This window comes from Lynx canadensis, chromosome B2 (genome assembly GCF_007474595.2).
Source record: "Lynx canadensis isolate LIC74 chromosome B2, mLynCan4.pri.v2, whole genome shotgun sequence".
Lineage (NCBI taxonomy): Eukaryota > Metazoa > Chordata > Mammalia > Carnivora > Felidae > Lynx > Lynx canadensis.
This window is the reverse complement of record NC_044307.1, coordinates 132,617,254-132,761,432: the sequence shown is the minus strand read 5'-3', so window position 1 is coordinate 132,761,432 and position 144,179 is coordinate 132,617,254. Positions and strand designations below refer to the sequence as shown.

At 38.7% G+C, this 144,179-nt stretch overlaps 1 protein-coding gene across 1 annotated transcript; it reads right to left on the bottom strand.

Annotated features, from left to right (window-relative positions):
- Window positions 1-29,116: 29,116 nt before the first annotated feature.
- GRM1 (glutamate metabotropic receptor 1) lies at window positions 29,117-143,166 on the bottom strand. The gene is made up of 7 exons (XM_030317120.1): window positions 142,952-143,166; window positions 139,050-139,285; window positions 98,992-99,238; window positions 93,476-93,644; window positions 78,237-78,363; window positions 66,831-67,761; window positions 29,117-31,769 (listed from the first exon to the last, which is right to left on the bottom strand). The coding sequence occupies exons 1-7, from the start codon at window positions 143,164-143,166 to the stop codon at window positions 30,857-30,859; spliced, it is 2,838 nt and encodes a 945-aa protein (XP_030172980.1). The 3' UTR covers window positions 29,117-30,856.
- Window positions 143,167-144,179: the final 1,013 nt, after the last annotated feature.

Sequence of the window (144,179 nt, the reverse complement as noted above, 5' to 3'; positions counted from 1 at the left end):
TTTTGTTATTCTGTTTTAGGTTTTAAATAATGAAATCAGATTTGAAGGAATAAATGAAGACAAAACTAACAACCTAAGGATGTGTGCTCTGGAGTGTCCAAGGCTTTCAGAAGCAAGTCTGGATGTTGCTTAAAGTTATCAAAGAGAAAGTGAAACTCTACTATGGACATAGTTGTGACTATATCACCATAAAGATCATGAACCACATTTTATTCTTTAGTGGTGGGGAGGGGGACGGATTATTGGGAAGAGAAAGTGTTTCGAGAGATAGACAAATATTAAATTTGAATTCTTTTATAATTCACATAATTCTTGTTAAATTGCTGACTATGCAGTAGGAAAATGTGAGATACATAGTATTTATTTTCCTGATTTTTATGTGGCTGGGTATGGGATCATGAGGAGCAATGTCTATGGCGTTTAACAGAAAAAAATAAAATTTCTTTGTTTCATACTGAGGCTCAATTTATCATTCTGTATAACAGCATACTGGGAGATAGTAAAAAATGAACTTTTTCATAATTTATTATTTCTGGTTGAATTCCTAGGTGTCATTTAATCATTTTCTTGATTAAATGTCAATATAGTCAAAGTATAAAGTATAAATTGCCTTTACAGTTATATGTTTGTCCTTCTTTCTTGAAAATAAAACCTTAACAATTACAACTCTTTTTTTAAATTTTTTTTTAACGTTTATTTATTTTTGAGAGAAAGACACAGAGCATGAGTGGGAGAGAGGCAGGGAGAGAGGGAGACACAGAACTGGAAGCAGGCTTCAGGCTCCAAGCTGTCAGCACAGAGCTGAGGTCAGATGCTTAACCAACCGAGCCACCCAGGCGCCCCAACAATTACAACTTTTAAATTTAATACTTTAATATTTAAAATATTTTCCTAATGATTATTGCTACCTTAGAAGAACACAGAAGGAAAGAGAGAATTAAACTAGAATAAATTTTATCTTTTTTATTTTGGCTTCAAACTTCTAAAAAGTCTGCATTTCATTCTGAAAGATATTTTGTACCTACAACTTTCTGGATAATAAAAATTCTTTCTTATAAATTGATCTTTAATAAAAAGTTATATCCTTTTCACCTTGGGAGAAACATTTTCTTTTCTTTTCTTGTTTTTTTGGAAGGGAAGGGAATATATTTTCTCCTCTGAAAATATTGTTTCTTCTTGTCACTGGGTAATGTTAATTCATTCATTTTGAAAAGAAAAAAAAATTTTTGTCAGATACCCAGGCGTACCATGTACATGTGGCATTCGGCGTTCTGAATGGGTCAGGAAGGACCAGGAAATGAAAATGTGCCAGCTTTCCCATTAGTGATGGGCTCACGGCTAAAAGGCCTTTTTCCTTCTGACTTGGTCAGGCATGCATCATTAGAGAGTGGGAGAAAATGTTTCTATAGATTTTTTTTAACCTCAAAGTCATTTTCTCTATCATGCATATGAACAGATAAAAAACATTCATTAAAATGTTTTGTGAGATGGAATTGGATGCAGATATTAAGCATGATACAGTTCTGTATATAATGTTATGCAAACACCAAAATAAGTGAAAAAGCAAAGTACCAAACGGGGTAGATGGAATGGTCTCATAAACAGAATATATAGCAATATGTTTATTGATATGTAGAATAATTCTTAAAGGATAACAAGATCTGGAAAAAATTGCTCACCTTCAGGAAGAACTGTAACTCTAGGCTCAGTTTTTAGTGTTTGCCATTTTCTTGTTGTTGCTAAAATGCAGTACTAAATAAATTGTGACATGAGAGTGTATAGACAGTAGTATTATAATCTCCTATTGGTCATCATTCATATTCAATATTTATCCGAATTTTCCATACTTATTTCTTATTTTGTTTATTTTTTTCTATTTTGTTTTGAATATTTCACCAATAAACACTTCCATGTATTACTAAAGACATATAGATTTTTTTCGTTTGCATATCCGTAATACTATTATCTCTCCTAACACAATTACCAATAACTTTTTTTGTTTTATTTTTTAATGTTTATTTATTTTTTTTTTAATTTTTTTTTCAACGTTTTTTATTTATTTTTGGGACAGAGAGAGACAGAGCATGAACGGGGGAGGGCAGAGAGAGAGGGAGACACAGAATCGGAAACAGGCTCCAGGCTCTGAGCCATCAGCCCAGAGCCCGACGCGGGGCTCGAACTCACGGACCGCGAGATCGTGACCTGGCTGAAGTCGGACGCGTAACCGACTGCGCCACCCAGGCGCCCCAATGTTTATTTATTTTGAGAGAGAGACAGAGTGTGAGCAGGGGAGGAGCAGAAAGAGAGAGAGACACAGAATCTGAAGCAGGTTCCAGGCCCTGAGGTAACTCACGAACGATGAGATTATGACCTGAGCTGAAGTCAGATGCTTAACTGACTGAGCCACCCAGGCACCCCTGTGTTTTCTATTTCAAAATTCACTTGTTCAGTTCTGGTTTGTAGGAAAGCAGCTGACTTTTGTACATTAACCTTGCATCCTCCAATCTTGCTGTAATTACTTTAATAAGTAATTATTCCAGATTTTGCAGGGGCGGGGGGCCGTCAATTCTTTTGTATTTTCTACATAGATGATCATGTTATCTACAGACAAAGTTTTAAATAGTTCTTCCTGATCTGTATATCGTTTATTTCCTTTTCTTGCCTTACTGTTTTAGCAAGGATTTTTAGTGCATGTTGGAAAAGACTGGTGAGAAGTGACATTTTTGCCTTGTACCTGATCCTAATGGAAAAGCTTCAAGTTGAGAAAGTTTCCCTTTTCCTGTTTTACTGAGAATATTTCATCTATTCTTTTTTTTTTTTTTCTTTTGAGCATAGTCGACATTGTGTGTATGGCTTAGTGATTTGACAAGTTTATATACATTATGGTATGTTCACAAGGGTAGCTACCATCTGTCCTGTTACATTGTTATTACAATATTATTTATTGTATTCTTTATGCTGTGGCTTTTATTTCTGTGATTTGTTCATTCTATAACTGGAAGCCTGTATCTTCTTTCCCTGTTACCCATTTGGCCCATTCCCCTGACTCTTATCTATTCCTTCTTGTGTGAGTTTTGGTAGATTGTGTCTTACAAGGAAATGGTCCATTTCACCTAATTTATCAAGTTCTGTGGGCATGGAGTTAATTATAGTATTCTTTTATTAGTCTTTTTAATTTCCATGAGATATGTAATAATGTCCGCTCTTTAATTTATATCAGTAACTTGTGTCCTCTTTCCTTTTTTTCTTAATTAGCCTGTCTAGAGGCTTATCAATTTTACTGATCTTTTCAAAGAACCAGCTTTTGGTTTTGCTGATTTGCCCTATTGATTTGTTGTTTTCAATTTCATTGATTTCTGCTTGCTTTCTCTCTTTTCTTTTGCTTCCTTTGCATTTTGTTTGCTCTTTGCTTTCTAGCTTCCTGAGGTAGGGTTTTAGATCTTTCTTCTTTTCTAATATATCCATTAATTTCTCCCCAAGGACTGTTTTCACTTTATCCCACAAATTTTGATAACTTGTTTTTATTTTCATTTAGTTTAAAATATATTTAATTTTTTTTGAGATTTCTTTTTTGACCTGTGTGTTGTTTAGAAGTGTATTGTTTAGCTTCCATGTATTTTGGGTTTTTCCAGTTATCTTTCTGCTACTGGTTTCTATTTTAATTCCATTGTGGTCTGAGAGGAGGCATCGCATAAGTTACTTTTAAAAAATGTTTAAGGTACATTTTATAACTCAAAATGTGGTCTATCTTGGTAAATGTTCCATGTGAGCTTGAGAAGAATGTGTTCTCTGATGTTGTTGGATGAAGTAGCCTATAGATGTCAGTTACATCCAGTTGATTGATGGTGTTGTTGAGTTCAACTAAGTTCTTAATAATTTTCTGCCTACAGGATTTATCCATTTCTGATAGAAAGGTGTTGAAGTCTCCAACTATGATAATGGATTCATCTATTTCTCCTTGAAGTTCTATCAGTTTTTGCTTCACACAGTTTGATGATCTGTTGTTGAGTACATGCACATTAAAGATTATTATGTCTCCTTGGAGAATTGACCCTTTCAATATTATATAATATCTGTTTTTATCCTTGCTTTGAGATCTGGTCTCAGTTTGAAATTGATATCGCTGTTCCGGCTTTCCTTTTTACTCTTAGCATGGTATTTTTCTCCATCCATTTAGTTTTAATCTATATGTATTTATATTTAAAGTGGGTTTCTTATAGACAAAATATAGTTGGGTCATATTCTTTTTCTTTTTTTTGTTTTTTTTGTTTTTTTTTTTGAATGGATGATTCTTTATTACCCTGTAAATGCAATTTACCTCACAAATTCCAGTACAGAAATATTCTTAACAGTGGTTTGAATGTTTGAATATGAAATTGGAGGTATTTCTTTTTACATTACAAGTTTTAAATTAGCGGTTGCAATACCTCTGTTGGAATTTGAAAAACAGTCTTTTGAAACGTTGCTTTCAAATAGTCGGGTCATGTTTCTTGATCCACTCTTAGCACTTCTTTTAATTGGTTCATTTCCAAAATTGGCATTTAAACTGATTATTGGTATGGTTAGGTTAATATCTATCATGTTTGTTACTGTTTTTTATCTGTTGTTCTTGTTCTTATTTTGTCATCAATTCTTTTTATGCCTCTTGTCTTTACACTGAGCATTTGATATGATTCCGTCCACTTACCCGATTTCTCTCCTTTCTTAGCATATCAATATGTATATAGGCATATCATATATACATATTGATATATATGTATATAGGATATCATACTTTTTTTTTTACTTTTTTAGTGGTTGCCTTGGAGTTTACAATATGCTTTTACAATAAATAACGTTTTCAAATAACCCTATACACTTCACAGGTAGCATGAATAACTTATAATAACAAAGTAATCCTAAAATCCAAATTCCTCCGCCTTGTCCTTTTATCATTGCTGTCATTGATATACACACCTTTGGTAGAAGAAAATGGCTAGAGTGGACTTAAATTGAATATTTCCCTTCCCCTGGGTCAGTTAAGCTCTGAAAATATCCCCAGAGGTTAGGCTCTGGTTAACTAATTTCTCCTGAGAGTAGGCCTTCTTATGAACAGAGTGCATATTTCAAAATTCATTTCCTACCCCTGGCCTTGCCTTGACAGAAGCATGAGCAAATTTTCTCTATTTATTCTGAGACCTGGTTGAGCTCTTGAAAGCAAGTCTTATAGAATTATGAAGGTTCCCTTATGACCGGGTCCACTTGGAGTTTTAAACTCTGACTTTACCACCTTGAGCCTCCAGCAATTGGTCAATTACAGTTCAAGTTTCCAAACCCCGGCACTGGTTCTTCGGGTGGTTTTCACTCATGAGTCTCTGCCCTGGTAGATTTCCTTTCTCTATATTTGCCTGTCCCATTTGCCTCTTCAATTTGGGGGGCAGTGACTTGACCTGTGTCTTCATCTCTCTTGTGGATCCCAGAACAGCTGTTGATCTTTCAGTCTGTTTAATTTTTACTGTTTTACTTGTTGTTAAGGTGGAGTGACAACTTCCAAGCTCCTTGTACACAGAGCCAGAAACCAGAAGTCAATATTAAGTTTCATATCGTGCACTATCCAGTCCATCTTCAAATGTCTTCTATCTAAAAAACACCCCAATCTTTTAAAAGGTTTATATATTTCTTTCTACTGTAATGACTTAAGCAATATTAAGTTATCATTATCATTAAGGGATCTTAATCTAGGTCAATGTCTTCCGCCTTTTTACTTTTCATGACCTTAACTTGTCAAAGAACTAAGTTAAGTTAATTTAATATAGAATGGCTCACAATCTGGATTGGTGCGTTCACTTTTTCATAGTATCACTTAATTTGTACCGCTCTTCCCCCATAATTCCTGAAAACTAATTGAGACTAATACTCAGTTAGATTCAAGCATGTTAGCTGCTTATGCAAAAACTAAATGATGTTAAAAGAATATTATTTCAGGAAAATACTTTATGAGTTATTAAAGGTGCATGTCTGATTCTGGCTCTGCTAAATGCCAAGTGCCCGGTGTTTGTAAAGTACTCCATGATGCTTCCTTCTTCTGTAGGAAGATGCTTATAACTGAATATAAGCATTTGAAAAATTTTGGCACGGTCAGCTAAAAAGCATTCATTCCTGGTCATTTTCACAGGGGACTTTGAAGATCTGAAAGCCCCTTGCCCAATAGATATCAAGTTTGGGTAGTTGAGATGTAGAAAGCAAACTCCCAGAAAATGTCAGAGATAACAAAGCTAAAACTTATTCACTTATTTATAGCATGGCTGTTCTTTCCCTTAACAAGTCTTAATCCCTTCAATTTTCTAGAGTTTGCTAAGTAAATCAGGTTTTTTGGAAAACATACTCATTTAAAAAGTTATTTATTTATTCACCTAGTCAACTGCTTATCCATTCAATAATAATTAAATGCCTGCTTAGTGCAAAACACAATTGTAGGCATTCGGAAAAGGGACAACAAATCTCTATAATTACTTAAATGTTTTCCAATTCAGTTAAAAGTAGTCAAGATTTAATACATGTGTATACAATATACAAAACTGAACAAGGCTTTGTTACAATACAAAAAAAGTGTTAGACATATCACCTGCCTTCCTGAGATCTTAGTCTAGTGATTGGGATAGACACATCCACGTCATTCTAGAACAAACTGTGCTATAATAGAGAAACAGACAAGATAGTATTGATATAAAGGAATGACTGAGAGCATTTCTAACTAAAGTCTCTGGGACTTTCATTTCATTAAAACCCTTATTTAGTGGCAATAAAATGCCAGAAGTAACTATGTTGATATGTTCTTTATGCACATGTCTTAAAATGTTGGATTTGGATTGTGTTCAAAATGGCATTCATCACAAAATTATGAGCATTTAAAAAAAACATTAAGAATACTTTTTTTTTTTTAAAGCATGACAGACTGATGAATAAACCTCTGGTCTATCTTTCTCCTCTTGGTATTCAATTTTTATTTAAAGAGGAAAGGTGGGGCGCCTGGGTGGCGCAGTCGGTTAAGCGTCCGACTTCAGCCAGGTCACGATCTCGCGGTCTGTGAGTTCGAGCCCCGCGTCAGGCTCTGGGCTGATGGCTCAGAGCCTGGAGCCTGTTTCCCATTCTGTGTCTCCCTCTCTCTGGCCCTCCCCCGTTCATGCTCTGTCTCTCTCTCTGTCCCAAAAATAAATAACGTTGAAAAAAAAATTTAAAAAAAAAAAAATAAAAATAAAGAGGAAAGGTAAAAATAAATAACTCTTCTATTCTCCAGGACAACTGCTATTTTATGCAAATAACATGTTATCTATGGGTATATGACCATTAACTTTTAGTTTTACTGAAAATGAACTATAGACATTTCTTTCTGTATTTAATTTTTTTTGACAAAAATTATATGCTTCTGGTGGGTACAACATGTCTTGATAGACATATACATTGTGGAATGAATGATCACCACAATCAAGGTAATTAGCATATCTATTACATCACATAATTACCTCCTCCCTTTTTTGTAATAAGAACATAAAGATCTACCCTCTTAGCAAATTTCAATTATCCAGTAAAAGAATGAAACAAATTCAGGAGCTAAAGAATACAGTGAATGAGGGGCAGCTGGGTGGCTCAGTCAGTTAAGCGTCCAACTAGGGCTCAGGTCGTGATCTCACGGTTCCGGGGTTCAAGCCCTGCTTTGGGCTCTGTGCTGACAGCTCAGAGACTGGAGCCTGCTTCGGATTCTGTGTCTCCCTCTCTCACTGCCCTTCCCCTGCGCGTGTTCTGTCTCTCTCTCTCTCTCAAATGTAAACAAAACTTTTTTTACAAAAGAAGACAACAATGAGATGAAAAATGCAGAGTGCTCTTTGAGCAGAGTGGTTTGTTACTTCTTCACTGCTGCTTTATCATTTAATTCAATGCTCTTGAGAGATAGGTGAAGAGGGTTTCCTATTTATGATCTGTCTGCTTTGTTTTCTGGCTACATGAAGTTCTCCTCCCATTCCCCTTCCCTCTTATTCCAGAGCCATATTCAGTGACAGGTGGCAGGCTGAGTGAGCCTGTGGGAAACAGATCCATTTCAGGTTGAGGACATTGCTGCAAACCCATTATCCGGGCAAATAATGCAGTGGTTTTATACAGAGGCTTGATCAGGGACTAGTAGATTTTCGAAAGAATGAAGTGAAGGGTACTAAAGCAAAGGAGATAGATTCAAAGTTCCCGACCTCCATTTTTTGTCTAATACAGAACTTTTAAGCCATAGAAGCAGGTTCTGCCGGGCACCCTGACATAATTAGACAGAGAGAGAGACAAGCACGGTTCACAGTATCCCACTTTATTTTCATTAGCTGGCACTACCTGATGCTGAGTTTGAGCAATCACATTTTGGACCTTCTGACTTGGAGCGTGGTGTGATAGAAACAGCTCTAAATATGCCAGAAGGTAAGTGTTTAAGACCTGGTTTAGCCTCTCATTAGCTCTGCAGACATGGGCAAGTCACGTAAAACCTCTGAAGCTCACTTTATTTGAGTGCAAAATGGGGTTTAGAATACATTAAAAGGCTGTTGTGAGAAGGACATGGGATCATGAGAGTAAAAGAAGTCTGAAAGCTATTTAGAAAATTAGGTATTGCAATCTCTCTTCTTGGTAATATGTCCTGAACAACATTTTTTTTTTCAAATGAAGGTTTTTATTGTCTGCTTTTGTGTCTAGAAATGTTCACCTACTAGAAGTAAAAAATAGATATAGACACTTCCCTTTAACAGAGTGTAAAGGATGTAAAATGCAGGTGGTGTCGATGAGGCTGAATCAAGGTAATCACAGGTGGAACAACTCATCTAGGAAGTGGCAAAATAGAATCTGGCTGAAGTAGAAGAGCAGACAGAGAAGGAAGGAGAAAGAGGGAGGGAGAAGAGAAAAAGAGGGGAGAGAGGGAGAGAGAGGAAAGAGGGAGAAATAAGACTTTGGGTGTTATTGGTAATCTCCAGGGCTAAACTACGGTTTGGTGTTACCGGTAATCTCTAGAGCTAAACCACAGTTTCTCAACTTTAGCTGCATACTGGAATCACCCATGACATTAAAAATACTGTTGCCTGAGTTTCATCCCCAGAAATTCTGACTTAATTGGCCCGGGGTAGATTTTTTTTTAAAGTGCTTCGGGTGATTCTATTCTGCAGCAAAGCTGAGAACCACTGAACCAAAGCACTGCCTCTCTGACCTGAATGAACATACAAGTCACTTTGAAAATGCAGCCTGGAATAGTGCCTGAGGTTCTAGCTCCTAACAGGCTCCTAACAAGCTTTCTCTAACTTCTGGACAGTTTTAGTGAGGTAATTGAAAAAAGTGATAAAATGATGATGATAATGACGGCTAACGTTTAATGAATGTTGCTGGGGAAAGAAACTTTTTCTCTATCCTCTTAAGTTCTTCTGGCTGGTCTAAGACTCAAATTCACCTGAGAGAGATTAACAGAAGGAAATCAAATTTAATGACTAGGTACAGGTAATCCACATAAGCATAAAAGATTCCAAAGACAGGCAGAGCAAGAAAAGAGGGTAAGGGGAAAGAGGGTGAGGAGAAAGAGGGTAAAGGTTTGGGGTTTCAGAGGGAATGAAGGCAACTCAAAGGAAGAATGGAAAGAGGCATCCAAATGTTTGCTGGGCCACCCAGAAGCAATGGGCTATAGAGAGGAATTTTAACAAACAGACCTTGCTAAGTTCCTCTTGTTTACCACCCCTAATTCATATTATAATGTAGTTATCTACGTGATAGCTCTTTTGAGGAGCATGTCCTCTATCTAAATTTTCTTTAGGCACTTAAGAGGAAGGTCAAAGCTTCTTCCTGAGTCTTTTGGGCCTTAATTGTTTTCAGCTCAAAATAATCTGCAGGCCAAAGTGACACATCTTGAGGCAACTTGTTCTGAACCCCTAAATATATGCCAGACACTGTGCTGGATATTTCCAGGGTTAACTTGTTAAAATCCTAAGAACAACCTAAAAGGGGTTGGTATTATCATTACCCTGGTTTTACAAATGAGGGAACTGAGGCTTAAAAAGTCAGATATCTTACCTAAGTTTGAAAACCTGGTAAACATATTTGAATTCTGGTAGTCTGACACTGAGCCTGTGCTCTTCGTGATTCTATTATCCTAATTCTGAAATGATTCCGTAGCCCTACTTTTTAAGTGTTAGGTATACTGCAGGAGAGAAAATCTGAAAGAAAAAAGCAAAAATAGGAAGCATCTGAAATACTGGTGCAGATTTAAATGAGATTAAAACCCACAACCTGTCTCATGGCTTTTCACTATGGGAACAGCTAGGAGTGGCATGAGAATTGTTACAGAGAAATCATTAATACTTTACTCTGGATAAGTCAAGTCATAGACTTTGTCAAGATTAACTCAACTTATACTGCTCATCATATCACATGGGCAAATTTAAAAATCCTAAAACCTCGGTCACATCCCAAACCAAATAAATCAGACTGTCTGCGAGTAGGGCCCATACATTAATTAGCATTTGGTAAAGCTTCTCAGGGATTCCAAATTGCAGCAAAGGTTGCTGATCACTGGGTTTGGAGTATGAGGTCCTGGGAGGAAATTGATGCCACTAATGATAGAGTCTAAATGTCACATTTCCTGGGCAGCTTATTCTAGCAGCTAGAGGTATTTGCTTTTTTCTCTGAACCTCCCTGGCTTCTATCTCTACCTCGCTGAGAACACTGACCACATTCTGCCTTTAAGCTAAGTATTTGTGCCTTTGTTCAGAGAAGTGCCTTACAAAAGGCTTTTCCCTAGACAATGTCCTTGAGAGAAGTCATCGTTAACAAAGGATTCCATGGTCAAAACAGTTGAATTAACATTGTAACTGAACCTAACAAAAGAATTTGTCCACCCCAATGCACAGCAAGCCAATAAAAACTGACACCAAGATTTTGCAGTGAAGAAAAATAGACACTTTATTGGTGTGGCACCATCCAGGGAAAACAGAGAGCCAATATCCCAAAGTCCTGAATTCCCGGATGGCTGGCAAATGAGGGTATTTAAAGACAAATTTGAGCCAGGGGTCTCTGGAGAAGGTAGACACCATTGCTTGGAGACCCATGAGATCATGTCACTTCGTCTGATCCTCTGGAGGTCTTTTCTTGAGAGAGACTTGGAATCCGAAAAATATCTTAATTCATTATGTTAGAAGTTTCATTAAGTACATTTGGTGATTATATCTTCAGGGTAGTGCTGGTTAACTACTTGTGAGCTAGTGAGGTTGCATTCCTATAGGTTCCTTGGCCAGTCCCGCCATGCCTGGGAGAAATAGGACCTTAGTGTTCATTCTTTCACCTGAAATGACAAAAATGGAAGCCAGATTCAGCACTGTGTATGTGTCACTCTCTTAGAGACTTCCAATGATTACTTCATAAAAACTCTAAGATGTTCTGTAGTAAGGAAGCATCTTTAACTTTGTTTAGGTGGGAGTTTTCAAAATTATCTGAACGTAAAATACTCTTGACATTCTGTTTTTATACACAAAGTTTGGGGAGAGGAAATTCTAGTTTAGAAAAGAAGGATGGACTTATAGAGTAAGAGCTGATTATAAATCTAAGAAAAATAATAGCAAACCTCACAAGTTATTGTGAAGAATTAAAGCAAATGAGATAATAAATAATAAATATAAGTAATAATAAATTAAATTTCATCACTTATGTAACATGTCTATTATAGTTCCTGTTACTATGGGCTACTTTTTTTTTTTTTTTTTAATTTTTTTTTTTCAACGTTTATTTATTTTTGGGACAGAGAGAGACAGAGCATGAACGGGGGAGGAGCAGAGAAGAGGGAGACACAGAATCGGAAACAGGCCCCAGGCTCTGAGCCATCAGCCCAGAGCCTGACGCGGGGCTCGAACTCCCGGACCGCGAGATCGTGACCTGGCTGAAGTCGGACGCTTAACCGACTGCGCCACCCAGGTGCCCCAAGGGCTACTTTCTTTTTTGTCTTTTTAGTCTCAAGAGTATCTAGGACAGGTCTTACCTTTTACACACACACACACACACACACACACACACACACACAGAAACAAAGTTGTTTTCGTTCTTTCAAAGTTGTAAGAAAATCCTACACTTTATAGGTGGATGTCAAGAGCACTAAATGCCACCTAAATTGATATTCTTTTCTGCATTTCCTCTATTATTAATGCTTATAGAGTAAGAAGAAACTATTGAAGACAATCTCCTGTTAAAATTTAGCACTCACTATTGATTGATTGATTGGTTGATTGGGTATTCACTGGGCAATTATTATGCACAAGACACTCTGGGAGATGAAAACATTGGTAAGACACAGTCACTTAGGGGCTCACTGCAGTGCTATGTCTATATAGAGGGGGAAATATAAAGAATAGAAACCAGTGATTTTGTTGTTGAGGGCACATACAGTTCATCTTCCAGCGCTACCTCTCGATTCCCATCCTGCCTCACTGGGTATTCAGTCTAAACCCAGCTCCTATTGGAGTAGTCTAGTTCCAGATGAAGTTGAAAAGCAATGAAGACAAGAAAGTTCTTCATGACCTTTAAGGTTGCTGTTTAAGGTTATTTAGTGTAACTTTTCTTCCTCAACTTGCTGGCTTCTTATGGGAGTTTCATAGGCCAGGAGGGATGAGCTATTAGTTTATTATACAAAATGTGAGCTAGGATTATAGGGAGGAGCATTTTTTTTTTACCTAGACTTTTCTACAACTCTCAAGGATTACTTCTTCCTTTTTTAAAATTTGATCCAGTGGTTATACCTATACTCTTAAGGCAATGATTCTCACACCTGGCCACACAGTAGAAGCTCTAGGAGATTAGGACTTCATGTTTTCTTTATTTTTAAGCTTTCTAGGTACTTCCACCGTGCAGCCCCAGTTAAGAAACACAACCTTAGAAGGACTCCACTATGTTTTTCACTTTTGTTATATTAACTGCTTTATCTAAAACTTCAGGCTTGGAAAGCCCTGATGATGCTGGTTGTGTGTTTTCAACAAGGAGGGTTTACCAGAAGCACAGTCGAAACTCATGAGATGGTGAGGTTCATATCCTGACCCCTGATTCCCAGCAGCAAACTACTAAATATGTAAAATACTGTGATACCCATTTGTACCATGAAGGTTTTAGGAAAATAAGAAACTCATTATTGCTTTTAGCCAGGTGAGTCAACAAAGCAGCAACTGGCACTTTATTTAAGATCTCTGGAAGAACCTGAAACAACTCTCTGAGCAGTTAGTCAAAGTGGACACTGATACATGGATAAACACCGCTTTCTAACTTTATCTTTGAACATAAAGGGAAGGACAAAGTATTTGGTAAAAAAATTAAATTCACCAATATTTCCAGCTTTATTTCCAAAAATATCTTAAGCGATCTTTTGATTTACAAAATGTGAAAAATACTTTCCTCTCTTTCCTTTAACTCACTCGGCAGTGGGGATAAAGTTCATTTTTAATATTCAGTAGTGGTTTAGGAATCTTTCTAGGCAGTCGCTTAAGGATAATCAGCTTGGAAATATTTTATTTTATGTTAAATACACAGAGATGGTGTTTCTTAAGCTTTTGATAAATATTTTTGGAGATAAAATTAAAGCCCGTCTCATATTTATGTTGACTATAAAGAAGAGAAATATAGATACTTTTGATTCAAAGTGAAACTGCTTTATACTTTATACATAATGCTCTGCAGTATTATTTTAACATACAGAAGAGCCAAAGAAAATTAAATTTGTCATTCAGTTTTTTCCCTTCCTATGCCAACAGAAATGGTAAACAGCAAGATGATAATCAGGCAAAACTAAATCTTTCCTGAGTGCATATTTTCCCATTAGTGTGGCCTTTATTTTAAGGCAAATACAGAATAGTTGAGTAGAAAAGGGAAGGTGGATAGTGATGTGGAAATTGTTGGCATTCAGAGCCAATGGCCAAGAAAGAATTCTTGAGACATCTTCCATGCCAAAAGGTGGTTTTATTAAAGCATGGGGAGGGGCCCCTGGGTGGCTCAGTCGGTTGAGCATCTGACTTAGGCCCAGGTCATGATCTTGAGGTTCACAAGTTCAATCTTGAGGTTCACAAGTTCCAGACCTTGCTTCGGATTCTGTCTCCCTCTCTGTCTGCCCCTCCCAAGCTCGTGCTCTGTCTCTCTCTCTTTCTCAATAAGTAAATTAATTAATTAATCAATTAATTAATTAAAAAAAAAGCACAGGGGGACAGGACCCGTGGGCAGAAAAAGCTGCACTGGGGTTGTGACGGGTGACATTATATACTTTCAAGTTGTGAGGGGGTCAGGGATAGCCTAAGTCTCTAAGGAATTTTAGAAACAAGATTTCCAGGACCTTGAGGGGCCTTGCTATTGTGAGAAAAAGGTCATTTACTGTTCAGTAGAACCTCAGTCATGCGACCCTTCATATGTCTGTCAGTGGGCCATATGCTTGGAGGATGGTTGCCAACATATATTTGGGGAGTAGAGATAAACGAAGTTTCCAAAGGAATTTTTATATGTTAATGTGGACTCCCAGGATCCTGGGTGGGAGTGGGGATTGGGCTAAGATTGCCTTTTGCAGTTAGCAAAGTGTCATGATCTAGGCAGCTGAGCTCCGGGAGGGAGGTCACTCTGCCTGACTCAGGGATTTGTCAATGGGCTGTAAGCTGTCAGGAAATGTGATTTTTTTCTTTTGCCTTTGTTTCCCACATCCAGCAGTATTTAGTCTCTGGGGTTTCAGACCTCAGATCTAGAGATTCAGACCTGGGGGTAAAAGAAGCAATGAGGATTAACAGTCTTTCTGAAGCTAGAACAAGCTGAAAGAACAATCATTTGATCAGTATTTTACCACCTCTGGGTGCAAATTCTCTGAAAATCCACCACAGCAGAGAGCCTGATCAGAAAAGTGAATATAAATAACGCCATGAATTGCAACCCACTTGTATACTAGAACGGTCACGTCAACTTCCGGGGCTCAGTAGGCACTGCTAATGTGGGTCACTGGTCAGAAACTCCTCCATAAACTTCCATCTTTCTGGGTCTCAGCTCTGCACCTCTGAGCCTCCCTTTTGCTGAGAAGGTTGCAGCCCCTCTCTCCATTAAGGGTATGCTTTTTACAGTTGAAATAAATCAGATCTAATCAAGTGACAAATGATGTCTATTTCTATAGGAGAAGTGGAATGTATTTCATCAAGTCAGGTAAGCAGCAAAAACTGCTCACTGATAGGGGTCCTCCCTTCTAGAAAAGTGTTTCATTGTATCACTAGGGTTCTGCAGTAATCCTGCGGAGGTATGCATTTCACTCCCTCTGTATCTCATTATGCTTTGGTTATTTAACAAGAGGGTGGTAAGAAGAGAAATTAATTGGCGTTTGACTAAAACTCACAAGAAACTTAGGAAGTTTAATGATGTTTTCAATGATTTAAAAGTGCCTGCCCCCATCACCACTACTTACGGTAAATTAAATATCTTATTACGGAAGGATTAAGGTCATTTTAAGTCACATCTAGCTACTTGGGGTGACAGAACCTTCCCTGAAGGCCTGGAGGTGCTCTTTGCCATTAGACTAGATTTTGACAAAAAGATTGGTCACAAAACTGTGCTAAAAGTTTCTGTTACGTGTTAGTGAACATGGCTACATGAAAGCAGATAATGCATTGTAGTGAAAAACTGGGGGGAAAAAGAGAAAACATATGAAAAAATCTACACTAGCAAGCACTCTGTCTTCTGGGTGTAGGCAAGGTGGTGAATGTGCCAAAGATACAAGGGAACGTGTCAACTGAAAGAAAATCAGCCTTAAAGTAGGTTAGTAAATGCTTTATTCATCGTCTTACTGAGGACTCTAGCCTGGGAGACAGCCTTTCAGATTGCTCCAAAGCTTGTTAGGTGCAGGAGATTATATTCACAAAATGGGAAAGAGGTATATATGCTCTCAAGCAGCTCTCCAAATAATATGTGTCATAAAGTATAATCTATTACCGTTGCTAAAATTAAGATTTACTGATTGCCACATGGACACGAGAAAGACCCTTAGGTCATCTTACCATGTTATGTTTCTATCACATCTGATGGTTTAAAATATTGTGGGGGCGGGGTGGCTCAGTCGGTTAAGCCTCTGACTTCGGCTCAGGTCGTGATCTGGTTCACGAGTTCGGGCCCCACATCGGGCTCTGTGCTGACAGCTCAGAGCCTGGAGTCTGCTTCAGATTCTGTGTCGCCCTCTCTCTCCGCCCCTCCCCTGCGCATGCTCTGTCTCTCTCTGTCTCTCAAAATAAATAAACATTAAAAAATTTTTTTAATAATTCAAAAAAATATTGCTTGTGTTAGGGGGCAGATTTCCTGTTCCCTTTAAGGGTCCTTCTAGCTGGACTAGGAATTAAATTGGCATGACACAGATTAACAGTGTATATGGAGAATCTACATAGACATGGAAATTCCAAAGACAGTCGGGCAAAATGAAGTATATATGTCATTCTGTAGCAAGGAGAAGGGGGGCAGCAGTCTGGGACTTTAGAGGAAAGGAGTGCGCTTCTTCACAGGGCAGTAAGAAGAAACAAAGCTGTTTGGTAATTAGAAGTTTGCCCTGCCAGACAGATGGGTCACTCATATAAAATTTATCTTTGGAAATACCCATTATTCTGGGGAAGACCTCTAATTTAGATTCTTCTGTGTAATTAAAGGACAGGCAAACATTTCTCTTAATGAAGCCTGCAGGTTCTCGATTGTCTTCAGCTCAAAATAATCTTCACGCGAGAATGGGCCACTTGGGGGCGACCTGCCCTCTGACCCTACACTTGCAAGCCTCTGGTTAACCGGTTTTCTGGTTCTTCCTGGTTTTTATTCCTCCTTGAGGTCACCTGAGATGGTCACAGAAGATTGACATTAGTTGGCTACTCAGTTTAGTAGAGGTTTGGATGGTTTAGTGTCAGTAACGTAAGCTTTGGATTCTGATGATCCTTTGAATTCTGTCATACTTATGAGCTGTGTGACCCGAGGCAAGCTACTTGTCCATCCAAGCCCCAGTTTTCTTATCTATAGATTGGGTAATAACTGTGGCAGCGACAATGAAACATGTTCACCATTTGCACCTTTAGGAATTATCATTTCCCAGCCTCCCTTGCAGTTAGATTTCAGGGGTCACACGACTGACCATTCACTTTCAGTCTGACCCCTACAAACATCCTACCCAAATCTCCAACTCATACCTTTCCCTTACTGCAGTCACTTGGAGACCGCACGTTCCATGGGGGGCTTGCTACAGGGATGAAAGAGAGTGGCCTAACCTGAATGTGATTTCACATGAGCATGAAATAAATGTTATTTTATAAGACACTGAGATTGAAGACATCTGGGAACAATACTAGGGGAAAATGGAATGTAGGTTGGATTTGTTAAACTGCCTGTAGACCACTATTGATCAGTATGGTGAAATTTTAGATATGTGTTATATAGGATAATTGTAGTGAAAAAAGAGAATACTTACACAATCATTTAAGTGTAATAAATTACTGGAGTGCTTGGGTGGCTCAGTTAAGTGTCCGACTCTTGATTTCATCTTAGGTCATGATCTCATGGTTCATGAAATCAAACCCTGTCTGTGCTGACAGCACAAAGCCTGCTTGGGATTCTCTCTGACCTCCTCCTCCTCCCACCTGCGTGCCTATGTGCATTCTCTCTTTTTTCTCTCTCTCTCTCTCAAAAAAAAAAACATTGAAAAAATTAAAAAAATAAATGTAGCAAATTACTATTGATAGGAGTCACAGGATGTATTGCCCGAATATGCTGTTTTATTAACTCACTGACATTGAATAGAGTTGTTTGTAGAGTTGCAGTCCCTGAAGTAGAACAGGTGTCCTTAAGACCAGACACGCTGGAGTCAAAGAACAGAAGATAAATCTCAAGAACATGATCTCATTTCCCCCAGTCACTGAATGCCACTCCACCCAGACCCTAATTTTTGCCTTTAAAAACCCTCACTTGGGGCGCCTGGGTGGCGCAGTCGGTTAAGCGTCCGACTTCAGCCAGGTCACGATCTCACGGTCTGGAGTTTGAGCCCCGCGTCAGGCTCTGGGCTGATGGCTCGGAGCCTGGAGCCTGTTTCCGATTCTGTGTCTCCCTCTCTCTCTGCCCTCCCCCCCGTTCATGCTCTGTCTCTGTCCCAAAAATAAATTAAAAAACGTTGAAAAAAAAAATTAAAAAAAAAAACAAAACCCTCACTTGTAAGTCGCCAGGCAGTTTGAGATTTTGAGCATTAGCTGCCTGTTCTCCTGGATGGAACCACATGAATAAATAGCCTATATTTTTCATTGCCAAACTCAGTATGCGGGGGCCACAGACTTGGTTTGGTTACAGGATTGTAGTCCTCTCTCTATTCTCCCTTTCTCCTCTTTTTTCTCCTTCTTCCCTCCCCTCTCCTCCCCTTACCTCTCCTGCCTCCCTCCTTCCTCCCCCTTTCCTCCTCCCTCCCTCCCTCCCTTCCTCCCTTCCTCTCTTTCTTCCTCCCTTCCTTCCTTCCTTCCTTCCTCCTTCCTTCCTTCCTTCCCCCTTTCATTCTCTCCTGATACTAAACACAACCTAGCATATCCTGATTAATGCAAACTTCACACCTCCTTCACACAGTTGTAAGGATTAAACATCAAGGATACTGGGGGCATAGAGACACATAATAAGTCTAATACATTTATTAGTATTTTGTATCACCCAAACTCATTGTATTAGGGATAAAAATGTCAGGGCTTAAAGGAGTTAAGTGATTTACCACAACCACCTAATTTTGAATATAGCTAAAAATTTCCAATTTAGGGTTCTTTAAAATATATTGCAATTTGCACTGAAATCAGAGGCTCCTTTCAGTGAAACAGACATTTAGATACATTGGATCTGTTGAGTGTGAGGTTAGTCTATTCAAATGACAACTGATGGGGTGCTTGGGTGGTTCAGTCAGTTGAGTGTCTGAACTCTCAGTTTTAGTTCAGGTCATGATCACAGGGTCCTGGGGTTAGGCCCTGCACTGGGCTCCCCACTGAGCACAGAGCCAGCTAAGGATTCTCTCTCCTCCTCTCCCTCAGCCCCTCCCCCATTTGGTCTCTCTCTCAAATAAAATTTTTAAAAATAAAAATGAGTTTATTTCAAGAAAGTAGCCAACATGTTAAAATTTTAGTGATAACCAATGTTGATCTCAAGTTTGTAATTGTTGGGTGGTACTTATTAGTAATTTAGCTGACTAACTCTATATCCACTTATGAAAGTTTTCACATTTTTGAGGAGAGGAGTCGTTCTTTCTCTAATTTTGTTTTAACTTTAAATTTCTTTCAGTGAACATTCTGGAAGTAGTAATGACCTACTTTAAAAAAAAAGTGACCTTTTAAGAGAAATTCCCAGGAAACATGTTACTTTAGAATGGCATATTAATTAATATGTGTGTTAATTAATAAATATGTAGGGGAGCAAATTTTGCCACCCCCAGATATCCCCGTTTGGTATATTGGTTATTTTAGGCTGGTTATTTTTAAGAAACTTCAAATGTAGGTGAAGCTCTGAAATCCAAGTAAAAGTTATCCTTTTGTAAAGATAAATTTACATACATAAGGGAAATCTCCATTTGTAAGCCTGTCTGCTTTGCTGTATAAGGAAGAGGGGGAATAATTCTAACTCTCTAGAAAGACTTAACAATGGAAAAGACAACTACTTAAGTCTGCATAACAACCTTACCTTTGTTTACTGTGCTTTTTCTCAACACCTCCCGTAACTGACTCCCCACACCCAATATCTGCTTTTGTCTTTGGCTGAGGATGGTATTTAAGGTGATGTCTTTGGCCATTTGGGGAATTACTCAGTTTTTCTGGGTCTCCCTCTCCACCATGCAGGAGGTATGCATGTTATTGAACTTTTGTTTGATTTTCTCCTGTTAATCTGTCCCGTGTCAATTTGATTCTTAGACCGGCTAGAAACACTTCTAAGGGTAGAGAAGAAATTTTCCTCCCCAACACTCTTACAAATGGAGATTTCCCAAATGTGAATATTTCTTACAAAAGGGTAACTTCTACTTGCATTTCAGAGCTTCTCCCGTGTCTGTAGTTCCTTAAAAATAGTCAGCTTGAAATAATCACCATGCCAAGAGGCATATCTTGGGGTGGCAATATTTGCTGTCTTACAAATACAGTAATTACTATAAATATTTTTTACTTCAAGTATTTTTCTAGTGTTTTTATAAATTACACAATTAAACAATGATTTTGAGTTAGATTTTTTTTTTCTCCTGTTGGTAGCTTTTCATTGTGAGTCAATATGGGGTGATGATTCTGCTTGTGGATTTGGCAAACTTCTGTAACAATGGATTCTCTCCATAGAGAATGCCCGTTGGGAGACATTCATACCCAGCTCCCAACTAATGATTTTGTAATGGAATAATCGTGAGTCTGCTCCTTGGTAAGTTACAGGTAAATTACTCGAGCATTGTCATAAAGAAACTTTATTTGTAGCAAGTAAGAGATGACAGAGAATAACTTCCAAAGCCATGACTCCCTGAGCAGGGATGAGTGTTTTTCTTTTTTTAAAGTTTGTTTTTTTTTTTTAACATTTATTTATTTTGAGAGAGAGGGCGCCAAGCGGAGGAGGGGCAGAGAGAGAGAGAGAGAGAGACAGAATCTGATGAAGGCTCCAGACTCTGAGCTGTCAGCACAGAGCCCGAGGCGGGGGATCGAATTCACTAACCACAAGATCATGACCTGAGCAGAAGTCAGACCCTCAATGACTGCTTCCCCGGGTGGGTGCCCCTGGGTTCTTTTTATTTAGAGTGAGAATGAATATTCAGAAAGAGGAGCTTTGTCATTACATGTAAAAGTGGGCATAAAGTTGTACAGCCTTACTGTGGAAACACGCCTACATATGTAGTCTATGTATATTAATGAAGTTGTACTCATCTTTCAGGTGGAGACTTTCACATTATAATGGAACAGAAGTAACTGTTGGACAAGGGGAAGGTAGTATGGGCATGATCTGAGAGCCAGAGCTCACCTAAACTGGTTGGGGTCTTGGGCTCACTACTCGGGTAGGGAAAGCAAGGCCTTGCTTACTTTTGATATAGCACAGGGAGTTTTACCACTGATTTATGTCTCCAATGTGGTTAAGCTATTTCCTGGCCTCAGAGACTGTTAGTTTTTGCATTCCCTTTGTTCCCTTAAAACCCTTGACCGCTAAGGTTTTTGCATTTCTTTGTAATTCTGATACCTTTTGGAAAGTTCCGTAGGATGTGCATACATCAAGGAAGTAGGGCATAGATCAAAGAAAATAGCTGGGGGCCTAAAACTGACTTCTCTTGTGGCAGGAAAGCTTTGTCTCATTTTTCTTTTTCTGGGGACCCCTAACTCTTTCTGCCCACAATTCTATTATTTTGCTACTCAGGCTAAGTATGCTAGTTTGTATAAAGAGCTTATAGAACGGTTTTCAGGGTCTTATTGTTGCAGGATTTTTTTTACCTCCATATCCAAGGTTTGTTGTCTCCATGCTTTGAAGAATGCAGAGGTGAACACAAAATAAAATGAGCCGCAGGCCAAAGTTTATTAGAGGAGAAGATCAGTAAGAAAGAAAAGTATGAAAGCTGTCTTTACAGAGAGGGGGCATTCAAAAGTAAATGGCCAGGACTGTAGGCTAGGAGCTTTGTTTTATAGAGTTTGGGTAGGCTTCCTTCCCTCCCCCTTGTTCCTTCTCAGGTTCCACTCTCACTGGCTAGGTACCTCTAAATGCATAGTCATTCCTTTTTTTGATTGGCTCATTTTTATCATATGAGGGATGGTTTATGGCCATACCCTTCCTATGGGTCCTATATCTTATGGCCGACTAGTAATTTTTAGTCAGGTCTCTGTTGGTCAAATTTCTGAGGAAAACCTGAGGGGAGTAGGCGGTGTCTGTTGCATTCTTAAGAGGAACTTTATGCTTGAGGGAGTTTGCTCCAGGTCAGACATTCCCAGAAGAAATGTTTTAAAATCTGTGTTTTTCCTCCACCCAGGTACTTTTAAGCCCCGACTCTTCTTTCTGCCTACTGAATCCTATCTTTCCCTATCATACTATTTTGAAAATAGCATCAGCATAATTTTCCGCACAGTGTGGTGGTTCAGAGTATGGGCTTTGGAGCCCAGGGAGTGTAGTACATACAGCTTTACGTCCCACTAACTTTGTGATCTTAGGCAAGTTACTTGGTTTTTGAACCTCAGTTTTCTCATCTGTAAAATGAGAAGAAACCCTACCTCAAAGGATGTTACAAAGTTAAATGTGGCATGAAATGTAAAATTCAGTGATAAATAATAATTATTACCAAAAACTATTAACATAATCTTAGAAACCAACCTGAAGAAATATACAGAGGGTAAATCTTTGGTGTGGAGTAATTCCTCATCCTATTTATAGGATTTGAAAAATTTTTAAAAATCTAAGTGTCTAACAATAAGTGTGATTAAAGACAATTACAAGATATCCATACAACGAAGTTTATGGAGTATTTTTGTTAATATCAGTAAGAAATGCTTTGAATGCTTTTAGCATGTGAATATTCAGTAGGTCATTTTAATGATTTATGCACCTGGGTGGCTCCGTTGATAAGGTGCAATTTGGCTCACTTCGTGATCTCCCCGTTAGTGAGTTCAAGCCCCGAGTCAGGCTCTGTGCTTAGTGAGTTCAAGCCCCGAGTCAGGCTCTGTGCTGACAGCTCAAGCCTGGAGCCTGCTTCAGATTCTGTGTCTCCCTCTCTCTCTGCCCCTCCCCCACTCATACTCTGTCTCTCTTTCTCTCTCTCTCAAAAATAAACATTAAAAAATTTTAAAAAAAGAAACATTACAAAAATTATTTGCCCTAATCCCCCACAGAGCACACAAACACAGTGTTCTGTTGAGTCTTTGAAGAGAAAACATTGCCTTTCATATAATTTGCCTGCACTCTGCCTTCCTGTTTCAGCTGCTGCTTTGCGATCTGTTTTGGCTGTGGCTTGCGGGCATTTTTCCTTATGAATGATTCTTGCATCTCTCCATAGCCATCCCTCCGCATCTATTCCTGGCTTGAACTGCCAGCGTGGTGGCCCTGATCCACTCTTGACCTCTAACATCCTCTGAGGCTCTCGCCCTTGCTGTGCTTTGAGCCCAGTATCCCTTGCTACTGATCTCAGCTATTGATATCATCTGCACCCTTCACTAGGTTGGCCTGTTGCTCAGCTATACCAAAACAGGTATGACTGTTTTGTATCTGACAGTGTTTATCTTTCCTACTGACCTACAGGGAGATCCCTGCCCCTTCTTGTGGCTTCTTCTAAATTTTACATGTGGGGGTGGGGGAGTGGGAGTTGGGAAACTTGTTAGATCCCTAGAAATCCACTCTTGCCATTGAGCCACACAGCCTCTCCATCACTGAGTACATGAGGTTGTCAGGGGCTTAATCACTACCTGTCTGCCCAAGCCCTGTTGGTGATTCTTGCTCAGATTCCATTCTCTTTTCTCATGACTTTGTTTTCCCTTTTCAGGTCATTTCCTGCCAACCTGGCTTGCACAGGACCATCCCATCTATCAGCTATGTTGCTATATGTTTGAAACTGCTGCGTGTTTGAACTTCTCAGTTGAGAACACAGAATGAATTATTCCTCAAAGCGTTCCTGGATCCTGATTCCATGGAGATAGGGAACTTTGCTCCAAGAGCAAGTGATCAACTCTGATCAAGTGGAAATCCTTGCTTAGGTCATAATGCACAATTTAAAAAGCAGGAAAATATTATAAATAAAGATGACCTAATTCTGTTAAAACCAAACTTACTGGCATGAGAATCACTACAAGAAAAAATCAAAATGTCTGTAATGTCAATATTTGGATGACATGACTATAGATTTGTTTTCAAATCTCTAAATTTCTACTACAAATTTCATGGTTTTTTAATTGGAAAATGACACAATTTAAGAAATTGTTGCAAAGAAATAATCCAGAGGCTAATGTCAAATTTATTTAAAGGACAGCTGAACTTTAATTTTCTTTTGTGGGGCACCTGGGCAGTTCAGTTGGTTAAGGGTCTGACTCTCGATTTTGGCTCAAGTCATGATCTCATGGCTCCTGAGTTTCAGCCCCATGTCGGCTCTGTCAGCACAAAGCCTGCTTGGGATTCTCTCTCCCCCTCTCTCTCTGCCCCTCCCTCTTTTCTCCCTCAAAAATAAATAAATAAATTTTAAAAAATAAATAAAATAAAATCATCTTTAAAAAGTACAGTTTAAAATCAATCAATCAACCAATCAATCAATCAATAATATTCTTTGTGATTTTGCCTTGCTAAAAGAAACAGGAATTTATTTGGCTGAGTCTAGAAGCACTTGTTCTCACTTCAAGCCCTTTAAGACAGCTTTACCTTGCCTTCTACAGCTCTTTGTTTTCTTATCTTTATCTGTACTGATACTTGTGCCTGTGTGTATGTATGTCTCTATCTATCTATCTATTATTCCCATATTCCCATCTATAGCAGATACTGCTAGTGCCCTGCCCCCTCTTGATATTCACCTTCCCCACACAGGCCAACTCTCAGGTTTCCAACCGCCAACATCTGTAACTCTTTGCCTGAAGGCTTCCTTTGGAGACAGGAGCCTGCATAGGAGACACATTGGTAGTTACTGGAATTAGCAGGCACCTCCCTCCCCAGTAGCCCCCAACCATGACAGGAATTGATAATTAAATGCTCCCCACATCCTTGTCCCATGGGGATGAGGAACAGTATGAGGCATGCTCTCCACTGTCTCCCAGAGTCTCTGGCAGGACTGAGTCCCACAGTGGTAATCTGCCTGGTAACACACCCTTTATTGGCTGCATATCATTTGCTGCTTTGCCTCCCCACTTTCCTATTGGTGCTTCCAAGGATCACTTCCCCAATATACAACTTTCACTCAAATCGTTTTCTCAGGGTCTGTTTCTGGGTAAATCTATCCTAATAAGATACTCACATTCATATCCATTTCCTATAGTTCATAAGAAAATGGCTTATTGGTTATAGCTGCCTCTGAGCTAAGCCTGAGCTCAAAATGTGGCAAGATGCTGACAAAAGTAGCAGAATCTTAGGCAGCAATACTGGAACAATGGTTAAAGTGAATCAAAGTATTAGTGCAGTACTATGTCTAGTTCTGGATGCAACATTTTTTAAAGGATACGCAACAATTGGAAATATCACCATGGCCTGATTAGGAGTTTAGGAACCTAATAATAAAGATAACAGTTAAAGGAAGTGACGATTTTTGGCTTGGAGAATAAACTACAAACTAATGGCATAATCACTATTCAATGGTTGAAGGGGTGTCATGGACACAGTGCACTAAATTTATTCAATGTCTTCCAGGGGCGGAACTCTGGGCAAAAGTAAAAGAAAAGCAAAATTTGGGTCCAGGGAAACAAAACCTTTTCTATAATCATTAGAGTTTTCCCTTTTCGAATGCAAGATCCTAGTCCCTGGAAATACTTCAGCAGAGGGCAAAACTCACCCGAATCCATCCCATTCCTTAAAATAAACCCAGGCCACACATGTATGCCTCCTTAGTCCCACTGAAAGTGCATTTCTGTCACCAGCAGTTTGGTTGTTTGAATGCCATCAGACTATCAGCCTTCCACACGCCTTGCTGCTTCTACCCCCTTGTTTTCCTGGTCCTCCAATACCTTCATCCCGGATTTGTGTCTTAGTTCTGTTCTCTGGCTAGCTTCCTGGGTTAACGTCGCTCACTTAGTGTGTGGGGCTATCTGCTCTCTTTTGTACAAGTGCAGTAGTAGGCCTTGTACCCCAGCCCCTCCCTCCACCTATCCCACCCTCGCCAGAAGTGACTCCTCACCTGCCTCTGACACAGCAAGAGGAACAGGACACAGAGAAATAGAGTTGAAAATGGGGTGATAGCTTATTTTAAATGACTTGTAAATTTACTTCCAACTCAATAATTCTATGATTCTTTTCCTTTTCAGTGTTTGTTATGCTGATTCTTAAGCTGCTGCTTCTTCTTCTTCTTCTTCATCTTATTAATCTATAAGCCTTGTTTCCCAAGCTACCATGAGAAAAATCAAGCCAGTTTCTGGTTTAATAGCGTCATTACTTCAACTCCCTAAACTGGGCTCTCCCTTTCTCCCATGTTCCCCGCAAGCCCTGGTGGCTAGTTTTGCCTTTCACCTTGTCTAAAGATATGTCCTTCTGTAAAGAAGGAACCTTCAGCCCATGCTTTCCCTTTGGATGATGGGTGCCCTGCTTAAGCAGTCTTATGTTACCAGCAGCTCTCCTGCAGAGGACGCTGTTCCTCACACCTTTTATTGCTTTGCCAGACCTCTGGCCGGGCTCGATGGTCACCGAGTGTTGCCATGCTCTTCCGCAAGAAAGGCAGACCTTCTGCCCAGTGGGACAGCTCTTTTTGATGCCAAAAGGAGAGCTTGTTCTTCATGATGAAAACATGTGTTGTTCCAGTTGGCAGAGTTAGGATCAGTAGGTGGAAATATAAAGCTCTGGACCCCATAAGGCTCTTGGAATAAATCTTCAGAGAACTAAGCTGGGAAAACTACACAGTGTTACAACACTCATTTCCTTTTTTCGACATTTACTGAGTGTCTGCTTTGCCCTAAAGTCTCACCAATTAGAAAGAAGAAAATGGATCTCAAACAAAAAGGAACTTAGAATCTACTAAGGGAAAGAGACATGCAAACCATAATGTAGTCGGATGGGATTAAAATGCTGTGGGAATGAGAAAGGGGGACCAGCCCCTACATACTCTCCTGAGCTCTAGAGAGGAACACGAACTCACAGGCTCTGTGCTGGCTTAGGACAGAGCTCAAATCCCTGATGGGCCACTTGCTAGCTGAGAGACTCTGGGCAAGTTACTTCAGTATTCTAAAATATCCCGGTAGCAGTGGTACTGGGACGATTAAATGAGAATGTAAAGAACCTAGCAAAATGTCTGGCACAGAGTAAGTGGATGAACATGTTGTTTCCCTTCTCTGTGATTCCCTCACAAAATAGTCTCTGGGAAATTATCGGGGTAGTTATTCACACATCATTTGTGCTATCTGGAGCCCAGACCCACCTGCTTCAAATGTCTTCCTTATGGTGAAGTTTCTGGACTCTCTAAATGGAGGTCCTTATGACCTAACAGGCAATCTAAGGGTATCTTTGGACAACACACCTGAAACTTTTTCTTTTTTTCTTCTCCTCCCCCTCCTCGTCCTCCTCTTCCTCCTCCTCGCCCTTCTTCTTCTTCTTCTTCTTCTTCTTCTTCTTCTTCTTCTCCTTCTCCTTCTCCTTCTTCTTCATCTTTTGTTTCTCATTCTCTGTCCTATGACTTTTCTCTCTGAGACATCAAGCTCCCATTTCATGATTTCTCATTCTATTCTCAAGATACAGTGAAGAACCTCCCTGGTGTCTCAGCCCCTGATTCTGGAGATTCCTTCAACATCAGCTTTCCTGTATATATCTTGCTCCTACCATCTAAATACATCGCAGTCTCATGAATGTGATCCTTGTACCATCATTGCTCTCCCCTTGGACAACACTTGGTAGATACTTTACCTTGCAGGTATCTTACAGCAGAAGATGTGAATAACAGGGGCTTACTTGTTTTGAAGACCAGTGAAGTCTCTATTGAAATAAAAGGGAATAGAACTTGAAATGTAAGGGAACAGAGGCAGGTATCACCAAAGTAAGAAACCAGGTCCCTCCAGAGTGTGAGCCTTGTGGGGCACAAATGAAACAAAAATGCAGCTTTCATATGCCTCTGTTTCCAGAGCTCTGCTAGAGATCCAGGAGTCTGTCAAGTCTCACAATTCTATCAAAAAATGCAAGACAACGTCTGCCATAGCACTGAATATTCAAATTCTGGATTTAATTTCCAATCTAGAGTTTCAGGTCCCTCCCACCTTCCACATCATCAAACTGTACTCTACACCCACCTGGCCTGTAGGTCTTGCATGATGTTCTCTAACTTTCATCTGGCAGACATGTTGTGAGCAAAATCAGACCATCGTAATTGTTTTTTGTACCAGTCTATTTCTCTTATTGTACCTCTTACAAAGTATGGAGAAGGAATGCACACATTTAATAAATAGAAAATATTTATTATACAGCATTATCAAGGTTATTTGACAAAGGCAGTAACGAGCCAAAGGAAAACACTTTTACAAGAAGCTAAACAACGTGTATAAGCACGTACATCAAGATGAAAAGTATCTGCATTTTTGGTATAAGGTATGTCTGTGTACATTTCCAATTTTGAACAATTATGCTGTAAGAGCTAATACTGCATTGTGTTCAGGAAAACATTTAATCATGATAATATTAGGCATTCAGAGAAATAATATGATTGGTGTTGAATGTGTTCACCAAATGTTTCAGACTAAAACCTCAGAACAAACCGATATCTTACATTATTTGAATAGTAGAGCAGTTTTCCTGATCTATACTTACTTTTAAAAATCTGAATGCACAAGTCCTGTGATATCAAGGACATATGTTAGTGGCATTAAGATATAAAACATGTTTCACGAATAATAGATAGTAGGCTTTTACTTGCTAGTTTGCCAGGAAGTAGACCATCTATTAAGCATGGGAACCATCTAATTCCCTCATTCTCCTTCATTACAGTGAAAACATGGAATTGAAACCTCATTTCAGTCATTTTTCAACATGGAATTGAAATCCTTGTTCAGTCATTAACACCAAAGGTGTTACAAAATAATTTTTTTAAAAGAAAGGCGGTCCATTCTTGTTATGGAACCGACTAAACTTGGCAGTGGAGTATGGGAAGGCATGAGAAACATGAGCCTCAAACATCGGAGCTGATGTTAAATTCTGAACAAATGATGAGGCGGGTATTTAAAGATTCTAAGATGATTTTTGGCTGAGAAATCAGCTTCCAAATGAAGGAAGCATATTAAAATATGACTGCACATAAGGCATAAACAGATATTTAAAGGGGTAAGATCCATTCCACAAATAATAGAAGAAATCAAAATGGCGAGAAGAGTCACTTTTATTGGGTGTAAAAAGGAGGATATAAATGAAATGACTGGATGACACATACGTGGTTATTACACACAGTACACAACAAAAATATAAAGAAAAGGGATGACAACGAAAATAGAGGAATAAAAGTACATGGAAATAAAAATTAAAAGAAAGCAAAAAATGGTAAATAGAAAACTGGGGAAATTATGCCAGACAGAGAGGTTAGCATATGCTTTATAAACACTGAAAGCTCAAGTCGCTGTGGAAAATCTCTTTAAAAAAAATCTAAAGTGACCTGAAATCATCTCAATACTGTCATTTCAACCTTATGTTTTAATAATGATATCTGAAAATTTATAAAATGTACTTTTTATTGTAACCCACAGTTTTTGTGAATTTTTAATACAACACATTTTCAAGCCACTTCGTTATAATACTCCACATCATAAAATATCTGAAAAAGAAGTTCCCTTTTAGAAGAGGGAGGACCTTCTGAGCAGCATAAGGAAACCATTGGACCACAGCACTCAAACCATCAAAGAGCTTCTGCAGATATTGGTGACAATATCTAAAACATCATTGGAACAAAGAAATATCTATACTATATTGGAAAGACGACTTCTAGTTGCAGTTACATTGACATTACAGTGCACAAATTTTATTATCACAAGTATACAAAGACACAGGAACACATTTACTCACAAGTTACAGGAATTATTTGCCAATAGGAAGGATGACAATAGGAAGGACGTTATTTGTCATTGAACCAGCAAGAGTTGCTCTGAGTACACCCTTAAGTTGGAAGATGGATTTGTGTCTGTAGTACACAGGAGAAACAACGGCACCAAATACACATACTGCATTTTAGAAGTTCAACTGGTAAGTATTATTTGCTACAGTAAATGTAAGGTAACAATTTTGCCACATGGTTTGTTCTCTTTAATTAAAGGGCAGAGAAGAGCCCCTTGGCACAAACACAAGAAAATCCACAAAACACCTTCTGCCAGTCTCAAAACAATCGCTTGCTCTAATCTTTTCTCCGAAATCACCAATAAGCGAGTATCAAATATGGGACGTTATTTGTGCTGATTGTGTTCAAAGCCTCATGCTTATGTGTCCTCTTGCTTCTCAATCCTTCCTCCCTTAGCACTCCTGATGAAGCACTTTTTGGTGATTTTGCTCTGATTCCTGTTTTCCTAAATAGAGAGAAATCACAGAGCAGTAGGGTATCCATACACTTTTTTCCCAGCGCAACAAGGCTGGCCCTGGGTCAGGTGCAATGGGTGAAGGGAGGCTCCTGAAGACCAGGAGTCCGTGGGCTCAGTAAGGAGAAGGGCTGGAGAAAAATGAGCTGCCGTCCCATGGGTGGTTCCATGCCTGCCCCTCCTTCACCCACCTGCTCTGTCTGGCTCCAGCCTGCTCACTAAGAATACCACGAACACCATGATGTCCACTAACGGTTCACCTGGCTGGTCCACATGTGCTGTCTCTTTTCAAGCTGGCCAAGTGTGTGTGGGCATGTCTATCTATGCACAATGTCCAAAAGAGGAGATTATTCGTGTTGATTTATTTATTTATTGACTTATTATTTATTTATTCATTCATTTATGTGGTGAAAGTTGTTTATTATGGGATTGTGCTTTGTCAGAATTCCCTTTCTTCCCAGAGAAGGCTTTTGAATAATTCAAGAATCGGGACCCTCGCCTGGATCCCTTTTTGCTTGCAGAGCACAGTTCCCTCTGGCCTTCCCTACGGCGGCAGCATTGTCCTCCTTGCCTGCTGACTTCACCCTCCTCCCCCCATCTCCTCCTCCCAGCCGTCGGCGCATCTCCGGAGGTGCTGGTGCTCCCTGGTTTTTCTCGCTGTCCCCGCGGACACCTCCTCCCTACAGGGTGGAGGAGCTTTGCTTGTAGTCCCTCAGAATGACGGAGGCGTAGGTCACGTTGGGAGGGGTGCAGAGCACCGACTCGGACACGGGGGAGCTGGGCACCGAGCTGCCGGAGGCCACCGAGTCGCGGAAAGGCGACGGAGGCGTCAGAGCAGGTGAATCCTCGGGGAGGGGTTTGCTGGCCGCCTGCAGGTCCTCGTCTTCCTCCTCCAGCTCGTCTTCCTCGGTGTTCCCTTCCCGCTCGTACAAGTACTCCTGGAGGAGCTTAAACCTCTCGCTGTCGTCCTCATCCTCGTCTTCTGCCGGCGGGGAGGCGGGCTCCTCCCCGAAGGTGCTCAGCTGCAGCGGGAGCATTTGCAGGTGCTGCGGGGGCGCCGGGGGCGGGTACAGCGAGCGCACCCCGTTCCCCGGACCCCCGGGGACTGCGAGCACCGCGTTGAAATCGGGGATCCCGGTGCTGAAATTGTTGACCACTCCCTGTAGCTGGTCCATCAGGGATTTCTGCGGTGGCGGTGGCTGCTGGAGGGGAGGGGGCAAGCCCTTGGGGACGGCCGGGTCGGCCAGGAAGAGGGGGGTCTCCTCTGTGGTCAGGTGGGGCGGCAGAGGCGGGGTGCTCACCGCGGTTGGCACACGTCGGTGCACCACCATGGAAGGACTGTTGGGAGGGCTGAAGCCGACCGGCTGGGCATCCTCCTCCTCCACGTTGTAAAGGGTCTTGGTGCTGGTATCGGAAAAGGTCAGGCTCTTGCCAGAGCCCTGGTAACTTTTAGTGAGGGGCTTGATGACGGCTGTTTGGTTGCAGGCCGTCTCATTGGTCTTCACGTGCACAGAGAGGCGGTGCCACATGTGCTGTCCTTTGGGCACCTGTCTTCCACCTGGTTCAGACCATGACACAGACTTGCCATTAGAACTATGAACAAAATAGAGATGGATTTATTTGCAGGTATATCATGCACACAGGATAAGATACATACAAATTATACGCAATCCCAGCTCAAGGCAATTTGATTCCCCCCACCCCCACCCCGCTCCCGCGAGCGACTGTAGGTCTGGCGGCCAAGCCCTCAATCTCCCCTTATTACAGGTCAAAGGCCAAAAGCTGCAGCGACCCCAGGTGGCCTCTGTAGCTGCAGTCGGTGATTCCATTCACCCCAAGACAAGGCAGAACATTTTGCCCCTGAACAAGTTGTAGGGGAGAAAAGCCAGCCTGTTACACAAGCAGCTATTTTCATTTAGGTCTGAGATTTCACCAAGTTATTATACACCCACGTACACACGCACACGCCTAAGGTAACAACAAAATTGTCACTCTGTGCAAGCCTTTGAAAGATTCCAAAATTGATGGAGGAACCAAAAAATAAAACTACAGTTACACAGGGACAACAGAATATAACGACCATAGCTCTTGTCGCCCTTTCTTCTCAGTCCCTGGAACAAATTAAAGCTTTTCTCGTCGTGTGCAGGTACCAGAGCAGCGTGGTCATACACACGGCAGCTGTACGGAGGAGAAGAAAGCAGATGACGGAAAACCCAGACCCACATTCCATTTAAGTGTGTCACAAGTGTTGCTTTTCTTTTTGTTTCAATGCACCATCCCCCACACTTACAATGGACTGCAATTCACATAAAGGCCCTGATTCACAGCGGCTGGTTTGGGATTTCCACACTGGGGATTTTTAACTAGGTAGTGTTAAGGAAGTCCAGCAAAATACAGATGGTTAGACCCTGGGTTAGTCCTTCAGCATAGTTTGTGATGCAAATGAGACGAAAGGAAGATTCAGAGAAAGCAGAAGTTACTGAGACAAAAGCCCTTCCATGGCCTTTTACTCATTGAGCTTTGGAGAAGAAAAAATGTTGGGGTACCAGCAGGACTCCAGCTTTATTGGCATATATCTTTGTGGGACCATTTTAAAACCAATTAAATAAAAGAGGAGGAGGAGGGAGAGGAGGAGGAGGGAAGAGAAGAAGAAGAAGGAGAAGAAGAAGAAAGAAGAAGAAGGAGGAGGGAAAGAGATGTATTGTGTATGTACTCAAACTCTATTCTGTATGTTGTAATTAATAACTCTGGTCTTGCTTTTGGACTTTTAGCTTTTTTTTTTCTGTGTAACTCTCAGCAGATGGTGGTGCCTTGCCACAGCATACTATTAATAACAGCGGTGTTAATACTTAAATCAGGAAGTTTTTTTTTCGTGTATGTGTGTGTGTGTTCAGTTTGCTTTTTCACCGTATTCGTGAAAACAACAGAGAAAGTAGCACAATGTTAACACATTTTTGACATTAAAAGGAATAGGGATAAGGAACAGTTTTTTTCTAAGGTGGATGTGTGAAATAGACTATTTTGTATCATGGTCTTTTGTTTGGGAAAATGTATGAAATGATCAGTAGCTAATATAATGGTTTATTTAATCATTTTGAAAATACAGGAATGAGTACTTCAAAATTATGTGTGTGTCACATTTACAATGACAATAATGTTTTGACATTTTATATATTATTATCTTGAAAAGGGAAGTGAGCCACTAAGTACGGAATGTTAAAGAAATTCTGATACCTATTACAGAAAATTCTGGATAAAGAAGTCCCAAAATAGGTACAGTAGCTAAAATTTTGATATCATTATTTGGGAAAAGGTAGTTCTTCTATATAGCTTATAATTTATATGCTGTATTTTTAACTGTCTAGGAAAAATCCTATCTCCAAAATACGATATGAAAATTAGTATTTCTCTTAAATATATGCTTACTATATTCCTTGAGAATGTAGAAGTCCTTGTAAATGCAAAATTACAGACTTTTCAGCTTCCACACTCATATTAGAATACCTGATTTTCTTCCGAGTTGAGTCAACTCAAAAACAGATGATTAATGTTCCCAGTATGAACAGTCAACCAGCCAACAGGCAGGACCATAATCCACAGTTCCTCTTCTGAGTTTGAAACCCTAGGTAAATTCCAACTTCCTTCTTTCCCAATTTCCTCCACTCCCTACTCTACTCACACCATTTTTCCTTGGTGCAATCATTATGACCCTTCCAGAAAGTATAAAACCACTGATTTGCCTCTTGCCTTGCCTTTTAACTATGTTTTTAGTATACCATCCAACCTCAATCATTTGCATCCCTTTTAATTGCGATGGAAACACTTTTTCCTTCTCCATAATGCCTGCCTCTCAATGGCTTTTTTGCTTAATTAAATTTTTTTTTAACGTGTATTTATTTTTGAGACAGAGAGAGACAGAGCATAACGGGGGAGGGTCAGAGAGAGAGAGGGAGACACAGAATCTGAAACAGGCTCCAGGCTCTGAGCTGTCAGCACAGAGCCGAACACGGGGCTTGAACTCACGACCGCGAGATCATGACCTGAGCGAAGTCGGAGGCTTAACCGACTGAGCCACCCAGGTGCCCCTCAATGCTTATTTTTTTTTTTAGGAAATCATTAAACTAGAAGGATGCCTTGTGTCTTCATTTAGTTGTGTGTGTGTGTTTAAGACATAAGTCTCTTGAGAGCTAGTCTACACCACACTTCACCACCGGTGCTTATATACTTCAACAAAATTCGCACTCCCAGTCTCCACACATGCTGGCAAAAAGCTATGCCTGTATTTCTGGGACCTACTTCACTCACTCATTCGCTTCGCTCACTCACTTCACCATCACTCTCAAGCTACCTCACTGCCCAGGATTCTACGTGGGCCTTTTAAAAATCATGTGCTTCCCTATGTTAATGGTATTATTAATCACCTTGCATGTAGATGTAATCACAACTTAGTTCTGTTTTAATCCAATACCTTCTTATTCTTGTAATGGAAGATTTTCACCCTGGCCGTCAAAATTAGCAGCTTTCCTTCCCTTCAGAGTCTTGTTCCAGATTTGCAGTAAAGTACTGTTTAATTAGGAAGCCGTTCTAATGTCCAGGGCATTATCAGATTAGAAAATTAGATTCACCTTTTTTTTTTTTTTCCAAGGACAAAATAAATTGCTTCCTGAAAACCAGAGATAGTGACGGAAATGTATCATCTCTAGGAACTGCAGCACAGAGTATAAACCTTGGTCCTTCTGAATTAGTTGTTTCTGACGTGTGGTTCCATATACAGCTTGAATGGTCCCATGAGTCCTACAAATCCAATAAGCTTTGCTTTTAGACTGAATCAATGTTATGTCTTCACAGATTGTGCACTGCTATTTCAAATGCATGTAAACGCTATTATGACAAAGTGTGCTGCTAGGTACAAGTGTAGCTAAATTCTGAGAGCTTTTTTGGTGTTTTTTGTTCAAGCGGGCCACTAAAAAATATACAATTACTATCATCAATTGGCGGGAGGGCTTAATAAGCATTTTGGTTGTGAAAAGGGATTACCTTACTTGCAAAGGTTCAGAACCCCTGGCCATGATATTGAGAGGAGAAAAATGTATAAAATAGGGGCAGCAAAAAAGGCATATGTGCATTATAAAAATGCAATATTACTATGAACTAAATCTTCCATTTAACCCTAGATAACTTTAATACCTTCTGTCTCGCCATCAGCGTCTTCCTTCTATTATTTAACTTTTTTCGGTTTTCCTGATCTTAGGTAAAGTAACCTAGCTAGAAACACCCATATGGTCACACAGCATGCCATCTTGCTCTCACTTCAGAAGACAGACATGAGGCCTGAAACAATCTTGTATTGAAGACCGAGTGCAGTAGCATTGGCTTGAATACCTCAGGTGGCTAGATGTCTTTATGAATACTGACGTTATTGGAGGAAATGGCTGTTAGGCCGGTGAGGAACCAGGACTAGAGGGTGATCTAGACAGGGAGTGTGCAGGGCCAAGGGGGCCCGGGGCTGCACTCCAGCTCTGACAGGCTTGGGGTCTTGCTTTGATGATTCTTTCATTAGGTGAGTACAACAATCCCCTCCAGTCAGAAAATCCAGGATTTACAGCACTTGGGAGAGAGTGGTTGGAAGTGGGTGGTGTAAACAGATGAGTACATCTTTGGCATTCAGGGTGATCTCGTCTGTTTTATTTGTTTCAGTAAGTACTAGTTACATCTGCCGAGTACACTGCTCTCTGCTCCAGAGAGGTCTAAAATGGGAATCACAGTGGGTGGGTGTTTGAGATCAGGAGGGAAGCATCCTGCACAAGCTGCCTGAGGGGAAGCTTACACAACACCTGTCTCCCTTATGTCCAATTCAAGTCTTGGCCACGAGGCTTAATAGCTTCACAACAGACATAAGGACGGCATCCAGAGAGCCCACAGACAAGGCAAGACCTTCACATAGGAGGGTGGAGACTCACTCCTTGCAACCTGAGGAGGTTAGCATTTGCTTTCTCTGAAAATGCAAATGGAAACAGGAAATGCCATTGAGTCCCAGCATGGAGAGAATGGCTTACCAAGCTAAGAAAATAAACCAGAGCTACAGGCTTATGGGCAGTTCGGCTGAGGTCATGCAGCTACGGTTGGGACTCACGCCGGGCCTTTCAAAATGGCTGCTGCTGCCCCAACTGAGACACTCCGGAAGGAATGCCAGAGATGCGCTGGACGAATACCTCACCTCTACCTGCTTCAGCGAGCTGGGACCGGAATGAAGTCTGAGGAGCGATTCTTGTAGAATCGCAGGCATAGGAACTATTTGAAACCGTATGAGTCAGACTCTTGTTTTCCTCAGGAGATGCAAAGTTAGTCTTCAGTACAAAGGACTTCCACTGATGCCAGTTACACTTTGAAAGCTTTCCAGAAAAATCTGAATATTCAGTATACAGTTTCCAGGAGCCTATGTGAACATAAGTAAAGTTTCTCACCTTTTGATTCACTACTAGTAAGGTAGAAAATCTCTGAATGTATTATTGGAGACAAATGCTTTTGACTACATGGGAACTTGGTAGTTTCTGCTGATACCAGTCTTAAATGGCATTGTGAATTTTATTCCTCACCTCGGATTCTAACATCATAAGCTAGTCAGAGAACCACTTGGCCTGCTGAAATTGACAATATCACAAAGTCTAAACATACAGTCCTCCTTTTAAAGTATTTAGGTTAATCACATTCTATATGTTAAAGCTATGTGATACAGGATAAAAGATAACACAAAGGAAATCAGTTTGCACTAACAGGTGTGTTGCTTTCTTCATGAATCAATTAAGAAAAAGACATCCACAAATAAAATTACCTCATCAAAGTCAACAAAGTATGGAAGGCTCCATGAACTTTGTCTGGGCATAAGGTGTACTGTCTTGAGAAAACTGACAAATCTGTTTTGAACCAATGAGTAGAATTCTGATGGTTCCTGAGGTTTTTCTGAGTACATTTTAAATGGCTACTCGTTCAACCTAATCGTGATTAACAGCTGAGGAAAGAAATTCCCATGCTAGATTATGTTCCCTTTGAAGGAACTTCAAGTCAAGCATTATTGTATCATCTATGCTCCATGCTACCAGACCTGTAATTTCCATAGCAAGTCATGTGATGTTCCTCAACTCTGACCTGGAGTCCTTGTGGTTTGCTCTGGAAACATAAGGCCCTATGGGGCAGGATAGATATAGGCAGACCATAATGGTCCAGTAGGAAGCTTTATCTGCATCACTAGCCCCTTTGCCTTGATTGTTCAAAGCTGTAGGAACTGAAGGTCACAGTGAGAATATCTTTTTTGCTGTTGTTTGTTGAGAAACAACAAAGGCTAAAAATAGTCTCTTTTTGATCTTTTCTTGATCCTTCATAGTCTCCAGAAAGAAAGCTTGAATAGATCCCATTCTGAGAGTTCTTACAGTCAACCTATTAGCTTTGCTGATCGTTGCATTTTTTTTTTTTTTCTGTTTTGTCACCTACCAAGAATGTACCCACTTTCAGCCTCTGCTTTTGCTTTTAGGCACTCACCTTGAAGTCATGAAACGTTAGGTGACTCTCCTCTCTTTCTGGCCCTGCTGTCATGGCAGGACAAGCACATCTACTATTCCCATCAATCCCTTTTGACAGGCAGCCAGCAGCTGTCATGATCAGGATCTCCTTGCTGTGCCCTCGGTCAGACTCAACTCATGCTGCAAGAAATGCTCAATGCCTTTTGACCTGGGAAAATTGCAGAGGTTGCATCCAAGCAGACGAGAGTGGCTCTGATCTAGATGTGCAGAGGCCCCCTGACTACCACCTGAAACGTCCTGGCAGGGCTACCATATTTTTCCCTCTAAGAGTCAGTATGATTCGACTGAGACCGCACTCTTTCTATTTGGGCTTTTGAAGGGAATATCAGAACACAGACTTCCCAATGCACTCCACTGAGTGAAGAAAAGAGACTCCATGGCCTCATATACTGTCCTCCACAGCCAGGTTCAGTAGCAAACATTTGAACCAATTGGGCTCTTCTCATCTGAAGAGCTATTCAGGCCACAGACACCTCATCAGTGGGCTCCCTCCTGCTGCAGGAATGTGTACCTTTGACTCTCCCAGGAGTTTGAAGGGCTGTAAAGGAACAGCTGAAAATGACCACAGACTCCGTGCACAATGAATTGAACATGGTCTATGTTCTTTTGTTAACTTAAAGAGACACTGTCAAGATCTAAAGGTCAAAAATTGGACCAAACATGCACCATTTTTATCAGATGGGGCAAAATCTGATAAAAACACTCAGAATCCTGGGGAAATAACCACATTTCCTTTTTATAAAACTCTCTTTTCATGGGATTCACAAAACTTTTGTTTTGTGCTCCCCAGGGTGTGGGAGGCTCACAGCAGAGGCTCATGTTGGCGTCCAACCCCTCAAACTGACATTATGGAACTCTCCATAAGTTCAAGTTATGGCTTGTACTTTAATGCAGACAGGATCATTTCAAACATTTGTGCAACAGCAAAAAGGCAAAAGAAAAAAAAAAGAAAAGAAAAAAAAAGCAAAGAAAGAGCTCTGTTTGCCAAGGAAAAGCTGACAAATTTAAGAAGGGGGGAAATTCACTTTCGAGCTTGTGAGTGGGAGTCACAAACAAAAGCGAATCTCCAGTGTTGGAAAAAGTGTTGCGTCTTGCTTTGAAACTTAAAAAAGCAAAAAGACTAACAACTTGACAGTGTCCCTTTAAGAACGATGGACAAATTAAGGCGGTCGTGCAAACCATGGCACGTAAATGGTTCCTCATTCTTGATGGCATGCACCACATCTGTTTCCATGTTAGAAAGTGGCAAAACCCAGGAGAGAGAAAGCAAGGGGCCAACCACTCTATTTTCCACGCAGCTTCTCTTACACATTCACTGCAGTGTGGGGGTTTTCAAAGCTGCTCATGTGCCGACGGACACTGGCTGGTGGGCGGGAATTCTGGCTGCCTCTTCCTGAAGATTGAAAAGAAAAAGACACCCAGTGAGTGAGTGCTTACACACGTGTACAGATACAGCGATGACGCCACTCAGGTGGTGCCTGGGCCTGGGCCTAGCCTGTCTCCTGAGCCTTTCTCCACGTCATCCCCACCCCCGTGTCCTGTGTCTGCCTCGCCCCGCCTGGCTGCTTCTCACTGCCACGCTCGTTTCCGAAAGCCACGTCAGTGGAGTGCATTCTTTCTTTTCCCTTACGAGACCATCTCTTTCCAAGTGGCGGATGCTTTTGCTGCTGTGTGTATGTCTGTCCAGAATCAGCCCTTTCCCTCCACTCTTCACATCCCCCTTTCTTCCTGGCGGCAGTGGGCTCCACCTCCACTCACCCTGTTATGGGCAGAATCTTCCTGCCGACCATTCTTCTTTAAGGATGTTCACGGATTTATGTCTTACGTCGCGAATTTTAGTTGCATTGCTAATTTTCCTTATTATTTCATCACAAAGGCATAATTGTCACTTCCTATACAATCACATTTATCTCTTGGCCACAGGACAGAGTATGTCTGATGGTGGAGAGAGGGGGAATGGCAAGAGATTGGAGGCATCTGCCACATGGGGGAGAATGCGGTCTCATTCCTTTGTTAGATGTCTCCTTCTACAGCACATAGGATGACCTGAGAAGGGGAGAAGAGCACTGACTGGTCATGACAAGGTTAATGGAGCGACCGTGGGCAGTTGGCCTTTCCATCTTTTGTTAGGGTGAAGAGAAGTGGGCTCTCCCATGAGTTAAGTAGCACTCAGTGGGATAAAGCCATCTTGTTATCACTCCACATAAGACGGCTGCCAATCAGAGAAAAGAATTTCGGGGAACGAGGTGGTAAAGCAGCAGGTGCTGTGGGTGCTATGGATGTGGTTGGTTGAATTGGGGGGAATGTTGATATTAAGGAACTCTCAGTGATGAAGTCCCCTATAGGGGTCCCTAAAAACTCACAACGATTCCCTGTGTATCAGCATTAGGCCACCTACCCCAAGATCCTGGGGACAGTTATCCAGTGTTAATCAGAAGAGGGCCACAACGGCTGCAGGCAAGTCAAAGACTTTTGCTACGTTCCCTATCTCTTTATTTCCCATTAAAGCAGACAGAGGAGGGGAAACACAAAAGGAAGGAGACAGAGATATTGTAGGAACAGATCACATCCCTCCTCATTCCACATTTTTCAGGCAGAGGCCTGATACATGCTAGGAAGGAGAGATGTGAATTTGAAATTTGAAAAAGAGTATACTGGAATAGCTTTTTAATACCTGAAATCAAGGAATCTGATATGAATATCGAAGGTGGGAAACAAAGTTTTCCATAGCACAGTTGAAGATAAAAGAGAAAAATTAAAATTAATCAATATCTGTATTTCTGCCAAGTTTGGGCCATTCAATAAAATGGTACATGATCTGCCCAGAACAATTTGAAATCCTCACCCAGAGATAAAAACTCAAACCACCTTCATGTAACTTTGTTACTACTGCAATAATCCATTTATTTAAAACAAATAAAGAGATAATGTTTGCTATTAAACTTGCCAAAGTAACATGTCCTTGACATTCAATATGCCCACCTGAAATCACAAAAAGTCATGAAAACATCAGCAACTAGGTGACCAGGGATAAAAGTATGATGTATGGGTGTATAAGTGAAATTATCAGTAAGAAAAGATTTAACCTACAAAATAATAAAACAACTTCATTTCTCATGAAGGAAGGCAGAAAATACATTCAAAGGATTCCCTTGCTAAACTGCCTGCATCCCTTGAATCCCGAGTTAATGCTACTGTAGATAATGTCTACATGTGGCCTGGTCCAGTGGGCTGGCTTCAGGCCCTGTGTCTAATATGGATGCACAGTGGGTCCCTCATCAGAAGGGCCCTGCACTTGGGATTTCGTGGTCTATGGTCATCATTTTGAGATCTGTAATCATTTAATCACTTGATTTGTGTTTTGTAAGTGTTGTGTGCTGGAGCGATGGAGCGCTCTCCAGGGGCTTAGAGCCTCAGCTTACCCATGGTCCTGCCTCCCTGACTTCCCTGGTGCTCCCTGGGACTCTCCGAGCTCTCCGCTATCTGGCCCTGCCCAGGGATCGACCGCTGCCACTCTCTACCACTGGCAGGGGCCTCTGGACACAGTGCAGGAAGATCAGGTCAGGGTCGGGTGCATCTCCAGGCCATCCCCTCCTGAACTAGCAGGGCCACTGTGCACTTAACAGGCAACAGCGTAGGGGTGAGCCTCTCACCCCTCCTCCACCCTTTTAGTCCATGTGCTGTTTTTTTTTAATATCCTTCGAGATCACCAGTCTACCAGGGGCTAGGGCAGGAGGGAGAGAAGAAGGGGAGAGGCTTGGTTCAATTTCCCTGTGGTGTCTTTCCAGTGACCTGTGGGAGGGGAACCTGGCAGCCTGAGGGCTGCACCTGTATGGAGTCACGCAGTGGAGGCTGGGGGGCCTGGAAAAGTCTGCACTTGCCCCTAGGTATCACGCCCGCTGCGCAGCATTAAATGGCAAATAAAAAACACAAGGACAGGTTGAGAGAGAGACCAGAGGAGAAAAGAAAAGGCTTTATATTGTAGTCTCTAACATTTCCTCTGGTTTTCAACCAGGGGCCTCATGCTTCCTTTCTGCACTGGGCTGTGCAAATGATGTAGCTGGTCTTGTCTGCTGGGTCTATGTATGCTGTTAAAAAAACCACAGGGAAACACCTTGACGGCTCAGAGACTTGACACGGTGACATTAGCAGAGGTGCACAGAGTATGGCCTGCCCAGACAGATAGCACTTGTGTCCCCTGGGGATGGGGTGGGAGCTCTCTGGCCTCTGTCACTGACTTGGAATTACCGCTGCACTCAGTGGACTGTTCTGGGTTCCTTCATGGGTCGCAGCCATACTGACAGCCAAACTCCACATGGTCACTCCCAGGAATCCCAAAGCCACCTTAATTAACTATTGATCGAAATAGTTAAACAATTATAGCATTTCCTTCCTGGTGTCATTTTTCAGTCTCTGACTCACCTTGTGGTTGAAGTGAAATGTAAATGACCTATGCCTACAGACCTTATATTTTATGAAATGTTGATTAAAGGTTACAGGCCAAAGCCTTGAAAACTCCATTGCCAGAGTGTCCATTTTATCAACTGTGTAAAAACTGAAAGGAGCTTGACTTCAGGGTATTTTTAGCAACTGTAAAACCACATATTCAACCAACCACAGATTCGGCAAGCCAGAGTAAAAGCTTGGAGGGAAAATGCAGCATATGGAGACTTGTCAAATATAAGTTCCAAATCTGTGCTTGAATATTTTGGCAGAAACTGTGGATTTAAAGAAACCCCAGAGATTTAGTAAGGAAGATTCATATCCAATTTCTTCTGAAAGTGTAAAGTCTTTCTTTTCTTTTTCTTTTTCCCCTTCCTCCTTTCCTTTTCCTTCCTTCCTACCTTCTTTCCTTCTTTCTTTCTTTCCTTCCTTCCTTCTGTCCTTCTTTCCTTCTTTTCTCTTCCTTCCTTCCTTCCTACCTTCCTTCTTTCCTTCCTTCCTTCCTTCCTTCCTTCCTTCCTTCCTTCCTTCTTTCTGTCCTTCTTTCCTTCTTTTCTCTTCCTTCCTTCCTTCCTTCCTTCCTTCCTTCCTTCTGTCCTTCCTTCATTCCTTCTTTCCTTCCTTCCATCTTTCCTTCTTTTCTCTTCCTTCCTTCCTTCCTTCCTTCCTTCTGTCCTTCTTTCCTTCTTTTCCCTTCCTTCCTTCCTTCCTTCCTTCCTTCCTTCCTTCCTTCTGTCCTTCTGTCCTTCTTTTCCCTTCCTTCCTTCCTTCCTTCCTTCCTTCCTTCCTTCCTTCTGTCCTTCTTTTTCCTTCCTTCCTTCCTTCCTTCCTTCCTTCCTTCCTTCCTTCTTTTCTGTTCCTTCCTCCTTGCCATACAGTCACCACTTGTTATAGTTTCTTCCACCTATTCCCATTGTCCAAAACTTCCTTTATATAAGAAGCTATCTCTCTTTGAGTGTACTTAGTCCTATATGACTTGTTTTCTTTTTTTTTTAACTTTCTATAATTTATTTATTTTTTATAATTTACATCCAAGTTAGTTAAGCCATTACTCATTTAGCCTACCCTCCCTCCCACAACCCCTCTAGTAACCCTCTGTTTGTTCTCTATATTTAAGAGTCTCTTATGTTTTGTCCCCCTCCTTGTTTTTATATTATTTTTGCTTCCTTTCCTTTATGTTCATCTGTTTTGTATCTTAAAGTCCTTATACGAGTGAAGTCACACGATATTTGTCTTTTTCTGACTGACTAATTTTGCTTAGCATAATACCCTCTAGTTCCATCCAGGTAGTTGCAAATAGCAAGATTTCATTCTTTTTGATTGCCTAGTAATACTCCAGTGTGTGTGTGTGTGTGTGTGTGTGTGTGTGTGTGTGTGTACACCACATCTTCTTTATCCATTCATCCACCGATGGACATTTGGGCTCTTTCCATACTTTGGCTATTGTTGATAGTGCTGCTATAAACATGGGGTGCATGTGTCCCTTCAAAACGGCATACCTGTATCCCTTGGATAAATACCCAGTAGTGCAACTGCTGGGTTGTATGGTGTACTATTTTTAATTTTTTGAGAAACCTCCATACTGTTTTCCAGAGTGGCTGCACCAGTTTGCGTTCCCACCAGCAGTGCAAAAGAGTTCCCCTTTCTCCACATTACTCACCAACATCTCTTGTTGCCTGAGTTGTTAATGTTAGCCATTCTGACTGGTGTGAGGTGATATCTCATTGTGGTTTTGATTTGTATTTCCTGGATGATGAGTGATGTTGAGCATTTTTTCATGTCATATGACTTTGTTTTAATGTATCATTTTCTTTATAGTAAGTCACTCATATATCGGTTTGGTTTGTATGCTAGGAATTATTCTTCACATTAACTTGAAAAGTTGTCACAAACAAGTTTCACTCATTGTAGCATAGCAATATGATGTCTGGAGTAGGACTCCAGAAACCAGGCACTTTCCAACTGTGTATTTGCCCCCATCAGACTCAATTTTTACATCCATAAGGAAGGATTTTGAAAGAATAAATGTGAAAATGCTTCCAATTGGCAAAATGCTATCCCAGCCTAATACATCACTATTAACCCCTTCCTCTGAAGGATGAGGAACAAAAACACAGACAAAAGATCCAGATGTGTTACATCTGAGTATGTTTAGAGTAGACTAATTCATAGTCTCTCAAACTTTATTTCATTTTACTCATGACTGTTAATCACTTTCCTTATTCAAGAATCTCAGTAACTTCTAGTAGAAAATAAACTGTTTTCTCTAATAAACTGCTACTTTCCAAATTGTGGGAGATGGAGTTTGTGGGGAGCAACATTAGTGACATTGAATGGATGTGGCAGGAGCAGGTGAAAGATAGCTACAGAGCAGGTAAGCTATCTGTGTCTGAAGTTGTGTGTCTATGATAGGTTTGGAGGTGAGTCTACTTTTAGCAGAGAAAAAATGGTCTGTACAATTCCAGATGGTCAGTTCACCATGGAAATAATGTGGCAGCTGTCCAGAGTAATCATAAAGATGGGCAGCAAACACTCAAGGCCATTTTAGCAGAGTATGGTCTCTCTTTTTTTTTGTTGTTTTTATAGATAAATATGGGATAATTTGTGCCTCTGCTTCCCAAAGCCAAATGCATTTTTCTATTATCTGAATTTAAATATTTATTTCTTTCAACGTTTATTTATTTTTGGGACAGAGAGAGACAGAGCATGAACGGGGGAGGGGCAGAGAGAGAGGGAGACACAGAATCGGAAACAGGCTCCAGGCTCTGAGCCATCAGCCCAGAGCCTGATGCGGGGCTCGAACTCACGGACCGCGAGCTCGTGACCTGGCTGAAGTCGGACGCTTACCGACTGCGCCACCCAGGCGCCCCTAAATATTTATTTCTTAACATTCGTTCATCAGAGTGCAGAGTGGAGCTCTGACTGTATATGTAGGCCATCTGTAAGTGGCAATTTGTTCTACTCTCCATTTTAGTGCATGCATATCTAACATAGTACATTAATATTCTTTATATAAACACACAATGCAGTTTTTCCATAGAGATGTAAAATACTGCTCTCTTTAAACATTCTTAATTATAAACATTTCCAAGCTAATAAGAGTCTGTAGAGAATGTTCTAATAAAATTCAATTTAATTGCCATTATAAATTTGTCAAATATGAACATTTTTGCCTTATTATAGTTTTCTTTCTTTTGAAAACATAAAGGAAATAAGTGAAGCCCCCTGTATATTATTCAATATTAATCCTATCCTTTTGGGGGGAAAATTTGGTATGGATCATCACTTGGAATTTTTTAATGCTTTTACAACATATATATTCATATGTGTCAGTAAATAATATATGGTAGTGTTTAGCATGTTATTAGATTTTATATACATAACATCATACTCTATTTCCATTCAGCAATTTTCCCATTTTGTCCATTTGGTATTACATTAATAGATAAAGCTCTAGTTTATTCACTTAAACTAAACTAAATACATACCACATTACCCAAAACATAATCAATTCTCCTATTGGTGGCCACTTAAGTTGTTTCTTACATTTTGCCACTTTAAGCAATGCTGCAGTAACATTCTTGATTATGTCTCCTTGCACACCTAAGTGGGAGAGTTCTTCTACGGTGTGAACCTAGAAGTAAAATTGGTGGATTGTTGTGAGTGCACACTCATTTTCTTATATATGACCAAATTGCGCTGTAAAGCACTTGCACAATTTACACTAATATGTAAAGTTTGTATATTCTTTCCAATTGCATCTGTTTTCAGACATCCTCAAAATCGACTTTTTACTCTGAAAAAATTTTAAAATATAGAAACATGGAGAAAACACTAAAATGAACCACTATTTCCCTAATATCCAGCTTCACTAATAATCAATATATTTGTGAATCTTCTTTCACCTATACTAGCCAGTTATTAATTTTAAAGTAAAGCTAAGTTGGAGCACCTGGGTAGCTCAGTTGGTTAAGCATCCAACTTTTGATTTCAGCTTAGGTCATGATCTCACTGTTCGTGGGTTTGTGCTCTACATCAGGCTCTGTGCTGACAGTGTGGAGCCTGCTTGGGATTCTCTCTCTCCTTCTCTCTCTCTGCCCCTGTGCTGCTTGTGCTCTCTATCAAAATAATACACTTTAAAAATAAATAAATAAATAAATAAATAAAGCCAAATCATTATGTCTTTTATCCTTAATCAATTCAGTACATAGGCCTATAATACAGGTGCACATTTTTATAATAAAAGAAACAATAATATTATCACATCTAAAACACATTAATAGTAATTCTTTAATATTTGATATTAAATGTTTAATATTATCGTATTTGGATTTCCCTGATTGTCTCATATATTTTTATTTTATTTTTGATTTTTAAATCAACATCCAAACAAGATCTGCAAATTGCATTTTGTTGATGAGTCTCTTAAGTCTTTTTTAGTCTGTAGGTTCCCCTCTCCCTTTTCCTGGCTATTTATTTGTTGAAGAAAGACTGATTGTTTCCCAGATTATGGGTTTTACTTATTGAGTCCCTACAGTGTCATTCAACATATTTTTCTGAGACCTATTATTGCTTATGAATTGATAGTTAGATCTGAGAGCTTGATCAGGTTCATGGTTGCTTATGCAGGGAATATAATTCATAGGAGGTAGTGTCTACTTTCTATTATACCAGATCAGAAAGCACATAGATCAGGTTGTCTATTAATCACGTTAAGATTGATCAGTGCATTTAGGTGTAGTCACTCTAAAGCATACATTACAAAACTTCCCATCAGCCTTTCATCCAATGGTTTTAGCAGTCATTGATGATCATTATGAAGATCAATTATTTTATTACAAAACTGCAAAATGGTAATCTAATTCTACATTCTTTCTGTATTTGTCAACTAGATTTCTTTTCTAAAGTAGAACCTCTCCTCATCAGCTATTCAGTTCCTCTGATGTAGAGTTCAAACAGAAAACACAAGCCAAATGGTGATTCTTTTCTTTTCTTTACCAGTGTTCAGAGTAATGATTTAGTTTTCTAGCATCCTCCAACAGTGATCAGTATATCACCTGTGAGTCTGTTTCTATTGTCTGTTTCCCTTGATTTTTTGGTTATATTAATTCTTCCATGCCTAAACACATAAGACACATAGGAATGTACACACACACACACACACACACACACAAAATAAGGTTCTCTAGAGGCTGTAAATTGTAGTGGTATTATCTGTGCTAAGAGTTGTTTTACCACTTTATCTGTTAAGTAGAGGCGGACATATCATCTTAATCTAATCCAGACTGCACTGAGTCAAAGTTAGTTTATAATTGGGTTAGGAATTGGTCTACAGTAGGGAATATCCCTTCAGGGCTTTTTTTTTTTTTTTTTAAGTTTATTTGTTTATTTTGGAAAGAGAGAGAGCGAAGGATGGGCAGAGAGGGAGGGAGACAGAGAATCCCAAGCAGGTTCCGTGCTGTTAGCCCAGAGCTCGATGTAGGGCTCAAATTCACGAACAGTGAGATCATGGCCTGAGCCAAAATCAAGATTTGGATGGTTAACCAACTGAGCTACTCTTCAGCATTTTTAATAGAGTATCTTGTGCACTAGTACACCTCAGCATTAAGAGGCTATGGGAGATTCTGGTCAGCTTCTCAAAGATTTTCAATTTAGATTTTTGGCTTTCTGACCCACACATCTTCAGAATTAGGCAAATGTTTTGATGTGGAACCTTGACCACATGATTGAGTGCCTCTCCAGTTTTGTCAGTCTGGCCTCACATGGTTGCTAAGGTGTTTTCTCATTCTTTCCACAGGAAGGTCTGTCTTCTCAGCATTGGAAGCCCTCAGAAAAATAACTCCATATATCAGAAGTGTGTAGCTTATCTTTTAACGTTTCTGATCCAATCAACTGCAGACAATTGCAAATGTTTTGCAGACAATTGCAAATGTTTTGAGAGAGAAGCTAGAATGTGTGGAAGCCTCTCTGCTTTGCATTTTATCACTTCAGCTTCAAGACCACAGCATCTCTTCTGCTTTCTTTTCTCCCTCCATTGACTCTGCTTGGGTCATACCTGGATACTAAGCCTAGTCCATGCCTGGCCACTAAGCCCCCAGCCAGGGTCTGGAGTTGGCGGATGCTCCCCCAGGCAAAGCAGCTGCAGACCATTGGTCCACTTCTCAGTTCTTCTCTCTCTGATATTCTAGTCTTGCCCTCCTTATCACTTCAGTAACTCCCTGATACTGTAAGAAGTTTTAGTCTTTCATATACGTTCCTTGAAACTTCCTACTCTTTGCAAAATTTTGCACATAGCTCCTTCAGCATTCTAAGATGTTTATCAAGTTCTTGACCACATCACAATGTATATTATATCTTTGCATTTCTCTTGTGATCCTTTTCACTTTTTGTTATATAGCTAATTGATGCTAATTCTTATCGCCTACATTGGAAAGCCATAGTTTCTGAAGGGCAGGATCCATGCCAGATTTACCCATGTGTGCCAGTTATCCCCCATTTATCCTGCCCCAACTTTCAGAAATAAAAGGAAACCATATAATCTCTCATGCAAAGGATGAATAATTGCTTTTAAGGATGAAGGGAGTGCTTTGAAAGTCATGTCATGACAAAATGAATAAATTGGGACTTTTGGAGGACATAAAAAGACATGTGGTCACCTATTTACAGTAAATTAATAAATGATTGAAAAAAATCAAAACAGAACGGAGAAATATTTCTAATAGAAAATAAGTCAAAAATACTTCTGAGCCTCTCCATCACCTTGGTAGTTTTAGGAATATCAAAAACAATTATTGTATCTATAACTAATACCAAATCCTAATATTAAATATTGAATGTCATAAAATCTCCAGTGAAAATTAAGTTTACAAATAATTAGTAAAAATAATGTGTATATGTATTTGTGTGTTTCTGTAAAAATTAGAATATACCAATAAAAAAAAAAAGGTAATGGTGGTTTTTCTCCATATATTGGTAGAATTTAGATAATTTTTATCAGCTATTCTGTGCTTTCCTATATTTTAAAAATTTCCTACAATAAATATTTATCACTTTTTTAATATATGAAAAATAAACAATAACTATTATTCCAAAAATAAATTTATCATAACATACAGTTCATGAGCAAAATTCCTTCTCTTCTTGGCTTTACCCCAATAAACCAAGGCATTGAATAGAATCTGTGAATGTGTTTTCTTTTGCTGAAAAAAAGTAAAAATTCTAAAAACATATATTAAAATATGAGCTACTAAGGAAAAATATCAAATAGAAATTATAGAATTTGGATATTCATGCTAATACTTTTCATGCAAACCACTATAATATGGTAATGCATATTGGAAAGTTGACAAGAGAATAAATCTTAAGAGTTCCTATCTCATAACAAAAGAAATAAAAAACTTTTGTAACTTTGTATACTGACAGATATGAACTAAACTTACTGTGGTGATCATTTCACAAATTATACAAATATCGAATGATTATATTGTACATCGAAATTAATACAAAGTTATATCTCAATAATACCTTAATGAAAAAAGGGGTATAAATTTTAAAAATTTGAAAATTTCTACTAGATTATCTCAAATTTCTGTCAGAACTAATACTCATTCAACTAAAGACTCTGCTTATGAAGCTAATTCTATTCTGTATTGATAAAAGCCATTAATTTTGTGTATCTCTATAAATACAGATGGGGGTCACAGTTGTCTAAATTAACTTAAATTATAACATTCATAAAGTTTTTGTATGTTTTGTACATTTACATATGTTATTATCTCCAATTTGAGCATGAGTCATGTCTTATGCTTCTTGTTTCTTCAGCATTTGACAAATATCTAATTAAATTACACAAAAATCATGTTTGCCTAACGTGTTATACATGGCATACAAACAGTGATCATGGCAAACTAATGCAGGTGTTTGGAAAACAGAAAATAGCTGATAACTTATCATAAATTATGATTCATTAGTAATCATAATTTCAAATTTATTTTTAATTTTGGTCAATTAAAAATGATGAATCCTTGTTATATATGTGATTTGCTAAAGAGACCAGAAATGTAAATCAACTCTTTTCCTATTCCTTGAAAAAATATAAAATATTGAAAAAAAAGAAAAGAAAAAAGAGATAATTACTTTGGTAAAAAGCTTAAAATTGAAGTTGGAATGATAACAAAAAGTCTAGAATTCTGTAAAACTTCTCATATTCTTGGCTATGGCACTAACATCAATATTAGATACGTGTTTCTACTACAGTTTATTTTATGCTATCATTTCTCTTTCAGTAGAGGCATTAATATCTTCCTGTCACCATCCATCAAACCTGAAAAAGAATTGAATAGTCAATTATCATAGAGTTTCTTTCTTAGTATTCAATGTATAGACACCATGGACCTAAAAGTAACCATAGTGATATCAGAGCTTACTGAAAAAGGAGAGGAGGAGATACTAAAATTGGTATAAGAGGACATCTGCTTCAGGGTAGGATGTAATACCTTGGACTGAACCAAGTCTCCCACTGAGATCAATTAACAAAAAACTGATACAATATTTTTTAAAAACCATTTAAAGACATTGAATACTGTCATGGCAACCAGAATCCAAGGTACCAATAAATCAGAAAGAAGAGAACTTCAGAGAGGTAAGCAGATAACCTTCAAGCTATTTTGCCCTTGGAACATTTGATGATTTTTGGTTCATGAGACCAGACTGAAAATCCAGGCAGAGGGTCTTAACTAAGAGGTAATGAAACAGGAAAAACTTTATAAATGCGTAGGGCTATAGACACAAAAATTGATTTCAAGTCTTCCAAGTCAGCAAGGACTTGAGGAGCCAAGATTCTGGAGAGAGGCAAAACAAACAAACAAACACAGAGAAACTGAAAGAGAGAGAGAGAGAAAGAGAGAGAGAGAGACTAACACTTAGTAGATTCCCTGATGAAAAATGTGCAAATTTCAGACTGCACAAAGCACAGGACACAAAGTTAAGTAGAAAACTGTGGGAAATCAGAATGAAGCTTTTGGAGGTCTCACAGCCCTGAGGAATCAAAATTGAAATTAAAGGCATTTAAAAAATGTTGAACCCAAGGAAACAGCGGGGACTCACAGGACCCCTGGATAGCTGTACCCTAGTAACAGGATGCACCAGGTGAAGCCGAATAAACTTTGTAAAACTACAACACACACTCAAGTCATCTCAGTCCATCACTGGAGGACTTACATATCAGGAGTATGTAAGTAAGTATTGACTGTGCAAAATAATAATAGCAACGTAAAATAAGATTTAACATATGTGCAGAATTAAAATGCACAACAAAAACACAGAAATTGACACCAAGTAAACGCAATTAAAGAGTTTTAAGATCCTTGCTTTGTTTGGAAAGTGATAAAACTCCGAATTTATTTGAGATTATAAAAGTTGGGAAATACTTTTTATAATCTCTAGAGTAACCATAAAAAGAATAATAAAAGAATGTTAAGCTAACAAATTAATACATGGGAAAATTGAATAGTAAAATGCTATATTAATCCAAAGAAGGTAAGAACGAAGAAAAAAACAATAGGAGAGAAAACATAAATGGAAGTAATCATTCCACTGAGACAAGTAGAAAATAGTTAAAGAGTGGATATAAATATGACTATGTCAGCAATGAGATCAAGTGTAAATTAACTAAATATTCTAATTCAAAGGTAAGTATTATCAGACTAAGAAACAAAATCTAAATCTAACTATGAGTACCTTAGGAGAGACACTCTTTAAACATAAGCATGCAAAAAAAGCCGAAAAGCAAAGGATGGAAAAGATATAACATGCAAACACTAACAAAAATAAAAGCTGTTAGCCGCACCAATGTCAGACAAAGTACACTCTATTTCAACCTGACAATACAGAGGAGAACATATCAGGAAATTCAAGAATGGATTAATATTTAATAATAATTCAGGGGCGCCTGGGTGGCTCAGTCGGTTGAGCCTCTGACTTCGGCTCAGGTCATGATCTTGCGGTCTGTGAGTTCAAGCCCCACGTTGGGCTCTGTGCTGACAGCTCAGAGCCTCGAGCCTGCTTTGGATTCTGTGTCTCCCTCTCTCTCTGCCCTTCCCCTGCTCATGCTCTGTCTCTCTTTCTGTCAAAAATAAATGAACATTAAAATAATTTAAAAAAATATTTAATAATAATTCAATATATTTCCCCAAGTTAACAGAGTAAAATAAAAAAAGAACATATTTCAACTGATGCAGAAAAAGATTTTGACAAAATTTGATGCCCATCTATGATAAATCTCTCAGCAAACTGAGAGCATAAAGGAATGTCCTCATCCTGATAAAGGAAATCTATGAGAACCCAAGAAGTAATGTCATACATAATGATGACATTTTTAGTAATGGCAATGACACACTAAACCCAGAATTGCCAACACAATAATAAAGCTGGGGGAGTTACACTCTTTGATTTTAAGACAATATAAGATTCAGGAATAGAAGACAGTGTGGTATTTTCATAAAGATACACAAATATATCAATAGAACAGAATAGAGGGTCCATGTGTGTTCAGTTGAATTTTGATAAAAGCACCAATGTCAGTGAGGGAAGTAAAGACTTTTCAAAAATTAAGCTGGGAAAGCTGGATCTCTATCTAGAAAGAGAAAATAAAAAGAGCCTTGATCCTTACACCATACATTAAGAAGTATCATAGTTCTAAATATAAAAGTCAAAACTATAAACATCCTAGAAGAAAATGGAGGACCTAGGGTAGGCAGATTTTCTAAACTGAACAGAAAAGCACTAACCATAAAAGAAATGGTAAATTGAACTTTATCAAAATTAAAAACTTCCACATATTGCAAGATATCACTAAGAAAATGAAAAGTAAGTCACAAATTAAGAAAAATTACTACAATATGTATGTCCAATAAAAACTTAAATCCAGATTATAAAAAGAAGTTACAAGTCAGTAATAAAATACAAATGACCCAGTAAAATATAGGCAATAATTTGGATAAATATTTCATACAAAAGAGCATATAAATGACCCAAAATATACATGAAAAGAATTCTAAGATCATTAAGTCATCAGGAAAATACAAATTGAAACTATAATTAAGTACTACTGCAAACCCATTAGAATGACTAAAATGTAAAAGATTATCAACACCAAATGGATCTCCTATTTTCTTGGTAGGAGTATAAAATGGAAAAATCACCATGGAAATCTCTTTGGTAGTTTCTTATAAATTAAATATATACCTGCCTTATCATCCAGCATTTCCACTTCTAGACACATACCTCCAAAAAATGAAAATATTTGTTCATAAAACTAGTATATGTATGTTGAATGTAGCTTTACTTGTAATAGTGAGAGTTGGAAACAACCTAAATGCACATTAGCACATTAGATTGATCAAACAAATTTTAGTATATTCATACAATGTCACAATCCTCACCAATTAAAGGGAATAAACTGTTGATACATGCAAGAACATCAACAAATCTCATGCTGTATGAAAGAATGGAGACATAAAAGAAAATCTACTGTATTATTTCATTTTTATGAAATTCAAGAATAAGAAAAGGCTAATAAATCACGGTAGTGTGGTTGCCTCTGGATGGGAAGTGGGACCGATTAGAAAAGAATGAGGAAAATTTCTAGGGTGAAGATAATGCTCTGTATCTTGATTGCATGTGGGTTACAGGGGTATAACACACAACTTTATAACTTGTATCAAACTTCCATTAAAATATATGCATATCGATGTAATTATGTAACTGTGCTTCAATAAAAAGAATATGAAACGAAAGAATAAAAAGGATTAGGGAGAAAATGTAAATATCAAAGTTAGCCAAAGAAGATTTAATATATACATATTAGAAATGCTTGAAGAAAAAAAACAAAGCAAGAAAATGAATACTGAAGACTACATAAAAAAGATTTAATGTATAGATATTAGAAACGCTTGAAGAAAAAAACAAAGCAAGGAAATGAATACTGAAGACTACACATATATAGCTCAAGAAAATTTTACTGAAATTTTAAAAGATTTATAACTACACACTGAAAGAGAATATTGTGTACTTGAGAATGTTGACCCAAGAAAACCAATAAGAAGACACATTCTAGTAAAATAACCAGACTTTATAGGAAATGGAAAAAACATTTATTTTGGATGTCTAGGGAAAAAACAGCAAGTGTTTTATAAGGGAAAATAGATTATCATCAGAATTTGGGGCAGCAAAGCTTTATATTAAATGTAACTAGAATGACATATTGAAGTTACTTTAGGAAAACAAAACGTGCTTTCTAAATTTCATAGCCAGCAAAACTAGCATCTGATATAAAGGTTGTAGATCAACTGTTTTCAACAAGCAAAAACTAAGTGACTATTGTTCTCATGAGCAAATCCCTGAAAAATCTACTCTGGGCTAAGCGTATGGGCTTTGGACTACCAAAATAACTAGGACATCATCATAAGGACTGGAGGTAAGTAGTAAACGCATCCTTGATTGTAGAATTACGAATAAATGAGGGTTAAAAGGGAGAAAGTATAGTATGTGATGTGTATATACTCATATAATATAGCTACAGTAAAACTATTTAAATTTTTTTTTAACGTTTATTCATTCTTGAGAGACAGAGAGACAGAGCATGAGTGTGGGAGACACAGACTGAGAAAGGGAGACACAGAATGCAAAGCAGGCTCCAGGCTCCGAGCTGTCAGCACAGAGCCAGACGCAAGGTTTGAACTCACAACTGTGAGATCATGACCTGAGCCAAAGTTGGATGCTTAACCAACTGAGCTGCCCAGGTGCCCCTACAGTAAAACTATTTTAAATAAGAGGGATGGAAAGATCAGATGCAAACTACTGTATGAACCTCTTTTTGAGAAATTAATTGATTGTATTAGTAGTTATTCTAAGACACGTGTATGGCTATTGTGGAATAACATAAATATATACTTCTGAGATATTTTAATTCTATCATCTCCTGTTTCCTTGGAAACTAAGACTCTTCTCGTGGAATAAAGGAAATATATATATGTAGTAAATAACATGAGCTATGAATTTCTGGATCAGAAAGCCTGAGAATGGATATAATAGACATTACATGATTTAATAATTAAACATTTGATGGCATTAGGCTAAGATAGCTTGTTTTACCCTATTAATCCTAAGGAACATCTTACAATTTGAACTTAAATTTTCAAAAAGCCCATGGGTCGTCAGCCCCTTCCCCTACCTCCATATCACAATGGTCTATGGTCATTTGTAAGGTTTGTTTCAGTGACTGCTTTTCTCTGCTTTTGTGTCTGATCCACCCCTACTTGTATAGATCAATCATGTTATAGATTGGTTAATACATTTAGTCTGGTAAAAGTTCAAATTGTATAGGCTTTGGACCCAAACAACCGTGAGGTAACTGCGTATTTCTGCTTCTTCTATATGTCTTAAATGGGATTTTGTGAGCAATGTTACTTTTACTTGTATTTTATGTCTTCATTTTTCTCTGCAATCTCCCTTTTTGCCACCAACTGTCCAAACCCTAGGTCAGACCACTGTAATCTTCCACCTGGACCCTGCAATAGCCTCATCCCAGAGTCCAGAGTCTCGAATCTTGCTCCCCAGTGCAATCTCCATGCTGAGGATGGAGTGTTAGCTCTACAACACACATCTAATGGGTGACAGTGCAGTCCTGCTTTATGACCTTAGAGCATTTCCATGGTTCAGAGGGTGAGATCCTAGCTCCTAAGGCCTCTAACTAGACACTGATTTGGTCATAGCTGATTATTCCATTGCTTCACTTCCTTCAGCCACAAGTATTTTTCCTAGTCAGAGCCTTTACATTCTGACTGCTTGACTGCTCTACCCTATTAGCCTCCCTCCATCCCTAGCTAACCCCTTTTCTCCTTCAGAAGTCTTATTTAAATAATACTTCTTCCTGGAACATGTCCAGCCTCCATGCACTGGGACCAGTTATAGCTCTGTAATAACACCCCGTAACACCTCATATTTATTCTTATAAACACTCACTACACTTGGTTTGTTTTTCTGTTTGTTAGTTAGTTAGTTTGTTTTTGAGAGAGACAGTGTGAGGGGGGAGGGGCAGAGAGAGACAGAGAGAGAGAGAAAGAGAGAGAGAGACAGAGAGAGAGAGAGACTCTTAAGCAGGCTCCACTTGCTTGGCAGATAGTGATGTGGAGCTGTATGTCACAACAGTGAGATCATGACCTCAGCTGAAATCAAGAGTTGGAAGCTTAACTGGCCGAGCCACCCAGACGCCCCAACACTCACTACACTTGTCATTACTCATTCGGTGTCTGGTTTCTTGCCTAGATTTTCACTTCCACGAAGGCAGGGGCAGGATCTGTTCTGTTCACTGTTATATTCCCTGCACTGTACCAGTGTCCCCCACACACGGGACACTTGAAAATTTTGTTGAGTGAATGAGTCAGCAGTGGTTCTCTTCCCAAACGTAAAAGGTATGTGTCAGGCCTTGAAACCAATCTAACCACTAGAGCAAAAGTGATTTCATGCTAGGATCAGCCCTGGAGTAACTTTTGGCTTTTAACCATTCAGAGCTAAACAAACATTTTTTGTGTGTAAGAAATTACTGTCGGCCCTATTGAAAACTGCCCCCGTCCACACCGCTATATGATGTGGTGTCTCTTGCCTCTCTATCTTCTCACATAGGGATTCCTGCTTTAAACACTTTCCCTGTACCTTCCCCCACCTTAACCCACTGCTAGGACTAGCTAATGGATTAGCTAATGGTCTAGACAGCTGTTATTCTTAGCTATCTTAGATCCCCACCCCTGACTCCATGGTCTACACCAGAGGCCCCTTCTATTACGCTTCCTGAACATGCTGTCCTTCCTCTGTCTTAGGACTTTACTCTGCCACATTGTCATTGTGAGGGTTCTTTCTGGTGCCCTCCACTCCACTCGAAATTCTGTGGGGCCACAGACCATTCAATATTTCTTCACCAGTAAATTGTCCACAGTCTCTAAAGTAGTCCATATATTTTAAACCAAGGCCTGAATTATGAAAACTTTACTAAAATGGCTTGAAGTACTAAGGCTTGCAATAAGGCACTGACAGAATCGATGGCTAAAGTCACAGGGCTGGCTGGTGACACAGATCCATCCCTTCTGCTTCCTCACTGCCACTCCTGCTCCATGGTCATACTTCCTTCTATTTTACTGTGATCATGTATGTCTTTATTTGTTTTCCTTTGTTAACACCTTCCCACTCCCCATCCCAAACCCATCTAAGCCAAGTAACATAAACAGTGCAAAGTGGAAAATGATACTAATTCCCACAGTGTTTGAGAAAATTTACTAGAAGCAAAGTAACACTATATATTTTTATAGCTGGAAAATCACAGAAAGGAAAATATTTCTTATTGATTGCTTTCAAGTGGTCGTTTTTCAATATATTTAGCAGCGTCACTAGGGACTTGGCCTAATTTTGTTAGCAGTGGACCCCTCATTTATCTTGAAGAAAATCTGTATAAAAGGTATTGTTAAGTTGCCTTAAATTATAGGTTTCCTTTACCCTTTTGAAACAAAATCAAATTATAATAATATATTTGGATTAACTTGATTAAAATATATGCTTATTTTCTCTTTATATTCTATTAACCAGTGTTAATAATAAATAATATTTTATTGTTGGCCTGTAATTTATGGTGTATTTTAATTCATTCACAAGACAATGTCCTAATCATCTATTTCCCTTTAACAAAACAGAACATCTTTCCCCTCCTCTTTGTTCATTTTCAAGCACCTGAGAAGCATTTTATAGCCAAGATCCTTTATAAAAGTAGCAAATACAGGTTTGTTTTTTAAATTTATTGATTCTATACTGCATACCTTTATAATAAATGTTGTGTCAGAGCTATGGCATTTTCTTTCCCTTCCATTGGCATACCTACTGAAATTTGAAAGAATCACTCACATTTTGCATAGATAGGTGATGGATTTTTTGTCTGGCTGGCTAGCCACGTATAGGTTTTGTCTTTTGGTCAACATTTTTAAATATAAAATCCTGGCACTTAGAAATTACTTATTCAGAGGTCAAGGAAGAAAGGATAGGGTTTGAGATGGAGATGGGATTACTCTGGTATAGACACTTCTCACAATCGTACCCCCTTTTTGCAAACTGCCTCCCTGATCCTGCCCATGGGGGACAGGAATGATGCGCCTTTGGAAGACAGTTTTATACCCTGTGACTCCACACACTGTCCTTACTTCCTTAAGCTGAGATAGACACATGAACCAGACATAGCCAATCAGTTTCTGTGTTATGTAAGCCACATAGGTAGAGAGAACTGAAGTAGTCTCTTTGGGTAGCTGGATCTCTAACACAGCAACTCAGGAGCACTGGGATGGTTGTCCTTGGACTGACCATGAGGACCCACGATGTGGAAAAAGCATATCTACGAGGAGAAAAGGAAGGGGGCAGGCAGGGAGACAAGAGGTGAGGCTGAGACCTTTCTCCTCAGGAGCCAAATCCCCTATGTGACCCAGAAGCATTCTAAATCTTGTTACCATGAGATACCGAAAGTATTCCTTACATTCTTTCTGTTAAATAGCCCAGCTCTTTTGCTTAGGCTAGCTTCAGTTGGCTTCTGTAACTTGCAGCCAGAGAGTTCTAATTAAGGAGTCTAAGCCTCTGTTCTCATGATCTGAAGCTTACAAATCCACTGGTACTTTCTTGTTCTGTTCTTCATTCTGCAAGCTGTTAATGTTTTGCTCTTGAACTAGCTTTACAAACATGTTGCTTACATGATCTGCTTCGCTTTCCAGTAGGTAACACATTACATTGGACACTCACAGATGGAATGCAAATGACCTCATCTTTCTTTAGCTGTGGCCAAGCATGGACAGGTTGCCAAGCCATGTCAAACAGGATGTCTTTTCCCACACACATCTCACACTGAGTAACACTTGCATGTCTCCACTTTCAGCAGATACACGCTCCTCCATGCTACACAGCATAGATATCATAATGATGATGCATACAGCCAGTTTTCAGAACTCTCTTTACATGATAGTGTAATTCAGAGTTTTATGTTAAACTCCCATTCGTCCTCCCCTACCTCCATAATTCAAATGTCACTAGCTAACAGCTATTGAGATTTTGCTATATGCTAGGCACTGTACTATGCTCTTTGCACCAATTTTCCTATTTATTTTATATAAATGGAAAATAAATTTGCTTAGGCTAGCTTAAGCTGGCTTCTATAACTTGCAGCTCAAGGGTTCTAATTAATGAGCCTTTATGCTCTGTTCTGAGATGATCTGATCTCTAATGATCTGAGAACACCCATGGTCAGGTTTAGCCTGTGGGTCTCCAGTATGTCTTCTGGTAACAGGTGACTGTTATATAGAGTGGGGCCTTGCAAACAAACAAACAAACAGACAGACAAAAAACAGACCTACACTCGATAAAACTTCTGACTCTAAATTTACCCATCCACCTGAATCACCATTCCTATTATTCCCCTTACCTAATTTTATTATAATGGCATGTTATACCAATAAACCATGAACTTCTTGAGGGCAGTCTACATGCCTTATTCATTTTATTGAGTGCATGAATGAATACATACATTGTTGAGGTATGTAAACAGCTAGACATAAACAGCTATTAGAATGATGAAAATAAATGATTGTATCCAAAAAACAATGCTTTTAGTTCCATCTCATACTCTTATAAAAGTGGCCCTGAGCTTTCCCTGCCTTAGTTTCTTTGCACAATTGTCTTATATGGACCTCTCTTGGGCCATTATGTATATTCATATAGAATATTCTGAATTCAGTTTAGAAACTACATACTGTTTACATATGAGGATAAAATAATAAGTTTCGGAACTTGAATATGTGTCAGTCATGCAAGTTAATTTGAATGTGAAAGAAATATAAATGGTGATCTATATTCAAAAGGAATTATGTCCTCTTTGAAGCTGTCAGATAGTCTGCACTTTATGGTCTCAGTATAGAACTTGAAAACATAAAATATGAGTAGTAAAAGTAGCGATTTTTGTATTATTTGAAAAATAAGTATATTATTAACAAGAGAGAACAAACAAGAAAACAGCGGTGACCGTAATTTTGCTGCACCTCAAGGGGGACAAGTTGTGTCCATCCACCCTTTGTCTTGTCGTGTACCCCTCCCCACACTTAAGCCTGTGATTTCTGCAGGTGGTCCCTCACAGCGGCACAACTTCTCCACATGTGACATGCTGACTTACTTACTTCCATTCTAAATTATGGCTACTGTGCTTCCAGGTGACTCCTTTCAGGAAGTGATGACATTTTGGCTTACTTTTTAAGGAGCATAAGTCTTTACCCCAAACAAAATGTGCTCATGCTGGCAGGCTCAGGCACTATGACTGGCTGTCAGGGAGAGATCCAAGGATTTCTAGCTCCTTTCAATCACAACTGAATAAAGGGACCTGTTTCAGCTCCAGCTGAGTCTGGATACACAACAACCTTTGTCCTTCTCCAAACGACTTCTACTTATGAGCTGCGAATCCTCTACCTCCCCCAGTAGTTACACGAAAGTACTCGTTACTTTCCAGACTTTCCTTTGTACGTCCCTCCTCAAGTCCTACACTCAATATTTTAAGTCCAGAAGTCTGATAAAATCAGTAATAAGGGTTATATCTTTGGATTTTAATTAAAAGTCCTATAAGTTCCCAGCCTGATGTTTCTCATCTTTCTTTTTAGTATCAAGCAACATAACATGTAGCTAAGTGAGAACTAGCATCAACTGCAATTCACGTGTTCTTCAGAGTTGATGCTTCATTGGTCACAGACCTGTCAATAGATGACAAAGGGCTGTATTGTAATGGCACAGTTCTGGGTCAGGTGGCTTAGCATGAACCACGTGATCTCTCTGTTATATCTTCCATTTTCTTTCTCTGTTGGCTCCTTTCTTAGATTCTACGAACAAGCTTAAATTTCTTTTTTATTATGTCACTCCTAGCCTCCTTAAATATTAGCTAGAATTTTAAATTCCTTTAATGCCCAAACTCAACTTATTGCAACAGAAATTCTACCCATATCACTGAAGCTACTCAAGGATAACCATAGAGTCTCCATCCTTGGGGATCCCAAGGATCCCAAGCTCAGTCTTCTTGAAACAGTCTGTTGTGCACTGAATGTTGTTCCCAAGTTTGTAAGTTCAAGTCCCCATGTGATGTCATTAGAAGATGGTGCTTTTGGGAGGTAATTAGGGTTACATGAAGTTCTAAGAGTGGGGTCCTCCTCTGGGACTGGTGCTCTTATAAGAAGCGAGACCAGATAGGTCTCTCTCCTTCTCTCTCCCTCTCTCCATGCTTGCACAGAGAAGAAGTTATGTGGGCATACAGCTAGAAGGCAGCCATCTGCAACCCAAGATGAGAGATCTCACCAGAAATCAACCATGTTGGCATTCTGATCTTGGAATTCTGGCCTCCAGAACTGTGAGAAAATAAATGTCTGTTGTTTAAGCACCCAGTCTGTGGGATTTTACTATGGCAACCTGAGCTAAGACACAGTCTCCTCCTTGGTTTCCAGGATACTGCAGTCCTCCTGCTTCCCACCATTCTTTTGTTTATTGCCTTTTGTTTATGTTGCCTTCAGGTTTTCTTCAATTATCTTATCTCTCAAGTGCAAGTGTCCCCTAATGTTCTTCCTCCTACTTTCTTCTTTTCTTATGTCATAGTCACTCTTTTGGCCACTTCAAATCTAGAGCTCTGACTCAGACTTTCTCTTGAGTTCCTGACTTAAATTTCTAAACAACTCATGGCTGACTCTCTTTGGATGCCTTCACTGCATTTTCAATTGATAAGTTTGAAACTCAACTCATTCACATCTCCCCAGTTCTACATCTGTATTCCACCATCATGGTAGCTGCATTTTTCTAGTCACACAGGCTCAAATCATGAGAGTTGTAGTCTAGTTTTTATTTTTTCCTTCCTCTTTCCAAACCAATAACCCAACTCTAATGAATCAAGCTCAGAAAACTTTTTCCTATTCGTACCTGAGGTTTGACTTTCACTCCACTGCTCTATTTTATAACTTTCATTTTTAACCTGTCATTTGGATTATTGTAGCACTCTATTAACTACCCTTTCGATAGTCAGTCTCTTCCCATGAAGCTTACACATGACCATAAAAGATCACAAAAATCTTTAATGCACTTTGCAGTTTATATAACAAATACCTGAGCTTCTTCTTAGAACATTGACCATTATCTACAGTCTGTCCTCTTTCTGCATTACAAATTCACCCACCACTACACCTCTCCATGTAACTCACTCATACCAGATTCCATGGTGTAGCCTGAAAGTCCATTCACGTCTGTGAAGTTTCACTTTATGTTGAAAAACATCCTTTCGGGTCAAATTCAAAGGTCACTTTTATTAAGAAATTTTGTCCCATCCCTCCACAGTTACTGCTCCCTTAGCTGAACCTAATCTCTTTCTTCTCTGACACTCAAATTATTGTATTGTGGTATTGTGGCACCTAGCCCCATATATTTAGTTATATTTTTGGGTGTCTTCCTGACTATATTGCAAGACTGGTACAATCAGTGCCTGCCTCTTATATCTTTTTTTATCCTGAATATGATCTGATGCCACATCAAGTACCCATGTGCTTTTAAGCTCAGTGCTGAAACAATGGCTGATTGAATAAGTGAATGAACAAACAGTAGATTCTCCATGAATGTTACTATCGAGTAGTAAAATTCTATGACAAGTACTTAGATAAAATCTTCAGATATTTACTCTAAAAGCAAGGGAAGAATTACAATACTTTCATCTTATTTCAAAATATACTTTTAAAGCCATTTATTGTATGCTTATGAGAAAAATGATTTCAAAATGACATATTTTCTCATTCATAAGCTTATTAGAGTAATGATTGAGTTCTTTCTATGAAAGAAAACATGTTATTTCTATTTGATTGTGATGTCCGTTGCTTCTCTCTCATATTTCCTTTAATAATCAAAAGAAGAAAGTCAAATTAAAAGGCATACGCAGGGCACAGTCACGAATGCTGCAGGCTTAGTGACCTCTGCTTGCAGACAAAAAAATGTTTCTAGCAGACCAAGAGGAAAATTTCCTCGGAGCGTCTTTCTATTTGGTATTTCACTTAGCTTTTGCACTCAAATGCTTAGGACACAATCACAGGAACATAATAATATTCTATTCATTTAGGAACCTGCACTTTAAAATTACTTCCTTGAATCAATGTAATGTGTTTCTGTGATTGTAATTGCTTTTAGTTTTGCATGCAAAAGGCCATAGGAGTGTACTGTCACATTTCAGCTTCCTATGCCATCAGAGTGGCATTCAGTGAGGTCATTTACTCAGAAAATATCTAGAAATAATAGTTTGACGTCATTAATACCCTAGTTTTTAAAAGAAGCATGTCATTTATATAATGTTTTAATTTTTTCAGTTATATAATGTTAACTCATTTTGCTTAAAAAGAAGTGATAAGTAATTTGTATCTAAAAATTTACTTGATTATGAATGTCTAGGAATTTCTATTGCCAAGAAAGTGCATTTTACCACTAGGTTTATTTAGGTTAAGCCTGAATATTTTCCTATTCAAATACATTAAATTAACAGCTAAAGAATTAGAGATTTCAAAGGCAATATACTACTCCATCCACCTTCTAGGGTAGGATTATGCTTAATCGGACGTCTGACTGTAAGTAACCCAAACACCCAATTTTTTGGTTACACTCCTCCTAAATTACTTTTTGGAAAATGCAAAGCAAGTGCCCAGACCTTTGGTTGTGTCAGATGCTTAGCTGTGAATCAAATTTAAAAACTGCAGAAAACTTTGCAAAAACAGACCCACGACGTCATCCCTCCCAAGCATCTCAGAAACAGCCTCTTAGGAGGATGTAGTCAGACTTGCAACTCCTCAGAATGATATTCAAACAGATAGATCAGTTGGAAGCTCTTCATTACAGCAGCTGTTCTGTGTTTATAGCTACATATGCAGACTGCTGAACACCCTCAGCGCACCATAAATGTAGGAATTACACATCCAGAATGGTAATAAACTCATTGGGTGATGTGCTCTCCAGAGTTTTCAGCCCCTTGCTCCAGTTGGCACAACTCTGCTAGATTTTAGTTGCTGTAGAAAAATATTAGATTGTTGTGGTTTTTGTAAGTTTGGAGACAAACCAGAAAAACACAAAATAACATTTAAAAAGGTAAAAATGTAGGCACTGATATTATTAATTTAAAATTACAGTCTCATAGAGAGTTACAAGAGAAGCCATAGAAGAAAAAATGAGAAAACAAGTGCATAAATGGCTGTGATCGGTAGAAGTTTAGCCTCAAATACTTTCTGTACATCAGCTCAGCTGTGTGGTACACCCTTCAGAAGCTACAGATTGTACCAAAAAAAAGCTGCATGTTATTAATTAGAACCATATTTCCTACCATCATAATCCGATAGAACTTGATAAATTATAGCTAATAGATAAGCAATTTACTGGTAAAACGGCACTTCTTAGAAAACCAATACAATTTAGAACAAGCTGATTTCTCTCTTAAAAGCAGGATCCCAAATACATTTTTTTTCTAAATTCATAATAGTGAAGGGAATATTCTCAGCTTATAAGGAAAGAGGTTCCGGGTATGAGAGGATGATCTGAATGTACAACAATGCCTGGCTGCCAGAGAATTGCTAAGCATTGTTAAAGTAACATCAGCTTATCCCAGCAGCAAGCACTATATACTATTCATTAGCCACTGCTCTCGGACAGGCGCTTATAGAATTCTGTGTACAAGGGGACATAAAAACACTGGGAGAGCTTTCAAAAACGCATATCCCTGGGTAGCAACACAAGATGTCTTGATCACATAGGTCTCTCCTTTCATTTAACGGCTAGAACAGCTTTCAGAAATGACTATGACCAAAAATCATACGAAAGTTTCTGAAGAACCATAATAAAGTCAGAAAAGTCAGAAACGTGGACGTGCATAAAGGTAGGTGGTCGAATGGAACCCTCACAAGGCCATTTGAGACACAATCAAGGAAATCTTTTAGTGTCTACAAACATTCCAGCTTAAAGAGCGTTTTCTCCCTTCTCATTTGCGTTTCTTCTCACTTTTTCCCTCTTAATGAAAATTGTTATGCGCCATTTTACATCTGGATTCTGTGGCTATGGTCTATTATTCTTTTCTCATTTCATGGCACTGTTGGTTTGCCTTCACGCTTACTGATGAGTCCCTGCTAGGGGCCTGCTCCTGAGGGGGTGCTGGCGAGCGTGAAACGCCTGGCAAGGGAAAAAAATGACTAAGCGACTTTTATGACCAGTATCTTATTCAGAACTTGAAATTGATACGGCAACAATTAGGCATGCACTATGACCTTAACCCTTAATGCTGGAAAACTATTATTTATTATTTGAAATAATAGTAATTCTATGGATTAAAAAATATATTTTCCTATAGACTCCGTCACCCGATCCTCAAACCAATTACAGGATTTCTGTAAAAGATGCCCCTGGCACTGCTTGACAAGTAAAGATACAAAACACAGAGGCACGTCAATTTTTTGACATGTGTTAAGATGAGAAATTTCATGCAAGTTAAGACTTAGACAAAGAACGGCTAACTAAACAGAATTACACTTAGGAGTCACAGAATTTCACAGTAGCTGAGTTCCCTCCCTTACAAAGTGGGGGGAAATAACACCTATTCCCCTTGTCTTCTGACTTGTTCGGGTTATAAAACCATGTATATGTTACAATTATTTGTATTAAAATTCCTCACTTTTAAAGGATTGTTTCAAACAGAAAAATTAACACTGCTAATGAGGAAAATAGAGGAGGTTTTGGATGGGTCAAGTACCTTTAGAACTTCAAGCATCCATGTCAGTTTGGAGCTCCTCACCTTTATCTGTTTTTTTTTTTGTTTGTTTGTTTTGTTTTTTTTTCTTTTGGTGCTTTATGGCTCAGAAACAAACCATTCTGATCTTGAGCTTGCAGTAGAGGTAGCTCGATTCTCATGTAGCATTATGGAACATCTTTATTATACATCCATGCTCAATAAGTAAGAGGGGCATGGTAGGAGGGTTGCTTAAGGAAACGTCTCTCAGGAAAGACTTGCTGCTAGTTGCACTCAAATTTTGAAACAGTCAAATTTCCACAGGGGCTTCATTTCCTTCCTCTCCAACCCAGGTTAGTAATGGTGAGACTCCAGCGTGATAAAAATAAATCAGAAACTTTATTCAGTCATATTCTAAACTAAAAATTGGAACTAGAATTTGCATCTCAAACCCAGCCCCCAGAGATGTGCTGATGCTCCATACAGGGGAGGACCCGCATGAAAGGAAACAATTATTGGCAGAACAGAAGCTGAAGATTCTAGGTAAGAATAAGGCTATGTTCAGCTGGTTGTTGTTTCATGCTCCTGGCTTTTTCAAAGGAATGAAAACAAAGAAGACCTTTAGTATTTCCTACTGCAGAAGAGTATGACATTTGGGCGGGGGGGGGGGGGAGGAAAGAGAAAAGATTAAGAAAGGAAATGAAAACCGTTGGGGAAATGGAAGAACGCGATTCACTCAAATGGAAGAAAAGAGAAAAGACAGAGAGGGAGGCAAAGCGGGGTCAGATAACTCACTTGGCATTCCCTGCACCTGGTTTCTTTCTTCGGAAAATGTTGAGGAACGTGTTGGAGCGGCAGGGCAGCTTGCCATCACCAACATGCATGCGGACTACGTCAGAGGTGGTGAAGGCACTGCGGACATTCCTCTCGGGCTTGGCAATAATGATGTACATCTTGGGAGTGAACATGCACCCCAGGGCCACCGTTACACTGAGGCTCACTGCAAAGCAGGTGGTGATGATCTTGTAGTTGCTCCCAAAGTAAATGGGCACAAAAGCCAGCCAGATGATGCAGGTGGTGTACATGGTGAAGGCAATATATTTGGCCTCATTGAAGTTGGCGGGCACATTGCGGGTCTTGAAGGCATAATAGGTACAGCTCATGATGAGGAGTCCATTGTAGCCCAGAGGGGCCACCACACCCAGGTTGCTGGTATTGCAGATAAGGTAGACTTCCTTGATACTTGGGTAGGACAGAATGGGCATGGGGGGCTCCATGATGATCAGGGTTACCACCAGGGTTAGCTGCACGCTAATCAGAATTGAGGCGATGATCACCTGGGCCCAGGCACTCATGAACCTGGGCTTCCGGGTGCAGATCTTCTTTTTGCTGCCAGCTAGGATGCGTGCAATTCGGTTGGTTTTGGTCACTAAAGCAGAGTAGCACATGGCAGAGGAGAGGCCAACCAGAAGGCGCTGGAGGTAGCAGGATGTGGTGGTGGGTTTGGCAATGAGAGTAAAAGGGCACACGTAACCGAGGAAGATGCCAGCTAGGATAATGTAGCAGAGCTCCCGACTGGAGGATTTGACAACTGGTGTGTCCCGGTACAGCACAAAGATAAGAGTAACAAATAAGGTGACAAGTATGCCCAGGCAGGAAAAGGCGATGGCTATGATGGATTCTATGTTGCTCCACTCAAGATAGCGCACAGGAATAGGTTCACAGCCTGTAACGAGAAAAATAGCTTTAAAATCCAAGATTTCTGCTGATCAATAATAGCATCGCTTACCAGCTACAGAAAGCACAGCTATGTTCACATCTTCCACGATTTGCGTTATTTTAATTACGTGTGAAAATGTCTCACTATTACAGAAGTAAATATACACTATTGGCTTGTCTGGACAATCATGTTCTCAAACCTGATCTCGTCATAAGCCTAATGTGACATGTTTGAGCCTATAAAAATAATCTTTTCTCCCAACACCAGCTTTATAAATGGATGCCACTCCGTGGGTGGAACTTCGTTCTACACTTTCAGAAAAAGAAAGAAAAACAAGGAAGCTAAACTGTGTTTCCAGGGAAGGTTAAATGGTAATAATGTACTAGAATAAGCTAGTAAGCAATAAATTAACAACGTGTTTATTTTCACATAACTGTCCAGAGGTAAGTCCAGCTCACAGACAAGAACTATCTTGACCAGCAGAGTGTTTTAAACATAAATTTTATTTGAATTCTTTAGAAGAATCTGCATTCTCCCATTTATTACATATTACTCACTTTGTCTCACCCCTTGAATTATGTATAACCCATCTGTGGCATCTGAGGGCCTTTGAGTTATCAGCCTCTACTAGAGGTACCAAGGAAGAATGGAATCTCCCATCACACATCTCTTGAAAGGAGAGACAGCACTGTGTTCCTAAATACCTGGCTTATCTTTTTCCTCAGATGGAGAATAAAATCTGTTTTGCAGAGATTTTGCAGAGAGAAAGAAATTTGTCAGGTCCTGGAGACAACCCCTTCACTGAACTTTGTGTTTCGTTTGGGCCAGTATTCCCAAATTGTGAGAATAAAAAATATGCCCACAACTTTAAGAAAACACTCCTTGTTCTGCAGCCATGGGAGCAAGAGCCACCAGAACCTGTTTTACTCCTGTTCAGTCAACTGCAGCTCCCCTCAAGGACATGGTTTCTGCAAGCCTTCAGTCAGTGTCAACCTGTGCGTCTGATAATCACCCAAGAAGGAACAGACTCATTGCAACAAACAAACAAGTGCCAGCCATTCACAAGTACGCACTCTGATCATAGCTGGGGGGAGGGGGAGGGGGCACTCTCGTGATCAAGGGCCTGTCTATGCCAGAGTTTAAGCATCTTCCTGGAGAACGTCTGCTTTCTCTAAAAAGTCACATTTTTAATCCCAAATCTTCTCATTTCCTTGATAAACTTTAGAAAATGATTAGATAGATAATTTAGAATAACAATGACTATCATGGGGAACTTTTGAGATGACACATCCAATGAATTACAATATGTAAAAGGGGCTGGGGACAAATTAGGAGATAAAATACTGAATAGTCAATACTCCACTCTTTTGATTGGCATACTGAGCTTGCTAATAAAATTTAAATTCCAATGTAGTCTTTGTCAAAGCTTTTGTAACCTTCTGAAAGCTAGCCCTCATTCCATCCCTTTTTCTATGCAACTTTACCTGGTTTTGTAAATGAGCTAGTCTGTCCTCAGCGCTTTCATCAGAAAAAGAATACCACATTTTAAATTTGTAGAACACAAGTCAGATCTATGGACGTTGAATTAAAACCCTGGTCTAGAGCCAAATTAAGAGCTATAATTAATGATTTTCCTAAACTTCAGGGATATCGGCATAATATTTTCTGCAGAATTCAGGATTTTTATTAGACACTTACTGTCCTACACTACAGATATATATGAGTTAATTCAACTAATTGTTAGCCTCATGGAGGAAAATGTTTAAAAGCAGCCATTTAGAAAAGAGAAGATTTAAATAACCTAGTGGTGTAAAGTTTAAAAAATAGAAATAGAAAATGCATTACATAAGGCAATTTTGAAAGCCTTTCTTTCAACAAAGATGCAGAAGTATAAACTAAATAAAGATAAAGATAGACTTTATGACATCTTCAAGCAATTCTGGGGTAGACTCAACACCTGACAAGAAAGACTATATCTTCTCATTTTATAAACGGGCTTAGTCCTGAATTGGGGGAATCAAATGGAAGAAAATGTAAAATTATCAACTTAGAAAATACCCAATATGTGACTGGACATTTCCAGATAGACTTAAAAAGTAAATAAGCTAGAAATCAATATAGTTATGGATCTTTAGGTAAAACAACTAAAAAAGCCTCTATTCTGTATGATTTGTGAAACTGTAGAGAAGGAAGCCTATAGATACTTCAAACGGATATGTGATTTAAAGAACCAATGTCCCACATTAACTAAAATTCAGAAGGACATCTATCTAAAGTCTGTCCAGTGACTTAATCCCATGGGAAACACAGGCACCCAAAAACTCCTTGTCCTTCCTCTGAGCTCCCAAGGGAAGCAATATGTCTTTCTTATTGATATAGGTGTCTTTATGTCCCCCCATAATCTCGCTATTAATAGAACATCAGATATATTGGTTTAATAAAACCACAGGAATGGTGAAAACTTTTAACAATCCTATGCCTGGACCCACAACTAACAACTAGTATTTTGAGATTATTATGGGAAGGATACATTATTCTCTGTGACATAAAACCCACATATTTAATCTAGGATTTACTTCTAGACAAGATGCACTATGGTTCCCTATATATGATCAGATTATAGCTGCTCTACTCATGAAAATACCTATATTATCTATAATTTTAAAAAATTAGGCAAGGAATACCTTTAGTTGCAAAAGGACAAAAGACTTCACAGAAATAGGAAGATGGATTGTTGACAGAGCACAAAAAAATACAGATTATCATATGTACCTAGATTATCATGACTCTTCTTTTTTTGTGTAAACATGAAAATGATACACCATGATCTAGACATATTAACTCAACAGCAGAGCATATATCAAAGAACCATTGCTCATCGTCAAAGGCTCACAGTAAAAAAGGTACTGCAAAAGTTATGGATACTATGAAAACACTTTAGAAATACAATAGAAATATTTTAGAGATTATCATGCTAAGCAGACTGCTCTGACTAAAAATCCTAACAGAAAAGTTTCATATAAAACAACACATAATTTATTACTAGTAACAAATCTATGAAGTTCAAGCATCCAATTATAGATCACAAAATGTGGCCAGGAAAGAAGTTCTTAAATAAAAATTCCAGAAATTCAATTATTATGTTGTAAGATTCATTAAGATAAATAACTGACAAAACCAGAATGGCTGTTTGATCATACAAGATAAAATATCTACCAGGCATTGGATAAAATCCTGATGGAACAAATGAAATAATTCATTTCAGTAGGGACAAATTTTCTATAAAATTAAATACTATTGGGAAAACATTTCCAGGATGGCAGATGTGGCCAGTTCATGCTTCATTTGTAATTAAATTAATTAGGACAAATTGTAAAGGTGGAGGCATTGACTGAAACAATTGCAGGAGAACTTTTGAGTTACTCCAAAGGAATTGTATAGTTTTCTCCCTCCATGGTTTATGAATATGTACTAGCTTAAATAGTGTATTTATTTTGCTGGTGCGTTGAAGCATTCTGTTGAAAAGCCACAATACTTACAAAGGCTAAAATATTAGATTCTGTGGTCTTAGTTAACGTGTTCCCACTGACCAATCTAGTGATATGGGAACCTTTTCATTGGAACACTTATTCATGAATTTAAACTGTGCAATTCTGTCCTCATTTCCAACTCCCAGACAAATGAAAAAGGAACCTTAATATTGTTGAAGTTTACACCCCTTAGTGATTTAATCTGAGGTTCTTCAGAGAGTCTCCAGAAGTTGAAGGCACATGGAAATTGACCGTTAATTGAAGAAGCTTATAGCAAGCTGATGACTACACAATGGTCTTCTGTGCAAGCTCATCTGAAGAAGATTCTTACATATATCATACTTTCCTTTGCATACTCTTTTTATTCATACTTTTCTTCTTCACTGATTTGAAGCTATTCAAATCTGAGTTTGTCTTTAATGTTCTCCTTACTGGTAATAAGTATTTGCCAGACCCTACGCTTTACTAAACAATCATTAACACAATAATTCAATTATATCAAGCTATTGGTAGGTATGTTACATTAACTTTTCCAATAATGATACTATTTTTATATGCAAAGATTGCACAAGTTCAGATGCTTGAAAGGACTGAGAAGATTCACAGAACATACTTATATAATGTTTTTACTTAAGGGCAAAAGGTATAATATACTAAGAGAAAGACAGTGCAGGTAAACGCCAAGGGGCAAAGGGAGATCCAGGTGCAAGCCCTCTAAGATCCTTACTCCCACAAGGGTACACTTCACCTTTGAAATGAGAGCTCAAGGCAGAAGTTCCCAGTGAAATCTTTTTATGATCTTTAAGTCATACAGCCAAGTCTGTCTATCTAATATGTCAGCTGAAATCCATTGGTAAACAAACTGGTTTTGGTTGTCACCAAGTGGAGCTTCACTCTCTAAACTGCATATCATAAATATCAGTCCCCTTAATGTAGCCGAGAATGAAAAACCAGAACTCAGGCATCTGCACAAGTAATCACAGAATCATTCCAAACCTAGCTATAAACTAAGCCTATTCTACACAGTGTAGTGGACACAAGTGAAGAAAAATATGCTTATGCTAGAAGGAGATATAAGTATTCTGTGCTGAAACAGTAGCATTTTGTCAACAACACGCCAAAACAATGTACCTACAACTCTACCGTGGTTGCTTTATTTCTTGTGAAGGTCCTAGGTTCTTTTTCCTATGGGGAAACCAGACCTTTCAAGGTCAATCCAGAGCCCCCCAAAACAGAATCACTTGAGGATTGGGACTGTTTATATTTTGAACCAGCTTCTTAAACATGTTTTCTCCTCCTTTTTCTTCTTTCCTTTCCTTCTTCTTTTATTTTTTTAGACATCTTAAATTTGAGAAGCATTAGCTTTGATTCCTTGAGAGACTTAGCTGTAATATCCATATTGTCCATATAAGTGATATGATATGTTGATATGATATGTAATAGACTTTTTTGGTCCTGTTTTGAGGCTTAAAGAGAAGAGTTGTCCAATCCCCACGTGTGTTTAGGTATCCTAAGACTGGAAGGGATAGGAGTTACCTTCATTCAGTGGCCCTGCCTGACCCCAGCATCTAAAAGCAGAAGCCATTATGTGAGTTGTGCATACTGTATCTAAAGCCTCAAGAACTTAAGGTCTTGGCAGTGTCTGTGGTTACAGTTATCCCAGAGAATCCAGAGCCATTAGACAGATCCGTTTTCCTTCAAGCAGACTACAAATTACTGACCAAAATCCAAGAATTACTGATCTGAGGGAAAGGAAGTTACTCCTAATTTTTAGACAAATTTTGGTTCACTTGTAAGATCCAACCGCATAGGAGGAAGCTATAATTTAATACTGGACTTCTTCCCAATTAGGTTAATACCAATTTAATATAACTGAAGAAATAAAGAAAGTCCACATTTATTCTATTTAAAATGTCTTGGGACATTTAATAACAGTTACAATCATGCTTCATAATTAATAAAGCTTTGTCAAAATGCTTTCTTTAATGGTATCACATTAATATCAATTACCTACAAGGAAAAATTCTATTTCATAGCTAATGTTCAACTCAAATATCCCCTTCTCTATGAAGCCTCTTGTCTTGCCAGGGGAAAATAATTGCTTTTTTTACTCTGTGTTCATATGACATTTTGTACATACTCCTGTTGTAGACTTCTACTTGATTGCTTATATGCTCACATTTCAAATGAAATTCCTCCCCATGATATAAACTTATATAAACCTATATGTTTCTAGTTTCTCCAAAAAATGCCTGGCACAAAGCAGGTGGTGGTGTATATAAAATTAAGTAAATGAGTAGATAGTGTAAGAGGTCACAGTAACTGTTGGGATGGACAAAAATGGTAAAAACTAATTAATTTCTATAGCTTAATATTTTCTATTTTTAATGATAAAATTTAGTGTAGTCTGGCTTTCTGAAGAATCCTCTCATCCTATTTGACTTTTGAACAGAAATAAGTAGCATCAGATTACATATAATTGGTTCGTGAATTGTTAAACTACTGTCAAGTTTTATATCGTGTCAGAAGAGATCTCTGTTTATGCATCTTAAGAAATAAGTGTGAAATTTAAGTGCTGAATTAAAATGTGCATTTTTCCAAGAAGAAAATATGAAAAACTGATGAATGAAAGTGCTCCAGAAAGTGCTTCCTTTAAGAAATGTACCATTTTTTTCTTTAGAGCCAAAAAAACAACATATTCTAATGAAAATAAAACTCACTTATAAACATGTTTTTATTCATTAATATTAGAGTTTTTGGAAAATATAGGGAGAGTAGCTATCTTGTAAAATGATTTTATGCATATAAACAAAGTCCACCTTCAGTAAAAAACACCATTTCCTAAAGAAGAATGATTTCTCATTCTTTTAAATTAACTAAAATTCAGTCAAAAGAAGATCCACCTGTGAACACAAAACACCTACTTAAAGGCAATGCATTTACTCCTCCGAGTATTTCTACTGAATTTTGGTATTCTCTGCCTGTGGGTTTTCTCTTTTCACAACTACTGCTACCATGGCAACAACCAATAAGACACTGCCATGTGCTGCACCCTTGTTCTGAGCCTGACATGCCTCCAAATAAGACCTCATTTTCCATTCATGTGTAAGGCTGAAAGGAATCCAGAAATGACAGGTGTCATTAAAACTAAGTATAAATTAACATCAAAGATGTGTATTCTGAAAGATCCTAAACATAAGATATATGTGTGTGGGTGTGTGTATATATATTATATGCATTATATTAATATATATACACACACCCACACACATATATCTTATGTATATATTATATACATTATACTAATATATATACACACACCCACACACACATATATACATATATATTTGCAAAATAATCAAATCTATTGCTATTAGAAAAGGGCAGCCTGATTTGTTGCTTGGCTCAACTAAAGTGACCTTTACACATATGATGGATGATAGACTAACTGTTTTAGAAAGATAATCACATTAAATATCTATGTACAGTCAAGGAGGATATTTTTTTATGCGCTACTAACTCAAAGAGCCTTAATGCAATAGTGATGATCATTTGGCAGTAGGCCAAAAATATACCCACAATGGAAGATCTCTAGGGAATAAAATATATGACTTTGAGTTCCATTATGATAACATATTAGATCTTTTTAAAAAGTTTCTTTGTATTTTAACGTTTTAAAATAGGATAGATGTTCTTTATCATGTATGAAATAAGCCCCAAAGTGAAAATGGAGCAGTAGGAAAAGTTGGGGGAAGCCCAAGAAAACGTAGATAAAAGAAAAATTCTTATACCTCCAAGCCAGAACTTCTGACTTCTAAGATGAACCAGAGAAAGGCTAGGTTTGTCTCTGAGCCTCTTCCTAGTCAGCTGCAGTCTCCGTCAAAGAGCAGAGAGGGCTGACTTGAGATAAAAAGACCCAGCATGAAGCACACACTATATGGAGGAGGATAAAGATGTGAACAGAGGCACAGCACGAGTGGGAGAGAAGCCTTGTTGGCCAAAAGTGGTTGGAAAAGCTTTTCCAAGCCATTCCATTGCATGCAACCATGAGATAAGTTAGACCCAGGGATAAAAACACTGGATTCTCATAGTGGATTCTCTATTAACCAAACACACTGACCAGGATGAACTTAGGTGAGCCCCTTCTTCTTTCTATTTCTCTCAATAGGACATTTATGAGGCAGCTATGATGTTCAAGACACTAGACTATGAGCCAGAGAGTAATGTTTCTAAAGGGATGGGACAGGAACCAGGCACCTTAGAATCTGCTGGGTCCCATCTGAGAACTAGTGAATGGGATTCTCTGGAAGTGGGTATTTCCTGGGGAGTTTTTAGGCATAATAAAGTTAAATAACAATTTTCAGCTACAGAATAAAAATATGAGTGAGATACAGTTTGTACCTTCAAAAATATTCTAATCTAGGGGCGCCTGGGTGGCGCAGTCGGTTAAGCGTCCGACTTCAGCCAGGTCACGATCTCGCGGTCTGTGAGTTCGAGCCCCGCGTCAGGCTCTGGGCTGATGTCTCGGAGCCTGGAGCCTGTTTCCGATTCTGTGTCTCCCTCTCTCTCTGCCCCTCCCCCGTTCATGCTCTGTCTCTCTCTGTCCCAAAAATAAATAAAAACGTTGAAAAAAAAAAATTAAAAAAAAAAAATTCTAATCTAATTTCCCTTTCTTTAAAGAAGGTCTTTGTACTAAACAATTTCTAAAGGCTTTCTGACACTCATTTTAGTTTAACTTTTTCTAACAAGATTAACATTTTACAAGGTACTTTACTAAATAAGTAAAATTTTCATTATGTGACCTGGTTCTATTTACCCAGCCATTTTTGGTGTGTTTTGAGTAAGCTATACAATTTCTTAGCTGCTGTTCTTATTTGGGAACAGATAAAAAATTAAAAAAAACAATCAGGAATGTTACCCTCCCTAATGACTTTCAACCACACCCAGGGAGGCAGAGGATCAAGACCCAGGGAACTGAGCTCGGCTTCTAGCTAGTTTCGTGACCTTGGGCACACAAGTACACCCCTCTGGGCCTCAGCTTCCCCCTCTAAAAGGAGGGCTGAGATTACTCAGGTGACAAAAATCTCTGTGTACTCAGATGGCAGCTTCCATGGCTCTATTACTCCTAAAATTTCTGAAAGAAATACATCTCATGTGTGAGTTCATACCAGGGTCCACAGAAAACAAAACTTGTATATTTTAACATTTCTCTAATGCAACTTACGAACTGATAATCCATCCATATGATTCCCATTGACTTTACTAATAAATCCTTTCTTGCATTCATATATTCCTCTCCGTTTCTGCTGCAGCTGCCCTAGTCTACAGCCTTTGAAATTACTCACTTGGACCAATATAATAGCTTCCTAGTTTCTGTTTTTCATCCAATATCACCACACTCCTTATACTACCACCAGGAGCATCTTTCGGGGACACAGATATCATGATGTTATTTGCTACTTTATTATTTTTTTATTAAAAATTTTTTTTAGTATTTATTTATTTTTGAGAGACAGAGCATGAATGGGAGAGGGGTGGAGAGAGAAGGAGACAGAGAATCCGATGCAGGCTCCAGACTACAAGCTGTAAGCACAGAGCCTGAAGCGGGGCTTGAACTAATTAACCATTAAATCATGACCAGGACCGAAGTGAGACGCTTAACTGAGTAAGCCACTCAGGAGCCCCTGTTATTTGCTACTTTAAATCCTTCCGTGTTTTTCCTGTGCTTAAAGCCACAGTCCAAACCCTTAGGAAAAGGTCATGCAGAAGATTGTTACCATCCACCTCCAGCATGCTTGTCCAGTCTCGCTTCTGGCCTCTGCTAGGTCCTTGTGTCTACCAACCAGCCTCACACACTTGTGGTTTTCCCCACACGTGTTATCTGCCTTCATTTTTCCCATCTTCTACTTTCTCTCTGGAATTCCTCTCATCTTCTTATCTGCCTCACAAGTTTTATGTACTTTCTTAATATCTCTACTACATTAAAACAATCTTAGATTATTTTTTACATGTTTCTTCCCCGATAAGTTTTAAGCAAAATAAAATAATAAAGCAAGACAAATTTAAAGCAAAAGAATACTGCCTCACGCATAGATGTTCAAGAAATGTTTGCTAATATACATGCAGGTGACTAGTAATATCTTTTAAAAAAAAATTGAAAGAAAAACAGAAAATAGCTGGTATACCAGAATGTCCCTTTAATACACTTTTATTTATATTTAAATAAATATTTAAATAAATAAATAAATATTTAAATGAACTTGCCTTACAATATAAATCTTGGAAGTTATAAGCGGCTTCTCTGTGCTCTTTGACGTGAGCATTAAAAAATGCACACTTTAGGGGCCCACGGGTGGCTCAGTCAGTTAAGCGTCCGATTTTGGCTTAGTTCATGATCTCTCATTTCACGGGTTTGAGCCCCACGTTGGGCTCTGTGCTGACAGCTCAGAGACTAGAGCCTGTTTCAGATTCTGTGTCTCCCTCTCTCTCTGCCCCTCCACAGTTCATGCTCTCTCTCTCTCTCTCTCTCTCTCTCTCCATCTCTCTCTCTCTCCCTCTGTCTCAAAAATAAACATTAAAAAAAATTTTTTAAAGTGCACACTGTAGGGGCACCTGGGTGGCTCAGTCGGTTAAGTGTCCGACTTCGGCTCAGGTCATGATCTCACGGTCCGTGAGTTCGAGCCCCGCGTCGGGCTCTGTGCTGACCGCTCAGAGCCTGGAGCCTGTTTCAGATTCTGTGTCTCCCTCTCTCTCTGATCCTCCCCTGTTCATGCTCTGTCTCTCTCTGTCTCAAAAATAAATAAACGTTAAAAAAAAATTAAAAAAAAAAATAAAGTGCACACTGTAAATAAACATTGAAAAAGGCACGAACTGCATGTTCATATTTTAAACAATGAGCACATTGGGAAAGCCCATAGTCAGTGACAAGATCTAAAGTGAGGCAGCTCCTACCTGTTAAATCTGCACTGGGCCACCACCCTAAGTCACAGGCTTTGCAGGTGAATTCATCTTGCACGTATTCGTTCTCTTTGCAGGCTGTGCAAATCCAGCAGCAACTTACTTCTCCTTTCCGTATGACCTGTAACACAGAGATAATTCATACGCCTTAAAGATGGTCTCTCCAGAAAGTTTTCTATTTCATATAAGGACTTATTTTCATACTACAATAAAAAAAAGAGTAACTCTTCAAAATATCCTATATGCTGAGGAACGTTAAGTACATGCATTCGAATAGGCCTGATTATCTTCGAGCTCAGATGTGAATTTCAGTTCATTCCAAGCTGGGTTTGGAGGCTTTTCAAAAATAATTTCTTTCATAAAGGGAATTGATGACATTATATTTTTTAGTGTTACCAAAATGAAACAGCTAAATTTTATTATTTATATTCATCTGTATTAATTGTTCTCAGAAAAATAAAAATAAATTTTTCTTCTCTGAAAGAGCAATGTTTAGCCACAAATTTCTTATGTAATAAAACCTTATTTATTCATAAAATCTGAGGATTTTTAAATGAATTTTGTAACTATGAACATATGAGCAACTTTATACACATAAAAACAGAATGATGGCTAAGAAAGTCAACCCTGTTATTGGCCTTGTGACTTGCTCTAGTGAATTTAAAAGATCACATAAATTGTTGGAAGAAAAATTATTTTTAGCCCAAAATTACAATGAATCAAAAATTACAAAGAATCATTTATTATTGGAGTAGTTTAAACTTTCTCCCATTTTCAATTTGTTTGGTAAGCAAATTTCACTTGGCATAATAAAAAAAAAGTCAAAACACACTGCATTTAAAGTGAGTTTTTTGTAGATCTTGCTTTCATCTCCAGTCTGAGAACTTCTGCCTTTCATTGAAGTGTTTCATACATTTACATTTAGTATAATCATTGATGTGGCTGGATATAAATATTTTGATCAGATAGATGTTGGACATTGTGTACATAAGGCGTAGAGTCCTGGATGTTTTTCCCTGAAGAATTAATTATTGGTCTTTGTTCTGGCGGCAGTTAAACTACTTGTGGCTCAGTTTGAGCCTTGTTTTTAATCTTTCAGGATAAGTCTAGAAGATTGTCTGCTCTAGAAATAATTAAGCCTCATATTAAAGTGTAATCACCTGGGGTTTCTACTTAATTCCTTGTGTATTCAACAAGGTATCTCCACTCTGGCTTGTGAAAAATGAGACAATTCCTGGGTCTGTGTAAGCTCAGGGATTCCAGCTCCCCAGTAATTGTTTTCTACCTGGACTTTTTGAATTCTACCCTACTCATATGCAGATCGGTGTTTGGCCAAATATTCAAGGGAACCTGTGTGTTAACCTCTGGGACTCTTTCTGAATAGATCTCCTCTCCCTTACACTGCAGTACAAATTCTCGCTGCCTTGGTCTTCCTAAATCTTGATTTCTGTCTTCTTAAATTAGCAAGGTCTCCAAGCTCTGTATTCTCTTTCATTGCACAACAATCAGGGAATTGCCTCCAGGCATAAAGCCTTAGTGACTTTTGGGTTCATCTTGTTTGTTTGCCTACACTTCCCTGGAATCAAGGTCATGCACTGTTTTCCAATGTCTGAACACAGTTATTTCATATATTATGTCAAGTTTTCTAGTTGTTTACAGCAAAAGGCAGTCTAGACTCCGTTACTCTTTCATGGCTAGAAGCAAAAGTTCTCCCCTAATACAGTAAATATTATTAAATGTTTTCATAAGTAAAATCAGGAATTAAATTGTAAATATTGCCATACCTTAAAATAATACAAACTCTAGCTTTTGTGAAAATAAAATTATCTTCTCACAGAGCAGGTCAAAATTTATATATTTATCTTAGAATTACATATAAAATATCAAATAACAGTATATTTTCAGAAAATGTAAAATGTTTTCTTTTTCTTCTTTTACTTTCAAATGACTTTAGAAAGTAGAATCAGATTAAGTCTTTTCAAAAACTAGCCCCAACTTCAAAATAAGCATGGAAAATTTACATTCTAGATAATAATTTTTTAAGTGATATATGAGAAAAATTCAATAAATGAATACTACTTTCTCATTTTAGTTGGTATAAAAAGTATAGTAAAAGCCATCACAAAATACTGTATGACTTCAGTCAGCTGTGTGTTTTTCTCTCACTATAAAATTAATGCTACTAATTTGACAAATTCAAAAGGTGATAATGCTAAGCGAATTTATTTATTCAGGATGACTAGTGAAGGTAGATCCTATGAGTGACTCTTGGAAAGTCTTTAAAATTAGGTTTTAAATGATTGAATAAATGAATGAATAAATGATTAACTTATACCTTTACTATCAATTATATAATTATATAAAGGTATATAATCAATTATATAATTAACAATTATAAAATTATAATTATACAAATATTATAAAATTATGTAATTGTATCATTATAAAATTATAAAACATAATTATATCATTATTTATTAATAATAAAAAATGAAGCTCCTCACGTGCAGTTTTTTTTTTTTTATGTCTTCTTTATTCTGCCACCAAGTATGTGTACTTTTGGCATACAATGTCTATAATATCTGATTTGTCTTTTCCATCTCTCAGTCACCCCTCTAGACTGAGATTTTAACACTTTACACTTGAATTCTGGGCCCTGTCTTTTAATTATACAACATGCTCTAATTTCTTCTTGCGCTTACTTACTTACTTCTTACTCTTACTTCTTCTTTCTCTAATTTCTTAACATGCAGAGCTTCCTAGATCACGGGAATGGCCAGTGGGCTCCTCAAGAGAAGGGACCAAGCCAGCTCATTGTTTTCAGATCATTGTCATCAAGGGATAGATATGTACCAAAAACACACAGTAGGTGGTCAGTGGGTGGTGACTTGAATCTTTTTAAAACATACAATTAGGGCACTCAAAGAAGTTTAGTGCCTCCCAACCCCAATACCTTTGCAACATAAGCTCTTTAGTCAAGCATTCACTTAGTCCCTGGTCCTTGCTTCTGCACTTAACTTTGTTAATAATTTCTTACATAAGTCTGTCAAATGAGGACAGAGCCTCTGTGCCAACTCCTCATTGTGTCCTCATTAATGTCCACATAACTCTGTTTTTGTTTGTTTGTTTTGGAGGGAGGTTTCAAGTAGACTAGAAACATCATCAAATTTGTGCTTCATCTGACTTGCTTTGCGCAAGGAGTAAGCTAGAGAATACAGTTTAAAGAAAGAGAGATGAAGAGAGAATGTGTGTGCGTGTGCGTGTGCATGTTTATAGGTGGGTGTTAACCCATGGCTCTCACGTGGAACCATATAGCAAACAAATAAATACATTTTCATAAAGAATGAACATAATCTCCCATTTAGAATGTCACCTTTCTCCACAAGTCCAAAGTCCATCTGTGTCAATACTCTCAAGGGTAGGTACATTACAAGCTTCAGACAGTATTTCTGGAGCAGTAAATCCTTTCAAACAGGGCCTTATTTACAATTCTCTAAGAGCCAAAATATAGTTGGCATTTCATTACTACAAGTTAGATTTTGTCCGCTAGCTTTTTTCATATCTATATGGTAGATATGTTTCATTTAGGTACAGTTTTTTTTTTTTTTAATTTTTTTTTTCAACGTTTTATTTTTATTTTTGGGACAGAGAGAGACAGAGCATGAACGGGGGAGGGGCAGAGAGAGAGGGAGACACAGAATCGGAAATAGGCTCCAGGCTCTGAGCCATCAGCCCAGAGCCCGATGCGGGGCTCGAACTCACGGACCGCGAGATCGTGACCTGGCTGAAGTCGGACGCTTAACCGACTGCGCCACCCAGGCGCCCCGGTACAGTTTTTTAAAATATCGTTGTTGTCTCTAATTTATGTTCAAATCTCCTTCAGATATTCAAATCAAAATCGTATTATTGATTATTTGTATATTTTGTTTTTTTTATATGAGTCAGGCTTACTAATATTTCTTTCGCATGTACAGTGGCATCATTATTAGTTACTTTTGTTAATCTCTTACTGTGCCTAATTTATAAATTAAACCTTATCATAGGTATATAAGTCTAGGAAAAAACATAGCATATATTATGGGTTTGGTACTATTTGGGATTTCAGCCATCCATAGAGAGGGAGGTGTCCTGGATTATATTCCCCACAAACAAGAGGAGACTACTGTAGTATACACCCAATAACTGAATAAAGTATTTTTTCACTTTTGTCACAGAAAATACTTTTTATGATAGATCTGAGTCACAACAACAGTTTTGATATTTTACTGAAACTGCCCTTGAAGGACCAAGGCTTACTAAGGCCCCCAGCCTGCTTTGATTCTTTCTAGATCCTGCGTCCACAGTGCTGTTGATTGCTAGTGAGACTAGGTGACCTGCTGGTACACGCAATGCCATTATTCAATTACATACACACTGTAGGAGTCTTAAAAGATTTATGCAATAGGAAAGCAAGTGTTCATTCTGTGACTCAGTTTCTGAAGTAACGTGAAATGGATTTTTTAAATTAAGGTTTTATTTAGAAAAAGAACGTAAGAAAATAAATAACATCAAGAGAAAATAATGAAGGAAAGGTAACTGTGAATCAAAGGAAACAGAGAAAATTTTCCTCAGAACAGAACTGCCTAAAAGACTAAACAGAATAAAGAAATTGAGTCTACTCTAATCAGGACTGGAGGAGAATCAGCTACAAGAGAGAAGAGCTAACCCTGCCCCCCAATCAACTTAATGGCTGATGTTTTTCTCCAGCTACACTGAGTTCCTCCAAGGAATGGGCCATGGTTGAGCTTCCTTTGCATTCCCTGTACTAGTGAGGTACTAAAGCTGAAGGGACTCCATGTTAGAAACGCTCCATCTTGGGGCACCTGGGTGGCTCAGTTAGTTTAGCACCTAGTTAAGCCTCTGACTCTTGGTTAAGCTCAGGTCATGAGCTCACGGTTCGTGACATGGAGCCTGGCATTGGGCTCTGTGCTCATGGTGTGGGGGCTTTTGGGGATTCTCTCTCAACCTCTTTCTCTGCCCCTCCTCTGCTTGTGCTGTCTCTCTCTCTCAAAATAAATAAACAAACAAACAAACATTTTTTTTAAAAAGAAAAAGAAAAGTTCCATCTCTGCTGTTTTTCTACTAGGCCCCATTTACTCATGTTCCATATTTTGCCTCTGAATAAGCCAATGAAGCTATGTTCTCACTTCAAGGGGAAAGTAAGAAAGTTAATCATTCTCTGAAATTTGTCCTAGGCCCCAAATACCTGATAACACCTAAGAAGAGCCAAATTCCAAACATGTTCCAGGACACTAACTGCAAACAAACCTTGGCTGATACTGGCATCAATACTCCTACCTTCAGTAATATATGGAATAATACCTATTGTACACCTCATACTCACCTTTGAATGGACTCTACCCTGATTCCTGAAGAAACATGTACTTTAGACCCTTTTCTAATATGAACCCCTAACCCCAAGCAATGATGAGACTCATTCTCCTTTCCTTTTCAAGTCTCCCCAACACTCTGTCTGCTATTCTCTGTCACTCGGGCTATTTAATAAATTCTTCCACTTTCTCTTGCTGGTGTTTGGTTTCTATCCTGTGTGAAGTCAAGGACCCTTTTGGCTGGTCTTGTGGGACCTTCCCCTGGATCCTCAGACCCAGCCCATCTGCATCACTAGTATAATTCTTGGCCCATATTAATTTCTCAATAATGTAGACGGATGAAAAGAGGAAAATAATATAGACTATGACATAAACAGAAGAAACAGAAATGAATTCAAAGAAAGGAAAAGAAGAGTAAGGGATGAAAACCCTACAAAAAGTAAATACAAAATATCAATTAAAATCCCTACATTGCAATTTGTTATACGGAAAATATAATAAAAATGGCATGGGAATATAAAATCATCACAAGAATGGGGCACCAAGGTGGCTCAGTCGGTTAAACATCTGACTCTTGATTTTGGCTCAGGTCACGATCTCACAGTCCATGAGTTTGAGCCCCGCATCAGGTCTGTGCTAACAGTGCAGAACCTGCTTGGGATTCTCTGTTCTCTGTCTGTCTGTCTGTCTCTCAAAATAAATAAATAAAATCTTAAAATCATCACAAGAATGGACATATATAAAGTCAGGTTTTTTGCTAGGACCTCTGTACAGAATTACACTAACCCTTCATAGCCACTCAATGCAGTGGAGTTAATTACGTGCGTTCTGTAGATGAGGAAGCCGTTGCAGAAGGGATTGGTATCTTGTGCAAATCTCAGTCTTGTTATCTGCAGTTATTTTCAAAAGGCAGGCCCTCCTAGTGTAACAATGGCTGCTAAGGCGATGACATGTTATGTGGAGAAACAAAATTATATCTCAGAGCCTGGTAGATATATACTCAATTAATCAACCTTTGTTTAGTGGCCCAGTGTGTCAGACATGGTGCTATGCATGGGATAAATTATTGAAGAACCCAATTGTTGGTGTTAAGGAGCTCAAAATCTAATATAATGTGTTAAGTGTACTGATAGAGGAATGAAATGCTTATGCAGAACATATATATTCAATCATTCACTCATTCTCTCACAACATGCGTTTAAAGTGCATATAATGTGCCAGGCACCATGTCAAGGCTAGACATAGTCAGTGAACAAAACAGATAATATCCCCATCCTGAGGAGGAGCTATTATTCTAGAGAAGGGTTTTGAGAAAACTAAAGGTTGAGAAAGAGGAATAGGGTGCAGGGCAGGGACCAAGGTGAGGCAAGTATAGCACCTAGGGGCCAAATTTAAAGAGACACCCACCCTCAGCATTGGGTAAGTATGCACCCTGCACTTGCACAACCTCGAGAGTGAGTGCCTCCCTAAATCCTGGCCACTAGGCACCTCATTTGCCTCATGGTGGTCCTAGATAGGGGGGTGCCTGGAATAAGGAATTGCAATCTTGCATTTGGTGATTAGATAAGGCATCACTAAGATATTGCCACTTAAGTAAAGACTTGAGAGAAGGAAAGGGTATAAGCCCTGACTATATCCAGTGGAAGAGTATTCTAGGCAGAGGGAACAGCTAGAACAGAGTTGGTACGCTGCATATTCATACTTCCTTCTCTATTTTTCTGTATGTATGTTATACTTCAATAAATGTTTACTTACAAAAGCAAATGGGTCTGCCACTGCCACTGTCCAATATCATGTCATTTAGCAGCAGCACCTATCAGGTGCTATCTGCCCAAAAGTGGCGATAGGCTGGGTCTGAAGCTAAGGTGATCACCAACAACTTCAGTAAACAGAATCTGGTCAACATACAAGAGGTGAAGATGTAGATATTACTCAAAGTAGCTATCGATACATTAATAATTCCACAGAATTTCTCATTATGACCAGTGCTTACAGCTTCCTCCTCATCCAGAGGGACTATGGTATTCATGTTTCCACATGTACAAGAAGACACACACACACAAAGCATTTTGTCTTCTTTTTTTTTCAAAATTGCAGCCAATATATTTTTAGTTGCCCGGGGAGATCACATCAATGTTATGTAATCACAGGCTTCTCAGATAAGGAGTTTTTTATATTCATGTGGGCAATTTATATTCAGATCTTGCCATCCTGCAGTGGAATTTTGAAAGAATTACATAATGGACGAACCGTATCATCACTTCTCTGGTTGCCAGAATGGCTACATTAACTGTGAACAGTTTAAATGGGTAGTTTGCTTTGATTCACACCGAGAGAAAGCAGAGGTGGATGGGACAGTTGTGGTTGATGATATTATTGCTAACTTTCTTCACTCCTCTTATGGCTATATGAGAATTATCCTTATTCTTACAGAACATAAGCTGAGGTATTAAGATATCGAGTTTCGTGATATTTGCACCTGACTTTCAAATGGCTCAGGGAGAACATAGGACAGAGTAAAAGAGAGAGAGGGAGAAAGAAAGAAAGAAAGAAAGAAAGAAAGAAAGAAAGAAAGAGAAAGGGTAAGGTGAGAAAAAATAGAGTGAAGGATTTACAATTACTAAATGTGGCTGGTGGCTATACAAGTGGTCAATTTAATGTTTTCTTTCATGTTTGAAAGTGAGAAAAGGAGAGAAATATTAACTAGATCAAAATTATGAGCAAATAGGGAAAAAGCTGAACCAAAATAAAAATGCTCAGTACAGATATGGGAAGTATTGAAAGATAATTCACAGTTAGCGGTCATGAAATAACTCTGAAAACTCTCTGGACGGTCCAGGCTGATGGGGCTGGATGGGCTGGGTGGTGGGGACCTGACATGCACACGCAAGCCACATAGTGACCAGACAGTAATGACTGCACCATGAGCACATTTGCTTGAGGTAGATTTCAGTCTAAAATGATTCTCTTGACACCAAATTCAAGACAAAATTCCTCCTCCTACTGCCATGGAGGGAAGAGGACATATCTGAGCAATTTTGAGGAGGCACTGGAGGAGAATGAAACCATTCCAAATGCTATAGCCTATCATATAAAAACAAAAATAGCTAGAAGTATAAAGAAGGGCAATTGACACACTTTGAACTCTGAATGTGGAGCAACTGCAGATGGAAAAACTGAATATAAAATAATCTGTCAAGCGTGATCCATAACGTGACCTAGAAGAAAATCGGCAGGTGAGCTACTCAGATTCAATGTGAGAGTAAGAAGAGTGGAAGGGGGAAGAAGAGTGCACCCCCTTTCCCTAACTTCCAATTCTGGGTATTGAGATCAAAGGGCCAGTATCTCATCAGGTGGTGAATTACCTGGAAATGGTGTTAAAGCCTATTTTTGGTTATTTTATGTTTTGATGAAAATTTTGCAACTTTTCCATCATTACAAAACAAATGGAATGATAACGCTTTTCAAAGTTCATCTGTCTGATTTCACATAATGCAGTGTTTCATATTCTATCACATCATTAAAGTTGTTTTTCTCCCTGAGGATATTTAACTGTGATATCGGCAGATGCGTTATTACCTGGAGTACACACGTTATAATGTGACTGCATTTTCTTCTCAACCTTGATACTGGAGAGCATGGACCCAAGACACATCTATTGCCTGTAACTATTTCTGCATAAAGTAACAGGGAGGATAGTTGGCAAATCATATATGTTCTATCATACAAAATTTAACCTTATCTCATTTATTTATTTATCATTAGGAAAGGGAAGGTGGTACTAACTGCTTGACAATTTTGATCAAAATAGATATCCAGTCTTTCAGAGGGACAGCATCCCTTGCCGGATAATGCTGGAATTGGGCCAAGTAAGCAACTATAAATATAGAAAGAGTTCTTTCAAGAGCTGGAAAATGTACAGAGGAAGAGGAAAACAATGCTAAAGAGGCTACAGAAAGAATGAGTTCACAGCAGGCATTAAAGGGATGATCTTAGGTTGCTAAAGAAGACAAACATTCTGCAATGTGAGGCTCTCATCCCTAATCTCTGCAGTCTTAAACTATCAGATCTACAACAAAGTGGCTGCTTTTTAATCACTGGCCTATGTTGACAGGTGGTAGTATTAATGTGAAAATTAATATTAGCCATTATATTTTTAAAAGAAGGGTATTATTAGAAACAATAAGATTTTTACATTGACAACATCTGCCAAGTAGCTATACTTACCAACAGAAAAACCTAGAGTCAAACTCCTCTAGTAGCGTTACCTAATCATGCTTATGGTATTATTAAATCTAAGGATACATAGTTCCAATTGAAGGTCAATGGTTAATGGTTTCTTAATAGACTGTCCTAGCTTCCTTCTATCTTTGAAGGAATCTGGGATCACAACGAAAATGAACATGTCCCTTTTAGTTTGATACTCAACAAATTGGTGGTTTGGCCTCCTTGCTGATCTAACTGGAGTGGGAAACTCAGGGTGATGCAGGAAGCTGAAGCTGAGCAAGGGATTCTAGCAGGTATAAGTTAAGCAATCTTCTGAGGTTCACCCTGCTAACACCTTTGAAACTAAATGTTTATCTTTCCAATAGAAAATACCAAGAAACAGGAAAGAATCAGACTTATCTCTTGAAAGGAAATTGGTTAACCTAATTCCAAAGTCCGTAGTTTGTAAGATACATGTACTTGGGCTTTTCTATATGTACGTAAGGTATATTTCACTACATGACAGTGTGGCCTGTGTAAATCGGGAAATATTTGTGATCTATTCTATTACATTCATGTAACTTCAGAATTTTATTTTGATTGGCCGGGTGAGAACAGGAGGAATCAGTGCTGTCCATTCATCATGCCCAAATCCCAGCCCCCAAATAATCCTCTTAAAGCAAAGAACCCACAGACAAACTTAGGGGAGAAAAAAAATAGAAGACAGAGAGGAAAGGAAAGAATAGGGGCCAGTGAAAGCAATCTGCAGGATCTTTTCCCTCGACATCTCTGCCGGATTCCCTGCCTCTATTAAACTCTCCCAACCTCCCGCACTAATACTGCGTCTTCAATTCTAGATTCTGTTCCCTGTTAAAGTGCATCTCTATTTATAATTTTATTGTGGACTCCTGAGAAAATAAAGCTTAGCAACTGAAACTTGCATTAGTAGGAAATACACCAGTTCATCTAATGACAGGCAATTGAACCACACGAGGCAGTGAGGTGATCAGAGCTCTGGGCTGGCTCTGATCCCAGCTTGGCACTTTCTAGCTTGAGAGAGCTTGGGGCAAGTGACTCAACCTCTCTGGACTTCAGATTCCTCATCTGTATAATGGGGGCCACAATATCTGCTTTAAAAGTGTTATTTTAAGGAATCATTAAAATGGTGACTGTAATGTATCTATTATTGTACTTGCACAAGAATATGCTTGAAAAATATTTATCCCTGACCTCTATTGCCTCCCTTCTCCTTCCTTTCACTGCTGCCTTCACCTTCCCACTCCTTCTTGGCTCTTTCCTGCCCTTCACCACACCAAGGAAAATGGCTGCAGGCCTGGTACAGGAGATCACCACATGTGCAGGCTGTTGGTGTTTGACTGCAGATTCACTGTCCACACTTTGTGTGCTGCCTTAGATCCTCTTCTCCTAGCCTGTCTCTCAGGCCCTCGGCCACTGGCTCTTGGAAAGTCCTGGACACTTCTGCAACCCATACTTCAGTCTCTATCACTGTTGTCTCTTTTCTTGGCATGTCCAACTGTCTGTCTCTCCCATGACTCCGTCACTGGGTTTCAGCTACCTCCATTGCAGTCACCACAGCAGAAGCCCAGACCAGACCGCATGGGACCCAACTGCTTCTAGATCTGAAAAAGGACCATGGGACCAGACATAGATTCTGGCTTCCCCAGTAGCTGTCTAAAGGGATCAGACGATACTACTTCCTGTGAGTAAACTTTGTCCGCAGGAAACAGAAAATGGCACAGCATAGGCGCACACATTCTTCCCCCCTCCTTGCTCCAGTAGCTACTCCAAGTGGCCCACCCAGAGATCTCTCTGAGGTTGAATGACCGGTTATACTCAGTGAAGTGGCATCCTGCTCAGTAAAGCATCACTTTAGTGACGGTGGTGGTGGTGGTGGTGGCGGCAGGGGCTTCCGTGCTTCCGTGTCTCCTTTTCCCTTTCCCTTCACTCTTGCATCTGAGAATTCCATTTCCCAGTAATGCACTAGCACTTAGGCAGTGCTTAGTTTTAAGGTTTTGAGGAAACCTGTGAACTACACTGTCCGGGCTTTCTTGCTGATGTCTTCTGGATGAAGTTGGCCAAATGCAGGGACCTAGTGAGAGACTCAAGCGAGGGAGAGAGGGGAAGCCAAGGTATCCTCCCCTCCCCGCTTCCGGGGGCAGTTCAGGAGCAGCTGTGACTCCTCCCTGTGTCCCTCTGGCCTGGGGTGAGGATGATTCTTGCTGTTACTCAGCTCTGCGGTGCCTTGGTGTCCTCTTTTACTTTTATAACCAATCTATCAAACAACCTGGCAAGGGTTCTTTTTTCCCCCGACTGAACCCTGACTAATAAAACACACATCAATAAAAAGTTTGATTTTACTTAACTGTGTTTCTGGAATGGTTAAAAAGAAATTTCTGCTTTTATAAGACATTATATGTAGATTTCTAAGAATCGATAACATAAGAAAACTACTTTTAACTACTTCAAGGGAAATTACCATAAGAAAGCTCTATGGGTCATCATTTAAAAAGTCAAATAATTTATTTTAGCATTTTAAATGGCATTCTATATTTAAAATGAATAATCCCTTTCTAAGCATTATGCTTTCCAGTGAATACCAGTGCAAGTCCTATAATCACCTTCTATGTTGCCTCTCTCCTGTCTTTGTGGTGGCTACTGAGGGATCTGGCTCTTTGCATCCTGGGCCTGGTGGGTGGCAAATTGGTGGTGTGAGAATATAAGTGCGATCATTTGGTAAATGGGATTCAGATTTCATTTGTTTGCATACCTCCCATGGTGCTTATGGGTAACAAACAAACATTCCACACCGCCCCCCCACCTCCACTCCAGGTGCCATTGAGAACAGGCATATTTTCTTCCTGCAGGGTACACAATATTTCTAAAATTAGACCCCAAGAGATTTGCATTTATAGCGAGTGCTCTGTAATGGCTCCACGATGATTTCTGGGATCTCCTTCAATAACAAACACTGCATGGGCGTAATGCAAACGTGAAGCCAGAAATACTTTAGTATCTGGGCATAGAGATGTATGACAGCCTTTCCTGTGAACCTGGGGAGGAAAGGCCTTTCTTCTGAAAGGTACAAATGGGAATCCACATGGTACGCGAGCCCCCATTCATGGCCTACCAGTAACCACAGTAACAGCAGGGAATTGTGGAAGGGGGCTGGAGTTCAGGGAATCTTTGGAATGATTTGTTTTCTCTTGCCACGGTTTGTTTGTTTGATTGTTTTTCTTATACTCTGAAAAACACCAACTTTGTAGTTCCATAACGTTTTACAGTTCTTGTTTGCAGCATAGACAATGTTCCCACCCAAGCTGGAAAGGCCTGAGTCACACATGTGATACCCCTTGATTCACATTGTCCCCGCAGTATGACCTCTGTCTCAGATGTCCCATTTTCCCCACCATCCAGAAAGGATGACAAAATTAGAGTCCAGTGGTCTGGCATCTCATAGCAACAATTAGGAAGCTTTGGGCCTCTGGAGTTTAAACCATCAGACAGCCTTATATGGAAGAATTCTATTGGGACAAGAATCAGAAATGGGATTCCTGGCGAGCAGCCTTGCTGACCTACAGCCTGTACACATTGGATTGGCTGCAACCATGCTTACACTGCTGAAATACTTCTGCCCAGAGTGCAAACTCATGGTATCTTCGAGCTTCCTGAATGCCCCACACTACTCCTGCCTTACAGGACTCCTTGCCCAAATCTTCCCACCATTCAAGGACTAACTCTCGGCTTGGTGGGATGCCTCCAGCACCTTCTCACAGAGCCAAGAAGGAGTCCATTCTGATCAGTTAGTTGGCATGGCAATTATTAAGTACTTTTAATATCACATCTGGGGGCACCTGGGTGGCTCAGTCGGTTGAGCATCCGACTTAGGCTCAGGTCATGACCTCATGGTTCATGGGTTCGAGCCCCGCATAGGGCTCTGTGCTGACAGCTCCGAGCTTGGAGCCTGCTTCAGCGTCTGTCTCCCCCCCCCTCTCTCTCTCTCTCTGCCCCTCCCCCACTCGCACTCTCTCTCTCTCTCTCTCTCTCTCTCTGTCTCTCAAAAATAAATAAATATTAAAAAATTTTAATATCACATCTGCATAGAAGGAACAAGATACTTAAGACTAGGGTGAATAAAACTAATGTTAACATTGTGTGTCAACTATATTCTGATTAAAAAAATCATAAAATGCAATCAATCAGACAAACCAACTAGGGTAAATTATCTCAGAAGTTTGTTTCTTCCTCAAAGTGGTTGGGATCCCTGAGAGTTGGAGTCCATCAGGACAGCTCTTCAAAAGATGTTACAGCTTGGGGCACCTGGGTGGCTCAGTTGGTTAAGCATCCAACTTTTGATTTTGGCTCAAGTCATGATCTTGCAGTTTGTGAATTCAAGCCCCATGTCAGGTTCTGCTCTGACAGTGACAGTGTGGAGACTGCTTGGGATTTTCTCTATCCCTGTCTTTCTGTCCCTCCCCCACGTGCACTCTCTCTCTTTCTCTCTCTCTCTCTTGCTCTTTCTCAAAATAAATAAATAAACTTAAAAAAAAAAAAAAAGATGTTACAACTTCCAAATCCTCTGCTTTCACTGACCAGTAGAGGCTGGGCTTTTCCAGTTTCTGCACCAGCACTTCCACACATGACTACACTCTTGCTCCAAGATCCCTCAGTGTACTACTCAGGGCTTCTTCCTACAGGGGTGGTTCCCCAGCTCCTGAGAATGAGAATGGCAGGTGGCGTGGTGGCATGGCCAGACTGCCAGTGCCTCACCCGGTACCGCCTCCAGCCCAGCTGTGCTGTGTGACATTTATGTGACAGTCTGTCTGCTCCCAGAGATGAATCACAGAAAATTAGAGAGGGGAAAGACCTACCAGGTCATTTCACCCATACTCTTGCCAGTTGGCGATCACTTCCCTACACTCCATTTCCTAGTGCATCATCCAGTGTGGTTTTAAATAGCATGAGATACAGAGAAGCGCTGTTTCCATGCCTTCCTCACTGAGAATCCTCTCTAGCACGTCCAGCCAAATGTTCGATATTTGATGTTTATTTACTCTACTGTTATGCATACAGCAATATCGTGGTTCCTCACTTGCCCCAGGCTGATAAAAAAGCTTCTAAGAATAACTAGGAAGTGGGGACTCTCTCCTGGCTAGAAAATGTCAGTTTCAGGAAAATCAAAGAACGTGGCGATGAAAAGAGAAATGATAAGCAGCTTCTGCGTTAGCTCCTTGCAGCTTCTTTTATGTTAATTACGTGCTTATTTAGTATTGTTCAGCTTCTGCTCTCTTTAACAATAGCTAGAACTATGACTAAGCGGTACATTGGTTTTGGTGTCCACATTTACTTCTGTTTCAATTTTTATATTCAAGTATTTGTCCCTTCCCTTTCTAGATTAAATTGAAGGGTCAGGCTCATCTTTGCGATTCAAAGGACTATTCTCCAATATTCGAATGGTTTGCCTATTTCATTTCCTAATCTTCCTTTGTTTTTCCAATTTTAGCTAAACACAAGAACAAAAACAGTAAGCCTGGTATATCCCTTCTGGACAGGCTTGTCTAAGAAAAATGTCTGTTTTTCTTTCTGTAGTCCATGCAGGAGGCCTCATTCTGTCTAAGAAAGCGTTTGTGGTCAGCTTACCTTAATTTGACCCTTTAAGCAAGGTTCACTGCACACAGACCGCACCATTCCACTCTTGTTCATTTGGATTTTGTAATCATCGATGTTCAACACGCCTTCGTGCCAGGTTCCGACATGTACATAGTCATAGCGATTAGCTTCGGTGTACTGCAGGTTCATGATATCATACCTACAGGGAAAACAACACATGTGCCTTGGACAATATGGACATGATCTAGAAAACAAAGAAATTTGGTAAACAGATGTCATAGAGAGAAGGGAGATAAAAAAGCTAGAATTATCTCACGGCCTAACGCTTGTCAATATTTTCGTTTGTTTCTAATGTTTCTCCCAATTTTCCAAAATGTGTGTTTCATTCTTTAGTCTCTGTGTATTGTCCATATTTGCTAAAGAATGTATTACTCCTGCACTTTTCTCTCTGCTTATTCTATTCAAAACTAATCCTATGTGTGTTGAATTGATTATCATCTCCTTCAAATCATTATTCACTGTTATTCTTTGAACAAGTCGTGATTCTTGAGAACATTGATTTCTTTTCTTCTCTTTTTTAATTGTCTAATGTCCATTTATTTTTGAGAGAGAGAGAGAGACAGAGTGCAAGTGGGGTAGGGGCAGAGAGAGAGGGAGACACAGTATCCGAAGCAGGCTCCAGGCTCCGAGCTGTCAGCACAGAGCCCCACACAGGGCTCAAACTCACAAACCGCGAGATCATGACCTGAGCTGAAATCAGACGCTTGACTGACTGAGCCACCCAGGCACCCCAATTTCTTTTTTTTAATGTTTATTTATTTCTTTTGAGAGAGTGTGCATGCAAGTCAGGGGGAGGCAGAATGAGAGAGGAGGAGAGAGAATCCCAAGCAGGCTCCATGCTGTCAGCACAGAGCCTGATGTGGGGCTTCATCTCAAACCATGAGATCACAACCTGAGCAGAGATCAAGAGTCAGACGTCCAACTGACAGAGCCATCCAGGCGCCCGGAGACTATTAATCTCTTAACTTGATTACTGTCATTCTAATGTTCTTTTTCACATTCGGTTGCCATTTTCATTACACTGGATCAAAAGAAGTGAGTTTTACCAAGTCTGGAACCTATTTTAGGTGCTAATAAAGCAAGAAATCTGAGAAACAGCAGCTTTAATTAACAAGGATGTTGGGGATTTAGCATCTTGAGCACTGACATTTAAACTGGTCTCTTCGCTGATTAGGACAAACATTTCTGACTCCAAATAATCGGTGTCAGTTACTTCAGTTATTTCAAATGCTGCAATGGTACACTATGGCAACATCTACATTTAGAAACTCACACTGCAGCCAGAGGGTGCTTTGGGGGCCAGACCTCATCATTTTCCAGCATGGGCAATGGAGAACATTCTCCAATGCGATGAAAAGAGCACAGGACTTGGCATTAGAATGCATAAGCTAGAATCTCTTTTCTAACATTTTAACAGTAGATTATACTACTTAGGAATTTCACTAACCGCTTAAAGGCTCACAGGGTTCTTGTGGGGATTTATTGACATAAGGCATGTGAAAAAAACTATTTTACAACTGGGACAAATGCATACGTAAGCCAATATCACTATATCATTCATATTTGTATTACTATGAATGCCCTAAAATACTCTAGTTATTTCCATTACTGTACGAATACTGGAGAACATTTTTATACTTGCACAGCTATTTCTCTCTCAGTCTTTGCAAATTCTCTGGCCTTCTTCAATCTTCTCTCCATGTTGCTCTTTACTCCGAGTAAACTATAACTCATTTGGCAGTTTCCCAAAAATGTATGTCTGACTCTCCCTTTCTGGTTTTGCAAAGTGGAATTCTCTTTGCTGTAATACCTACGCAGAGTTCCCACCATGCTGCCCTAGAATAGAGAGGGATGGTCTCTTGCTCTTTGTGCTGGACCTGAGGAAATAGATGGCAATTAACTAATATGCATTCCTCTTCCTCATCTTCCAACCCCCCACACCCTTACCTAATCCATTCTGGAATTCTTTCTCTCTAAACCCTATGCAGACTCAGAGTCCCAGTCCAGCACTCTCAGGAAGCTATTGTCAACCTCAGTTGGCTTCCAAAACCTATTTGCTATAAATGTCTTAGTTCTTTATCTAGACAACTACTATCCTTTGTTGGCTTTCCTGCCTGTTCTTAACGTGCAAACACATTCTGCCACCCACAGGGTGGCTAGTGACTTCTCCACATCCAAATTCTGGCAATTTCTCCAAAGGGAAAGGGGACTCTGGGAGAGTGAAAGAAGTTTTTCCTCATTTTCCAGAAGAGACCTTACCACGTGAGAAAGGAAAATGGCGCGCCTGGAGCATAGCATTCATCTCTTTGTTGTTCAGATTTTTGGCTAATAAATAAAAGTTCTGATTCTTCTTGTTGCTGAGCCATACCCACATGTTCTTCTTAGTGGCTCTCTGAGTGACACCCAAGTGGGTATTGATTGTGGGCTACTGGTCCCTATTCACCTTGCTGATCAATGATGCTAATATATACCTCCAAAATGTTTCCATTTTAAACTCATTATGCTTATAGAACCTGCTGTGAATGTTTGGTGAATAATTTCCATTTTTATTTCCCTTAATTTTTATGTTTTACCCCATATTGTTATTGACTTTCCATACATACTTTCAGCGAAGGCTTTGGTGCAGTGCCAGCTTTAGAGTATCTTTTTCCTATAGATCAGTTTCCTAAGACTTATTTCAACATTTGCTCTTCAAAAGGAGAGATCAATTCACACTTCATTAGCATTTAGAAACTGAAAAATTTGTAATATTTTGGTATGAAAACACATTTTCAAAAAGTCACAAAAGCTGGAGGAAAAAAAATACTGAAAGATACCAAGGGAAAAACATGAGATACTAAATAGAGCCTTCTCCTGTGCTATGTGTGTTAATGAACACCGCTCTTTTCTCTTGACCCTAGAGTCTCTTCTCAGCATGTTGGCATTTATTTGGAATATCCATATGCTGTAAATTACAATTTTATAGCACCCTCTCAATGCACTCAGTTTATGTTGCATGTTGATTAAAATAATTACAAGAGGGACCAAAAGCATGAATGGTGGTATGAGAGGGGATAGAAGCAGAGGGAGGTGGTTGAGACCAAAACTGAACACAGAATAAGATGACCAGTTTCAAGCATGAGGAAATGATCCTGGAAAGGGACCCAGAGGAAAGCTCATGATTTAAATATGTAATTGCACAGAGGAAAAACCAGCTAAAAGTGTGTGCCTATATTTTGGATAACTTACAAATAAAGAGATCGGGAGGAAACTCATATGTATGGAGTGTCTAAAATGCATCTAGAGGGGTGCCTGGGTGGCTCAGTCAGGTAAGCATCCAACTCTTGGTTTCAGCTTAGGTCATAATCTCATGTTCATGAGCTCGAGTGATGTACCTGGCTCTGCGCTGGCTGTGTGGAGCTTGCTTGGGATTCTCTGTCTCTCTCTCTCTCTCTTTCTCTCTCTGCCCTTCTCCCACTTACTCTCTTTTTCTCAAAACAAACAAACAAACTTAAAAAAAATTCATCTGGCCTTGTACTAGGCACATTGTATATATCTTCTTATAGAATCATGAAGGAAGGTTTCCATACCAAATCTGACAGTTTACAGATCCCAGTTTCCAGTAGAACCCAGGATTACAACCAGGCGCTTAAAGGGGAGAGTGGTCAGTGCTCTGAATCCCAGGTCCACTTGTTCCCTTTGGTACAGTTTCCTAAGGTGCCCAGCACCTGGAAGTTTTCCACATTCCCAGGCCCTAAATCATTCCATCCACCCCACTCACGTTTTGATATAAATCTCCTCCTACCTAACTGCAGCCTGGAAGGAATCTGATAAATCCATCATTGTAATTGCTGACAATTACTTATATCACTTATCCTTCCCAGGGCTGTTGGATTTTCACAGGGAGAATCCCCACAAGGCACTCTCTGAACACAGAACTTTAAGCTTACATGATAGGAAGAGATATGTCAAGAATTATTTAGGGTCAGATAGTCTCTTACGGTACCTCTGAAATGACATTAAGAAGGCTGCCAGCAACTTTGCCCAATTTTAGGATTAGCTAAAAGTCAGGGCGATATGGCAGAAAGATTATAGGCCTCAGATCCAGACGGCACTGCCTCTACCAGCTACTCTCTACATGAATTTAGGTGAGTTTTTTAGTTTCTCTGACACTCAGTTTCTCATCTGTAAAAGAGGATAATGATATGCCTATAGCAATGAGGATTAAATGATTTGATGTTCCATTTTAGCACAACATATGCTTTCCTAAAATTTCTCATTCTGTAAAATCATATACTGAAAGATAACAGGGCTTATGAGAGAGAGAGACAGAGAAGAAAAAAAAAAAAAAAAAAAACAAGATTGTGGGCATACTGCATAGCAGCCAAGCTGAGGGCCTTTTTCTTTCCTGCTGCAGACTTTAATCTTCCCCTGTGATTCTGATTATCCCTTGCCTAGAAAAAAACATTCATGTGAACGAACATCAGTTTGTTTGTATGCCTGGAAAACTGCACTTTAAACTGACATCATTCCCTACCAATCATATGTGAACTAACTGATGTTATAAAAGCAGCTGTTGCAGAACAGCGTATAAAATGATATGGGGGAAAATATACATATTAGTTAGGTTTAATTTTTCTTTGCTTCTTGATTCTTTGGAAGCCATAAAGTTTCGATACCAGAAAGAAAATTCTTTTTTCTTGTTTTGTTTCAAGAGACATATTAGCAGGAATATAAGTTAGCCTGAGAAGAGGGGATACATGAGGAGGATTTGGTACTCTTCAAATATTAAGCTCTTATTAAAATATTACACAACCAGGGGCGCCTGGGTTGTTCAGTCAATTAAGAGTCTGACTCTTGATCTCAGCTCAGGTATTGATCTCATGGTTTGTGGGATCGAGCCCCACATCAGGCTTTGTGCCGACAGCGTGGAAACTGCTTGGGGTTCTCTCTCTCTCTCTCTCTCTCTCTCTCTCTCTCTCTTTCTCTCTCTCTTTCTCTCTCTCTCTCTCTCTCTCTCTTTCTCTCTCTCTTTCTCTCTCTCTCTCCCCCTCTATCACTCTGTCCCTCCTCTGCTCACTTTCTCCCTCTCTCTAAAAATAAATAAGTAAGCCTTTAAAAAAGCATATTACACAACCAGCATGGCCTTCCAACCGATCAATCAGAGAGATGCTGGTCTGGTGTTAGCACTGCCAGAGAGGGTCCTGCCACCCAGGTGTCATCTTTCCAGTTTCCTGGGCTTGTACACATCCTGAGGGAAGGGCTGGGGTGATAGCTGGGTAGGGGGGATCCACTGGAAGAATACAGGATTGTGGGTTTACCAGTAAGTTTTCAATGTTTTATGACATAACGTCCAACTGAGATTAGCCCTATCTTCTTATCTATTAAGTCATATCTATTCTCCTGACACCTGGAAACCATGGAAACAAAGGGCCCAGAGTTGCCATCTGTCTACTTGGAGAGGGTCCCACGGTTATCTGAACCCAATACAGAACAGATGGCTTTACCTTCCAGGAGCATCCCCTTTCTCATCAAACCACACTTCCTCTCCAGACACACCAATGAATGTGGACTTGATGAGGAAGTCCAGGAGTTTGCTACCGTCGATGGGCTTCATGGCATCACAGAGGCCCACGTGGCCCGGGCAGAGGGCATGGTGCATGTTCTGTAACCCGTGAGCCATGGCGTAGATGGCGTTGATGACAAACCCCATCTTACTGTCCTGGACGTAGTTTTCTTCTAAGCTTTCATTGCCTGCAACACAAAAACAGACTGCTACCAAGGTTGCAATAATGAGGTCTCAGAACACATGTTTTATTCTCAAATGCTTTTCAGGGCTCTCAGAGGAAGGAAAAGCCAAGTCCACTTGTACAAGCCTTGTACTTGTGACTAGCACTAATTCTAGCTGCAAATAGCTTATTCAATTTTATTTTCTGAATTCAATAATGGTTTTATAACATATGACACAAACTCCATACAGGTGAAAATAAAGAACTTTCAAATATTGCAAGGAAATCCTTCAGGAGCAATGAAAATAACTCTTATTCTCTCTTGGCTCACAGAAACTTATATTAAAAGTCTCCCTAGATCACGGTACATTTTTAATATCCTCTATGACAATGCACAATCTATAATAACTCAGTTTGTGCATTACCTAAGCCCTGATATTTTCTTTTGATGATTCGACTAATTTTTTTATATCTAGGGCCACAAAAATCCAGAGTAAGAACTAGATAGTATAAATCTCTCCTTATATATAGTTGACAGTATAGAAATATTTGAATCAGATTTGCTGATTATTGGAAACCGAGGTAAATTGTTTCTTGATGGAAAAGTCATACTAGACACTTACTTTTAACAGTTAACATTTACCAGTGAATTTCAAAAACCCTGCAATCATTTTCACCTGTGTCAAAAGTGATCTAAAGTTCCCCAATTGCCAAACGAGTTTCACAAGAACAGTATCGACTTAGATATGAGCTCCATATCAGAAGTGTAAATTTGAGGACTTATGTATGGATGAGAAATTCAGAAACCAACTGGATTTGTTGAAAAAAAAAAAACAGGTTTGTAAAACAAAATCGATTTGAAACACATCACTGGCATAATTGAGAGATGGTGTATTTAGTTCCAGAAACTTGCTTTTGTCTACGGTGGGCTTTTCCTCCCCTCCCCCCACCCAGACTGATCGTTTCTGGGGGGTGGGAGGCCTATGGTGTTCCAGGTGCCAGAAGGTGGGAAAGGTGGTGAGTTTAGCTATTGATGGGACTGAGAACACCACAAGGCCCCTTGCACCCCAACCAGATGACCTCTTTGTTCCAGCCTAGATAGGCCACTGGACACTAAAGTTCCAGCCCGAGAGCAGCAGAGAAGTTAAAGAAGGTTGGAGTGCTTATAAGAGAAGGTAAAGAGTCTTGATACTGATGTTGAGCTTGAGATGAAATAAGACATTTCTAAAAGTTATTTTTAAAAGCTTAACTGTTGGGTGGACCAGTTGGTTGAGCGTCTGACTCTTGATTTCGGCTCAGGTCATGATCCCAGGTCATGAATCCAGCCCTGTGTCAGGCTCCATGCTGAGCATAGAGCCTGCTTAGGATCTTCTCTCTCTCCCTCTCTCTCTCTCTCTTTCTCTCTCCCCCACCCCCACCCCTCTCTACTCTCTCTTTCTCTCAAAAATAAATAAATAAACTTTAAAAAAAAGCTTAACTACTTAGATATAGTTGAAAATGTGAAAAAGATACAGGACTTGTACCTACCCTAAGCATAAGATACAAAATACGGGGGGCCAGGTGGAAGAGGGGAAACATTCAATTTTACCTCATCTTCCAATGTTGCTTAATAGGAAATTATTAAAAATGTGATTTATTAAAGTAATATTTTCTCATTTGAAAGGATATTTTCTGAGAGGAAATAAGGAGTATGACAGGCAGAAAGTGCTTTGAAATCAAACTACACAGAACAACTATAGAAAGTTATGTACAGCAGAAAGCAAACATCCTTGCAAAAACTGCTAAGTCATTAAAACAGGGTGACTTATGTCTGTCACCCAGAACCCTTGGCTCTTACCGTCAATTTCCTTTCCTTCTCTTTTATATTAGGGTATAAAGGAGATAAATTAATGTCATCTATCTGGTGAGATTTATTTATTTATTTATTTATTTATTTATTTATATGTTTATTTTTGGTAGAGAGAGACAGAGTGTGAGTGGGGGAGAGGCAGAGAGAGAAGGAGACACAGAATCCAAAGTAGGCTCCAGGCTCTGAGCTGTCTGCACAGAGCCTGACATGGGGCTTGAACTCACAAACCATGAGATCACAATCTGAGCCAAAGTTGGATGCTTAACCTACTGAGCCACCTAGGTGTCTCTGTCTGGTGAGTTTTAAACAAGGCTTTAAACACTGTTTGAAACTTCCAAGTGCTAGAGCTATATGTTAAAGCTACTAGAATTAGATATGTTACCAGGAAGTAAAGAAAGAAAGAAAAAAAAAAAAACAGACAAAAACTGAGAGGCAAAATTAACCTTCACTGCAGCAGCCACTTAAAGGGTCCTAGTTAATACTAAAACCACCTGCTTCAAGTGGCAGTTATTGAAGTCAACCCAGGAGCAAAGTACAGAAAAATATGAGAATAAACCCCTGGTGTTCTTCATGGAAAATTCTCTTATCAGGGGCAAGCCTTATGACCACTGAGTTTGTTGTTTTTGTTTGGTAACTGCCATTAAAGATTTATTATATATTTTTTAAATTATGTCAGTGTCCCTAGTACAAATTTTTTAAGCCATGGTTTGTCTAGTGGACATGTTATATCTAAGCATTGAGGCTGTAACTGTTCCTGGATTTCTTGAAAATCAGTAGTTTCCTTTTGAACCTTATTTAGGGTGATCATATAAGTTATTGCCCAAACTGGGTCACTTTTGAGAGTGAAGCAATATTATTCTGGAAGCACCGGTGCAAACAAGACAGACTGGTCAAACGGCGACACATTTCTTAAGCCACGCTAGCCTCTAACTGTAGCTATTTACTGTAATATATATATTACATATATAAAATACATGTATATATACATACACATATAATAAAAAATCAGTAGACTATTGTCAATTTTAACTAATTTTAAATTTATCTAATGTTAATGGGAAATATACACCTTAATACTAGCTGCTATTTATTGGATTGTTTATAAATGCTCAGATAACGAGTTCATGATAATCCCGCCAAATAGACATTAATCTCACCATTTACAAGTGAGGAAAGAGCAGAGGTGTCCAAATGCCCTCCTGATCCTTGTTCTTTCTGTTACACTCTGTGGCAATGTGGTTGCAGATATAGAAATCTACAGAAAGGGCACTTTTCTGGTGGCTGAGGAGAGGGCATCTGCTGTGCACCAGTATCATTGTCAAGCTGGTTTGAGGCTTCTTCCTAGGATCCTTCTAGATGTGCACAGCTGTCTCTCTGACTAGAAGTCCTGACACATAATCTTCTAATGGCAATCTATAACGAAGAAGCCCATCCTGGTAATATTTATCATACAGAGAGCCGGGAGGCTAGTAGGCACATGTTTTCAGGAAATGTTTGTAATTCACACTCCTTTCCAAAATAAACACCAAGAGCTTGTGTGTTTTGTGTGAATCTGAAGCAAGCGCATGCACTTCCCTACCCTGAAAGTCCACTGGCTCTGTCTGCACATGAAGGAGGTACCACCATCAGGAAGAACTCTCTCTCTAGCTACTACCCAGCTCAGTATGAACTAGCATTTGGGAAGGTGCAACATTAGAGTCCGAAAATTGGCCTTTACAGGACCATTTTCTTTGCCATAGCAACTGTCTCAGGTAATGTTGCAAGGATCTATCACTGAACAAACAGAATATGTCACAGGTTTTCCCGTTTCCCCCAAATCCTATATTTTCACGACCAGTGAATAGAAAATCCAAACTAATAATATTGTCACTTGGTGGGAAGGTGAAAACACGGTGGTTCCCTGGGGTTTAGTCCCTTTTCATAACACTAATCTCAGAGTTTTTAGTGAGAAGGGGATTTTATGATTCATTTTTTCTGCTGTGTGCTAACTGTTACAGACCACTAGGGTATCATTAAATCATTACCTTTTCTAATATGCTAAATGGAAGAAAATAATTGTAGTTGCCTGTGTTTATTTACCTTCAAAAGAATACCTGTCTAACTACTTGAGTGGATTGTGCAAATAGCTGTCTTGATTCTAAGCAGTAATCTTGTTCCTATTGCTACAGTGCAATAAGGGCGACAAATTGCTTCCTGAGTGAGGCAGCACACAGGGCCTCCACGGGGGTAGCAAATGACTGTGTAGCTTTGGAAAACACGGTGGTCGGGACAAGGGTTGGCGATTCTGTCTGCTGCCACGTAGGATGGCTACTCTGTAGAGCGGTGTAGCAGAAAGAACTCTGCACCAGGCACATGAGCACCTGGAACCCACAGGCGGTTCTGCTAGAACACATTAACAGTACATTTCCCACAAGCCATGGAACTTAGATAAGGGTCTAGACCTCCTTGGGTCTCGGTTTTCCAATTTAAAAAAAAAAATGCTGCAAGTGTGTCAGATTATCTTTCGAAGATCCCTTGCCCGTCTGAAGTTTCTATGCTTTGCTTTTCCAATTCTACATTTACTGGTACTTGGCAAAGCCATTCGCATAACTTATCTTTTGTTACTCTTTACACAATTATATGAGATAAGTTTATTATCACTGGTTTACACAGGAACACGAAAGTTAAGTCACAGTTGGGGAGAAATGTCTCTCTTCCCCTTCAGTTAATGCTTCTGTTGAAGAAACTCCCTATTAAGTATCACCTCGGATTTTTGACTCACTACTGGGAAGAGAAGAGTGATTCATTTTATTGATGTACTGAGAACAAGAAACTGGGCATGCTCAACTCCTCCCTTTGCTCTCTCCCTTGGAGCCAATGACATGACAGTACTCAAACATTCTGGTTAGTCACAGGCCTTGGGAAGATGTGGCTTGTCATTGTGCAGTCCTGCTAGTTGGATAGACGGGTTAATTGCTCTAGTTCCAGGATCAAGTAGTGACAAGTCTATCTTGGTCACATATCTAATCTATGCCCCTAATCCAGTTGGTTTTCTGTTCTTCAGTTAGTTTTTTTTGTTGTTGTTGTTAAATTAAAAAGAAAAAAATTGATTGAGGTATGTATAACTCACATATGGTAAACCACAGAAATCTTTACTGATCAATAAATGTTTACAGAAGTCCATACCCATGTAACTGCTGCCCAGATCATGACTTAGAGCATATTTAGAAGGCTTTCATTTATTTAGAGTTTCCTAAATTCATCCCAGCAACGTTTTGCAATTTTTCAGTAGGCGGAACCTAGGTATTTCGTTTTTATTATACTGCAATGATCGGTATATTTGAAAGTTTTTTTGAAGTTATTTATTGCCAGTGTGTAAGAACACTCTTGGTGGTTGCATTTTGGTCTTGTATCCTTCAAGCTTGCCAAATTAATTTATTAATTCTAATTTTTAATAAAGTTTTTGAGTTTTCTAGTTATACAGTCACATTATTAATAAAACATATTTTATCCTCATCTGTTTTGCTCCTGAGTCTACTTCTTAGTCGACTCAAATCTGGAAAGAAATACATTGTTCAACAGAAATCCCAGGGGTCCCAAACTTAAGGTCACATAGCTAGTTAAGTACAGAGACAGTGGCCTCCAGAGCTGGACCTGGTCCCTGCCCAATGGCACTATGCGTGCAAGTATCAGCTTTATCTAACTGCTGGAGAAGTCCCATGACAGACGAGACATTTGTTAGCAAAAACAATCAGCTTGATTTTTTTTTCTGAGTTTTTAAATTTTTTTTTTAATGTTTATTTATTCTTGAGAGAGAGAGACAGAGACAAAGCGTGAGCAGGGGAGGAGCAGAGCAAGAGAAGGACCCAGAATCCGAAGCAGGCTCCAGGCTCTGAGCTGTCAGCACAGAGCCTGACGCAGGGCCTGAACTCACGAACTGGGAGATCATGACCTGAGCCGAAGGCGGAAGCTCAACCGACTGAACCACACATGCGCCCCACCAAAGTGAGACTCTTAACTGACTGAGGTACCCAGGTGCCCCTTCTGAGTTTTTAATAATACTGTCTCAGATTGAATGCCCAAAGTGAAAAGATAAAGAAAATAGATCGAGAGAATGTTGAGCTCCAATAGAGTACTTTTGTTGTGGCTGTTCTATTTCATTAGAACCCCACCACTATGCATAAATCTAGTCATGTTGCCTTTTCAAATATAGACCCTCAGCATTAACTTCAAATTAAAAAGAAAGTATTCTTCTATATCATCACAAAACAAGGAAGCATTTTGGGAAACAGTGGTAAACATAACTTTCCTGGAGAAAATATATTTCTGATTTCTTGGTATTTGTAGCTCTGCATTGCCTCTCTATCCGAAAGCATTATATACTCAATACATGATTGGATAAAATCTCAATTCAGATCAAAATAGAAAGGGCTGTGTTGTTGTATACTGATAACATATCAAACAAAGAAAAGAAAATTCATATTCCTTTAAATGACCCAAATGTTAGATTAATTGAAGGAAGATTAATCAGGTCACTTTAAAAATAATGACCTCAAAGGACTAACGTGCCCTCAATTTTTCTTGGAGACCTGAGCTGCTAAATTTTCTTTATGCTTTTCCAGAGAGCACTGGTGATGAGATTCACAACTGTCCAGGCTTGTTCATGCTCATGTCTAGGATCTGTGAATTTTTGTTTCCTCTGACTCTATATTTTCCACTTTTCCCTAAAAAGTTTTGTCTGCTCACATCACAGAAAAAATATTTTCTGCTCAGTTTATTAAAATGTAAATTAACTCCTATGTAGGATGGAAGAGAAGAAAGGAAGCTTCGTTTAATCGAGCATATGTTATTATCACTGTTATTAGTTGAATTTCTATTGCTTAAAACCCCCTGGTTTTAACATATGTGAGCAGTACAGACATTTTTCTAAATACACCATCACAATCTATTGTTAAGAAAGAAACCCTCCTCTTACGTGACACGTGAACTGTAGGCTCCCTGCAAATTAATGATAATATATAGCAAGCCTTCAATTCCCCCAAAACACAATTGCATTTTAGCTAGTTCTTATTTCAAATAATTGTGGTATATATGAAAAACAAATGAGGACAATTGCTGCTGTGTTTAAGTGATGCTGAGGACCAGTCAGTAACATTTAGTTGGACCACAGGGATAGTTCAGAGAAAATGAGGGCAGCTTGCCATGTGGCTTTGCCTTTGTTATTGATCTGGCAAAAAACACTGTCGTGGAGTTAGAAACCACTCCCCCTGGAGTAACTAATCTTTGCAGGTCTGCAGTACGCATTTGGCCGGTAATCAGAGAGATAAAGTATGTTACAGAAGGTGGCTGCTTTAACCACCGTGGGAAGTTAGAGTGTGGTTAAAATTCATCAGGAACCAACTCTCTTCTCAGCAATCTGCTGGGTCAGAATCCTTGCCTATTCCTCTCGGCCTCTATCAAACTTGAAGAAGGCATATCTATGTTCATAGCACCACTTCTACTTTTTTATGGGTGATGGGAAACATGCTTTCTTTTACATATGTAAGGGAGTTCCATGATCTAATGGTATTCTGGCCTGTTTTGAGTTCCTTTCAATGGTCTGTCCTTTTAAAGTACCTCTAACTTTGTGTTGCAGTGTTTGGATTCAACTAATATGTTAGGGTGGATTTTGCAGAAATACAAGAGCTGTTTGTGAATATTCCACTGACCTCTGACTTATTTAATTAGGGTCTAACATAGCGTTTTCTGTTAGCCAATATTGAGTCTTATTTATTATAAAAACAAAACCATAAAATTGTATGACATTAGCATTTTAATTCTACTTTTATAATTGACTTCTTATTAATATAATACAGTATCTATAAATGGACAAAATACCATACATAAAAATGTATACTTTGGGACATATTAAAGAATTTCATATTCTTCAGCCTTTTCCTTGAAATTCATATCCCAAGTGGATAAGTTGGGAGCCTGGAATAGAAGCCTATCATGTTCTAAACAGACTCTGGGGTATAAATATAGGTCATAAGGCTTATTACCCTACCTGTACCACCTAAGAATGAAATATACTATGGATTTTAATCCAGGGTTCACCTTCCCAGGTCACTATTACTGGATATTTTATGTTGATATTTTAAGTAGACAACAGTCTGTGTAGATAACAACACTATCTGTCCCAAAGTTGCAATTATTGGGATTTCTTGAGTGGCATATTGCTTTTTATGTAGTGTCTCCCAAGAGCATTTCTTAAAAGAATTGAGTTTGGAATTCCTAAGGCCCCAGTAAGAACTCATGGCTAGTGAGACTTTAGTCAATATGTGTCACAGAAATTAGAAGAGCAGTTTCTAAGATTAATGTTGTCGAGAGCACATAGGAAAAGAATTCTTAGCAGAGTCTGTTACTAAAACCAATACAGGGTACAGACTTTATGCAAATCTTCTTGGATGTCAACTGCTCTGCTCGGGTTATGAAGGGCATATTTATAGAAACAAGAATGCCAAATATAGATTCTATAAGAAGGACCTCCTTGAGAGGCCGCAGGGCTGATCTGAATCTATTAAAATTATATTCAGAAATGGAATATAAAGACTATACTCACTGGCCAAATTGTTTCTCATGGAGCATAAGTTAACAATTCTGAAATAGCTGTACATGTACCAAGGTTGAACAAATAAACAAGTGTATGGCAGAAGCCAATTTTATCACAGTTGGAGTCAGAGGTTATAGATAAGCCTCTGTATAAATAAACCATGTGGTACCAGAATCATACTGAAGGCATCAGGATGAATTTAAGTTTAGCTTAATATAGATGTTGATAAGTTTATATAGAAAAAATTATACATATATATTTAAGTGTGGACTGGTGTACATATATTTCCCAGCTCAGTGGGCTGAAACATTAAGACCCCAATAACAACAAGATACCCAGTGCTTGGTTTCTAATACCAGATCTTGGTTTCTAATACCATTCTCTAATAAAAGGAATCAGGACTCTTTTGGAGAAATAAACAATTGTAGGGCTGGGGCAGGAAATATACAAGATGAGCCTAGAGCATATTGTAGTACCGTAAAGTAAGGAAGTACTTAAAAAACAAAACAAGACATATATATGTCAGAGGGATACTAGAGCCAACTGAAAGACCACCCAAATGTCTTTCCCAGAGCTAAACCATTTAAGCAACAAAATAAATAATATAGTATTGAATTATAACCCAAAGTATAAAATATACTCAGAAGTCTGTGCCCTGGGCTTCTGGGTGACTTAGTCGGTTGAGCCTCTGACTTCAGCTCAGGTCAAGATCTCGTAGTTGAGTTCAGGCCCTGCATTGGGCTCTATGCTGACAGCTCAGAGCCTGGAGCCTGCTTCAGATTCTGTCTCCCTCTCTTTCTGCCCCTCCCCACTTGTGTTCTCTCTCTCTCTCTCTCTCTCCCTCTCTTTCAAAAATAAATAAACATTAAAAAAAGGAGTCCATGCTCATATACATAAATTATTAAATTTAAAAAAATAAATGGGGGAGAAGAATTCTAAAAAAATTATACCCTTCCCTCAAGAAGGTGGAGAATAATTTCACATATTTTAAGTGTGGTATACACTTAATGAATTGGTTTCAAAGAGTACAGCATTAAAAGGGGTATAAAAAGAGAGACGTGGTAAACACTTCCTTAACCAGATGATCAATGTTAACATCATTGGTAATAAATTGATAGATAGAGTGTAATCTTTTTTTTTAATATTTATTTTTGAGAGAGAAAGACAGAGTGGGGGGGTGGGGCGGGCAGAGAGGAAGGGAGACACAGAATCTGAAGCAGTCTGTAGACTCTGATATGTTAGCACAGAGCCTGACACGGGGGTCAAACACATGAACCGTGAGATCATGACCTGAGCCAAAGTTGGATGCTTAACCAACTGAGTCACCCAGGCGCCCCCCACCCCTGCGTAAGGTTTACTTCTTATTATGTTGTATGAAGAAAGACACATCACCTCTGTGGTCTTCCTCCCCAAACTCATAATTCCAGTCTGACTATGAGAAATACATCAACCAAACTCAGCTTTAGGAACACTCTACAAAATACCTGACTAGAACTAAAAACTGTCAAGGTCATCGAAAACAAGAGATCTTCAATAATTGTCACAACTGAGAGGAGTCTAAGGAGACAAGATAAAAGAATATAATGTTATATCCTGGATGTGATGTTGGAGCAAAAAAAGAAAACTGGTGAAATATGAAAAAATACGGAGTTTAGTTAATAATACTGTGCCAATGTTGGCTCATTAATTTTGGCAAAAGTAACATAGCACTATGAAATTTCACAACAGTAGAAACTGAATGTAGTGTGTATAAGAACTCCCTGATATAAATTCTCAACTTTTCTTTAAAACTTTTCTAAACTACAAATTTTATTTGTTTTTAAAAATGTGCAAGAATTAGCACCAAACCTGATCTGGCACCAGATACAAAGAGATAACATGATCAAATGCTTGCTATGTGACAGGAACTTAATCAGGTGCTCTCTATATATTATCTTATCCATCTCACAATGACTTATGAAATTGGTGATATTACTATGTCCAGCTTACTAACAGAAAATCCAGGCACTGGTGGGTCGAATGACTTGTCCAAGATCATACAGCTGGATAATGGTGGTGACTGGCCTGACACTCAACTGGTATGATTCCAGAGTTCTTGCTCTTAAGTGTTAGGTTTCTCTGTCTCTCGCTTCGATGTAATCCAAGAGGGATACTGTACTCAGCAGGCTCATGGAAAGTTGTGGCATTGCCACCACATTGATAAATGTTTGTGTGTGCAAAATAAAATTTGCCCTTGACTGTAGATTATGTAATCTATAGAGAACTTCCACATATTTCATCACACGGTGAGGTCACCATGATTTATTTCACATGGAACATGTTGATATAGAGGCAGAATGTTTTGCAAGGCCCTTTCATATAGATGTTCCATACATTTACTACATAAAGTTAAAGACAACAGACAAAAATTGTTTGATAAGAAACACACCACTAAAAATCAATATTCTAGATTCTATGACCTTCAGACTGACCTAGTCACAAGAAACTATTAACTAATTTCCCAAGGTTTTATCTGAGTTCCCAGACTACTCCAGGGTCAATCCTTCTGGACACAATTGTTGTCCATGCACTTAGCTGGCAGTGTACTTAGCCATAGAGGTTAACTTAAAAATCTAATTAAACAAGTGGCTCTTGAAGCAGGCATATCATCTTGGTTGGTAACAGTTTGGAAGTCACAGGATAAGAACAAACTTAGAGGAAGCTCTACTGTACCGTAACAAACTCTCTCAAGCAGCATGCATGCTCTGTGCCTGTAGTTAACCTAGACTGCTAACCTAGACTACTGGGGTCAGGTGTTTGCAAACTGACCTTGCTCAAGCTTATCAAAACACACTCATCAAAAATGCATTGGAGGAACATATGGAATGTAGCACTGCTGGGCCAGTATTTCTGTTGACTGTGGGACTTTTTTAGTGCTTTATGGGAATTTTGCTTTCTAGGATGCCAGGTGCTACACCATTTTTGGATGATGCCTCAATCATGGGATTCAGTTCTACTGAAGTAATTGGGCAACATATCAAGATTTTTCCCTCATGGCTTCTAGTTATTCTTAGATAAGGGTATATTAAACAAACACAAATGTGGTCAAGATGATTCTTTGTCTATACTTATTCCTTGCTCATTTTTGTACCCAAAGTGGACTTTTTCTTGTGTAACAAAGCCAATTATTTTCAATTAGGACTTGGAATTTAGATGAGGTATATGTGCCTCACCACCCCTTAATGAATCTATTTGATTCTCAAAACCATATAAAAAAGTGTCCAAATCTAGAGACAAGGAGGAGCACACTAACCACTAAGGTTAAAAATTGAGATAGCAGAAATAATGGACAGCATTGGTCATTACCAAGGCTAGATTGAAGTAATGAGCAATGGATACCTTAACCTCATCTTAAAGGTAGGAGAAGTCTAGGCTGAAATACTAGATTTATAGCGAAGCTCATGTAATTTGACAATAATCCAGGATTTAGGTGTAAAATTGAGCAATAGTAGAACTCTTTCTCACTGTGTGTATTTGTGTGTGTGTGTGTGTGTGTGTGCATGCACGCACACATATTCCCTTGTATGTTCTTGCACATGCATTGGGTTAAATAGCTACATGAGTGCATTCAAAGTATTGTACTTTTTTGAGGCCTGATATTCTGCAATATTCTTCAAATGAACTCAGGATAAAAAGAGGAAGCCTCCTTTTCCTTAACCCAAGGCACACTGTGTTGTCACAGTACTCTGGGTGAGATTAAAAATATGGCATTAGTCCCCCTTTGCTGATTTCTTTCATAGCTAGAAACAAAAAGGCAGAAGTGGAGATTAATTCCATCCTTAACAAGGGATAAGAAAGCCAATGTAGGGATTATTTTGGTGAGAAATGAGCACTGGAACCAAGGCTTATACATTCACCCTGTATATGCTCAGAAATATTTGGGAAGGATAAACCAGGGAAGAGATTGATCAGCATGACACTGCCACATTGATCAAATATGACAGCTGCTTCTAGTGGTGAGGTCAACAGGAAACCCATTAAAAGCATCTCTCTAAGAACATTTGGCATTGATTTTTCAGTTGTGCCCCCTGAAAGATCTCAAAACTATAAAGTGAAGGCAGCAGTGATTTCTCTTTCCTATGCAACTGCTGAATCAGAATCACCAGGTATATCTACAACTGCTCATGTAGACTGGAACAGCATAAAAATGTATTTTTTTCAAGTTAGATTAGACCAGGAGAAAAAGCTTGTTTTGTGTACAAGGGATATTGTGGTTTATTGGTGAATTTCCATTGCCCCTGGCTTCCTTGATTGTGATGAAGTCACAGATCAGTTTGTATGCAAAGAGTAAGGATAGCTGGGGGCCATTGTGCTGCCAGAAATCCATCCACCACAACACATCTCCTATTTCTACTGTCAACTGCAAAGATTCATATTGTCAGAACAAACTCCATCTACAATGGAAGCACACCTTGCTTGTTTCCATGCAGTAATAAGAGTTATTTGGATAATTGTCTTCTACCTTATCTCTCTATTTCTCATAGTGAATGACTGACAGCTCAGGAGTAGGATCATGGTCCAACTGAGGCTTGATTATTATTGATGGTGACTAGAATACATTTGAGAACATTCAAAATGAAACTTGATGTGATGACTATAAACTATTACTTGAGATTATTGAATAAAAACTAACATAAATATAATAGGAATGAAGTGTTTATTTAATACATTAGTCAAATTAGGAGCTCTGAATATCTGTAAAAATAATATAAGAAGCTGTGTATAAATGAATGTTGGGAAGTTTAGGCAATTATTTCAGTCTGAAGCAGTAAGTGAGAAAGTTCTTCAAATCTCTTAAAAGATAGAACCATGGGGCGCCTGGGTGGCGCAGTCGGTTAAGCGTCCGACTTCAGCCAGGTCACGATCTCGCGGTCCGTGAGTTCGAGCCCCGCGTCAGGCTCTGGGCTGATGGCTTGGAGCCTGGAGCCTGTTTCCGATTCTGTGTCTCCCTCTCTCTCTGCCCCTCCCCCGTTCATGCTCTGTCTCTCTCTGTCCCAAAAATAAATAAAAAACGTTGAAAAAAAAAAATTAAAAAAAAAAAAAGATAGAACCAAAATTATGTTCCATTTTAAGCTTGTGAACTGACTGTTGTTGGAAATGAATTGTTTAAGGCTCATATCCATTCGATTGTCTGAGCGGATGAAGATGTCAGTACGTGGAATAATAGGAATTTTTAATATCTTTTAAAATAAAATTTTCATGGTAATGCAAGATTATGTATTCATTTAACCAAATAAGAATTTAATACTGTGGTGACTGCATTCTCATTTTGAAAATCACTCAGCCATCCATGGTGCACATTCCATATGTTGAATTCTGTGCTGCTTGTATATTTTAAAGAGTCAAATTGTGCGGACCCAACTCTAAGGACAAGGATTTAATCAATCACCGTAAAATTCCAGGGAGGCTTCATGCAGGAGGTTGCACATAAGACTGCCATTAAGCAGGTGTAAGAGTTAAAAAAGGAGAAAAAGGAAGGGGCTTCCTGCATAGCAATATTGACAGAGGTATAAATACACAGTGTGGAGGAAACACTAAAAACCTAAGCCTTTATTAACATGGCTAATAAAGATACCAATAATACTAGTTGTTATTTATTGAACTTTAAATAGCTAGTCAGAGAGTTTTAGATGAAGCAATAAGGCAAAGAAGTTCCAACGGGCTTTCAGTACTGAAGTCTCAGGCTTCTTTCTGGAACTATCACTCCTGTTTTAAAACTTATCTGCTAGACGGTTGTCCAGCTCTTGTGACTATTTAAACATGCACAAGCCCATGAGTCTTATTCTAACTCAGTGACACACATGAGGGTCCTGAGAAAGATAGATGAGCTAAGCAGGCAAACAAAACAAAGTTAATATTTTCCTCTAGTTAGTTGAGTCTTGGACTTCAAATCGAATTCAGAATTACACAGCCTGGGCTAAGCCACATAAAAGCCTTGTTAAATCTGAGCTTATTAGACCCAAGTCATTTCAACCCTACTCCATCTTTTCCGTGTCCATTCAACCCAAATTTTCCTGTTCTCCAAACCTCCAAACTTTGACTTGGATTATATCACCATTGAAAAAGTCAACTTACACCATACCTGACAGAGCCCAGTAAAATGAGGCCACTTTCTTCCATAGTAAACATGTACCAGCAATTGGATAAAGAAATTTTGGTGCACCTAGACAAAGGTATATTATTCAGTGGTGAAAGAAAATAACTATTAATACATGAAGAGACATGGAAGTCACTTAAATTACTAAGTGAAGGAAGATTATATAAAAAGGCTACATACTATGTGATTCCAATTAAGTGGTACTGACTAAGTGACATTCCAGAAAAGGCAAAACCATGGGATCAGTAAAAAGGTCAGTAGTTGCCAGGGGCTGAGGTGGATGGGGTGGGATGAATAAACAGAGCATAGAGAATTTTCAGGGCAGTAAAAACACTCCATATGATACTATAATGGAGGATATGGGTCATTGTACATTTGTCCAAACCCATAGAATATACAACACCAAGAGTGAGTTATAACGTAAACTACAGACTTTGGATCATAATAACAGGTCAGTGTAGGTTCATAAATCATAACAAATGTACCACTCCGCTGGTGGCGGGTGTTGATACTAAGAGAGGCTCTGCCTTGATTAACTAATTTTGCTGTGAATCTGAAACTGTTTAACATATATATATATATATATATATATATATATATATATAAACATTTATCTGCTGTGGTTATGAATATGGAAAGTTTTATTTTCCTATTTGTACACACATATTTGTTTCATTGTATATTTGATTATTTTCTTCTTACAAATCTTTTGCAATAAAATTGCTCACTCAGGTTGTTTCTTTAGACTCTTGATGCATAGTGAAAAAAATAGCTCTTCAAAAAAAACTTGGGGTGCCTGGGTGGCCCAGTTGGCTAAGCATCCAATTCTTGATTTCAGCTCAGGTCATGGTCTCACGGTTTGTGGGTTCAAGCCCCGATTCGGGCTGTGCTCTGACAGTACGGAGCCTATTTGGAATCCTCTCTCTCCCTCTTACTCAACCCTTCCCCGGCTTGTTCTCTCGCTCTCTCAAAAATAAATAAATAAACTTATAAAAAGTTTTTAAAAAGCTCTACTGTTTATTCTGCCACCAGCTGCATATTTGAATGTGAATTTTACCATATCCTGACCAACAGTACATATTACCATTTTGTAAAGTATTTGCCACTTTGATAGATGTAAATTATACTTTTAGTTTACTTTGGTTACTACAATAAACCTTTCTCTTTATTGTGAATTTTGTTTTCCTGTCAGTTGCCTCATTATTTTTAAATTAAATAATGATATTTAGTATAGTATGTTTAAACAATCATAATTGTTTCACTCTTGTGAGTGTTGTTGTAAATAAATAAAAAAATATAAGTCTGATTTACCAATCACTATGCTCTATCTTTAGAACATGAATTTCTTGGCAGGAAGGTTTTTGGAAGCAGTGCTTTCTGAATTTCTGCCATAGCACACAGACCCCAAGTTCTGTGAAAAGTCCAACTCATGTGCAGGCAGTAATTCCAGGATCTGGGAAGCTAGCTTAATATCTCTGTCTTTGACTTTCCACATTTAGTTTAGCTCCTTTATTTACTTTGTCATATGAACCTTTTAGCAATATCTCTACCAAGAGAAGTTATTTTATTGAAGTGTTCAATTTCATTATTAGTTTGCCATATAATGGAGTGTACAATAACATTTGATGGCTTCTTATGATTTTACAACCTTTTGTAAATTCTTATTAGAGGAGGAAACATGGCAGAAGGCAACAGGCATAGCAAAGTAAAAGTATTCCTAGCTTTTCTAATACCCAGGCAGAACCTGGGAAATGAGAGACTTGGAGAGGGCAAGACCGGGAAGAGGGTTGTCACATTCTGCTGCAGAAGGCTAGTTTGGAGGCAGAAAGCTGTACACAAGGAGTATTGCCTGGGTTGCTATATCACACATCTCTGGAAGGTATTCTCAGAGAATGCAATGATAATGGCACCCTTAGAGTTCTGAAATGTCAAAGTTCTTCCTGGAACTAGGGAGAGGGTTAGCTAAATAAATTAAGCAGGAAAGGGAGAATGCATGTTGGGATTGTGGAATTAAAAAGTCATGGAAGAGCCATGTACACATCTGAAAACTAACAGTGGCCAGGGATGGTACCCTGTTTATTGATTGATTGATTGATTGATTGATTTTTTGAGAGAGATCATGAGAGCATGAACAGGGGAGGGGCAAAGGAAGAGGGAGAGAGAGAATCTTAAGCAGGCTCTATGACCAGTGTGGAGCCCAACACAGGGCTCAATCCCACACCCATGAGATCATGACTTGATATGAAATGAAGAGTGAGAAGCTTAACTGACTGAGCCACCCAGGCACCCCAAGATGGTACTGTTTTAATGGATAGGCTCCAGGGAAGGCTCCAGGGCAGAACAAGTTTTTAAGGAACTATGGTCAAGGAACTTCTAGGGAAGGTACTCAAACACAGAAATACGGAGAGTTAAGTATTGGATTGGGCAAATGATAAAGCTGGGAATTCAAGACTAGGGGGAGTAAAGGTGATTATTGTTGAGTTGAGAGATGTAGCAGATACTGTTGGTGCCAGACCTAGATCACATTTCCCAGCCAGAATACTCATAGCCCTGATATGCTGATATCACCCTCCAGCTATCTCCCTCTATGAAGAATTACTCTCAAAGAACTTGGAAATGCCTCATCAGGAAGGCCACACTCCCCACCACTTCCTCTGCCCACTAGAAGAACTCAGCCAAATGACTGACTGACTCTAAAGTTCAAAAACTGCCCTCCCCCTTGTTAATTCTGTGGTCAATCTGTATTCCAGGGCATACTTATGGCATCAAACTGAAACTTCTCTCCAGCTGGGAAATTGATAGCTTATCCCCCAGCCCTATCCTGATTCCAGCCTTTTCCTTCTCTTGAGAATACAACTGAATAAATCATTAGCAAAAGAATCTCTGCTTCATGCTTTGCCTCTCAGGAACTCAAACTAGTTAGGATAGGTGGCTTGGAATCCACTAGACCATAGTTAATAAACCCAAGATTCTAAAAATCTTTCCAACTTTTCCATTCCACATCAGGATTGATTATGAGGCACTTTTCTCAACTACTATCAGCTTTGGACTGATATGCAGATTCCTGGCTTTCATCATAGATCCACTAAAAAGAGCACCTCCATTGTGAGGCCCAAAGCATGCTGGGAGAATCTCATGCACTTTAAGAGTAAAGAGTAATAGTGATGTTCCAGGGCTTAGAGGAAGAGGTTTGTTGATAGAAATCAGGTCGGTGGGCAAATGAAGAGAAGTGGGCTGCAGGAGCTAGGCACCAGCTGAAGCAGAAGTTGAGGGTTGAATACACAGCTAACACAATGTAATGCAAATAAGAGGAAACTCAGTAGTGAAAACAACTTTCCCAGAGAGGGATTCAGAGCCTGGAAGTATCTACTAGAGAATTATGTGTCCTTTATTAGTTTTCTGTCACTTTCTTGACCCTTAGGGATCCCCCTTATAAAATGGAGATAATGAGGCCTTCTACTTAACAACTTATACGCATGTCGTGGAGATAGACCCAAACAAGGTTCTAGGTGCTTTAAACCAGTTGAAAGAAGGGATATTACATAAACACGAGTTTTAACACCATTAAGACCTTCTTGGATGAGTTTTAAAACCACAGCCAAGTTTTGAAGCCTTACAATATTCATGAAGCTATAACAAAGTTCAAGAGGCATCAGATTTAATCTTCAAAATGTCAATGAAAGGGATTTCTTATTCGATTTCTAAATTATTCCTAACTTAAGGCAGATAGTACGTACAAGATTTCCATGACTGGAGACTCATATTAGCTTTAAGAGTAAGACTGCATAATGGATAAGTTTTCTCATTAAATTTTGGCTGAATTTCAAAGGGAAAAAGCTTCAAATGGAGAAAAATTCTTTACACAGGAATTCAAGCAAAGATGAGGTCTGGTCATCTATCACCAGGACTGTGGAATGTTCTTGGGATGAGAGAAAATAAGGTTGTCAAGACAAAGGCCTCAAGCTTATAGTGATTTATTAGTGGGAAACAAGGCATCATGACACGCTAATAGCATGTGAAAATGCAGGTGATGACACATCAGGTGCTTTTCACCACATCTAACCATTCCAGTACAGCATCGCCACTTTCTCTAGAACAGTTCCACAGCTAGAAAGACATAAGCTGGCGGGAAGCATGTATGAGAGAGTATAGATTTTCATTCTGGTCTTAGCTTATTCATACTGACCAATGTAACTGTAACTCAGTAATTCTGGCTTGGACTTCTCCAAATATATCCAGCAAAAAAAAATAGGGTCAACTTTCTAGACATTGTATAAGAAAATTTACATGGTACTCATGTTGTGTAGCTATGCACCAGATAGCAAATGTTTCTGGGTCCAGCTTCATCATTTAAAAAAATAATTTGGATTCTAATTATTCCCAGATGTTTGTATTAAAGATCATCCATAGGTTGAGAATGGGGCCACTCAGTTATCCATGACTGTCACAGGCATTCTGGAGACCAGCAAGGATGACTAAAGAGTCCAACATTCTGGTCACTGGTTTTCACTTTCTCATTTCCCAAACCCCACACTAGGGCTAGTAATTAGGGTCAGATGTACCTGTGTATTTCACTTCTTTACTTCTGTTCATTCTTGTTAGCAATCCTAATTAGCAGTGAAATAGCTAAAGGAGAAGTGAGCCAGAGAGAAAGAAGAGAAAGTCAGCCTGAAGAACAAGGATTTTATAATAATAATGTGTGATTTCACTTTTCCCCATTGTGTCTTTCTAGACTTAAAGGAAATAAATATTGGGAAGAACTAGGGCAAAAAACATGACCAGTAATAAAACATGGATACAAGGATCAGCTCTTCAGGGTTTAGGCTTTTGTCTCTGGGTTCTTTGGGTTCACTCAGAGCAATTGCAGCTATCTTTAGCCCCCATATGAGGAGGAGCTTAACTCCTTCCTGGGAGCAACATGTCCTCAGTGACAGGAAAGTTCTCTCATCAGGAAACCCGAGTATCTCCTATCAGCTAAATCCTACCAATGACAACAGATGATTTAGCACCCATGTTTGCTCACATTACTACCAGGAAATGTAGTAAAATCTATTTCTAATTCCTTTCCTGACCATCGCCCCAAATAATATATACAGAAAAATATTTAGGTTTAATGAAGCATAGTTATCAATAAACACCACTTTTTTTTTTCCTATTTGGTAATGTAGAAAATAGATCCCACTACTGAGAACCATAACAGGGATGGGGAAAAATACTTGTCACTCATGTTAGGAGAGAATCCAAAACAAGTAAGCACATATTTGAGGCAGATCAGTGTCTGCTAAATGTCAGGAACAACTACTCTGAGAGATTATATTCCAAGCCTATTAGATGGCAGGTGTTGCCAAGATCATTTAACTGAAATCAGACAGTGTCTTTTAGAAATATAGTATGCTCTGAAAATAGATAAACAGTAATAGCTTTTAATTTTTCTGGTAGGCAGAATGGCCCCCTGCAGATGTGCAAATCTCTGGAACCTGCGAATGTTATATTATATGGCAAAGATACATTGAAGATATAATTAAGGTTAAAGAGTCTTAAAAATGAGGGGATTTTTTTCTGGATTATCCAGGTGAACCCAATCTAAACCACACAAGCCTTAAAAGCAGAGAAATGTGCCAAAAGGATAAATTTGAGAGATTTGAAGCATGAGAGGGACTCTGCCCACCTTTGCCGGAGTGACCATGTGGACAGCATGAAAAAGTGTGCACGAAACTTACAGGAATAACTGCTGGCTGACAGGTGGCAGAGAAATAGGGACCTTAGTACTACAGCTAAAAGAACAGAAATCAGCCTACAACCTAAATGAGCTTGTTTCCTATGAGATGCAATGCAAGACTCAACTAAGCCTTGCTACACTGAGCCCTCTGACCTACAGAACTGTGTGATAATAAGTGGCATTATTCCAAGCTGATAGTTTTGTGATAATGTGTCAAGGCAGCAGTGGAAAATGAATACACCTCTCATTGGCTGATATGCATAGAGTATTTAGCCTCCAGTCATCTACAGAAAGTAGATAAGAGATCCCCATGGAGAAGACAACTAGCTTTCATAAAATCTACCATCATAATAAGTACTGTAGTGATCTAAGGATGCTTAACTCTGAATATTTCAGAAATAAAGAAATGCTCATTTCTCTGAAATGTTTATTGGACCCAGTGTGTTGTCTCCACTGTAGGGCTATTATTTTTTCTGATTTCTAAGCCATCACACACACTGGAGTCCCATTTTTCAACCAACCAGCTGACTTTAAGGCCATGCTTCAAGAGCAGTTGTTGGCCAGACTATATTTTTTTAATGCCACTTACCACCAGCTCAAAATCATTTTCAAAAATAAACTTGTATGAGGTTTAGAAGCTTCTTTTTCAGAGAAAATGGGACAAACTGAAATCTATGTATTTATACTCTGCTTACTTCCCTCCAAATCTTATGGAAAGGGCATTAAGACTCTCATTTTACAGCAGAAGAAACTGACCTTGCTCCCAGCTCCATAACTAGTAAGCCACATACTGGAGATGGAAATTCATTCTATATGTGTCCTAAGCACAGGGAATCTTTTCTAGGTAACAGTTAATTGCATCTTCTGCTTATGACAGGTTTCTGAATTTACTAATGGGACTTTATACAGACACATACACATGCAAAATAGTGAACTAGTTTCTGTTCCTTGGTTTATACAATACCTTTCCCTTTGTTTCTTGCTCACTGTTTCCAGCTAGAAAAAATACTCAGTATAAAAACACAATATTGTCTTATTCTACAGAGATTGATTCTTCTCCCCCTGGTAGGTTCTCTCTGGGCTGGTACAAGCCTTACGGCCATGGCCAGGGTGGGTGGGACACGGCTCTAAGTGGACTCTGGGATGAGTACATTGCAACAAACATTCCAGGACAGCTGATGGAGAATTCCTGGCAACTCCTTGAAATCCAGGAGGTGCCTAGCTTCTGCCAGGATGGTAGCCCCCATCAGCTGCTTTTCTGAAAATCCCTCCCCTGAGAGGCAAGGCTGCACTCTCTCTTCCTGGGTGAATCCCAACTTCACAATTAGTACATTTTTTATAGCATGGGCTTTCCTTTCTTGTCAGTTTCTGTGTCTCACAATTTTGCACATAATCATTTCAGCCTGTATTGTTGTTATATATTCTCAGGTCATGTTACTTAATTGAATCAAGTGAATATGTCCCACCATCTCAACTAGACTATAAGCTTCTTTGGCACAGATATCAGTTTATTAACCTTTTGCACCCTATAGCATGTCATTATCCACTCACACGGTGTTGGGGATATGACAGCACAGAATAAACATCTGGTAGATTTACTTTAACCCCAGATAGTTGGTGGATCCTGCCTTGTTATAGAATATATGTGTTAAGCCCTGTTTGTTCTGATCTAAAAATCAAGAAATTTTAAATAAAAGGGCGCTGTAAAATAAAGTAATTAGTACACTGGGAATAATGTCTGACTGACAATGTAGTGTTTAGATTTGGTAAGAGTGGGAAACAAATAAGAAGAAAAAGGATATTTTCTAATCCGAGATAAAATTGAAATTTTAGTAGAACAACAACATAGCTATAACATGTTAAGGGTTGGTTATGCATGATATAAAATTTATAATGTAAAAAAGACAAGTGAAAACAAATTTGATAAGGTGATGGGAACGTAAGATGGATTCTTATAGAAACAGTAAAAAGATCAGTGGTTTCCAGGGGCTGGGGGGAGTGGGGTGGGTTGATGAATAGGCAGAGCACAAAGGATTTTGAGGGTGGTGAAAGTACTCTGTATGATACTTTAACTCATATAAAGTACAACACCACAAGTGAGTCTTAATGCAAACTATGGGCTTTGGGTGATAATGATGGGTCAGTATAGGTTCACCAGTTATAAGAAATATTACCACTGTGCTGGGGGATGTTGACAATGGGGCAGGCAGTGTGGAGGCAGGAAGTACGTGGGGAAATCTGTGTGTCTTCCTCTTAATTTTGCTGTGAACCTAAAACTTCTCAAAAGAAAAAAAAGTCTGAATTAAAAAAGAAAAGTCATCCAAAAACAAAAAACAAAAAAGATACAGATTCTCTCTGGAAACTTCTCTGTCTCCTGAGTTATATCCCAAACTTAATAAAATGATTGTATCTAAGACAACAAACAAAAGTCCTATTCACAGGAAAAGTGGAAACCAATGCATCATGAATCTTCAAAATTTTCCTTCCCAACTCCTCAGTTGTTTAGTCATGACCATACAGCGTTTCCTTTTTCATTCAAGAAACTTCCTGCTACACAATTTGGTAAACCAGCTTTGTAGTTTATATAGTTTTGCACTGTTTTTATTCCTGAAACTAATAAAAAGTTTCCTTAACATTGACATGGCAGGCTGGTCAGGAAGAACTCTTGGAAAATTTGAGAAATAATTTGTAGGGAAATCATTGAAAAGTTATGTTTGAAAGTCTGAGGATATTCACTTTTGGTGCCTCTCTCTATAACTGTATATCTCTGTTCACTCCTTCTGAGGCACCCAAACTCTTATCATTGCCTTCATGATGCCCTTTCTCCACAATACCCTACTTCAGTCAAGAAAAAAGGACATCACAGAACTCATAATTGTTCTGAGTCCTAGTTCTCCACAAAATGTGTGAGCTCATTCCTTAGGGCCCTGTCCTCCACTATAGAACCTGTGGCGCCATTCAAGGTAGTCACATGTGTCCATCCAAGAAAGCACTGGTAATATAATACGTAATAGGAGCTTCAAGGCAGTAAGATAATTGGGCCAGGGAATCTCTGAGTGGTGTCCAATCTCATCCTTCATCCATTCATTCAGCTCAGTGTATTACACACTCACTTTGTCACTGTGCTTAGTAAGGGAGAGAATGCAAAAGTGTATCCCACTTTCACAACTTTTAAGGAAACTATGGTTTAAGAGAGAAGTTTGACAATCACTGTAAGAAATACAGAGACTCTTCAGGGAGAATTCAAAGATGAGCAGGTAAGAGATGGTCCAAGGTGGGGTGAGGTGGGGCTGGGAGGGTCCATATTGAAACCACTGATGTATTTACCACCAGATGGGCAGGTTAGTCTGCCCCATGCCGTTGGCCTCACCTAACCTACTGGAGATGAAAGGTCACTGAGGTCCAAGCTAGTATCCTTCTTGAAGTCATGGGATCCTTTTTTCTCAGGTATGAAATAAAATAAACTTTGGAATAACATTTCCAACCTTTCAAAAGCACTAAAATTCCCCTAAGCTCAGTATCCTTGAAGCTTGTGAATATTTATGACAACTTGGAAGATGGAAAATTCAAAAGAACAGAAAGAAATACCAGTTAAACTTTTTGACAAACATAGAAAGGATACAATGATTTAAAAATTATGATATATAAGGGATATCCTATATTGTGTGTAGGTAAGTAAATGGTCTTAAATATATATTTATGTATACATAAAGAGATAACAATCATTAATACAATATTACTATCTAAATATTTGTATAAGAGCATCACATAACTTATTTCATTTAATTTTAATCTTTGCCCTTTATCATTGGTATATACTTCCCATATTACGGATGAAGCAACTAAGGCTGCAAAATGTTAGAAACATTTTCCAAAGTCACACATATAGAGGAGTAAAGTTAGAAATCAAATAGGGGTCTACTAATCCTACTGTACAGAACTAGGCTAGCGTAGGAGTAGGGTGTGTGTGTGGTATTTTAAAGAAGCTTAAGGACAGTAGGTCATACTTCTATTTTAATTGTAGCAATGCTTTAATTAGGAATACTGTCCACAGAGAATTTCTAAATCTAGAGAACAATATAAGTAATTGTGATTACAGAAAATCTCATCTCATTTCTGGCATACTATAATTGCATAAAGAAGGTAGCTTCAAATGTTTGGCCATCTTGCACTGTACACAGATGTGGCCAAAGAGAATATAATTTATTTTTATGAGCAGCGGCCCCTAACCAAGATGAACAAATGCAGCGTGAAGCAGGAAAAGACAGAAGGCACTATCCCTCAATCTGTGAGGTGCCTGGAATACTTGTCAAAATCCAGCCCTCATCCTTCCACCAGCTTCAACAACTACCTGACCTTTAATCATCCTACTCTAAATCCTCCCGTGGAGACTTCTCTTCACATACCCATGTTTAAAGTCTTTTGTGTGTCTTCATCAAAGGGGAACTTGGGGAAAGACTGGGGTAAGGTGGTCACCCTGAATTATCTGATTCTCCCTGGAAGCCTGGGGAAGAGCCCTATAGGAAGAGCTTTTTAGGGGAAGTATTCAATCCTCTAGTGGGCTTGGATAGCTGCACTGCATTGACCCCACTGCCATCCCTCCTCCTATACCTGAAAGGTACTTAGTCATCATGACCTTGGCCCACATTTAAGATGTTACAGGAAATAGCCTTAATAAGCTATGTTTAAAGTTTCCATAAACATAATGTTAAGAAAAGTGTTTAGGACATTACAAAGTCTTAATCATGGCCCCAGGAGAAAGTTATCCTGGGATTCTCTACCAGGATGAATTATCATAAACAACTGATGTATTTGTATCTTTTGGACACTGTGGGTTGAAACCGTAGTTGATGCCCATCTCTAGCCATAGAACATAATCTCATAAGATGTATCATTTTCTCTCTTATCATATCTTTGACTTTATTTGATTTTCCCCTACCCTTATTCTACACAATTTCCATATTTTAAAGAGTCATGTTGTAATTGTCACAGTCAAGAGGGGCCTAAGGAGACAGGATGATTAAATGCAGTGTGCTCTCTATTGGATGGCATCCTGGAACAGAAAAAAAAATGGACATTCGATAAAAATCAAGAAACTCTGAATAAAATATGGACTTTAGTTAATAATCATGTGTCAATATTATTTCATTAATTGTAACAAATATAGTACACAAATGTAGCATGTTAATAATATAGGAAACTGATTGTGGGGAAATATAGCTTCTATCCTCTACTCAGTTTTTCTATAAACCTAAAACTATTCTTTAAAAAAAAGTGTATTAAAAAAACCAAGGCCACATATAAGGCACCTTATTTTATACCATGGCTAACTTCCAGGAATATTTATTTTCAATTCATTTGACAAAAAGTCACATACATTGTTAGAAGTTTTGTAGATCGCCTTAAATAATTACCAGGAGAAGTCTACATATTAATGCATAAAACATATAGATATGTATACCTAACCCTTTAGTTAAATAGTCTAGCCTTATGTACAGTTTTTCATAATGTCTTTAGTCGTTATAGGCTGTTCCAAATAACTGGAATACTCCTAAACAGTTCCTACATCCTATATCCTGATTCATTTTTTCTTTGTGTGTATGTGTGATAAGAATTTGTGAGATCTACTGCCTTAGTGCCTTTCAAATGTGTAACACAGTATTATTAACTATAGTCATGTGCTGTACATTACGTTCTCATGACTTATTTATTGAAAGTTTGTACCTTCTTTGTTTGCACGTCTTTGTATTTTTATTATTATTTATCCATCTTACTTTCTTAAAAAATGATGACACATAGGTATATCCTCAAAAACAGAATTTAGCTTTGGTTTGTATGCTTTCTGTTCAACAAACTCCATTCCAATAGCTATGTAACCACTTCCCGAACTTGTTCACATCACTATAGAGTCTAAAACTTACGGTCTTATGACCTAAACTTACCTACAAACTGAACAAGTCACTAATGATGTGGTTTTGAGGACTCAAAGGCATGGATTGATTTCTTTTATTGTGTGAAGTTTTTGAAATAAGAAGTACAAGTTTTATACTAAGAATTTAAAAATATTTTAACTTCAAGAAAGGGTAATCTGACAACACAGTAAAGAAGGCATGGAAGCTAAAAAAATTGTTAAGTATTACAAAAGTTGAGAAGACATTCAGCCTCAGTGTTAATAAGATAAAAATTAATATGACACTAATTTTCACATATTATTTTAGGAATTTAAAAAAATGTAATGCTTAAAAATAGTGTGCCAGGGACCTTTGCATAATCCTGTAGAGAGGGCTGAAGCAGAGAACGGAGGATTCTCTTTTAAAATATATTTATTTATTTGTTTATTTATTTATTTATTAAAGTTTATTTGCTTATTTTGAGAGCGAGAGAGAGAGAGAGAGAGAGAGAGAGAATATCAGGCAGACTCTGCACTGGCAGAGCAGGGCTTGAACTCACGAACCAGAAGATCATGACCTGAGCCAAAACCAAGAGTCAGACGTTCAACTGACTGAGCCACCCAGGCGCCCAGGATAGGGGGTTCTTAGCCATTCACTACATGACAGTGTCTTCTTACCCTCTGAACACATAGACTTGGAAAAGTGTCACTAAGATAGCATAGTGCAGCAAGGCTGAGGACATTTTATTCCCAGGAGATGATGTAAATTAATCTCTTAAAAAGGAGGAAATACAAGACTGAGATCTTCAATGCCATTTGTGCTATAAGAATTTCTGCACATTTGGTCTTTTTTTTTTTTTTGCAAGAACTTTATGTGTTGTTAAGAGGTAATGCTGACCCATCATGCCCCACACGTGAGAAAGGAAATCCTGAAACTGTCCATGAGTGTTGATCTTTGTAGGTTAAACATGGGAGGTTGGATCCTAGAGAGTAGTTTGCTATGTCTGACTATGCATGAATCCCTCTCTTTTAGTCCTTCCTAAGATAGGAATAAGTTCCAGTTCCAAAGCCATTAAATAAAGAAGCCTTCACTATCAGAAATATGAAATTCAGCATAGTAGTGCCGAATTATTACTTAATCTTACCTTGATCAGAAAAGAAAGGCATTTTGTTGACAAGCCATTTTGGCTGATGTCTCTCGGTCTTGGAGTTCTGAGTCTTTCATTCACTGTCTTAATAAAAATTTCCTACAATTAATTTAGCCCCTAGCAAAGAAAGGAATTTCTCTTTCTCTTTGGCAAAAATGTTCCATGACATTTTGAGAAGGTAATTCTGACAATTAAAGATTGAATTGAGTTTAAATTCCAAAAATTCTAACCATATACGGTTGCACTTCATAAATAAACAGCTGTAGTGCTAGTTTTGATTGAATATTATCATAAACTTTATTAGCCATAAATATAAGATGTCTTTCCCCTAGGATAGATTACATATCTTCTCTCCATTGACATTTGGCGGAACCTTAGGACTTGCTTTGGTCAATGAAATGGTACTGAGATGACATGTACAACGTTTAGCAGAAGCTTTAAGTCCAGATCACATTGGTTATGTTCTGTGCCCTCACCACAATTATCAATGTTCCACATAGAAGCTGGTCTATTAGCCTTGGTCCCGCAGTACAGAACACATGGAGCAGTCTCTTAACTAACACATGAGCATGTGGGATGAACAAGAAATAATTATTTCTTCTTGTAAAATATTCACTTAGGGGTCATCTGTTATAACAGTGTATCCTCACCTAGCCTACCAAAAAAGGAAATTGATACCTGAAAGTAGGGGAATAGCTATAACAACAATAAAAATGACAATGAATCATTAAATATGAGGCTTATAGAACCAGGCAGCAGATGGTGAGGAAACTGTGACCTGGGTCTAAAAGGACACAAGTCCATTATTCGTCAGTGGCAAAACACTCAGTAACATTGTCACCTGTAATCACTTGGAAGGCAGATATTTTATCAAGTGAGCTTACACATTGAGGCAAGGAGGTAGGAAAATTAAATGTTCAGAGATAAAAATGGAATCGCCTCTCACCTCCAACTCTTAAAAGGTAAAACTGAGAAGATCTTCATCCTACAAAGAACAAATGGAAACTCAGCCTCATGGCAAGGACCAAACCAAAACTCTTATTTTTGTGATGAAATTGCTGAAGGTGTTAATTTGGCACCCATTAATCTTTCCCATGAAGACAAATGCAAAGAGAGAGAAGACTGAGACCCTAGTCAGGCTCTAGCTCTAAAATGGAGCCAGACTCCTGGAGAAGGTCTGACATCTTGATGTATGTCTGTGGGAGAGAGATGAAAATCATTTCCATGGACTGAATTGAGAGATGGACAAAGAATATCTGTGAGGACACATCCCTAATCGTGGCCATACAAAAAGTTGAATTACCAAGAAAACGATTTCTCTGTCTCTCTGTGGTAAGAGCAAAGTGATTATGATGTTTTCAATTCACAGGTGTAGAAGAATAACCCCCAGCAATGCAAACTAAAAAACAAGGATTAGGGAAATGTAAAGGAAGGTCTCCGTGCATTTAGATCCCATTCTGGTCAGCCAGAGGCACAGGTCCTCAACACTCTAGATGTTTGCTTTTCACAGAAACACAATGAAACTGGGTTTTTAAATGTGTTCCTAAAGAGTTACATTCTTTTTCTCATGCCAGCTGTTAGTTAATAAAGGGAGGTCTGCTGCAAAAGAGCTAAAGAAGTAGCTAATAGAAAGGGCTTAGAGAGGCTAATCCCTTACTCTGTCTAAACATCTACTGTGATGGACAGAATAACAGATCCACAAAAATACCCACAAACCTAAAGCCTGGAATCTGTGGATAAGTTAGGCTATGTGGCAAAAAGGACTTTGCAGATGTGATTAAACTTCCATTGAAATGGGAAGATTATCTTTGGTTATCTGGGTAGGCCTAATTTAATCACAAGTCCCTAAAAACTGAGAATCTTCCCTAGCTGTGGTGGAAATGTGTGACTATGGAAGCAGGGTCCTGTGAGATGCAATATTGCTGGTTTTGAATAAGGAGGAAGGGGGGCATTAACTAAAGAATGGCTGGTCTCTAGAAGTTAGAAAACAGCAAGAAACAGATTCTCCCATAGAGCCTTCCTAAGGGAATGAATTTCTGCTGACATCTGATTGATTTTTGCCCAGTGAGACCCTTGTCTGAATTCTAGCCTATGGAACTGTACAATAATAAATTTGTGTTGTTTTAAGGCACTGAATTTATAGTAATTTGTGTGGCAGCAATAGAAAATTAATACATCTAGTAATTGCCCAATCTGGACATAAAGAAACATAGTATATAGCCATGACTTATTGCTTTGGGAATGCTAATGCTTCAAACAAGCCTACCAATAAATAAATAAAACAAATGGAAGAGATTGATTCAGCATTAGAAATTACTAAATTCTCATTAGCTGTTGCAGCTGCCACAGCCAAAACCTTGGCAAGCTCTCAACTTGCACAACGACAGATGATTCCAAATTTTATAAATTAAAAAAAGAGCTAAAAGGCTCATAAATTTTAAGTATGAATTTCTGCCTGTCCTTAACATAAGTGCTTAGCTCCACTCCAGAAATTCTAATTCAGTTGGTGTGGCGTGGGATCCAGTTGGTACAGTGAAGTACCTTTTTCTTTTTTCCAAACAAAACTTGCTATGTGTTTATTAAGACATTTCTGTTAACATAAATTGAAGTGCCTTTTTAAAAGCTTTCATGATGACTTTAATAAGCCAGACTTGAGAACCACTGCTCTAAGGGACAAAATTCTTCTTCATATCATCTTAGGGTCTAGGCTGTTAATTTATCCAAATGGATTGGATAATAGTATCCAGTTGATTAGAGTATTAGACCAGATTTATTTGAGGTAAGTCCCTATGGATTCAATTTACTGATATTTCTCACAAATTTTAATACCTGTCCTATGTAGTACCCATGGAGGCCCATCAAATTTTATAGGAATTTGTGGCCACAACTATGTTGTTTACCAGTCAGTGCTACTCCAGAGAAAGGTCAATTAGTGAATAGAGCGGTCTTTAATGATTATGACATGACATTGACATAGGCCCATGAACCAAGACTTGGTTCATGATATGACTATAGAATATCCCCTTAATCTTTATCATTATCTCCACATAGCAGAAATAATGAAATGATGGAACATACTCCCCAAGAAGGAGTTCAAAATCTCACTGATTCTTGAATTCTAACAACCCATTTATCTTTTCCGTGTTTGATCCCTTTATAATACTGTTTCCCAATCATATATCTCCATGCTGAATTGGACCAAAAAATAAATAAAAGAATGTAAGCATACACCTCCCACAGGATCCAGCATTCCACAGCTAGGACTTGCTCCAAAAGAAAAGAAAGTAATAGGTCTATATGAAGATTGTACATGGATGTTCTTAGCAGCTTGGTTTGTAACAACCGAAAATTGGAAACAATTCAAGTGCCCATTACCAGGTAAATGGGTAAATAAATTGTGTTATGTCCAGATAATGGAACACTGCTCAGTTATTTGAAAACATGAATTGTTGATATATGTAATACAATGATGAATCTCAAAATAATTGAGCTGAGTGAAAGAATGCAGACAGAAAAGAGTTCACAGCAATTCCATTCATATAAAAGAGTAGAAATTGCAAATGAACTAGAGTGAGAGAAAATTGCCTGTGAATAGGAGGGAGGAGAGGGTTGGGAGTGGCTGGAAGGAGGAATTTTCAGTGAGACACAAAGGAATTTGAGGAGTGATATATTCATTGTTTTGATTGTGGTGGTGACTTCATTGGCATATACACGTGTCAAAATTTGTCAAACTGTTCATTTTAAATAAGTGCAGTTTGCTATATGTTAATTATACCTCAGCAAAAATATACAAATAAGGGGAAAAAGTAAACAGGCCATTCTCCAAGTATGTTTGGTTTACCCATCATGAAAAGACTGTAACCTCTTATGATAGCTGAAATTATGACTTTACTTCATGTGAGTTTTCTTAGCAGAAAATGTGCACAAGACAAGAAATGCAAAACTATTCTCCTGGTGAGAAGCAGTACAACTTATAGGATATAGAAAACCCATATGTAGCCATTTGGGAATATCTAAATACATACTACTCTTTTATGCCAACGTGAACTCTTTATTAAGAATGGCCATAGATTTTGGGGTGCCTTGGTGGCTCAGTCAGTTAAGAGTCTGACTTCAGCTCAGGTCATGATCTCACATTCATGAGTTTGAACCCTGCATTGGGCTCTGTGCTGACAGCTCAGAGCCTAGAGCCTGCTTTGGATTCTGTGTCTCCCTATCTCTCTGCCCCTCCCTACTCTTGCTCTGTCTCTCTCTCTCTCAAAAACAAATAAACATTAAAAAAATGAAAAAAAAAAAAAAGAATGGTCTATATTTTAATCATTAAAAACACTCATTCTCAAATTCATTCAGAAGTTAGGCTTGACCATAAGAGGGAGCATTCAATTTTGGAAATACATAAATTGTTTAATAGGGAGAAATTGATCTAATTGATTTATTAGTAAACCAAACCAAATTTATTAATAACAGGTATATAAACCTTAGGCCAATCTATAAGTAACTAGTTTACATAGCGAAAGGTTCAGTAGCATATCCAACATTGCATAATTGTAAATTAAATTTTTCTATTAAAAGGTAAAACAGTAATAGGTCACTGCTTCAATAAGTGTTGGAGGCCTCAAAAAAAAAATCCATTTTTATACCTGAAGTCTACATCTTCTTGATGCTAAAAATTATTCAAGTCCTTTGGGAACAGAATCAAGATGTATATAAACTAAAAGGATGTCCCTACATCAATCTTCATGTCTTTGAATGATAGAACATGTACATGTTTCTATAAATCTATTCAATTATTAAAATGACATGCAAGAAGGAACTATATTGAATTTTAATAGGTGAACGAAGACACACCTGCTCTTTGTAGGAACCAGAATGCCCTATTTGGGTTGGAGGGTCTGTGGGAATCACCAAGAAAAATGGAAGTCTTGGCTTATAACATTTTTCAGCTGTAGTAGTTGGGATATTCAGCAAGTTGATCATGCTGCAAGCACTAGCTTGGGAATAAGATCCAAATAACCATAGAAACAACCAAACTTGCATTTATGGGGTTAGAAAATAGAATGCAACACTGTTCAATAGTACTCTCTGTTATAATGTAATTTCTTTGTGTATCTGTGGTATGCAAGATGTAGTCACTAGCCACATGTAGGTGTTGATACACAAAATGTGACTAGTAAAACTGAGAAAATGAGTATTTCATTTCATTTCATCTTAATGTCAATTTCTATTTTTTTAAATATTTACTTATTAATTTTGAGAGAGAAAGCATGAGCAGGGAAGGGCCGAAAGAGAGAGAGAGAGAGAGAGAGAGAGAGAATCCCAAGCAGGCTCCACTCTGCCAGCACAGAGCCCAACACGGGGCTTGATCCCAGGAACTGCGAGAACATGACCTGAGTAGAAACCAAGAGTGTAACGCTCAATGATCTGAGCCACCCAGTCACTCCTAATTTAAATTTAAATATAAACAATTACGCTTGGTTAGTAGGTACTACAGTTGACAGGACAGGTCAAAAGTATTAGGAGATAAGCAGACCAAGACTGTGCTTATAGTATGATATTATTTTCAGAGCTTCATCTATGTGTGATAACTAATGAGGTTTTCTGAGAAAGTGTAATGCCCAAAAGGTGAGTTCATGTTTATTCTTTCAACCAAAAGATACAAAACACATCTGCTATAGACTGAATGTTTGTGTCCCCTCCAAATTTTTATCTTTAAACTCTGATCCCCATTGTGATGATATTTGGAGATATGATTTAAGGAGGTAATTAGGTCTTGAGGGCAGAGACCTCAGAATCTCAGGATGGGATTAGTGCTCTTATAGGAGAAGAGCTTGCTTCTTTTCTCTCTCCATCATGTAAGGAAACCAGGAAGAAGGCTTTTCACTAGAACCCTACCATGCAGGTCCCTGAGTTTAGACTTTCTAGCCTCCAGAGCTGTAAGAAATAAATATTTGTTGTTTAAGCCACCAAGTCTATGCTAATTTGTTATAGCACCCCAAACTGCTGTATCGAAGACAACATCTAAAGATTTGTAACATATTTCCATTAAGCAATTTCTACCAGCACTGTGTGAGAACCTATGACTTCTAGGTTTTGAAGCTATTGGTTTGTCTCAGCTATAACTGTGCCCCATTTGTTAGCACTTCCAGAATTTTGAAGTAGAATAGTCTTACTGCCTTGGATCAGGAGGCTTTAAATCTTCTTCACTGAAGAATTTATAAAAATGTTTGCTTTCGTTCACCAGATATAGGGTACGATATTGTATCATTCCTCCTGAAGGGGGATAAGATTTAGAATTCTGCATTGGGTTGAGAAATTATGTTCCCTAAATTAAATCAGCTATTGCTCTATTGTCTATTGCCACAATAATGCTGCATAACAAACCACCCCAAGCCTTAGTGGCTTAAAACAACAGGTATTTATTTAGTTCATGAATCTGGGGGTCAATAGGAAGTTCTGTTGCTCTGGGTTGGACATGACTCATCTCGGTTGGGCTCACTTATATGTCAACAGTCAGCGAGTGTATTGGCTGGAGACTAGTTTAGCCAGGATGACCCCAACTAAGAGATCATCCTGTTTTTGCTTTAAGTTCTCTCTCATATTCTAGAAGGCATATATATATATATATAGCTGAGGGAAGATCCCAAGAAAGAGAACAATAGTAGGTCAAGCCTCTTAAAACCTAGACTTAGAATAAGCTATAAATTCAATCAAAATTCAAAAAGCAGGGAACAAAATTCTACTTCATAATGGGAGGAGCTGCAAAGTCGGATTTCAAAGAGCATGGATACAGGGAGGGGTGGAAGATTGTGAAGCATTCCACAAAATCTGATTAATATACCAATTTCTTGGGTAAAGGCAAATGATATTCTTCAAGAATGCATACTGGCATTGGAGTCAAACTTCCGAAAGTATAGAGAAGTTATTACCCTAGGACCTTATAGGCTGTAGTAAATAAGAAACTATCTCAATCTGGGTCAAATTATATTAGACCCATCTTATCCCACTTCACATGGTAAGTTGATTCAAAATGGAAGTTCCACTGAAACCTACTCATGAGGCAAATATATTATAAAAATTAGTACCAATCTAAAAATTGTGAATGACAGTCTCCAAGCTGGGGGAAGAGTACCCACGGTTTGGGGAAATATTAGTCTCTTCAATAAATGGTGTTGGCAAAGCTGGACAGCCACATGTAAAATAATTAAATTGGACTATGATCTTACACTATAAATGCACACAGAAAAAACTTGAGAGACTTGAACATAAGACCCGAAACCATAAAACTCCTAAAAGAAAGTCTTGGTAATAATGATATTTTGGATTTTGATACCAAAAGCAAACATAAATAAGTGGGACTACATCAAACCAAAAAGCTTTTGTACAGCAAAGGAAACAATTAACATAATGAAAAGCCAATCTCTGAAAAAGAGAAAATATTTGCAAGTTTCATATCTGATAAGAGGTTAATATCTAAAATGAATAAAGAACTCATACAACTCAATAGCAAAAAAAAAAAATGATGAAAAAAGGGGCAGGGGATCTGAACAGACATTTTTTGAAAGAAGACATACAGATGGACAATAGGTACATGAAAAGGTGCTCAACATCTCTAACCATCAGGGATATACAAATCAAAACTACAATGAGATATCACTTTACACCTGTTAGAATGGCTATTATCAAAAAGACAAAGAATAACAAATGCTGCTGAGGATGTGAAGTAAAGGGGACCCTTATGTACTATTTGTGGGAATGGAAATTGGTGCAGCCACTCTGGAAAACAGTCTGGAGGTTGCTCAGAAAGTTAATACAACTATCATATGATGCATCAATTCCACTTCTGGGTGTTTATATCAAGGAAACAAACACACTATCTTGAAAAAATGTATTCACCCCTATGTTCATTGAAGCTATTTATTTTTTTTCCAACGTTTTTTTTGTTTTGTTTTGTTTTTTTTTTATTTTTGGGACAGAGAGAGACAGAGCATGAACGGGGGAGGGGCAGAGAGAGAGAGGGAGACACAGAATCGGAAACAGGCTCCAGGCTCCGAGCCGTCAGCCCAGAGCCCGACGCGGGGCTCGAACTCACGGACCGTGAGATCGTGACCTGGCTGAAGTCAGACGCTCAACCGACTGCGCCACCCAGGCGCCCCTCATTGAAGCTATTTATAATAGCCAAGACATGGAAGCAATCTAAGTATCCTTCAATGGATGAATGGATAAAGAAAATGTGATATATATATAGTGATAATGGATGATAAAGGATGCTAGAGTAATGGTTTTACTACATATACAAATAACAAATATTGTGTTGTACACTAGAAACTAATGTTATATGTCAATTATATCTCAATTAAAAAAAAAAGAGTACTCATGCTTGGAAGTCTTGAAATTTTGTCACATCAGACTATCTATCATTATATTAATAGTCCTGAACTGTTGATGAGTATTACAGATACCATCCAAATACTTTCATTATGTTTTCAATAATAGCCAACTACAAGGAAAGATATACTAGCTTTAAAAAGCATTATGTCCTCCTGTTCCCAGTTGCTATAAAGAATAAGGACAGAAAGTAAAAAATTACGGCCATAAATTCATTGGATTGTGAAAAAGGTCAGTGAGGACAAAGTGAACTCATTCAGTTGATATACTGCTAATCACAGCAAATCTTGATATTGCCATATTGCAAGACAATGGTAAGACATGTACTTAAGGAACCCAAATATTGTCATATTCTAAATATAATTATATATTTAGGAATCTATAGTGAGGGAACAATCCAAAAGTAGTAACAACAACAATCATGAAAACTCTGTACCATATTCACTGGTTTGTTTTGTTTTGTTTTGTTTTGTAAGAAAAACAATTGGAAGCAACCTAAACGTCCAGTAATATGAGAATGACTAAGTAATTATAATACTTTCATTGGGTAGAATATTATGGAGCTATTAAAATGGTCATTATAAAGATTATGCAACAACATCAAAAGTAAAGTTGAATCTTAACTGAAAAAAAGATACAGTATTATAGGCACACTATGATTATAACTATGCAAAAGAAAATGAAAAAAGTCCATAGAATTGCAAGTGGTGCTGGTAGGAGTTGCCTTTTGGAACCTCTTATTTTCTTAGAAGTATTCATATCATTTGAGTAATTCAACTTCTGGAAATATACTTTAAGAAAATTATCCAAAATGAGAAAAGAATAAGGTGAGGACTAGGGAGAAGAATTTTTTAATACCTCTCTGCAGCTTTTTTAACTCATAAAGAACTGAAAACAGCATAGATGTGTCAGAAGAATGAGATGGTCAAATAAATTAGAGTTTATATGCCTGCAGAATGTTATATAGCAATTAAGAATAAAAGAAATTGGGGCTCCTGTGTGGCTCAGTCGGTTGAGCACCCAACTCTTGATTTCAGCTAAGGTCATGATCCCAGGGTTGTGAGATTGAACCCATGTGCTGGGCTTTGCACTGAGTATGGAGCCTGCCTGGGATTCTCTCTCTTTCTCCCTCTGCCCCTCTCCCCTGCTTGAACCCTCTCTCTCTCTCTAAAATAAAATTTTAAAAAATGGAAAAAAAATGAGTGAAAGAAATCAGTGACAAAGAAATTCATAAATGTAAAGAAAAGGCAGTATTCATTCTAAAAGCAATATAAAAATAATATTAGCTATATGATTTATAAGTATATGTAGATAAAAATATACCAAAAATTTAACAGTATATTTTCTAGAAATACATCAAAAAATTAATAGTAATTAATAGTAGTTATATAAAAGAAAATTATTGATGCTTTTCATCTTTCTTACGTTTTTCTATATTTCCAATTTGTATATGATAAACTTAGTACTGCATATTACTTTGATAATCAGAAAAAAATTGTGAAAGCCTAGATAGGAGAAAAATAAAATATCCATTTTGGCACTGTATAAGGGTGGTTGATTAAGGGTTCTGTGCTTGTTTTTCTAGTTGCCACATCTTGGAATATAGTTATGCTAAATTTGTAATTTCAAAAACTATAATATTTAACAAGGTAATCCACGCTACATCTTATTTTCCTTCTTGTAAGACACGATATTAACAACAACACTTTACACTTATGTAAGGATTTGCAAAGTATCTCACTTGTGTTACTTCATTTGATTCTCACACCTGTGTAAAGTAGAAAGTGTTATCATGCTATAGTTGCAAAAATTGACTCAGAGATTAAATGAGGTCCTTCAAGTTTTGTGGCAGATTATTAACAGAACCAGTGTTGGCTCCAGTTGGTTACGCTTCCAAATGCTCTCGCAGTTTCCATGGAATCATTTTCACAATTCTCATCAGGAAGGATAAAGCCCTATGCCACTGCAAAAAATGCTATAAACAGTTAAGACATTTACTGGAAGAGAGTGACTTTGATTTGCTTTATACCTATTCTCTCCACTGTCCTCACAATGATTAATTTTTTCAGAAGTCAGGCTTTGATGTTTTGGTTAGTACCTTTCCAACACTCTCCAATCCCTTGATATTCGCAACTAATTAAGCAGTGATGTAGACTGTGCATGAAGTACTTTTTAATTAGCCACAGTGATTTGCAAATTATTCAGCCTGGGCTCAGGACCCTTAATATTCAAACTGAAAATCTAGTGCATGTAAACTCTTTATTTAAATAGTGACATCTGAGATTAAGCTCAATAAAGGTTTCTATGGAAATGAACTGCAATATCAAAACTTTCCAAAACATTGAAATGACCCAATTAGAAGAGGTAAAAATAAGTGATAGAAAGAGTAGCTATCAATAGAATGGAAGGGTTCATTTCACTTCTGCACATTAATTTTCATAAATGTGTCTGCATATTCATTAGAAGACTATGCAATTCACTTGCTATTCAAGGATATCAACTAGATAAGAATGATACATGAAGTAAAAGTTTAGTTGTTCATCAATAACATTGAAGCCAATTTCATAGAAATGCAGACATTAAAACTGAAGAGCAAAGTAAATATACATGAATGTATACACACACACAGATAACATAAACACTGCTAAAGAAAAATTAACGATAAAATTCTAGGATTCCCATAGCAGAAACGATCAATAAAGTTCATGAATTAGTTCCAAATAGAAAAGTTAAATAAGCCTTTGATCTTTCTTAGAACTAAGAACAAAGGGAAATATTTCCTAAGCTTGACTCCAGAATGAAATGCAAACATAAACATGTTTATAAAAGGTTGTAATCACATAAGAAGCTCTTAAAAATAGCTCTGAGCGAAGCAAAATATAAGAACAGTTCATGAATGTGAAATTTTTAAATTTTCTAGTATGAACATTAACCAAGTTCAAACTTTAACCTTGACATTTGCATGCACTATGACAATTGAAAACCCAAAATGTTTTTAAAACGTACATGGCTGCAGAATTCTAACTTTTGTTTTGAAAGCTTAGGTCACAAGATACTTTCCTGGAAATCCTTATGTAAAGACATCCAAGTAGTAATCTAAATTTTACTAATAGAACACAATGACCAAGTGACATATATAGTTGCAATCCACTAATAGCCATCTCAAACTTAACCCATCCAAAATCTAGTTCCTGATCCTTCTCGCTTTTCCTGTAGTCTTTCCCATCTCAGTCCTGGCAATACCACCTTTAATGCCTGTCCATCATGCTGTGGTATCAACCCAGTATAGACAACTGGCTTTGAATGGCACTGTGGTATACCAAAGGTGATCTATTTTTGCCACATTAAGCAATACTGAAAAAAGACAGGGGACATCAATGTCTCTATGCAGTAATGATAGCACTCATGGAAATTACTGTGTTAAGAAATCTGTTAAGAAGTATGGTAAGTTAGTCGTGTTAAGTACAGTAGTTCCTGGGGTGGGGGGGGGGTGCGGGTGGGGGGGAGGGCAGAAAAGGACATCCAGTGGAGTTCACCAAGCCCTGAAGACCTGAAACAATATGCTGCCCTTTTCTGGCATGCCTTCAGTGAGCAGTGCATGGGAATTATCTGTCCCACTGGGAAATGTCACTCCTATTTGCAAATGAGAGTGCAGAGTTTCTGGCCACCTACGTCCACATACACATACACATACATATATGTTCGTGGTGTGGCCCTGGATGTCATTATCTCACCTTCTCCAGACCTGTATATTGAAGCGAGTCATAAAGAAGAAAAAGGGGTCCAACCAGTGCTGCTTACTTATGTCTGTGGTTAACATTTCCTAAACATGCTTGCAATAAAACCTCTTCCCTCTGGCTTGAATAGTAGGTACCTGAATTCTCAGTTTGCTTTTCCTTGACCTACATTATCTCTTCTTACAACCTGCTCCACCAAAGACCAAAGTTGCCTTTCCAGAACATAGAAACATGAATCCTCAGGGTAATACACACACTCTCCTCATTCTAGCTATTTTATAAATTAAGATGGTAATTTAGTCTTTGGAACTCCAGCCTTGACACCTTCTACTCTCATTCAACAAGTTGCAATGGAGATAGATTTGTAACTTCTGAGTCAGTATTTTGCGAACACGTATTACCTGTGCAGATTCTTTTAAAGTTGGGATTTTCCAGAATGTGTCCTGGTAGGCGGCACTGGAACCGATGTTGCCAGAACTCAGGGAACCAGGGATTCCTCGTATTAGTGTCCAGCCTCAGCTTCAGGAAATAATCATCAAATGACCTGACCTCTGGAGATTGCAGCTTTATTGTGATTCCCCCGTTGGCTTCCACCTCATAACCTTCAATGACTTCATCTCTGTCTGCCCATCCATCACTAAAAAAATTCAGGGATTGGGGTAGGGAGAGAGAAAGACAAAGGTCTCACAAATAGAGCTCAGCGTTACACGTGAGTGAGGCAATTCAGCAAGGCTGACAGTCTATTTTAAGCCAGAATTGCTACCCATCAATGGCTTTTTTTTTTTTTTTTTTTTGGTGGAGAGTAGTAAATTCTGAAATAATAAAGTCTTGTTTGTTTTTCACAGTAGTGAAAGTGATGATGATAATAATAGTAGCAATGGCAAGAACTAACATTTATTGAGCATTTACTAGTCTTCAGATTCTCTACTATTCACATTTACTGAGTCAGAAGACGTTCAACAACTAACTGAAGTCCCAGTGGAGCCAGGATATGGATCCAGGCAGTCTGGCTCCCAACCCAGTGCTCTTTAGGCACAAAACCATCAATTGCTGTCCAACTCAGAATAAAATAAAACCCAGGCACTCAGGGCCTTCACAATAAGAGCTCAGCAAGCTTTCAAGGTTTCAACCAAGACCATTATATGAGCTGCATTTATAGGGCAGAAAATTGATTTAGCTCAGAAACATGACAACCACAGATTTGGCTCCTGGATGTTGTTCAAACTTACGTTGCCTAGAAGTGATCAGATGCTTCCTCTTCAATGTTTTTTCAAAACAGCGGCATTCAAAGAAAACAATCCCACTCCCCAAAATGAAACTAACCCTCCTGCTCACTAAATGGAAGTTAACTGATGGTTTATCCAGTGGGTTCAAATTTTATTTTAATTTGATCACCTTCTAGAACATTCACATTGGTTATGAGTGATGTAGCTCCAATTTAATTCAAGTATGCACGTGAACCAGGCCAAACCTCATGTGAGTGGCTCTGATTCCTTCCCAAGCAGGTGTCAAAAAAAATTACACTGGATAGAGTTAAACAGGCAAACAAGACTTTATTCAAGTATATTCCAATATGCCAAAGACACTGAACTCCCCTCTGCTGAAACAAAAGTTGGGGAGATTTAAGTGCTGGGAGAAGCTAGTGAGCAAGTGCTGGAGGACATTGAGAGGCGCTTGGTCAATGTGATTAGCCATCTGTGTTTTATAATTGTCATTTATCTAAGTTAGGTTTCCACCTTTCCACAGAAACTGGGAAACAGAGGTCTGCTATCACTCTTGATGATTACATTTCAAAGGATGGCTTCCAGGTACCTGAGAAAGAAATTTCTCTGCTGTAAAACTGGCAAGAGTGTAGGAGAAAATGTACACCTCCAAGAGACAAAGAATTTATAATACTGATTTTTATTTGTTTTATTTTTTCTTTAGAGAGGGAGAGAGAGAACACGTGCATGGGCAGGGAGGGAGAGAGAGAGAGAGAGAGAAAGAGAGAGAGAGAGAATCCTGAGCAGGCTCCATGCTCAGTGCAGAGCCCAAGACACGGGGCTCCATCCCATGACCCTGGGATCATGACCTGAGCTGAAATCAAGAGCTCGATGTTCAACTGACTGAGCCACCCAGGTGTTCCTAACAGCATTTTTTAAATTAAATGCTCGAAGGAAAGGGAAGTCAAGGGGCCCATAGTCAGGAAGAAATTTGTCTAAAGCTAGGTCAAACTAAAGAGAATGTTAATTTTCTCCCTTGGTCAAGAGGTGGATTTATTTACACCCACGGAGTCGCTCCCTGCAGTTTCTGGAACATAACTTACTGTTCGGTCTCTGACAGAGAAAGTGTTTTATCACTTGCTTCTCACAGAGCAGGGATCCGGGCCAAATATAAAAGACTGACCATCGCTTACCCCTTGTTACCTGAGATCAGTTGGGATAAATGTGTCCTCCACTAAGCTGAGTTCATTGGTGCAGTTCTATTTCAGAATCTTCCCAGTGAACCACACAGGAGCTGTATTTTCAATAGACCAAGGGTTGTAGAAGGTATAGCTGACTTAACATGATCCAGAGCTAAAGAGACCTTGAAGTATAGTGTAGTCTAACCAGCCAGACCAGAGAATGTCTACATGCTTTTTCTAAATCCATTAGGATAGATATTTTACAATTTTGAACAGATCTTTCCTTTCCCTTTCCCCTCCACCTCTCATTTCCTCCCTCCCTCCCTCTCTTCCTTCCTTCCTTCTGCATTTACCTAGATGCTCTCCTATGCTCAAGATTCAATTGAGAATAAGACACACTATCCTCTGCCCCTAGTGTTACAGACTTGTGGGGGAAACAAACATTAAACAAGAATTACAAACACTATAAAGGTAAGGAAGGAAAAGCAACCAGTACTATGAGGAGAAGAGTTTGGGGACTTAACTCAGTCAAGTGTGTACATAGGTATATAAGTGTGGGTGGGGAGAAAGTGATTAAGGATGACTAAGAAAGTTATGTCTGAGCTGAGACCCAAAGGATGTGTGGACATTAGTCAGATGAAAAGATGGAGAGGAATTGGTATAGAAGGTTCCTGGTAGGTTATCTAATACACAGGAAAGAGCATGGCCATTCAAAGAATTTGGAGAGTCCGTATGGCTGGAGCATAGAGGAAAGTGTGGCAGGAAGTATGGGCATAAATCCCAGTTTAGAAGCTGTTAGCCTTAGGACTGCAGGAAGTCCTCAAAGTGTTGTAAGCCTATTACATAATAAGGCCATTGAGCTCTGCTCCCTGGTGGTGAATGACCTGAGTCTTTCTAACAAGTCTGGCTTTACTCACCATCACTGGATATGACGGTCAGTCAAACTGATATTAAAAAAGAAGATAGACTCATCTATTTTTCTCTATGCTCAGTTTGCTTAGAAAACTTTGAACTAATTTAATTATTTCAATTTATTCATATTATAACTACGTGTATAGCAATTTGAAGACCTGAACTATGGGGTCAAGGGTAAAAATAAAATCCACCAGACTTTCAAGAAATTCTGCTTATGACTATATATTTAAAATCAAAATGACTTATAAAGAAAAAAGTTACTTTTGACATAAAATTTAAGCTTGAGGTGTGTTACTCCCCAGGATTCCATATTATGTGAGACTTTTCTGTGTGTGTAGATATAGTCTGAACAAGAAACCCACAATTTTTTTAAGTGTATGAAATGAACCTTCTATGCTGTTTATTTGTATTTCTTTTTTTAAAAAAATCATCCCCAGTTTATAAAAGCAAGTATCATGTGTCAGTGCTAAAAGCAGAGAAAGTGTGACCTCCTGACCTTTTGCCCTCCAACACAGAGGAGCACATCATGGGAGTAAATCATTGTCTATGAATATACACAATTTGAAGTCGTATGTTTTAGTGGGGTAGAGCCTTAGATCCCCCTTGCCTTTGGCTAAAGCCCTTCCCCCTCACTATAGATGACCTCATTCCAAAATTAGAGTTGGGGTCAAATCCAAGAAATCATGAAATCACGGAGAACCAGGATGTGACCGAAAAAAGTATTCAGCTAGGATTAGTTGGTGAATACTTTTGAAATGTTAATTGTTAGAGGTTTGTAGGAGATATTAAATCTATCACAGATAAGGTTAGGGAATGCTAACAAAAAGTTGCTGAAAAACATCCGTAAAGCACCTGTTTTTGTTTTTGTTTTTGTTTTTATGTACTTAAATCATCTTGTCTACTTGCCAAACAGTATCCACAGAGAATTTTCAAGAATTTTTGCTGCTTAGTTGTGTTGGGATTTTTTTACAATGATATTGTTTTGGTGGATTCTCCGTGAAGCACACTGGAAAACAGGGAGGCAGCAGCTCTCCTTCAACCTGGTTTGGGGGTTTACTCTTGTCGTTGTCGTTGACAGTGGTGGTGGTAGTGTGGACTCTGTGACCAGAAATGACCTGCAGGCACCTGCTCAGCCCAGGTGTCTGCAGTGACTCCCACTGTGCTGCATGCTGAACTCTACGAGGCATATTCACAGCCTCCAGCAGCTTCTGCTGCCCCATCTGCTTCCTGGTGATGAGCTCCTTTTCCTATCTGGGCTCTGGAAATAAAACTGCATAATGTGGACAAACAGGGCAAACATTTAACAGAAAGCTACAAAATACAAGAATCCTTGTTCCTTATCCCCCTCAATGTTTTTACACAGCAGCTCTTTCACAAGCCTGTTCTCTTACCCAGAATCATTGTTCTAGTCCCTGTGAAATTCCGCAGTCCCAACCCAAAGAATAATATTTATTCCACTGAATAAATTCTGATGGAAACAACAGAAAGGTATCATTTCTAATTCTAGCAATCATAGCTGGGCAGGAGATGTATGAGTGCCACCTTTGCGTTATACAAGTTAAAATCATTTAATAAGAAAATTGATAGTAAAAAAAACAAATACAATTGTATTCATTTAAAAATTGTTTAAAAACATTTTATAAAAACATATTTACATTCAATTAAAATAATTACAGTCTAGGGAGTAAAGCGATTTGATTTGTGTGGAGTACAAGTAATTGCATGTACCTAATAATAAAGCTCTAATTCTTTAAAAATATTCCAGAGGGGCGCCTGGGTGGCTCAGTCAGTTAAATATCTGACTCTTGATTTCAGCTCACGTCATGATCTCCCTGTTCGTGAGTTCGAGCCCTGCAATGGGCTCTGTGTTGACAGGGTGCAGCCTGCTTCAAATTCTCTGCCTCCCTCTCTCCTGCCCCTCCCCTGCTTTCTTTCTCAAAAATAAACAAATATTTAAAAATATATATGTATTCCAGAGACTAGCATATAACCAAGAAAATTAGAAAAGATAATAAAAATATTTTCAGAAACATATGTAAACAAGCACAAAATTCCATAAATACAATGCTAACCATACTTATAAAGGTTGAAGAAACGTCATGTAGTTCAGTTTAAATCATGTGATGTCAATTGTGAGAAATTTTATGGCGGCAATGGCAGCTTTTTCAATAAGAACTCAGACTGGCTTTATTCATTCGACATTTATGCACTAAGAATCTTGTGTGAGTTAGGC

Excerpts from the sequence above, each read along its gene's own strand:
- GRM1 (XM_030317120.1), bottom strand. The coding sequence starts at position 143,166 with ATGGGGCAGCAGAAGCTGCTGGAGGCTGTGAATATGCCTCGTAGAGTT. Across the intron at positions 93,645-98,991 it reads AAAGGGGATGCTCCTGGAAG|GTATGATATCATGAACCTGC; the intron begins GTAAAGCCATCT and ends TTTTCCCTGTAG. Across the intron at positions 67,762-78,236 it reads GCCCAGTGCAGATTTAACAG|GCTGTGAACCTATTCCTGTG; the intron begins GTAGGAGCTGCC and ends TTCTCGTTACAG.